The sequence below is a fragment of the Vulpes vulpes genome, chromosome 1 (genome assembly GCF_048418805.1).
Source record: "Vulpes vulpes isolate BD-2025 chromosome 1, VulVul3, whole genome shotgun sequence".
Taxonomy (NCBI): domain Eukaryota; kingdom Metazoa; phylum Chordata; class Mammalia; order Carnivora; family Canidae; genus Vulpes; species Vulpes vulpes.
Genome location: NC_132780.1, coordinates 14,625,185 through 14,752,934, shown reverse-complemented (window position 1 = coordinate 14,752,934; position 127,750 = coordinate 14,625,185). Strand labels below are relative to the sequence as shown.

Sequence of the window (127,750 nt, the reverse complement as noted above, 5' to 3'; positions counted from 1 at the left end):
GTTTTTAGTTTAATTTTGAATTGTTATTTTTTAAATGATTATACTTTGGGAAAGCATTATCAATACTTAGCTAGTCTGATAAATTATTTCAAGGTATTGGATGAACCTGCAGAAGTGTACATGCAATATGTAGCCTTGTATTGATTATAAAATTATGCAAAGCAATGTAGGATGTATTTTCATAGGAAAACGTACATATTGGCAAGACTGAAGGAAAACAAAAATGAGACATATAATTCAGGATAGTGGTCACTTGTGTTACATTTTAAAGATCTGATTGGCTTTATTGAATGATTTGTGAATCTGGCAGCAACCTATCCAGAAAAAAAAAAAGGAGCTCAAAAGGGCTACAGAAAGGAAACGGTTTCAAAGTGAGGAATGGCAGGTGATTATTAGCCATGGATGCATTGTTTTAGGCAAGGTTGTCCTTCTAAGGGAAATGGGGTCTATTGGTGGACTGGTCACTTCCTTGTGATTACTGGCCAGGACACCCACGTTGGCTGGCTAAAGTTCATATTTCTGGGAGAAGCTCAAGCTAGAGTTAGGTTAGGTGTTAAGTTTTGGTGGGGTTTAGTCTAAGTGACTCCATTGGAGCCTACTGTCTCCTTTGTAATGCTCTGTGGGCTATGGGAAGAGTACACCTAGGGCCTTGTCAGCATTTGTAATGTTTTAAATCCTAAACAGTTCTGGGATGTAGGTTATTGCTTGATTGTTTATATGTTTTTAAAAAGATTTTATTTATTCTTTGAGAGAGAGAGAGAGAGAACAAGCAGGGGGAACACCAGAGGGAGAGGGAGAAGCAGATTTCATGCAGAGCCGGGAGCACAATGCAGGGCTCAAACCCAGGACCCTGAGATCATGATCTGAGCTGAAGGCAGATGGTTAACTGACTGAGCCACCTGGGTGCCCTTATATGAATTTTTAACTTTGAAATATTTTGTGCTGGTTTTAAGAGAATCAAGTCATATTTCATTTATATTTTCTCCAGCTTCATTCAGGTATAATTGACAAAATTGTATATATTTAAAGTGTACAACATAATGATTGCTATACATGTATCTTGTGAAGTGATTGTTACATTGGGTTAATTAACAATTTATCTCACATTTCGTGTGCATGTGTGTGTGCGTGTGCGGTGAGACAATGGGTAAGATCTACTCTTTGAACAACTTTCAAGTCTATAATACAGTATTATTAACTGTAGTCGCCATATTGTACATTACATCCCCAAAACTTATTCATCTTCTAACTGAAGGTTTTTACCCTTTGTCCTGAATTTCCCCAATTCCCCCATCACCAGCAATTAGTAGTCACCACTCTACTCTGTTTCTGAATTGGACTTTTTTTCTCTTTTTGGTTCCACATGAAAGGGAGATCTTACAGTATTTGCCTTTCTCTGTCTGACTTATTTCACTTAGTATAAGCGCTTCCCTCTCCCTATCATCCATGTTGTCACAGGTGGCAGGATTTCCTCCTTTCTTGGGGCTGCACAATATTCTATTGCCTGTATACCACATTTCTTTGTCCATTCATCCTCCTGCGGACACTGGATTGTTTTGGAAAAGAAGCAGTGTGTCTTAACCTGAGTCATTTGCCCACATGACAGCAAACCAAGACTTAATTGAGGGTTCAAAATCTCTCAGAAATGTCACCTTGAAACAGTCAATCTGAAATTCCATGATCACCACTGGCCAAGTCATCTGCATGATAAGACCCTTGCCATTCCTTCTTCCCTAAGGATGAGTTGGCCTAGAGCATTTTTCTTTACTTTCTTTTTAAAGATTTATTTATTTATTCAAGAGAGAAAGATTGAGAGAGCAGGGGGAGGGGCAGAGGGTAAAAGTGAATCTTAAGCAGGCTCCATGCCCAGCACGATGGGGCTCGATCCCAGGACCTTGATATCATGACCTGAGCCAAAATCCAGAATCAGACGCTTCACCGGCTGAGCCACCCAGGTGCCCCTTTCTTTTCTTTTGCTAATAATTTTCTTACCCTGGTCTCCCTCTGCCTATAAAACCTTCCATTTTAATACCACTCCTCTGAGCCCCTTTATTTTTTTTAATTTTGTATTTATTTATGACAGTCACACACACACACACACAGAGAGAGAGAGAGAGAGAGAGAGAGAGAGAGAGAGGCAGAGACATAGGCAGAGGGAGAAGCAGGCTCCATGCACCGGGAGCCCGACGTGGGATTCGATCCTGGGTCTCCAGGATCGCGCCCTGGGCCAAAGGCAGGCGCTAAACCACTGCGCCACCCAGGGATCCCTCTGAGCCCCTTTAATACCACTCCTCTGTCCCTAGAAGAGATGCTGTCTGATTCATGAATCTTTGAATAAAGCCCATTAGTTGAGTTTTGTTCTTGAACGAGGTAGCTTCCATGTCTTGGTTAATGTGAATAATGTGTCATGAACTTGGGGGTGCAGGTTGCAATTTGAGAGGCTGATTTCATTTCCTTCAGATATGTATGTAGAAGTGGGGTTGCTGGATATTCTTTTTTTTAATAATAAATTTATTTTTTATTGGTGTTCAATTTACCAACATACAGAATAACACTCAGTGCTCATCCCGTCAATTGCCCCCCTCAGTGCCCATCACCCATTCACCCCCACCCCCTGCCCTCCTCCCCTTCCACCACCCCTAGTTCGTTTCCCAGAGTTAGGAGTCTTTATGTTCTGTCTCCCTTTCTGATATTTCCCACACATTTCTTCTCCCTTCCCGTCTATTCCCTTTCACTATTATTTATATTCCCCAAATGAATGAGAACATACCCTGTTTGTCCTTCTCCGATTGACTTACTTCACTCAGCATAATACCCTCCAGTTCCATCCACGTCGAAGCAAATGGTGGGTATTCGTCGTTTCTAATGGCTGAGGAATATTCCATTGTATACATAGAACACATCTTCTTTATCCATTCATCTTTCTTTTCTTTTTTTTTTTTTTAAATTTTTATTTATTTATGATAGTCACAGAGAGAGAGAGAGAGAGAGAGAGAGAGAGAGAGAGAGAGAGAGGCAGAGACACAGGCGGAGGGAGAAGCAGGCTCCATGCACCGGGAGCCCGATGTGGGATTCGATCCCGGGTCTCCAGGATCGCGCCCTGGGCCGAAGGCAGGCGCCAAACCGCTGCGCCACCCAGGGATCCCTCCATTCATCTTTCGATGGACACCGAGGCTCCTTCCACAGTTTGGCTATTGTGGCCATTGCTGCTAGAAACATCGGGGTGCAGGTGTCCCGGCGTTTCATTGCATCTGAATCTTTGGGGTAAATCCCCAGCAGTGCAATTGCTGGGTCGTAGGGCAGGTTTATTTTTAACTCTTTGAGGAACCTCCACACAATTTTCCAGAGTGGCTGCACCAGTTCACATTCCCACCAACACTGTCAGAGGGTTCCCTTTTCTCCGCATCCTCTCCAACATTTGTGGTTTCCTGCCTTGTTAATTTTCCCCATTCTCACTGGTGTGAGGTGGTATCTCATTGTGGTGGATATTCTGAGGAAGCTCCATACCGGCTTCATAGGGGCGGTACTGACTTTCGTTCTTTCTAACAGTGCTTTAGGGTTTCCTTTTCCCCACCGCCTCACCAACAGCTTTGAAAATGCCATTCTAACAGTTGTAAAGTGACATTTTATTGTGGTTTTGATTTGCATTTCTTTGATTTAGTGAAAGCCCTTGACAGGCGGCTTTTCTTTTGATAATACAAATGCCTCACTTAAGCTTTGCTTGCCACGGCCTTCACTTCCAAGACAAACACAGCCATCTCAATAAACACATTCGGGGGGGGGGGGGGGGGGGGCTGGGTGGCTTAGTCAGTTAAGCGTCTGCCTTTGGCTCAGGTTCTGATCCTGGGGTCCTGGGATGGAGCCCCACATCGGGCTCTCTGCTCAGCAGTGAGTCTGCTTCTCTCTCATTCTCTCTCAGCCCCTTCCCCCTGCTCGGGCTCTCTCTCTCTCTGTCTCAAATAAATAAATAAAATCTTAAAAAAAAAAAACAAACACTGCCAGCCACACAGTAGATAAAGAGCCAGCCTGCCCCCCCACCCCTCCACTCCAGTTTCTAGGCTCCGTGCTTCAGGCTTCTCTGTTACAGAGATCTTGGGTGGTTTCAATATTTGTTTGGGCTGCTGTTCTTTTCTTTTCCCATGCTTTAAATTCCTGCTTTTATATTTACTTATTCATTCATTCATTCATTCATTCATTCATTCATTCATTTTAGTAATCTCCACACCCAATGTGGGGCTCAAACTCACAACCCAGAGATCAAAAGTCACATACTCTTCCGATTGGACCAGCCAGGTGTGCCTGCTTTTATGGTTTTTTTTTTTTTTTTAAGATTTTACTTATTTATTCGTGATAGACACAGAGAGAGAGAGAGAGAGGCAGAGACACAGGCAGAGGGAGAAGCAGGCTCCACGCCGGCAGCCCAACGTGGGACTCGATCCGGGGACTCCAGGATCGCGCCCTGGGCCAAAGGCAGGCGCCAAACCGCTGAGCCACCCAGGGATCCCTGCTTTTATGTTTTAAACACAGAACAAAAAGTAAGCCTGCAAAAGCCTTATGCCCCCACTCTCATTGCCAATTAAAGCAGAACTCCAGGCCTGTGCACTCTCTTTCTCCCTGCAATCAGACTATAAAAAAGATAAAGTTGGTTTGCTATGTTAAAATTAAAAATTTTTCTTCAATGGAAAACACCATAAGGATTGTGAAAAAATAAACTTCAAGGTGAATGGACATGGTTAACAGCACACCTAACTGATGTGCACATGAACTACTAAAAATTAATAACAAAAGGGCAGAAGACCTAACTGGAAAGAAGCCAAAAGGCTTGACTGGACACCTCGATTATGAGACATGTAGTCAATAAATATATGGTAGAGTCCCCACCTCATCAATAGTCAGGTTAAAAGAAATTAAGCTGAAAATGAAATCCCTGGGATCCCTGGGTGGCGCAGTGGTTTGGCGCCTGCCTTTGGCCCAGGGCGTGATCCTGGAGACCCGGGATCGAATCCCACGTCAGGCTCCCGGTGCATGGAGCCTGCTTCTCCCTCTGCCTATGTCTCTGCCTCTCTCTCTCTCTCTCTCTGTATGACTACATAAATAAATAATAATAATAAAAAAAGAAAATGAAATCCCACTACAATACAAGTCAATTTGGCAAACACATGTAACTATAAAAAAAAATAAAATTGTGGGGTGCCTAGGTGGTTTAGTCAATTAAGCATCTGCCTTTGGCTCAGGTCATGACCCCGGGGTCTTGGGATTGAGCCCTAAATCGGGCTCTCTGCTCAGTGGGGAGTCCGCTTCTCCCTTTCCCTCTTTCCTAAAAGAAATAAAATCCAGGTACTTTTAAGAGGAGGGAATGTGTGCTGTGTGGACAACCAGGACATATCCACAACCAAATTCCAGGTGGGAAGTGTGTGTCTGTCTCTATCCACCAAACGTAAATTTCATAACAAGAGAATAAGACCTGGTTTTATTCATTGCTGGAACCTCAAGCCACAGAACATAGTAGGCACTCAAAAAATACTAGTAAATAAACAAAAGAAAGAATGAATCCTACTGACTACTCCCTAGAAAAAACAAAGCTCAGACTCAGTTTTTCTTTTTCCCATTTTTCCTTCCAACCTTGTATTTGGGGAGTGCATCATTTGGACTGATACTGCTTCTCAAGGCTCCCGCCTCCTGTGAACATGGGTGACAAGCACAGTTTTTTGTTTTGTTTTTTTTTTTAACATATTTGTTGCTGTGAGGAATAAGTGAGATGTGCACACCAGGCTTCAGCAGAACACTGGACACGTGTGGTGTTCAGTAAGCAACAGCACCAGTGAGGAGCGTTGACATGGGACTTTCCAGCCAATGACTGTCACGTTCCTCTATGGACCTGCCCATATTGGGGACACAGAGGTGAGTAAGTGGTAGTTCCTCTGGGAGTGCACAGCCTGGTTATGTGCCAGACATGCACACAATCGAAACACCAGGAAAGGGATCCCTGGGTGGCGCAGTGGTTTGGCGCTTGCCTTTGGCCCAGGGCGCGATCCTGGAGACCCGGGATCGAATCCCACATCAGGCTCCCGGTGCATGGAGCCTGTTTCTCCCTCTGCCTCTCTCTCTGTCTCTCTGTGACTATCATAAATAAATAAAAATTAAAAAAAATTAAAAAAAAAAAAAGAAACACCAGGAAGTCATGCCCTGTCATGGACTTTTGATACATGACAGACTAACAGAGCAGAGCAAGGAATTTCCCTAGCCACGACACTAAAGCTGAAAGATGTGAGTGTGTCCAGGAAAGGAGGGTGAGAAGGGGAATTCTATTTTTTTAAAGATTTATTTATTTATCCATGAGAGACATAGACTGAGAGAGAGAGGCAGAGACAGAGGTAGAGGGAGAAGCAGGCTCCCTGCAGGGAGCCCAATGTGGGACTTGATCCCGGATCACGAAAGGCAGGCGCCCAACTGCTGAGCCACCCAGGCATCCTGAGAAGGGGAATTCCAGATACAAAAAGCAGCATGTCCATGTTACCAGAATTAACAATAAGAAAACGAAAGGGCATGTCAAACTCATTTCTTATTTTGTAACCAAACCTGCCTCCCTGAAATTTGCCCAACACTGGTTCTTTCTCTCACTCTCCTACCCCCCTCTCCTCCTCCCTCTTCTTTTCCTTCCTCTCTCTCCCTCTCTCACTGCATAACATTCTCAATCTTATATCCTGAGGAAATGACCTAGGGTGATGTACATGTGCTGTATCTGATTGGGGTGTTGGTCACACAGGTGATTATACTGGTCAAAACTTGTTGTACTAGACGTTGAACATTGGTGATTTTTACTCTACACAGCTTTAAAAAACCAAAAGCAAGCAAGCAAGCAAGCAACGAACCATCAACAAAAAATAAAAAGTGAATGTAGAATGGAAGTCAGAAATCAAGAGTGATCCAAGCGGAAGAGGATCACACTCCCTTCCTTTCGGTGTCTATACCTCTATAAATGGATTCGTCATTACCGGATTATGCTAGATCAAGCTCAACAGTACAGAGCATCCATACCAGTGCCCCAATGGTTTCTAATATTTACCCAGTGCCTATGTGAGAAGCATGATGCTCTACTCACTAACTTTGTGGACTGGAGCAAATTAGTTCACTTCTCTAAATCCAGTACAACATAGTATAGAGTTAATAAAAACTACCCTGCCCGGGTTAAATGCGCTGATGTCATTAGTGCTAATGTTATCCCCATTCAATGGATTCTAAAACTGAGATACAAAGAAGCCGAGTAACTTGTCTAAGGTTACGGCTATAAACAGCAGAGCTTGGGTTAATACTAAGTCAACCCGATCGTAAAGTTCAGTCTTATTCACTGGATGAGATTGACTGAATACATCTATCACTCTCTCCCCTCCCATCCCTCCATCCCTGAATGCAGGAGCCCACTGTGCCCATCCTAGTCCCCATGACCTCTGTCCTCCCCCTGGACCTCAGTCCCCTAGGATCTCTCTAGGATGGATAGATTCCATGTCTTCAAGGACCCTCTGGAGGCTTGAAGATAAGAATTCACATTTACCAGGCTGATATCATGGGTATGGGTCTGGTGTCTAAAGATCTGAATTCTGGTTCAATCACACACCAAAACACAATCACACATCAAAACACCTTACATGGTTCCAATCTCCACAATCCTCACTTAGCTCATCTACATAATGGGATGTAACTAGGCGCTGTTTTCCCAGAACTGATTATCAAGACCCAGAACTGAGAAGGAAAAAAACCCAACATCAACCTCCCAGTGTAAGGTTGAAGAATCACCAGCAGTCCGGTCAGGTCTGGTCCTGGCGTGGCCTCCCTAAGAGCACAAGTTCAGCAGAATCTCTGCCACAACATTCCCACCTCCCAATTTCAGGAGGACTGACCGGAAGAACACTGCCTTTTTGGAGAGAAATTCATGATGATCTGCTTGCCCCTCCCCTAAACCCTAATGAAGAGAAAGAACCCCAGACGCTCAACCTCTGAGCCACCCAGGTGTCCCTGGGCCGGTCTTTCTAGAGACTGGTGCAGGTCATGGAGCTGTCGGTACATAAAAAACCGGAACACTGTGACAGCACCAGGCCAAGGTGAGCAGAGATGTTGCTGGCGATGTTAATTAACGGGTAACTGGGGTATAGTTTCAGGGGCTGCTCTAAGTGCTTCTCATACAAGAACCCATTTCTCCCTCAGTGCAACCTGCTGGGGGAAGCAGGATTATTACCTATTTGATAGAAGATGAAAATGAGGCACAGAATGATTAAGTAAGTTTGCCAGTGTCACAAGGCGTGAGAGGCAGAGCTGGGACCTGAGCCTAGACTGTCTGCCTTGAGAGCTGGGGTTAGACGATATCCCAGAGCTCCCCCAGCCCTAGGCATGGGGGCAGGCTTATCTTTTTCCAAGACCTTCCCAGGGGGTTGAGGGGGACAGATATTCCCACATCCTCCACCACCAACTATGCCTGTCCTCTCCATCCCCTCAGTGCTGAACCCACCTGGTGCATGTCCTTGCCCAGCCTCCTCCCTGGCCTCCCCACCTCCTGTGTCTTGTCTTCAGTGCATCTTCCATGGGGCCCTAGAGGAGTCTCTCTATCCCCCAGTGCTGTCCCTGCCCCTTTCCCACTCACGTTCCTCCCATGGCTCCCCAACTCTCCCAGGAGAAAACCCGAGCTCCCAAACCTGGCCTTCGAAGCCTTTCACAGAACAGCTTCTGGAACTGAACAGTTGCCTTCCTCATTTCAGTTCCCTCTCGCCAGGTAGCTCAACCACCTGGCAGCACCAGCATCTCCCTCCAGAGCCTGCTGGCCCCTCACACGCATGACATGTTCACTGCTCTTGGAGCCTTCCTGCAAACCCAGTCCTCCTCCAAGGGTCCTCATCCATGGACAGCCTCATGGTTCACTCAGTACCTGCCCAGGTCCCCAGGGAGGTTCTCATCCCTCCCTTCCCCCTCCTCCTCACCGCCCCTCCCCCACTTGTCAGTCCCCAAACCCCATCCCTCAACCCCACTCCTCTTGCGTTTTCTTTCTGCCTTGTATCCTCCCCTGTGTCCCCAGGGCCCCTGCCCCAGCTCAGATCTCTTCTCCCTCTGGATCTCACTCCAGCCTCCTTTCTGGCCTCCTTGCCTCCAGTCTCCCCACTCTAGTCCAACTCCCACACGGGACGACCCATTCTTCACCCAGGGCTGATCTTGTCCCGTCTCTCGCATCAGCCCCCCTTGCTATGCCCCCTGCACATTCTCCAGTGTAACTTTCCATGTATTTGCCTGTGGTCCTTACATTCCAATGGCAGCCTCTCCTTCTGAGTAGGTCCTTAACTCTTCCGCCAGTTAGCATAGCACCTGTTGTTCCTCCATCCGTATAGAAATAACCTTTCTCAGCCTCAGTCGGACTCCCACTCCTGCTTCAAGGGGCAGTTCAAACCTGCTCCAGGCGCACACACTCACCCGGACCCTCCTTACTCAGACACGCAGAGGTCACCCCCAAGCCTGCCCTAATCTCCCCCACACAAACGATGGCCTTTCCCACCCAATTCCATCCCCGTCACCAGACTCTCAATGGTCCCGCCCACCCCTACCTCCCGCCTCTTGACCCGGAGGACTAGCCTATCCAGAGGCCCCGCCTTCTTTGCTCGACTGAGCTCCTCCGCCCTGCCCTTCCAACTAGGGTTTCCAGAAGGCCTCCCCTCTTCCAATCATTTGGACCCCTTTATCCCGCCCTCTCCCGCAGCATTTACCCCCGGATCTCCGCGACAATGGTCCCGCCCGCCGAAACGGACCTGTCGTCCCCAGGCCCAATCCCCCCACCCCTCTGCTGGAAACTTGGTGCGTCCCGGAGTGGCAGAAGGGAACGGGAGTCGGGCGAGACCATTACCGACGGTGGGGGGGGGGCGGAAAGGGAGTCCCTCTTCTCCTAGGGACGGACGGGACCGCTGGCTCCCTTGGTGCCTTTCAGATCCGACCAGTGTCTCACCAGACTCTGCCACCTCCCTGTCGCTGCCCCCGCCCAATTAGGGCTGCGATCTTCACCCTTCCCGCCTGGTGCCCCCCGGTTCCCGGGAGTCTTGGTTCACCGGGGACCTCCCCGCAGCGGCGCTTCCTACCACCCCAATGCGCATGCGCCGCACATTTCCGGTGGCCCGGCTTTTCTTTATCCTGATGTGGATCCGGGCTGACTAATACTGGGAGACCCTCCCCCTGCAGCAACACCAAACGTCAACCTACATCTTCAGTCTTTCAAAAAGAAAACAGTTATATAATAACCAATTATCGATGCGCTTCGCGTGCACCAGACAGTATAAGCACATTATTTTCAATTCTGCAGCCGGCCTTGGGGAGTTGCTATTATCCCCGTTTTCCACGCGAAGACACTAAGGTTCAGAGATGGGGAGCCTCAGCAAGCGCTAGGACAGCGCGGGACGGAAGCCAGTCGTGTATGACACCATCCATACTCGCTGCGATTGGAAGTTTAGGGACATATAATGGGGCGCCTGTGTGGCTCAGTTCGTTAAGCGCCCAACTCTTGATTTCAGCTCAGGTTATGATGTCAGAGTCGTGAGATCAAGTCCCGCGTAGGGCTGCTTAAGATTCTCTCCGTCTCCCCCTGCCACGCTCTCTCAAGGGACGGATGGTCGTGCAGGGGTGAATGTTTGGGTTGGGGAGGGCTGTTACGTGTCCTTTGGCAAGTCACTGAATCTCTCCAACTTAATTTCCACAGCAGGAAAATGGGCGCCATGCCCACCTCCTGGGGTGTTGGGGGTGATCATAGAGGGCATCTCTTGGCTCTGTCACTGCCAGCACTGGCTGCATTCTCACGCTCCGCCAAGATGCTCCCAATCAGGTCTAAGCCTGACCATTTTCATTCCGGGGCTTCTTGGGATTGAGAGAAGGTTTAGAAGTCTCCCACCCTGAGCAGACCCATTGGCCTGGATTGGGTCACACAGCCATTCTTAAACCATTCTTGGCCACAGTGGCTGAGACTGGACTGGCTGGACTGATTTGCCAAAATCCACGGATGTTGGCAAGTTGCCACCCTAGCATACTGGTCGATGTGGACACAAGGGAGGAGGACTGCTGAGCTGAAGCAGTGGCAGGGGGTGGGAGGGTGGATTTATTTTGGGCCCCTCCATTCCATCTGGCCCCAGGAGGTCTTGTTGATAGAATGGAAGAAGGAACGTCGGACCACTCAATTTCTCTCCTGGTCTGGACTTCCCCCCTCCCCCTGCCCCAGAAGCCAGGAACTCAGTGCAGAAACCAAAATAATACTGTTTTATTCCAATCTTGAAGTACAATAGTCCGGAGCCTCTGACCCATCCCCCGAGACGCCCTTTCTCATTTAGTCTCTTCTGGAAATGACCAACCAGAAGGCCAAGGGGATCCAAATCTCCAGGCTTTGGGGACTCTCAAATCACTCCCTGTTGTTCCTTCTCTCCCCCTCTCCCATACCTTTTCTTTCTGTGTGTCTTTTTTTTTTTCTGTCCTCCACCCCTGGCCTCCTTCTCCCCTGCCTCCCTCTGCTTTTCCCCTATTTCTGCCTCTCCTCTTATCCTCTCTTCTCCGCTTGTCCCCGTCAGTTTCTCTCCACCCCCAACCCCCCACCCTCATTTGTCCTCCTACATTCCCCTTTGCTTTTCTCCTTTGCCCCTGTACTCTCTGGACTGACCATCTGCTCCTGCCTGGGCTCTCCCCATAGCCTGCTGTCTCCCCCCTCCCTCAGCCTTGTCCCATCCTTCCTTCTGCCCCGGTCTGACCCTGTCTACCCCCGTCTCATCACACATTTCCTCTCCTGAGGGAAGCCCTCAGAAGCCATCCTGGCCACCACCATCTTCCACACTGTGGCTCCAGGACCTCGGAGACCGCTGTCAGCCTCCCTGCGGACCCAGAGAGGCAAACGGCCAAGGTGAGGTCTCTGGATGACACAGGAGGTGGCCAGAGGGACTGGGGTGGCCTCCTTGGCCTCAGCCCTATTATCTTTGGGATCGAAGAACGCCCTCCTGCCCTCGCAGCGGAGGGTGGCAGGCAGGGGCCTGAAGGGTCAGGGCTCTGGGGCTCTCCCCCAGCAGTCCCTGAGCAGGTCCATGTGGAACAAGGCTGCCCCGGTGAGGAGGCGCGCTGCGAAGAGGTGACGGCAGGGCAGACGTCGGGCGGCGTGGATGGAGCAGCTGCAGCGTGTCAGAGCCCTGTCCAGGAAGAAGTCCGAGGTGCCATCCTTAAGGGCAAACCCAGCCCCAGTCCAGTGGAAACCCCGGGTACCGTGCCGCCTGGCAAAGGCCAGCTCCTCGGCCACCAGTTCTGCTAGCTCTGGCCCGCAGGCCGCCCGGAACTTGGCCAGGGGCTCCCAGTCCACCTCCTCCTCTGCCGAGGGGCAGCAAGGCCTCTTCGGTTCCCTCGGGCCATCTTCCTCACCTCCCTCCTGCGGGCCCTCCCCGGGGGCCAGGTGTGCTCTCCTTGTCCCTGCCCATTCTGGGTCCCCCTCAAGTGCAGTCCCCATGGGGGTGCTGCACGTGACCCCATTCCCCAGTCCGAGACACCTCCCTCCAGTGCCCCCACACTCCACCCCCTGTCCTCCTCGGCTCTTGGGGCCTGCAGGTGGGGCTCCCTCTCCATTCTCCAGGCCTGCCATCCTTGTGTCCCCCAGCTGGACCAGCACTACATCCTCCAGGTCCCGTCTTCTTTTGACCCCCAACCGCACTCCTCTCTCTTCTCCCATCTCTGGCCCTCTCTGCCTCTCATCTCCCCACTGGGGCTCCCTTTGGTCTCCATTCTCAGGGACCAGCTCCAAATGGCGCCCCCTCCAGTTCCTGACCTCCAGCCCCCTTCCCTTCTCGGCTTCCAACTGGGGCCCGTTCCACTCTCTGGCTTTCAGTCCACGAGCCTTCTCATCATGCAGCTGGGCCCCCTTCCAGGTGCTCCCCTCAAGACTCCGGGCCCTCTCAGAGTCAAGTTGGGTCCCCTTCCAGTCTGTGGTCTCCAGCACCCTGATCCTTTGCTCTTCTAGCTGGGCGGTCCTCCAGGAATACCCTTCCAATCCGCTCAGCCCGTAGTCCTCCAACCGGGCACCTCTCCGCACATAGCCTTCGGGTCCCCAATCCTTCTCATCCTCCAGCGGGGCCCCCCTCCAATCTCTGATCTCTGGCCCTCTCCACTGCTCGTTCTCCAACGGGGACCCTCTCCAGACACTCCCTTCTAGCCCTCTCACTTTCTGGTTCTCCACCTGGACCTCTCTCCAATCTTGGATCTGCAACCCTCTCCCCATCTCACTCTCTAACTGCGCCCCTCCCGGGTCTCTGGCCTCCAAACCTCGGGGCCACTCCTTCTCCAGCTGGGCGCCTCTCCATATACTTCCTTCTTTGGGGGCTCCTCCCCAGTCCCCGCTCTGCAGGCCCTTCCCCCTCTCCTTCTCCACGTGGGCTCCCCTCCCCGGCTCGCCCTCCGGCCACGGCCCCCCACTGTCCGCGCCCTCGGGCGCCGCCTCCCCTGCCGCATCAGCCCACTGCATGGCCACCAGATCGCGGAGGCACTGCGCCACGCTGCGCGAGGGGCTCAGGCGGCGCAGCAGGCGCCGGCGGTGGCCGCGCACCAGGGCGCACGCGTCCAGGTCCCGGGCCGCCTCGAAGGCTCGGAAGCGCACCCACATGTCGCGGCGCGGGGCCCAGTTTCGCTCAAAGTAGTCGACGAAGGCGGCCGGGCCGTGCGCGCGCAGCTCCGCCAGCGCATCGGAGTAGGCGGCGGGCGACGACGCGCCTGCCAGGCGGCACAGGCGCGGCCACAGGCCCGGGTCCTCGCGGCCGGCGCCGCCCAGCTCCTGCGCCTTGCTGAAGAGCGTCTCGAGGCCCTGCGCGCGGCAGATCTGCACGCGCGCGCCCGGCAGCAGTTGGCGCACGGCCGGCAGCTGCGCCGCCACCTCGGGCCCGGCGGTCAGGCAGCGCACGCGGCCCTTGACGTCGGGCGCACTCTGCAGCAGCGAGGCCAGGGCGAAGCGCAGCAGGCTCGGCGTGCCCGGGCGCGCCACGCAGCAGGCGGCCTGGCGCGCGCGGCCCGCTCCGTCCACGCACAGCACCGCCAGCAGGTCCAGCGCGCCCTGCAGCCCCGGCAGCCGGTCCACCAGGAGCATCCGCGGGAAGCGCCGCAGCAGCGCCCGCGTGCGCGACGTCAGGAAGAACACCGTCTCCACCACCGCCTGGTCCTCCACGAACACCAGCTTCACCTGCGGGCGGGGGGGGGGCAGGGAAACAGGTCGGGGGACGCCGGCGGCTCCGGGATCTCGGGTCCCCCGCACCCCCCACCGGGGGCAATGGGAATCCATTCATTCCTGCGTGCGGCCATTTATTCTTCCGACCGGCAGGAGGCAGTGCCGGAGGGGGTGTGTGTGAAATGGTTAAAAACGCGACCTCTGGAGGCCGACTGCCCGGGTCTGAGAGCCTGCACCGCCGCCTAGTAGCTGTGAGATTTCTGCACCCGAGACAGCCTCTCTGAGCCTGAGGGTAGGCCGGGAACTGGGTTAGGTTAGGTTAGGTTCCTCCTGCGCCCAGAGGCAGTCTACAGCGTCTTAGAAGTGTAGGCCTTGGAGCAGCAGCGTCACCTGCTGGGATCTTGACAGAAATGCATATTCTTAGGCCCCCCTGCCAAGTCAGAAGCTCTGAGGGCCCCACGGTGGGCGCCTTGACAAGCCCTCCAGGGGATTCCCACGCATGCTCAGTTTGAGAGCCCCGTCTAGCACTAAATCCATAGACTTAGAAACCCGGTCGTCTAGGTTTGAGTCCCGGCCCCACCACTTCCGAACCTGGTGACTTCACCTGAGCCTCAGTTTCGTCCTTACTCTCCTTGTTCCCCTAACTTCTCCTTCTGGGAACTGGAAATTTGTTCCTTCCTGCTTGGAGGGTCAGGTCCACATTAGGGCCCCGAGCCAGACTGCCTGGGCTGAGACCCTGGAGCCCCCACCCCCACCCCCGCTTCCTGGCGGTGTGGCTTCCCAAGACTTCCCTGACCTCCATCTCATTTGCAAAATGAAGAGAGTATCTCTGTGAGGATGAAATGAATTAAAGCATTGTTGAATACTGCTCTGGCACAAAAATACATTAATATTCTACAATATTCGTTCAACCAAAAGTAAGTGCTCTCAAAGTGTTCATAATTACAGCAATTATCACCCCTGCTCAGAGATCATGTCCTCATAAAGGTCTGCTCTGACCATCCCTTCCAAGCAAATAACCCCAGCTCCCTCTAGCCGTGATTGGCCATAGCATTCAACCACCCCGAAGCATGTCACATCTTTACTTGCTGGTTTGCTTATTGCCTGTCCTAACAGGGAAGCGTCACAAGGTTAGGGATGTTGTGTTTTGCTTTCCTAATGTTTTGAATGGCGCCCACAGCGACAGCTCCATACATTCCGAATGAAGGCATGCGTAAGTGTGCAGCAATATCCTCTGGCCACGTCTCTAGAGTTCAGGGAAGAGTCTGGTTTTAAATCCTCGCTTTGTCTCTTACTAGCTGTGGGACCCTGCACTGAGTCTCACTTTGCCTGGCTGCAAAATTGAGGTAATGTCTATTGAATAAGGTCATGGAGAGGCTAAAATGAGATCATTTGTGTCCAAAGCTTGGTGCGTATCTAATCCCACTATTATTTCTGTCTGACTTGTCTTTCAGCAGCACTGAGGACTGGGACCCTGACCCTTTTCTGGAACACAAATCACTCTTGGCTCCTATCATCCTCAAAACTCCTGGCTGTCCTCCTTCCTCGCAGGCATCCCCCGTGTGTCTCCTCTGCCTGTCTCAGCCTTCCTCCACCCCTGCTCCACTTCTAAATGTTGCTGAGCTGCAGAGCACCCACTGGCTCCTCTTCTCCTCCTTCCTGTCTCTAGACTCTGCCAAGGTGATCTCATTTGGTCACATGGCCTTCCTCATCTCTCAGCTGATAACTCCTAGTTCTGTATCTCCAGGCTCTAGGTCCATCTATTGAACTGCCTCTGCAGGAACATGGCCCATTGGACATCTCCAGTGTCCCTGGAGATTGGCAGCCCAAAGCCACACTTGATTCTCACTGCCCCCCAACCAGCCCCATCTCTGTTTCATTTTTAAAACTTCTGATCAGCTCACTCCCTCCCCTGCTCGAAAACCTTTCCTTTCCCAGGACTTCACATTCCACTTCAAGTACCACCCAGAGTTCACACCATGCTGTGGGCTGGGTGATCAGGTCCTTGGACCTCATCTGTCCCTCTCTTTCTCCTTGGCCTCAGCCACTCTAGCATCACCATGCACGAAAGCCACTGAATGGGATGCCTGGGTGGCTCAGTGGTTGAGCATCTGCCTTTGGGTCAGGTCGTGATGGGGTGGGGATCAAGTCCCGCACTGGGCTCCCCATGGGGAGCCTGCCTCTCTCTGTGTGTCTTTCATGAATAAATAAATAAACCTTAAAAAAAAGCCACTGAATGGGGCAGGCAGGCAGTAACGGACTCCTTCTGCTGGTCCCTGTCAGTGCTGACCCACAGCTGCAGAACCAGGATCTGAATCAAGAAAGCATGGATCTCACCACAAACCGCGCTGCTATCGTCCAACCTCCTCCTATCAGATGGTTAAAAAGCACTGCATCAGGGCACCTGGGTGGCTCAGTCAGGTAACCATCGGACTCTTGATTTTGGCTCAGCTCATGATCTCAGGGTCATGAGATCAAGTCCCGTGTGGATCTCTCCACTTAGGGAGTTTGCTGGAGATTTTCTCTCTCTCCCTTTGCCCCTTCCCTCACTTGCGCTTTTTCGAGCACTCTTTCTCTATAAAATGAATAAATAAATCTTTAAAAAAATAAAAAAAAAGCACTGCGTCATTCTCAGCTTTCAAGGAGAAATAAAAAACTCTGATTAAAAAAAAAAAAAAAAAAGAGGTCTAGTAGAGTCCATAAAGAACAAGGAGATTGCTTTCCCAACCCAGAAATCCTATATTCAGCATCTTAACTAGTATTAGAATTCACCAAATTTTATGAAAAAGCCTGGAAAACTTTCTGCTGGATTAGTTATTACCCCACTACGATTTTTTTCAACCGTCATGAATTTGTACATTTATAATTACTTTACGATTGATTTATCTCTGCAAATGTTTCAATCCAGAAGGGCTCTAAGCCTGTAGCCTTAGCCACATGTAGCTATTTACATTTAAATTAATACTTGACAACCTATAAAAATTCGGTTCATCGGTCCCATGAGTCCTAGGCTAGTGGTTGCTCTCCTGAATGCTGCAGATACAGGACATTTGCACCATCACAGAAGGGTCTGTCAACGTGAGTGTAGAAATTAGTGCAAAGGTAAAAGTTGTCATAACAGTTGTTAAAAAGGAGTGACATGAAAAAAAAAAAAAGGAGTGACATGTTCCTATAGTCTTGAGATCATGTCTGTTTCTTCTGGGGAGTCAGGAGTAAGAAAAGAAAATACAGCGAAATGTATTTGCCTTGAGATTTTTCCAGAGAAGGCAAGCAAGCACTCGATGAGTTAGAAGCTGGCTCCCATTCTTCAAGGGATCTTTGATTTCTGAACTCAGGTTTTCTTTCTAAAGAGACTATGGAAGCTTTTCCTTCACAGACTGTGGGATTCAAATCCAGGTGCTTCCTCTTACCAGCTGTGTGAGTTTACACACTGGTTGTGTGCATTGGGAAAGTGTCTGAACTTCTTTGTGCATCAGCCTTTCACATCTACAAAGGTGGAGTCCACCATCTCCCTGACCTTACAAAATCACTATGAGGATTAAATGGGCTGATTCGCACAAAGCCCTCAAAGTGGTACGAGGTCACGATTTATTGTCAGCCGTTATTATCATTACCTGAGTGTGGAGGGCATGCTAAGGGGGCTAAGGTTGGCGTGGGGCCCTCCAAGTGAGTGACAGCCATTGCCGAGAGGGCACCATCATTTTCCTTAAAGATATTCCAGGTGTGTAGAGAAGAATGAATTCTACCCACCTGGGGGTCCAAACTGCATATTCCAAAGGAAGTTCTGGCTCTTGCCCAGATGCTGGGACATAGGAATGTCCTGCCTGATAAGAGTGTCTGGGGGCCTTGGGCCACTCGAGACAGTCTATGCTAACAAGGTGATCTATGGTGGGGGTCACACAGTATCAGCTTGACCTCCAGAGGGGCTGGAGACTTAGGTTAGCCACTCAGGCAGTCAGACGTGTCCATGTGACCAAACCCCAGTGAAATTGCTGCACACCAAGGCTCAGATGAGCTTGCTTGGTTGGCAAGACTCTGTGCCTGTTAACACATCGTTGCTGGCAGAACTAAACTGTGTCCACACAACTCCACTCGGAGGACAGCTAGAAGCTCGAGCCTGGTCTCTTTTGGACTCCACCCCATACGCCTCTTCCCTTTGCTGATTTTATTCTGTCCTGCTGCTGTAATAAGCCACAGCTGAGGGTATAACAGCTTTGCTGAGTTCTGTGAGCCCTGAAACTGAGGCCAGTCCGAGGGCCCCCAGCTACACCAGGGGAGTGAGTTGGCCAAAGCCGTGGAGCTAAGAGATAGTGGGGTGGGATCAGAGCCTCGATTACTCAGAATGGTTGGGGGGGGGGAAGCAAGGAGCAGAGGGAGATGTGTAGGTGACACCGAGGGGTGGCATTTGTTGAAGGTGGGGGATACGTAAATGAATGAACTTTTCTACCAAATATTTACCGAACAAGTCTGCTGTGTGTGCCAAGTGCCGGTTCAGGAATTGAGGGTGGCCCAAAGGGCTTCTTAGAGTAGGAAGAAGCAGCCTGCAAACCCAAGATGAATAAATGTACACGTGATGATTCCAGGCACATGGAGAGCTCAGGAGAACACAGACCAAACAGGAAGTGGTTTTTCCTTGACAAGGCCATTAACTCTTTCAATTCCCACAACAATCCTGCAAACAGGGACTCTTATGACTATTCCCATTTCTCAGATGGCAAAACTGAGGCACAGATGGGTTCTGTCACTTACCCAGGGTCCCACAGGTAGTAAGCAACAGAGCTGGAATTTGAACCCAAGGCCACTTGAGCCTAGAGTCTGCACTCCTGACCACTATACCCTCTTGGCCTTCATGAGAGTGATCCCACGGGCCTGATTCTAAGGGCATGTGGTAGGCAGCTATGAGGGCTCACGTGAGGGTAGGTATTACCTCAGACACATAGATCGGGGGCACTGGGATGCATCAGCCACAGAGTGGATTCCACAAATGTGAATATCAGAAACAGCACCGCTAAATACTTTTCATCCACACCTCCTCCTACGTGTGAGCACAATCTTGTTTTCACATGATCAGAAAAGTACTATCCTCCAGACTGTCCGGAAAAAGAACTTGAGGGAATAAGAATAGTAGCTAAACACACAGGGCTTCCTACTTAACTATATTTTACACACACACACACGCACACACACACACACACACACAGACTTAATCCTCATAGAACAACCCTGACAATCCTATGAGGTAGTACCTCTTCTTATCCCCATTCTACAGATGAACAAACTAAGGCTTGCAGAAGGAAGTAACTTTGTTGCATGCCCAGCCAGAATGTATCTAAAGCTTTTAGCACCTAACAAAACAAATAAAATCAGTTTCTAGTTGTTACTGTACCACCCAGAAAATAGCTGCTCTAAGGTACAAAAGCTGTAGGGCACAGAGGATATTCCCCTGGGGAGCCATGAAGAGAGAGGGGTTAAGACAAGTGGGGGGCGGGCAAGGAACTACGACCAGGGAAACACGAGCCCAGATTCAGACTGGGCTCTGGGGGACTGTGGGTGGGACAGCCCTCTATCCGTCCTCTCTATGGTTGCCCTTGACCATGTGCCAATTAATCGTGGCTCTCCTGTCTCGAGCCCTTGGCAAGAGTCCACCCGTCCATTGCTTTGCAGTTGGGCAGGGTCATGTACTTGCTTTGACTCACAAAACATGAGTGGAAGTGACCTGCCGTGGTGTGTCACCTGGGTGCAGAAGCCCCAACGGTCCTTCCTGACAGATACACTAACCATGTTGGGAGGATTCTGATGAGGAGCACGTCTCCCAACAACCCGTGGCGGGCATGCAGTGTGAGCAGAAAATAAACTTTGGTGCCACTGAGGTTTGAGGGCTGGTCACTGGGACAGCGAATCCCGGGCCCTCCTGACTGACACAGTCTTAAGATTCTCTATTGTTCACCCCCTGATTGTTCTTTTCTAGAGAGAAACAGGGGAGCATAGTGCATTGGGACTATTCTCTATTTTTCACCTCCTCTTTTAAAATGAACTATTTGACGGGCACCTGGATGGCTCAGTGGTTAAGCGTCTGCCCTTGGCTAGGGCTGTGATCCTGGGGTCCTGGGATCGAGTCCCACATTGCTCTTCCAGGAGGGAGCCTGCTTCTCCCTCTGCCTATGTCTCTGCGTTTCTGTCTGTGTCTCTCATGAATAAATAAATAAAAACTTTAAAATAAATAAATAAATACAATAAAATGAACTATTTGAGAGGCGCCTGGGTGGCTCAGTTGGTTGAGTCTCCAGCTCTTGATTTCAGCTCAGATCATGATCTCCGGGTTGTGAGATGGAGCCCACATGGGGCTCTGCACTGAGCATGGAGGCTGCTTGAGATTCTCTCCCTCTCTCTCTGCCCTTCCCCCTGCTCACACTTTCTCTGTCTCTTAAAAAAAATAATAAGTAAAATAAAATGATCTGTTTGTGCAAAACTCCGTAGGGTCTGAAAGTCTAATCATAGAAGCCATACAGCCACGTTCTTCTTCCTATCATCTTCCAACAACCCAGTCCCATTTGCTACTCCTACGCCCATCCACCTCCTCAGTACTTTCTAGAGTTTCTTTATGTGAACACAAGCAAGCAAGCCCACCTAGATGGTCTCATTTTCTTCCTTTTATACACAAAACAGCATGTTACGCACTGTTTTGCTCCTTGCTTTTGGTGGTTGCCATTGTTAACCTAAAAATGTGCCCCAGAGATCTGTTCAGATCAGTTGCCACAGTTGTTAGCATTGTTAGCATTCTTGTCTAAAAGTTGTGGGGTATTCCAGGGATAGATGTCCCAGGATTCTGGAACCATTACCCTACTGGTGGGGTTTTGGTTGCATCCAATCTCTTGCTTCCATAAACCACAATGATTAACCTTGTAAGTCATTCTTCACCTGTGTAACTATGTCTGCACAACAGATTCCTGGCAATGGGAGAGGGGCCAAAGTGGTCATTTTCATGGATCTTGCCCAATTGTCCTCCACAGTGACTATATCAGTTTACCTTTTAGTATTCCTAAAAGTGGCACACTTTTATGGATGTGGATCAACGTTGCCCTTTCTCAGAAGGCAAAGTGTACTTATGACAGGAGTTACAACATTTCTGTGCAAGGTCCATCTCTGCCCAGAAAGCCAGTTGGCTTGCTGATTACCCTACCTCAGTCCAACACTGCTGCCTCAGGGCAGATTATAAAAGGTCTTAACATCTCCCTGGTTGAAGTGGCTACTCAGTCTTGCCCACAAACTGTGGCAGTGGCTTTTGGGTACACTAGCTCTTATGGGACCCTCTCCCAAGACCAAGCAGGCCATCTCCACTCAGGGGGACCTAGGCATTTGGCTTTTTAAAGTGACCCCTCCAAAACAGGAACAAAACCAAATCCAAAACCACAACCACAACCAAAAAACCCCAAAACAAAACCAGAAACAAAGTCATCCCTCCTACAGGAGACTGCTGGGAAGCAGAGAGCATAATAATCTGATTGTTGCTTAGCCTGGTCTTGGAACCAAAGAATTATTATCTTAGCAGATTAATAAATAATACAGAACTCATTCACTATATCTCATAATTGAAAAGAGCAATGCAAAATTGCCATGTAAAGGTGACAGGTTGATCATAATCTTCTAACTTTATCTTCCCTGAACTTCATAGAAAAGGATTTCTTTTTTAAAGACAGGAGCAATAGAAAAGGAGACAACAGGAACCAAACTTGGGAAGCCAGCAAGCAGATGGACAAGACACTACCCATCTCCCGCAAAACAAAAGCCAAATCCTAAGCCCCATGATTCCTGCGCCAGCAACTGCAAAATGCCGAGGACCAACAGTAGCATCTTCAAAAGGAATTGGCAGAGTGCTAGGCGGCAGGAGGAGGTTAAATTAGACAAGTCGATGGTTGTCTAAGAAGCAAGCAGACCTCTCCAAGCCAAGTTTCCTCTCACTCCCTGGTGGCTGGAGGTTTATTCTGTGAAAAGCCTAGAACGGCAAGGGCCACCGGCCTCGGGGACCATGGGTACAGCTGATGAGGGACTGGGTGTCTGTGCATCCTGCTGCCCCAAATCTAGCTCCTCAACTCTCTTCCCCCATGTGGTTCCCGGAAGCTGGCAGCCTGGCCTTTACCCCTGCCAGGCAAGACGTTACAGGCTTTTCTCAGGGGGATTTGACCAGCCTCAGAGGAAGAATGAAAGAAGCTGACATGTGACCAGTCCCAACATCTAAAGCAAGATGCAAGAAAGTATGTCTAATATGCTACTTTGCTGGGGGTAGGAAGAGAGCCAGTAGAAATAAAATTAAAGACACAAACTTATCTGTATACATACAGGGCAGTGCTGTTCAATGGGAAGCCACTAGCCCACATAGGGCTGTTTAAATGGCAATTAATTAAATTAAATAAAAAATCCAGTTCCTCCATCATACTAGCCACATTGCAAAGTGCTCGATGGGCACACGAGCCCAGGGGCTGGTGTCCTGGACAACACAGACACAGATCATTACTATTATCATAGAAAGGTCCCCTGGATCACCCTGAGCCGTAGAATAGAAAGATATATAAGATGTATGAAGAACTGCTGCTCTGGTGGCCTCTGAGGGGGGGACTTGGGGGACAGGAGGTGACAAGGCAACTTTTCACCACCAACTCTAGTACCTTTTGAATTTAGAAGGATGTGAATGTGTTACATATTCAAAAAGTCAATAGTTAAATGTTAAAAAAAAGAAAAGGAATAAACCTTTCACAGGTCTGTTCCTTGGTGTTCCAGAACTTCTTCCTCATTTCCTTTGACAGTATAAGGTAGACTAAAACACAGACCCAGGAGCCAGCCTTGGTTTAGCCTGGATTCTATGGCAGCCTCCAACCTGGAAGTTAAAAGGACAACCCCTCGGCATTGAAGGTTTTCATTTGTCAGTGAGCTGCTTCTCACAGGGGTAACCCTACATGCATATTTCCAGGAAAGATAGCCAAGGCTGTTTATAATAGCTCAGCGAAAACCAGTGGCATGTATCCCCATTGTACAGAGCAACAAACTGCTTTGGGTGGGACTCTCAAGCCTCTGGAGGCCAGAACTATGAGAAGGGTCCCAAGCCTCATTTCCAAACTGGGGAATAGCGAGCAGTGAAGAGCATGGCCCTGGATCCAGACTGTGTAGGTCTGAGGTCCAGCTCCATTATTAAGTAGCTGTGTGACCTTGGGCCAATGACTTGACCTCTCTGTGCTTCAGGCTTCAGTTTCCTTGTCTAGAAAATTGCGGGGGTGGGTGGTGGGTACAATGGTGAAATCCTTCCTCCACATGCTCTTGTGAGATTTAAAGGAATTATAATATGCAAAGCATACAAGGTAGTGCTTGGCACATCGTCAGTGCTTGATAAATGTTAACTGAGATTATCATCGATATTATGTGTGGATAGAGCACTGGGTTTGGGTTGGTGGCTTGAGTCACGGCTGATTCCTGAGCAGGAGATGGAGGTGAGGGGAGTGCTCTGGGTCTAATTCTGGAGAGTGGGTTCACACTGTGTCACTACTCTGAGTTGAGACCTCTTCCATGCATGAGAGAAAAGCACAGCTGGTGTGGGGGGGCACCTAATTTCCCTCCTTCCTCCTTGTCCGCCCCACCCCAGCTCTGAAGTTGGATCAAAGCAGCACAACGATCCCTCTTGGAGGAATAGCAGAAATGCTCCAGCCTCCAGTTTTCCACTGGCTATTCCTTCTGCCTGGAACTCCGGCCCCTCTGAAGAAGGATGGGGGGTCCCCTGCCTCCATTCTGTCTCCTCTGCTTCACCAGCATTTTCTTAGAGATGTCTTCCTTGACCACTCAAAATACAACAGCACCCTTACAACTAACTGTCCCTCTCCACATCTGCACCCTATACTCCCTGACACTCCTCACTCTATCACCTTAGGTGACAAAGGCGACCCTCCCTCCTGAGTCTTGATCTGGGTGGCAGGGATGGGCTGTTTTAATTTTGTGAACATTCCTCCATCCATGTACTTCTTCTCATCTGTGCATTTTCTATGTGTGTGGTTTGGTTTTCTTTCAATGGCACTTTCTGTAGCCTCTTCTTCCTACCCCCAACCCTACTGACATAGTATCACAGTGTGTCTGTCTATTGTGGCTTTCTCCCATTACAACTGCAAGGTAATTCTAGCAGGTTCCTCTGCAAAGGTAGCCAACAGCCAGAAGTGGCTGCTTAAATTTCAGTGAGCTAAAATGAAATAAAATTTAAAATTCCGTTCCTCAGTCCTACTGGCCACATTGCAAATGCTCAATAGCCACGTGTGGCCAGGGGCTACCAGACCCTACAGGTGCAGAATCCCTGGTCGGGGCAGAAAGCTCTTTTGGTTCCTGAGGGCAGGGAGCACGTGTGTCTGGCAGGCTGCTGCCTCCCCCAAAGCTGCTACCAGCACTTAGTGAATGACCAAATGACCGCACGGGAGAATGGATGGAAGGAGTGAATGGATGGGGGGTGATGAATGAATGAATGAATGGATGACCCGCGAGGCTGGAGTGTGGCTCTCCCCCACCCCTGCCTGCCTCTCCCAAGACCCCACCTTGGCCTCGGGGTCGGTGCGGAAGAGCCCCTCGAGCACGTGTAGGGCGTCCAGGACGCCGTGGTCGCGGCCCTTGCAGTAGGAGAGTAGGCGGTGCACGTCAGCTGGAGCCACAAACTGCTTGGAGATCTTGTTGGTGGTGCGCACGGGCAGGCAGGCGTTGGCCAGCAGGTGCCCCGGGCGGAAGTAGTAGGCGAACTCCAGCGGGCAGGCCGGGTGCGAGTGGGTCAGCTGGCACTCTGTCACCACGAGGCGGTCCCGCAGCGGGCTCAGCTTGACGATGATGAAGGCCGGGCAGCCGGGCTGGGGGGGCCTGCGGGAGGAATGACCACCGCCGCCGTCACATCACCCTCTGCCCTCGTCCTCCTTTCTCTCTCTCCTTTTTAATTATCATTTTCTAAAATTAAGAACTGCTGCAAACATCGAGAAGAAGAGAGGGCCTTCCGAATCTGCCAGTGGTGTGACCTTGGGCAAGTCACTTCAGGTCTCTGTGCCTCAGTTTCCTCCTATGTTGAAAGGGAAATAATCATCATCGTGCCTTTCTCGTGGGGCTATTGTGAGGATTGAAAGAGTTGATGTATGGGAAACACTTAACTTCTGTCTGCAACGTGGCGGGCACTAGTGTTACCACACCTCTGCACCTATTGCCCCATTTCTATCAAAAGTGAATGAATATTTTATTTCCCTCAAAGAACTGTAAGAAATACAATACTTCAGAGACTTCTGTATCCACTTCTCATTTAGCAATGGCAAACTGAACACCTCTGTGAACCCTGTCCCGACAAAGTCCTCTCCCTCCTGGGTCCCCCAAAGCAGCCACTTCCCAAACTGGGTATCTTGCATTCCTGAATATATTTTTCAGTCCCATCAACAGTGGGTGGTAGGTTTCTAGGTTTTAAAACTTTGTATACATGGAAAGGTGCTCAAACTCCTCAGTTATCTACCGAATGCAAATGCAAACCCCCAGCAAATGCGTCTACCACCGCCAGAATGACCCAATAAACACAGAGCACAGACCAAGAGGTAGAGCAAGCGCAACACTTAACTTCTCTTCGATGGGAGTGTTAAATGTAAGTCACTTGTGGAAACTTGTGTGACAGTATCAGCTATCGCTGATCATGTGCCTCCCCGTGACCCAGTATTTCCACTCAAGACAAATGCCTGAAGATGGGTGCCAGAAGAATGTACTAGAATGTTCCAGCAGCACTATTCATATTAGCCAAGTATTTGAAACAGCCCAATATCCAACGGTAGAGTAGGAAAGTGATATATCCTTACACACAATCCTAACCAATAGTAAGAATGCACAAGCCACTACTATCCCCAGCATCATCAACAGATCTCACAGATCAGCTGTGTGAAAGCCCAGCAAAAAAGATGATAAATCACCATGTATCAGGTTTAGCAAAAGTTCAATAAGAAGCAAAGGTAGCCGCTGCTGTCAGAAGACTGGATCGTGGTTACCCTCGGGTGGCTAACTCTACGGGGAGTGCTTCTTAGTACCTGGCACGTGTATTTCCTTGGTCTGGGTGTTGGTTACATGTGCATTTTATTTTGGGGAAATTCACTGAATTACATACACACGATGCGTGTGCTTTTTTAAATGTGTGATATGCTTTTAAAAAGTTTACTTAGGAAACCTTTTCTTTCTAGCGTATGGTAGGCAGACCAACAGCCTGATCACATCCTAGTTGCTGGAGCTGCGCAAACATTACTGTGCATTGCAAAAGGGACTTTGCAGGTGTGTAAATTAAGGGTCTTGAGATGGGGAGATGATGATGGTTTACCCAGGTAGGCTCAGTGTACTCACAAGGGTCCTTATAAGCGGAAGACAGAAACAAGCAGCCAGAGAGGCAAGTCAAAGAGAGAGAGAGAGAGAGAGAGAGAGAGAGAGAGAGAGATGCTTCTCTGCTGGATGAGGAACAGCAAGCTGGGGGGAGGGCGCAAGCTGAGGAATCGGGTACCTCTAGAAGCTGGAAGAAGGAGGGAAACAGATTTTCTCCTAGAGCTTCCAGAAGGAGCCAGCCCTGCAGACACCTTGATTCTAGCCCAGGGAGACCCATGCTGGACTTGTGGCCCTCCGAGCTGCAAGATCACACATTTGCATTGTTTTAAGCTGTCCTGTTTGAGATAATTTGTTACGGCAGCAATGGGAAGCTAACCCCACTCTCTATATACTTTTGCAACTTGCTTTCTCACTCATTAGTTTTTCAACATTGGTTCAGTCCTTTTCCTGCCTGTTATTCCACTCCCAACTCTGCCAACTGTATGTTGCATTTTTTTTAAAGATTTTATTTTTAAGTTATCTCTATAGCTAAGGTGGGGCTCGAACTCACCACCACGAGATCAAGAGTCGCATGTTCAACTGACTGAGCCAGCCAGGCACCCCTCTGCCAACTGCATGGTGTGTCCAGCTCTCCCTTCTTACAAATAATGCTCCAATGATAACCAACTCTCTTATCCGTTTGTGTGTGAGCAAGAGCCTGTCTAGGACAATGGCCCTCAAACAGCAGGGCATGGCCCATTAGCTGAAATCACTCAGGGAGCTATAAGGAGCATCATAAAAAATGAAAGAGAATGTGGGGGTGGGAAATGGGGTGTATTTCCCTGCTGATAATACTTAAATTGACAGCTGCTTCTGAAAGGAGGTTCCATGTTTCTCCATAAGGGATGATATTGGCATTTTTGGTAGGAGGTTTATGTTTATAGAGCAGGGATTGGCATACTTTTTCTGCAAAAAGACAGACAGTAAATATACCCTGTTGCTATATTGTACAAACAGCCATACATCCTATGTCAATGCATGGGTCTGGCTGTGTTCCAATAAAACTTTATTTACAAAAAAACAGCTGCAGGGTGGGTTTCACCCAAGGTCCTCACAGCTTGTCAACCCTTGTAACATAGACTGTCCAGGGCGTGGCAAGTAGTTAAGAAGCCTGACTCCCAGGCACTAAATGCCAGTAGCATCCTCTAAAATGCTCCCAAATTGTTTCCAAATGGCCCCCTGGAAGGGTGATCCTTTTCAGAACACACCCCAAGAATCTCTAGTATAAATACTTAAGAACTGCCTTTGTTAAACCAGAAGGAAATCCCTGACACATTCCTTTTCTGCTCCATACATTAAGAGGTAAAGTAAAACCAGGAGCCTGCCAGATTTTGAAAGTCTACATAAAAAGCTCAAGACCTTTGGCCTTATTGGAAGCGACAAAAATAACACAAAATTAGAAAAATTGTAAGTATACAAATCGTTATAAATAAAATACAAAGGTGGAGCCCTCACAGTGGTGTTAGGTAACTAAAAGACATTCCCAATGTGCGACCCATTTTTGATCTACCAAAAAGGCCCATTCACGGGGCTCTTATCTGACACATTTCCCCTGGATAACTCACAGGCTTTTGTGAAACTCTCTGGTCTGGTTTCTTTTGGCCTGAGTGGTTCAGTCCCTAGAACAAGCCCCCACTCAAGGGAGGTCACAGCTCCGTGAAGTGGTGCATCTTGCCAGAGAACTGCACATCCCCTCTGGGGTCCCAGGATCTAATATAACTGTCTACTGTGGCCTCAACACGCAATTTTTGCAATTTCTCTACAGCTAGCTGGGGAGGATAATGCTACCCACCTCTACGTGTGAACTCCACGTGGGCAGGGATCACTGTCTGTTTTGCTTACTGCTATATCCCCAGCACCGAGAACAGCCCCTGGTCCCTGGGAGGCGCTCAGTATTTACTAAGAAAAGACAATTCCACTGCACATACGAACCCCCAGCACCCAGGCACTCTGCTCCTTACATCAAGCCACCCAGCACCAAGTCTTGTCTATCATGCCTTCTGAACTCCTCAGACCATCCACTTTCCCCCCATTCCCACTGCCACCAACTCAGTTTTTTCTTTCTTCGTGAAACATCCTTCTCCCTTCTTTTCACCTAGTTAGCTCCTATTCCTCCTTCACAACTCAGAACCAGCGCCACCTCCTCCAGGAAGCCTTTGCTGACCATCCCCAGGCTTGGGCAGATTTCACCACACACTGGGGTGATGATCTGAGTGATGCCCATCCGTAACGCATGCTCTTCACTGAATGGAGTGCTTTACCACTGAAACCCTGGCATCTAAAACACATTCATCCAGCACACAGCGGGTGCTTGAAACAAAGCGGATGGACACAGCATAGCACCAGGACCACATTCAACTCTCATACTGATAATCCATGATGGAAATATAGATGAGGGGGAGGGGAGGGAAGAGAGAGGCAACAAAAGTATGGGCTTTGTGGTCAAACTGTGTGGGTCCCAATCCTAGTTTCCCCCTCTGGGCAGCTGGGCAATATTGGGAAATTCCTTTAACCTCTGTGCTTGTTTTCTCACATGGAAATTGGGGCTAAGAAGAATTCTACCTCACAGGTTTATTGAGAGGAGTACAGAAGAGGATTACGTTATGCAAAGTACTTTAGACAAGGGGCTGGTACATAGCACTTGATAAAAAAAACCAGCCCATTTTCCTCAATTTTTTTTCTTCTAAAAGTACCACCGCTTTGAGCTGTTTTGCACACCATGTGCCATTTCTTCTTGATCTTTCAGGTTCCCAAGCTCTTTGTATTTTCAAAGGCTGGTGTGTGTATTCTAGAGTGGGAAGCGCTGAGAGAGGCTGTGGGGGGTGGGCACAGAGCAGAAGGCTGGGGAGGGGGGAGAGGCAGGGTGGCGATTTGGGAGAGGTTGCCAGGCAACGTCTGAGATAGGGGGACAGAGTGGCCAGGGAGAAAGCCGTGATGTGGTGATGTGCGTTCTCGGGGCCCCTCAGCCCCAGCTCCTCGCTGGCCTCCTGCCTGTCTCCTCCAGTCTGTCCCTGACACGGCCACAGGAGGGATCATCCTCGGCCAGAGCTGCCCCTGCTCTCAGCCCTCCCAGGGCTCCCCCAAGATAAATCCCGGCCCCTGGACTCAGCCCTGCAAGTCGAGACTTTGATACCATTCTGCCCACATCTGCAGTCTTTTCTCACACACTAGACGCCCCCTAGGACCCTGGCCTGTGGGCTGTCCTTGGGTTATGACCCTGGAGAGGTGCTGTCTGAACAGCTGGGGGGACAGACGGGCTGGGAAATGATGGGGCCCCCAGTCATCATCTCTGAACCAGCTTGCCAACCACCCTCACTCCTGGGGTCCCCATCCAGACACTATCCCACTATCTCCCCAGTCAGGGCACCAGCCTGTCAATCTCCAGTCCTGCCCCTCCTGTCTCCTGGCTCCCTCTGAGAATTGCAGAGCACTGGAGATAGTGCCTGGACATAGTAAGTGCCATGCGTTTAAGTCAAATACATACATATGTAAATGTATAAACACAGAGAATCCTTCCAGTCTCTGTTTACTGGTCACCTTTTCCAGGAAGACTTCCAGAAGCACTCTGTAAGGTCTCAGATGGAGCTGCACTGACCACTTCTCTTTTGTCCTCTTCCCTCCCACCATCTAACTTCTTCTCCTTCACAACTGTGAGCCCTTATTTCCAATTTCCTTTTTATTTTTTTTTTCTCCTCCATTAGGTTCTCTGCTGCTCAAGACCAGAGGCCAACTCTGGGTTCCAAATGCCTAGCAAAGAGCATGCACACAGTAGGTGTTCAATAAGTTACTTTGAATTGGCTTCTTTTAAGAGATTCTAGATTAGGCCTAAGTGGCTCACAAGCTCTAATGTTCTAGATTTCTCTGTGATGATGTGTGTTTGGTGCTGCTCTGCTTCCTGACCTCTGAGTCTCTGTTTCTAGGTAAGCAGTGAGTAAACCACCAAGAACAGTAATCTCTCAATAAATGTTTAAAAAATTATGGTGAGAATTGCTGTTCCAAAGTGCTCACTCACTCTGTGCTGGATGCTCTTCTGGTGACTTGCATGTTATCAGCTCATTGAATCCTCACAAAACCTAGGAGATGGATCAGTACCATCCCTTCCTCTGTTTTCCCAAGTCAGGAAACTGAGACCCAGAAAGGTGATGTCACTTGCTCAGTGTCACTGGCTAATCACAGGAGGCGAGGCTGCTGGCACCCAAGTCTGTGCTCTTGACTTCTAGAACATGTGTTCTTTACCCAACTGCCCAATGTTCCAGGCACTGGGGCGGGGGGGAAGTTCCTTCCCATCCTTGGGCTCATGGTAACCTTCCAACAGCTCTGCAATAACCCCACTTCAGAGAGGAGAAACCCGACTCAGAGATGGGATATCTGTGGCCCAAAGACACCCACCCTGGAAGTGGTGGAGCTGGTCTCAGGCAGCCGGAAGGCAGAGCCTGAGGGAAGTGACAGGACTAAGTGTGAGGTAACAGAGAGTGGTGGGGTCTGGGGCACACCTGAGTGCCAATGCCTGGTCTAATTGCAGTGGCCGTCTGCCGCGCAAGAATGTGGGCTCAGCCTCTTCCCGTGTTTCAAGAAAAGCTGGAGACCAAATATTTTATGGGAGTGCTCTGGTTTAAAACTGGGGTCAATTAAAACATCGTTGGCCAGCTGGCTATATCTCCTATCTCTCTCATGGATTTTTCAATTGCCCCTTGTAGCATTCCACTTGGAGGGAACTTATTTGTGAGCTTGTTCATACAACGTCAGCCTTCCTGTCCAGTCTGAAAGTTCCGGGAGGGCAGGGGATTGGTCTATCCTGTTCAACACCCTTTCTCCCCAGCAAAGTTATCTCTAGCCCTCGTGTAGGACCTGGCCCTGTATATACCAAATTAATGGATGGATCTTTCTCTCTCTGTCCTGTGGCTTTCTCTGCAGCTCAGTCTGTCTCTCATCTCTTTGTATGTGTCCCAAACCTGGCTCTCAACCATTTTTCTGATTCTGGCTGGTGTCTCTGGCTCCATGTCTCCATGTTTCTGGAATTTTCTGTCTTGGGTGAGGGGAGGGGCCTTTCTTCAGTGTATGCATTTCACTCTGACTCTCTATTAAGTCCCTACTAAAGTCTTGTTGGAGCCCTCCCTGCTACTTACTATGTATGTCCTTCCAGCTCACTGGCTGTCCCCTTTCTCCGGGACTTCCTGCAAGGTGTACTTAGCTGTTTTAGTGGGCATCTCTCCCTCCCCTTCTCTTGTCTCTTGATGCAGGGGCTCTCTGCCTCTCTACCCCCTCGCTTCCCCTCCCCCCAGGACCCAGCAGGGCTCGGCACCGCTCACGCACCCCACGGTGGGCCGGCTGGGCGCGCGCACGTCCTTGCACACGAGCCGCACGTAGCTGTACTTGAGAACGTCGATGAGCGTGTAGAGTGGGGGCGCGCTGGCCCAGCGGCAGCGCGCCAGGTGCATGGAGCTCTTGACGAAGAAGAGCGCCAGCCGCTGCTGGCACCACGCGTCGAAGAAGCGGCTGAACTCGGCCCATGAGAAGAAGGCACGCTCCCGCAGCTCCTGCTCCTCTTGCCCCGCTGTGCTGGGTGGGGACTCCATCCTGGGGCGCCTGAGTGGAAGAGGGGAACGTAGATATTAGACCCATCTCCACCAGGGGTATCCCGCTTCTTTCATTACCCGCCTGCCTCTTTGGTGCTGGTGCCTCTTTCCAGGCGGGGCCCAGGATGGGATGCACCCCCATTAGTATGTGGATATGAATCTGCATTCCATCTTTGGCCTTCTCCCATGCCTGCAGTATTCCTGGGACAGTTGGAGCCTGTCATCCTGATCCCTAATTTCAGCTCTGGCCCCCTCCTTTATAGATGTGCCCCTCGGTACAGTTGTGGTTCCTCTCCCAAAATATAACCCTTAAGTTCAATGGTGGATCTCTCGAATCTCTTCCCAACTTCCAGCTAAGACCTCCTCTCCACCTCCAGATGTATCTTCCACACTTGGCTGCAACCTCTTGTTGCTCCCATTCATGTGACACCCCCCCGCCCCCCCCCGCCCCGTGTCTACACTTGGCTCTAACCCACACCCATCTGTGCCCTCTTCTAAAGATGTTCCATCTCTGGATCTGCTCCCACATCCAGGCACTGACCTCTCATCCCCAGTTTTATTCTTCACGCACCTGTGCCTCCCTCCTCCCTGCATGTGTCTCCGACAACCAGTTATTGCCCCAGATGTGACCCCATCAGTCGTCACATACAGCTGCAGCCCCTGCCTCCAAGATGTCCTCCCCACATCCAGTATGTACTTTTAGCCCACAGGTGTGTGCTCCATTCACTTGTAGCCAATTCTCAGAAGTGTCACCAAAATTCGGTCTGTGCCCCCCTCCTGCCCAGACGCGCCCCCCAGTCCAGCAATAGCTCCCACCTCCCATCTGCAGCTATCTACTCCCCAGAAGTGCGTTCTGGTCCTAGACATGGAAGCCCTCGTCCTCAGATGGGCTTCATCACCCCGGATGCTCCCCCACGTCCAGCTGCGCCTCCCGCCTCCGTGCAACCCCTGCCAGCCCGCTCCCGCCTCCCCAAGCCCTCCCAGCCCCTCCTGTGGCGGGCCCTCCCATCTCCGCTGTCCCACCCAGCTGTGCCTCTCCCCTCCCCCAGATGTGCACCCTTCCCGCCCCTCCCCACTCACCTACCCGCCCCGGCGCGGCGTCCACCTCCCACAATGCTCCGCGCCGAGGCCAGGCCCGGCCCTTGCTCCCGGGATGCCCCGCGCGGTCTCCCGCCTCTCTTCCCGCCGTGCCTCGCGCAGCGTCTTCCCCTGTAGCTCCCTCTTTCCCCGCCAGTCACTTCTCGGACCCGCAGCTACACCCGCCCACCCGGAGCGAGGGAAGGCTCGGGCCGTTTCCCATCGTGCTCTGCGGGAGGGCTCACCCTGCTTCACCCCTTTCCTAGTAGCCTCCCACCCGGGAGACTACAACTCCCACCGTCCTCCGGGAGGCAGCGGCGGCGCGGACGACGCCCGGGCCCCGCCCCTCGCACGGCCCCGCCCCCACCCGCCAAAGTCTGCGCGCGAATTCCGTGGCGCGAATTGAGGACTGCAGTCGAGCGCCGAGCGGCTCTGGGTGTGACGCGCAGGGCAGTGGCGCGCGGGGCCGGCGCGAGGCAGGTGTGGCCGCCGACGCGGGACTGGGAGATCTGGGGGCGGCGCTCGAGTCGTACGCTCCGGGCCCACGGCTCCGCCGAGTCGGTCGGCTGCAGGGGAGCGGGCGTGGGGCGACGCTCAGGCGGCCGAGAGCGCGGCGAGAGGGAGAGTGCCGGCAGCAGGTCGCTGCGGGGGACGGGGGGCGTCCGCCGGCGGGAGAGGCCCAAGGGGAGGCTAGACGGGGGCCCGAGGCGGTAGGACCCGACAGGGTTAGAGGAGAGGCCTGGGGGGCGGGGCCACCACGGGGGGCGTGGTCACGGAAGCCGGGGGGGGGGGGCATGGGGAGAAAGACGTGGTGGGCGGGGCCACCGGGAAGGGGGTTGGGGAAGATGTGTCAGTGGGCGGGGCCAGGTGCTGGGAGGCGGGACCAGAGGAGAGGTTCAGAGTAGGGTCGGCTTTAGACGGTGTTGGGGAAGGATCCCGCTGGATGGAGGTGGGTCAGAGAGAGGTGTCCAGGTCTAGGTCAAAGCCTTAGGAAAGGTCGGGACCTTTCTGTATGAGAGTTCTGGCTTTGTGGGTCCCTGATGAGGGGGCGGAGCGGAGGTAGGGTTGGACACACAGCCGGGAGGCCGAGGCCTGGGGAGGGAGGGGGCCCTGGAGAGAGTCACCCAAAGGTCTAGGTTTATCATTGCCCTAAAGGGTGGAGGAAGGGCCAGAGGAGCTTGGGGAGCCGAGAGAGAAGGTTATTGATGTCCTTAGGTGAGGGGAAGGCTGGTAAGGCAAGGCAGGGCGGGGTGCTCTTGGCTCAGAGAAGAGATGAGCATTTGGAAAGAGGGGCTTGGCATCTGAAAGCGGAGGGGAATCACTGAGGAGAGACAGCAGGGAATGGGATTAAGGACTCATCACTTCTTTGGCCTCCATCTCCTTGTCATCCCATTAGGTCTAATAGGTCTCTGATCTGTTAGCCTGAGGGAGGCATGAGGCAAAGGCCCGTGGAGTCTAAGTAAGACCTCCTAAATTTCATACTTTAGAATTCGCTGGGAGCTTGCTGGGCCTGTAGATTCCCCCCTCTATTCCCAGAGTTTCTGATTCAGGAGGTCTGGGAGTGGGCTGGAATAATCCCAGGTGGTTCTTAGAACTGGCACTCTGTGTTTCTGGTATCCTCCATTGGCTGGCTGTTTGGCCTTGAAGGAATCACTTTCTTCTGTTTCAACTTCCTCTTTGTCTTTTGGGGGATGCTGAGCTGTTCTGAGCTTCAAAGGATGAGAGAGAGTAGCATGTTTAGGGGAATGGGTGTAAAATACTTTCCAAGGTGGAAGGTGGTGAGGGGAACAGACAGGTCAGGAAATGTGAACTTTTATTAACGAGAAGAAAAAGACTTGAGCCTTTTGGCTGGTCATCCTCAAACTGACTCTTTTATATCATGCTTCCTGTCACGTGGCCTGCAGTTTTGAAAGATCCTGCTTATGAACCCTAAATTCTGATGTTTTTGTTACTCCAGCTTTTTAAAAAGATTTATTTATTTGAGAGGGAGGAGGGGCAGAGGGAAAGAGAGTCCCAAGCAGGCTCCATGCTCAGTGTGGAGCTGACATGGGTCTCAATCTCAAAATCCTGAGATCATGACCTGAGCTGAAACCCAACTCAAGTTGGATTGGGAGCTCAACTGACTTTGCCTGTTACCCAGATTTTTAAATAAAGACATGCAGATGGGCCAATGCATTCAGTACCTGGCACAATTTTAGATCCTGTGGCCATATCACTAAACAAAATGGACAAAATCCTTACCTTTCTGGAATTCAACATTTTAGCCCTTCACTGCTTAATAGAGTAGCAGCCAGCCACATATAGAGATTTAAACTCATTAGAAACAGATGAAAACCTCAGCTCCTCAGTAGCACTAGCTGCCTTCAAATGCTTGCACATATAGGTAGAGTGATCTTTTTGGACTCTGCAGGTATAAAATGTCCCTATCATGCAGCAAATTGTGTTAGAAGCACTACTCCAGAGAGTGGGACAAATTCTAATTTATAAGGTCCAGTTGTGCTAACTGCTGGGAAGGAAAGGAGTGAGGGGTTAGTACAGCAGGCTAGGGGTGGCGGTAGCCAGACTGGTGCTTGCTTGCTCACTGGTAGCAGTGGGATGCTGAGAGGTGGTTGGGTGGTGTTTGGGAGGCAATGCCTGCTAGTGGGATTCATAAGTTTGGGGTGTGAGAAAAGAGGTGAATCAACAATGTAAGGGTTGGTTTTTGTTTTTGTTTTTGTTTTTTTGAAGATTTGATTTATTTATTCATGAGAGACACAGAGAGAGAGGGAGAGAGGCAGAGACACAGGCAGAGGGAGAAGCAGGCTCCATGCTGGGAGCCTGACGTAGGACTCGATCCCAGGTCTCCAGGATCAGACCCTGGGCTGAAGGCGGCGCTAAACCACTGAGCCACCCAGGCTGCCCCCCCCCCCCTTTTTTTTAAATAAAATTTACATATAGTGAGTTTATTCTTTTTGGTGTTTAAGTCTGTCGATGATGAAATGTGTAGAATTATGTAAAGATCATCACAATCAAGATACTGTACAAAAAGCAATTCTTGTGCTCCATTGTATAGGCAACCTCCCCTCAACCATTGGTCCTTTTCCCTCCCTGCAGTGTATCCCTGCATTCCTTTTTATTGCCATGTGAGTGTAAACAAGCTTTATTTAGTACATCCTACAGTGGGATACAGTTCAACAAACAAAAGCATATGATGTGCCATATTTTGTTCATCCATTCCCTGTGGAAGAACATTAGGATTGTTTTCGGTGACTGTAAGTAGATCTGCTGCTGTAAACATTCGATTACAGGGTTTTGTGTGAACATAGGAGTTCTCTGGGTAAATAATTCGGAGTAGGGTTGCTGGGTCATATGGGAAGCATGTTTGCTTCACCATTTGAGAAGCTGCCAGGCTTCTCCAAAAGTGACTGTACCATGTTGGATTCCCACCAGAAATTCCCACTGTTCTACATCCTCATTAGCACTTGATATTGTCAGGTGTTTTGTTGTATTTTTAACGGTTAAATATGCATGTAGTAGACTCCAGGGTTTCTGACTTCAGGTTTTCTGACTGAAAAGCTACCAACGCAGAGATAGGAGAAGGAATGTGTGGGTATATGTCCTCTGGAGTTTGGTTTTGGGCCCATTGATTTGGAGAGTTTGGTTGGACATCTAGGTGCCAGTGCAGAAAACCAGAATGTGCCCCTTGAATTTAGAGACTAATAATAGCTGGAGTTAGACATTTTGGGGTTCTGATCATAGAGTACGTTGAAGCCCTCTGAGTCCATGTTAACAAGACAGAGAGGAGGCCTAAGGACTGGGCCTGGGCACTGCAACAGAAAGCTAGTTGCCATCTAAGTTAGTCTGTTGCTACTGTACCAAATTACCCCCTTTGCCACTTAAAAGTTCTGTGATTCTTTGTGTGTCTTGTCATTGGCGAGATGGGGATAAAAATTGAAAATATTTGATCGGGTTGTTGGGAGGTATTGGGTAACATGATTGTTTTACACTGGTTATCTCATCCCACCACCCCTTCAATCCCAATACAGGGGGACTCCTGCCATTCTCAACCTCAAGAATAGGTAGCCGTTAAAGATAGGGACTTTGGAGCCGGACTCTGATCCTGGCTTTCAGCCCATTAGGCTGTGTGGCCTTGAGCAAATTACTTGACCTCTCTGCTCCCTTTGCTTCATTCATAAAATCAGGATAATAACGAATTGTAATATATCTTGTATGAATTCATATAAAGCACTTGGAAAAGTAAATAAATAAATAAAGCACTTGGAATGGTGCCCGGTCCCTAGTAAGCCCCCCAGTTAATAAAGTTGATTTTTTCTTTTTAACAGAAAAAATATTAAGGAGAAAAAACTCAGGTTTTACATAGATACAGTTGAAATTTCAAAAGGATGGAGAATGTCTAAAGTTTGGGAGATAATTTTTGGAGAAGATGGGAATGAACCAGGCACAGCCCCATGGCTCCAGAGCTCCCAGTCTGATTGGAAAGATGACCTGTGATATAATCAGGAGAACAGAGGGTCAACACGATATGTGTGACAAGAGAAGTACCAGTTAGCCATCACGGGAGGTCAGGAGATGGAGGGTCTCTTATAGCAGGTGCCCCAGGGAGCATCTGGACATTCATCCAGTTCTCAGAGTTGGGCATAGGAGGGACTGGCTGCTGGAAGGAGGGGAGGGCATTCCCCAGAGGGACCCTGGAAGAAGGGGATAGGAGGCGGATAATAAAATCTGAACAGTTATGTGGGGCCTTTATTTACTGTTTTTTTTTTTTTTTTTAACTGAATAGGTAATAAATATGCAGGATCTAAAATAAAATCAGGATAGAAGTATGCAGTGACAGGCCTGGTTCACATTTCTACTCCCAGTCACCTTGAGAGCCCCCCGGCCGCTTCCATTGGCTTCTTGATTATCCTTCCAGAGTTTCTATTTGGCAAACAAAAGCAGGCCTAAAGAATAGATGTGTTCCTATTTTCTCCTGTCTTACGGAATCAGTAGCACATTATGTACACTGTTCTCTGTCCTTTTTATGTGCTATCACTGTTTAAAATGTTACTAAAGGTACCTAGAACATCTTTCTATATTAGTACATGAGAGTGACTTCATACTTTTTTTTTTTTTTTTTTACTTTTTATTTTGAAAAAATTGTATAGCCTTACGGGAAGTTGTAAAAATAGCTCATCTGTCTCCCTGTAATGGTGACATCTTATATAACCATAGTCCAGTATCAAAACCAGGAAGTTGGCGTTGGACAGTACCATGAACTAGACCACAGAGCTGGTTTGGCTGTGTGTGTGCACATGTATGCCTGTGCTCATGTGTGCACATATGTACAGTGTAAACCCTTGTAAGGATCGATGTAACCACCACCACAGTCAGAATATGGAACAGTCTGTTTCCACAGAGGCACTCACTGTGCTACCCCTATATAGCTGCTCCCCACCCACCTTTTGTCCATAAGCTCTGACAACCCCTGATCTCTTTTTTTTTTTTTTTAATTTTTTATTTATTTATGATAGTCACAGAGAGAGAGAGAGAGGCAGAGACACAGGCGGAGGGAGAAGCAGGCTCCATGCACCGGGAGCCTGATGTGGGATTCGATCCCGGGTCTCCAGGATCGCGCCCTGGGCCAAAGGCAGGCGCCAAACCGCTGCGCCACCCAGGGATCCCCCAACCCCTGATCTCTATCCTAGGTTTTGTCATTTGTTACATAAATGGAATCATACAGTACATAACTTTCTGGAATCGATGTTCTCTGCGGATGTTTTGCCCCTCGTTTCTGTTAACAGTGTACCTTAGAAACTGCTCAGCAGCTGATTCATGTGTACCAGTGGGTATTATTTAATGGGCTGCCATGTTTCAGGGTCATTTTAGGATATTATATAATCACCTAAAAACAGTTTTCTACTGATTTTTTTTTTAAAGACTTTTTTTTTTTTTTTTTTTTTTTTTTTTTTTACTTAGCACGAGCAGGGAGGGGGGCAGAGAGAAAGGGAGAAGCAGACTCCCCACCAAGCAGACAGCCCAACATGGGATCAATCCCAGAACCCTGGGATCATGACCTGAGCTGAAGGCAGATGTTTAACTGACTGAGCCACCCAGGTGGCCCCATTTTTTGCTGATCTTGAAACTTAATTCCGCCCCCAAAACCCCTAACAAAACTGAAAAAAAAAATCCAAACAAACAGAAACAAAAATAAACAACCAAATCTGTAGGTTTCAGTCTCCTTTATGTTAAATGAAAAGCAGCCTGGCTCCACACGATCAAGGAGGCATCTCATCTTGGTCTGACTTGGAACTTTTTCTTCACTAATAAATCTCACCAGCAAATCAGTTTGTCTATAAAAACAAGATTTTCGTATCAGTGGGGAAACTCATGTTTCTGATTTTGTGGGTTTTTTTTTTTTTTTTTTTTTCTTAAAGAAGGAGGGTTACATGTTTTGGTCTCTGCACAACTGGTAGCCCCACCAAGGATCTGGATTTCTGTTTCAGGAACAGCTGGCTGGAGAAAAGGAGGAGAAGGAGGAGGGAGCATTCTGATCCATCATGCAGCGGAGTATCATGTAAGGATGCTCATCCTATCCTCTGAGTTCTCTGCTTATCCTTCTATTCCTTCACTTTTTCCTGGAAGAACACAGGTTAGCCTCCAAATTGGAGTTTCCCAGCGAGCAGGACAGAATATGAGATGTGGAATCTGGGGACGGGTAGCATGTTAACCAGAATTTTTTAGCTGCGGGGTTCAGAAACACCGACTCTGCAGCATCAGGGGTTTGCAGTCGGTGGTTTGGCCCCCCAGGGAACAGCTGGCAGTGTCCAGAGACATTTTTAGTTGTCATCCCTGGGGAGGGGGGGGGGTTGTTTTTAGCATCTACTGGATAGGAGACGGCATGGTAGCTGTTTAACACCTACAGTGCACAGGATAGCCCCCCACAATGAAGAACGGTCTGGCCTGAAATATCCATGATGTCCAGGGTGGGAAACCCTGTCGTAATGCAAGCTGGCTTCAGGAAAATGAGACGGGGAATTGCGTGGCCTGTGTAGTTGAAGCCTTCTGAATTAATGGCCTCAGGCTTGGTTGGATTCAGTTGCCAGAACTCGTTCACTGGAAATTGAGGGGATGTTCCAGTAGGAAACTGGTGAGGCTGCTCCTGGAAGAAGGGGATGGATTCTAGGTTGACCCAGACCTGGATAGCATCACAGGCTGCATTTCTCTCACATGAAGACGAGTCTGGGCATTGTGGGTCCTGGGTGGATAGCACCTCTGATGGCTTTCTGCCTCTGGCTTGTCTTGGCTTAGCTTGATCAGTTGATTGCTGACCGTAAATTAGGCGTCAACTTTGGAATGGGTTTAGATGTACAGAAGAGTTGCTCAGGTGGTAGAGACCATTTCCACATACCTCATTCCACAAAGGCACCCAGTTTCCACCATTGACATCTTGTGGCCTGTTGGTCCCAGTAAGGGACCAGCGTTGGTACATTATTGGTAACTACACTCCACCCTTTATTCCGATCTCATTGGTGTATCTACTAATGCCCTTCTCTATTCTAGGATCTGGTTCAGAGTATCATGTTGCATTTAGTTGTCATGCCTCCTCGGTTCCCTCTGGCGTCACTTCAGGTGACAGTTTCTCAGACTTTGTCATGATACATGCAGACGGTCCCTCAGTTTGTCTGATGTTGTTCTCATAACTAGGCTGGGGTCATGGGCAGCGAAGTAAGGTAACCTCTTGTCACCTCATAGTTGGGGTAAACAATGTGCCTGGGACATCGCTGGTGATGCTGACTGTACTCACTTGGTCAGGAGAGTGGGCGAGGCCTCTCCACCATCACGTTTTCAATGTCCCTTCTCACTACTCACTTCTCTGGAAGCCAGCTATTCAGTCCAGCCAGTCCAGGGGGACAAAGGAGGCCTTGCTTTATTTATCTTTTCCAGAGCACTTCATACCTCCCAATGTCTTATATTTAGTTATTTAACATTTGCCTCTTAGGGAGTGTCAGCCCCTTGGGGGTGGGTACTTGGTGTGTTTATCTCCACCAAAAATGCTTAGTTGATTCTTTATGTTGTTATCATTCCCATTTCCCCCTCCTTCTGTGTTCCTCCAGGTCATTTTTCTACCCCAAGAAGGAGGGCAAAGTGAAAAAGCCAGAGAAGGAGACCTCCAACAGCATCAGAGAGACAGAGCCACCTCCAAAGTACGTAACGGGGCTAGGTGAATTTGTTCCTTTGTAAGTCAGGGCTCTCTTGGCTGTGAGTGTTTCAGACCCAGCTCAGAACGTCTGGGGGTTCTAAAGGGAATTTTTTTGACTTCAGTAACTGGGAAGTCCAAAGGTGGGTCCTGCTTCAGGCACAGCTGGATTCAGGGCCTCAGTGTTGTCCAAGCAGGTTGGTAAGTCCCAAGTTCCAGGAGTGAGACTGGGCAAGCAGTCAGGAGCAAGTCATATGCTTGACCATACCTCTTCCATCTTATTGGTGAGAACCCCTCACATAGCTGCAGGGAGGCTGAGAATGATAGTCTGTAGCTGAGAGCCCGTGGACCTAGGTAAATCTCAGGGGCTTGTATGATTGAAAAAGAGAGAATGTCCAAATGGATGTCAGAGGCCATTCTCTGCTCTCAGTTGGAACTCCCATCTGCTCCTTAGCATTGCTTGTCCATCACAGAGAAGGTGCGCATACAGGAGGCCTCCAGAAATGTGAATGCAGTGGATAGATGGATGATTAAAACTATATGCTGAGGAGGCGCCTAGAAAAAGCTCATGGAATGCTTGAAAGAAAAGGAAGGGAATGGAACATAGTGAAGGAGCTGGAGCATTTGGGAAAGGATCCCCTCTCTGCCTGCTGGAACACCCCCATTTTCCCACCTTCCAGGGTGGCACTGAAGGAGCGGAATGGAGAGGTGCCTGAAAGCGATTCTCCAGTGAAGAGGCCAGGGCGGAAGGTGGCCCGGGTCCTGGGCAGTGAAGGGGAGGAGGAGGACGAAGCCCTCACGCCATCCAAAGCCCAGGTAGGTCCCCACCAGCCTATCTATTCGTTATTTCTGGAAGAAGCCATAATTCCCATTAGCCTCTTGTCACCTGCTCAGGAGTGCTCATGCTCCAGGAGGTGGAGGAGTTTAGCAGCTATTCCCTGGAGCAAATGGACAGTCTGCTGTACACGGTTCCATCTCTGTCCTGTGCCCAGGGCAGGCTCCTTGCCTCGTGCTTCGGCCACCTCACCTATAACCTGCAGCTCTTGAGAGCACCTACTTCATGGGGTAGCTGTGAACAGGAAGGGACTCAGTTCATGTATGGGTCTAAGAATAACACATCATCCAAATTACAGGCTCAAAAATACATGCAGTTTCTCCTATTGTCAGAAGGCTTTCCGTCTTTTCCAGAGACATTGGCTTCCTTCCTCCTTCCTTCCCTTGTTAAAAGTCACTGAATGGGCAGCCAATTGGTGACCTTAATTCCCTCTGCAGCCTTAATTGCCCTTTGCCACATACCTGAATATATTCACAGGTTCCAGGGACTGGGAGGGGCCACTTTAGGAGCTTGGACTTTGCACTGTGGCTGCTAGGGATCTGTGGAATGGTTGTGAGCAGGAGAGGGACAGGGGTAGCTTTGGGTCCCAGGCAACCTTCACAACATCCTTGTGGGGCCTGTGTCTATCAGGATCCAAATAGAGAAAAACCACAAGAGTGATTTGAACAGAGAGAGTTTAATACAAAGAATTATCAACTAGGTATGCAGTTTTCAACTGGGTCACTGCAGGGGTGAAAAGAGTAGGGAAAAAAAAAAAAAAGAGAGAGTAGGGTGCAGCCACCATCCCTGGAGCTGTGGAGCTGATAGACCTTCAGATGCTGGCTGGTGGGGGCCAGGGTCTCTGAGCTTACAGGTGGTGCCCTGAGCACCTGGTCAGATCTGTGAAGCAGGGGCCCTGGGTAAGGGTGCTGGCATCCACGGGGCATCACATCACAGGCCCTGTGAGTGTTACTGGAAATGCAGTAAATTGAATCTGGCTGGAGTAGGCCTCTCTGGTGTCCTGTTAGGGCATTGCCTGACAGAGCCTTCTGTTGGAGTGGGAAAGGGGTTTTCGGAGTCCCAGCATCATGAGGGAGAGTGGATGGGGTAGCCTTGGAGCTGAGGGGCAATCACTTAATAAGAGGCAGAGGGCCTAGTAGGATGAGTTAGGGATTGAAACCCAGATACAAATAACGGGCTTACACAAGGTAGGAATTTCTCTCTCTAATGAGCACGAAAAGTCCAGGATTAGTATGTCAGTTTCTCAGGCTGTTTCTGTACCATTGCTTTTATCCCTAGATGCCCTTGTCCAAGTGAATGTCCATATTTAGCCAGTGAGAAGAGCAAGACACTCACGGGAAGTGTACATCATTTTCCCTTATATTGTGCTGCGTAGTAGTGAGGCTCCTGGCCACACTTACTTCAAGGAATGCCAGGAAGTGTAGTTCTCAGGTTTCTGGGCACACCTAGCTACAGGGGAGGCTGGGATTTGTGGTTTCTTTTTCTTTTTTTTTTTTTTCTTTTTAAGATTTTTATTCATTCATGAGAGACACAGAGAGAGGCAGGGACATAAGCAGGGAGAGAAGCAGGCTCCCTGTGGGGAGCCCGATGGGGGATTTGATCCCAGAACCCCAGGATCACGATGTGAGCCACAGGCAGACGCTCAACCCCTGAGCCACCCCAGAAATGTGGTTTCCACTTGGGCCATTGTATGCCTAGCTAAAAATCAAAGGTTCTGTTACCTTAGAAAACTGAGAGTCGTTATTGTCATCCATGATAAGGAGAGTCTGGCGCCATGAAACCCCACAGGAGGGTAAGGCCCAGGTAAGAGAGGAGAAGGCCTGAATGGACAGAGAATTCACTACCCCTAACTATTTGGAAAACGACAAGGAAGTGGCCACTTCTTCCTCCCCTCACTCTAAAATTTCTCTTTTCTTGCTTTCCAGAAACCTGCCCCAGGCTCTCCACAAGGCTCCCCTCCCAGCCCTGTCACATATCCCGAGAGCAGCCCTTCCCTCTCCACTACCTCTCCTGTGGACATCTCAGCAGGGATCCCAAAGCGGCGCACAGGTGAGGACACACAGGCCCCTGCCCTTTCCCTTACCTGTCTTTGTCCGCAGGAGGATTTGTGCACCAGGCGGCCATCCTTGTGACAACTCTGATCTTAGCATTGTGGTTTAGAGCATGGCTTTACCATCTACTGGCTGTGTGACCTTGAGTAAATGACTTACCTTCTCTGAGCTTTGATTGCTCCGTCTATACAACAGAGACAACAATAATTACAGCATTTATCATACAGAGATTAAGAGCAAATAGGCGGAAAGTGCTTGGAACTCAGCCCAGCCCAGAGTGAGTGCTCAGGAAACACTGGTCATTGGAACTGTGGGTACATGCCTCAAGGAGACAGTGCAGCTCACTGTGGGAGCACAGTGAAGAGAGAGACTTGTAGAAAAGAGATTCACCCAGCCGAGCCCATGAAGGACAAGGGATAGTGAGCAGGGAAGAGGGTTAATGGCAGAAGGAAGTAGGCATTGAGAAGGCCCTTCAGAGCACCGATGATAATGTGCTGGTGTGTAGCTCACAGGGTTGGGATACCAAGCAGGGACACTGGAGATGGTCTGCAGAAAGCTGGCCTGAGGAATGGTACCTCTGTCCTCTGGTAGATCAAGAAGGTTTTGTTTGGGGTGAGGAGGCACAAGTAAGAGACCTTCACATAATGTTGGGTGACAGAGATGACAGATGGGGACCAAGGGACTGAATTTTCAGTGTTAACATCATTTTCGTTAAATTTAAGAGTGAAAGCTGGTGCCAGATTGAGTTACCGAAGATTTTCAGGCACGTTTAGAATAACTTGAGTGTGTAACTCTTCTTTTTTTTTTTTTTAATTTTTTTTTATTTATGATAGTCAGAGAGAGAGAGAGAGAGAGAGAGGCAGAGACAGAAGCAGGCTCCATGCACTGGGAGCCTGATGTGGGATTCGATCCTGGGTCTCTCGGATCGCGCCCTGGGCCAAAGGCGGGCGCCAAACCACTGCGCCACCCAGGGATCCCTGTAACTCTTCTTCAACTGTAAATTCTGTGAAATCCAAACACAGATCCGCTATTTCTGATGAAAACGTAGCACCCAGTTGTTGAGATGTGCTAAAGTACATCAGACTTTGAATTTGAAGACTCAACGTGGAAAAGAGAATGTTCATTTTTTTTAATATTGAAAACACAACATGTTAGAGTTAGTATATTTGGATATATTGGGTTACATAAACTGTATTATTAAAATGAAGTTCATATGGGTTATTTTTCCTTTTTTGAATTAACTACTGGAAAGTTTAAGACCATGTATGTGGCTCACTATATATTTCCATCAAACAGCACTGATGGTATAAGAGCTAGCACACCTGGGGGTGCCTGGCCGGCTCAGTTGGAAGAGTTTATAACTCTTGATCTCAGGGTCATGAGTTCGAGCCCCATTTTGAGTAGGGAGATGACTTAAAAATAAGATCTTGAAAAAAAACTCAGCACAGCTGAAATCAATAGACTGCATGTTAATTACACTTAAATAAAAAATTTCAAAAATTCTTTAATTAAAAAAAAAAAAAAGAAAAGGAGTAGCAGTGGTAATAGGGCTCAGAACTATTGGAGCTCAGACCTGAGCCAAGACGGAGCGAGTAACCCCCAGCTGAGTCTTAGAAGATGAAGTAGTGTTGACTGGGCTGAGGGGGAGCAGCCTTTCCTGCTGTAGCCATGAGTGCCCTGCAGAGCCTCAGTGGAGGAACAGCATGATACTTGGGATCGCATGCACTGGCGTGTTTCTGGAGGATCAAATGCAATTTGGGGAGCAGGGCGAGTTTGAGGACGGTGTGCAGTGAGAGAGGAGAGTGGGGGTGGCTCCCGCAGGGCCCCTGGCATGCTAGGCCAGGACCCTGGGTTTTGTCCTGGGAGTGCTGGGGTGCCACAGGAGGGCTGCGGGAGGTGGGGGTGTCATGAAATAACTTAGTGGCCCAAGGCATGCTGGAAACTCAGGGCTGACCTTCAGATTGACCCTCAGGGTGGGCCAGGGAGGCATGGAATTCTTTTTAGAGGAAAGGACATTTGAACTTTTTCCTAGAGGACCACCGAACAGCAAGTGTGAGGGCTGAGAGGTCTGTTTGGGAACTGCAGGAGTTCCAGATAATGGAGAATGAAGGATTATGTGGCGTGGGAAGAGTTAGAAGGTGAACTGGAGAGAGATGGGGGTAACATGGCAGCAGATATCAGAAAGCTTGCTTCTGGAATGGGGGTGAGGAAATGTAGATGGCTTTGTGAGCAATTAGGGCATTGCCAGCCACAGCTGGTAGTAGATCCGTCTGCAACCGTGCAAAGGAGCCACCAGGTCCAGGAGGCCAAGAAGAGGTGACTAGAGACAATTAAAAGGCAGGTGCCTCTCAGTTCCTCACCATACCTGAGCATCTTGCTTAGAGTCCTCTAGAAGCAATTTCTGAAGCTCTGAAACAATAGTTCAAGAAGTGAGGCATTTCTTTGGGGAGTGCAGAGAACACGGACAGTGAGTGATTCAGGGAAGGAGACATAGCAGAAGATGGAGCAGTTCAGAGAGGCTCTGCATTTATGTACCATTTCTCATCAATCATGAACAAGGGCCCTTCTCGGAGCCTGTTGCTTCCCTGATGTTCGGTGGCCCCCAGAAGAGCCACCCAGGATACACACTGATGGCAAATCCTAGGGGTACAGATGTGGCCCCAAGGGCAGCTACTACAGTCAGCTCTGGGTACTGGGCCAAGCGCATCATAGCATCACTAGCTCTCACGGATTGTTTCCATTCTGCACACGCAGGAGAGGGAGGCACAGAGAGATTCAGTAACCTCCTCAGGTTCACACAGCCAGGAAGCAGCAGAGCTTGAAGGATGAGACCTCCTGGGACGGAAGGGGAGGGTTCCGGAGCCTTCTCAGGGGCCCCCATTATCAATGGGCCTGAGCTCCCTGGACCGGGGGCAGGCGGTCCCACAAAGTCAGCCACACTGAGAGCCCTTTGCCTCCTCAGCTCGGAAACAGCTTCCTAAGCGGACAATACAGGATGTCCTGGAAGAGCAGAGCAAGGATGAGGACAGAGAGGCCAAGAAGAAGAAGGAGGAAGAAGGTGAGGCACCAGGAGGAAGGAGGGAGGGAGTGCACAGTGCACGTGGCAGGGAATCTGGAAGGGTGGGGGCCTCTTCCAGAGGCCAGACTGTTAGGATCCCCGATCTCCATGTCCCTGAATCTAGGTGTGGCCATCAGAACCCTGTACACCAACAGGCATTTGTTACGAGAGCATTTTGAAATGCATTTGTTTGGACCACTATAATTTAGTATTGATTCATAGGCAGTTTCCCATTTTTATTGTTTTTCTATCTGTTTTGATGGAAAATGTTTTCCTCTCCACGACTTCTTTTTCCTTAGAAATATTATCGGAAGGCAGAGTTCCCCAGCCTATCACAGCATCCTTAGAACGTCTTAGTAAATTGTTGCTGGCTCCCCCCCAGCCTGAGCCACCACCTTAGCAGTTCCATTTATTAAATAGTTATGTCCAGACAACTGTTGATGGTTCATGAACCTGGGTGTTTGAGAAAACAGTGCACATCCATTGAAAGGAAAAGCGCTATTTTTTGTTTCATTTTGAAATATTCATGATTAGCCACTAGCTAGGATGTGTCCTGGCCTCTGCACAATTGCCCAAACATTGCAGTCCCTCCTTTCCCGTTCTCTGTTGGCTGGCGTTTGTGCAGTGCGGAGCTTTGTTTTGTTAAGATTTTATTTATTTATTCATGAGAGGCAGAGAGAGAAGCAGGCTCCATGCTGGGAGCCTGACATGTGACTCGATCCCGGGTCTCCAGGATCACACCCTAGGCTGAAGGCGGCGCTAAACCACTGAGCCATCTGGGCTTCCCCAGTGCGGAGCTTTGTTTTTTTTTGTTAAAGATTTTATTTATTTATTCATAGAGACACAGCTAGAGAGAGAGAGGCAGAGACACAGGCAGAGGGAGAAGCAGGCACCACGCAGGGAACCCGATGCGGGACTCGATCCCGGGTCTCTAGAATCACGCCCTGGGCTGCAGGTGGCGCCAAACCGCTGCGCCACTGGAGCTGCCCCAGTGTGGAGCTTTGATCGCAACAACCAGTGAAAGCCCGGCTCTGCAGAAAGGTTAGCATCAGAAATTGCGAGGCCGGTGGTCTGAGGATACTGAAATCTGAAATACCTCAAGCTAGTAGTTCCTGTAGCGTCCAGCAGGTGTTACCAGTTTCCCCTGGAACTGGGAACTATCGCGCGGCACCTGTGGGAACCACTGCCAGGATCCGATCCATTGCCGCCTTTGCTACTGTCAGTGTTTGTTGAATAAAAGGTCCTTATTAGGCTCAACTTCCCGAGGGCATATGTGACTTTCTATCAGTGATGTTTAGTCCATATGCAATCTTAGTGTAAATGGTGCACTTTTTAGCCGGTATCTGCGTCTGGGGCCTTGGAAGGGCGAGTAGCTTCTTGAACCTAAGGCATGTTTTTCTCAGGGTCACTTCCGCAGTTTCATTATTTAATTACTCTAGAGGTGTGATTTTTTTTCTTCCAGTTTAAAACATTTTTCGTTTTTACCTCTATCAAGTTAATCATGTGCATTTGGAACTCTTTCCAGTTGCACCTTGCAGTGAATAGTTCTAGAAGTTGATAAGAAGACACTGTCTATCTGTTTCCAGCTGCTCAGGCGAATGAACGTGGGGTTTGGATTCTGTTGGAGACCCTGCTGTGCTTGGGGCTGACCAGGAGCGGGCTCACACCTCCTGGCGCTTTATAGACATGCCTGATCGGCACAGGAGCAAATGAGAACAGAATGTCTCAGGTGTTGAAATGTATCTGGGGTCAGAGTGTTTTTTTTCCATCTGACTTTTCTGTCATCTAAAGCAGAGACCCCACCAGAAAGCCTGTCAGAATCTGAAGTGACCCAAGAGAAGGAGGCAGAAGGAGAGGACCAACCTGTGACATCCCCTGAGCATCGAGAGACCTCCCGTGAGTTTCCAGTCCCCCTGCAGCCCCAGCTCTCTGGTTTGGCCTTCCAAGGCCAGTTAATTTTAAATAAGACTCAAGTGTGTTGTTTAAATGTGAATTCTGGGGGCTCCTGGGTGGCTCAGTCAGTTAAGTGTCTGCCTTCAGCTCAGATCATGATCTCATGGTCCTGGGATGGAGCCCCCAGTTGGGCTTCCTGCTCAGTGGAGAGTCTGCTTCTCCCTCTGCCCCTCCTCCTTCTTTGTCCTTCCTCGTTCTCTTTCAAATAAATAAATGAAATCTTTTTCAAAAAGTGAATTCTAGGGGAATCAGAGGTTTTATCATCATCGTTGCTTTTATGGTTGAAATCCTCCCCTCACCCCTCCCCAGTGCACTTGGGAAAAGAAGAAAGAGCCAGTCATCCTCAAAATATTTGTATCTTTGAGAAATCACAGGCACTAAACGTTACTGAGGGTAGTTATGAAGTAAGGCAGCCCGGCTGAGCTGGGGGGTTTTGAGGTTATAGTTACCCTCACAAGCCCTGCAGCCGGGTGTCTGTGAAACTCCTGTGTGAGAAACAGCACCACAGGTGAGGGGACGTTTTGAAGATGCACATCGTATCTGATTTTCTGCAACTGCAGGAGATGTGGAAACATTTTCTTCTGATCCTGCTGAGATGTCTTTTTTTTTTTTGCCGCTGTGAAGTCTCCAGGCTCAGACCAAACGCTAGAGAGATTTCTGTTAGTACTGACCAAAAAGCATCAGACCCAAGAGGCTCATAAAGACAAGGGGCCGAACTGATGGCCTTTTCCATCTATGGCATCAGAACAACCTTGGGTGACAAATGAAGCCTCGGATTGAAAGTTGGCATCACCAACTGACATCTCTTGCTTTGGCAGCAGAGCCCCCGGTGGATAGCACGTTGGAGCCTGCAGTGTCTGGGAAGCAGGAGGCTCAGAAGGAGGACTCGGCTAAGCTGCCCACCAGAGCCCCCAAGACGGTCAGCAGCTTCTTTGGTGAGTGTCTCCCACCCCTGAGCTGCCAGCGCGATCCAAGGGGGCAGGTGAGCCTTTCTCCAGAGTGTGCCCCACCCCATGGAAGGTCTGACCCCTGACTCCTGGCCCCATGATTGGGTGGTGGGGGCTCTCAGGAGGAGGGCATACAGGTTCCTGACTTCATTCCCAGCCCCACGGAAACCGGCAACCAAGAAAGAAGGGAAAGAAGAGGACCCTGGCACTCCAAGGCAGGAGGAGACCAAGGGGTGAGTCTGTATCAGCTGTCAAGTAGAGAGGACCGAGCATTAAGAGGAGGCGTGCAGGAAGTCCAGATTCTCTTGATTGGATTCCTCTAACCATGAGACCAGTGATCACTAGAAATTTTCAACTTTAACCATCGGTGATTACGATTGATTATTCTAATGACGTGTTTTGGGGATTTTTTTTTTCTTTAAGGTTGTGTTTTATTTATTCATGAGAGACACAGAGAGAGAGGCAGAGACACAGGCAGAGGGAGAAGCAGGCTCCCTGTGGGGAACCTGATGTGGGACTCCATCCCAGGACCCCAGGATCACGCTGCTACACGTCTTTCTTCACCCTCCCGACAACGCGGGGTGGTAGGGACTCTCGGTGGCTCCGTCGTACAGATGGGGACACCATGGTTCAGAGAGAGGAAGCTGCTTTCTCGGGGTAACAGCTGCTCAGGGACGTGAACTCAGATGAATCTGACTGCAGGGTCTGGGCTGCTGTGGTGGCTCCAGCAGGGTCAGTGTGAGGCATTTCTGGAGGCATTTATGGTGGGGAGGTGTAGAATGCCGTCTCTGAAGCCGTGCTGCTAACTAGCTGTGTGGCTGAGTGGGAGCTACTCAAGCACTTACCTGGGAAACAGGGTTAGAAGAGTCCCTAGTGTAGCTGATTGCTAACAGGTGGATGCTGTGAACACAGTGCCTGGCACTTGAGACATCTAGGGACCACACCCTTCTGCCATTCCTACTGGTTCCATCCAGAGAGGTAAGGTTGGGTAGGATGCCCAAAGGGATCCCTTGCCTCTTAGAATGGCCCCAAAGGATTGCCTTGGTGGCTCAGTGGTTGAGCATCTGCCTTTGGCTCAGGTCGTGATCCCAAGGTCCTGGGATTGAGTCCCACGTTGGGCTCCCCATAGGGAGCCTGCTTCTCCCTCTGCCTATGTCTCTGCCTCTCTCTGTGTGTCTCTACCTCAGGGCCTTTGCACTTGCTGTTCCCCCTGCCTGGAGTGTTCTTCTCTATGATATGCACTCTGCTCGCTCCTCATGTTATTCTGCCCAATGTCTCCTTCCCCATCCTTTCCTCAGAAGTAGCACCTTCCATCCTGCCTTCCCCAACTTGGTTTTATTTTGTTTGTGGAAATAGTTTTTAATATCAAAATGATTTGTTTCTGTGCTTTTTGGGTCCCCCCCCCCCGATTCCCCAGCTAGAATGTGAGCTCTAGGCTCGCAGACTTAGTTTTCATTCATTTCTGTGCCCTCATGCCTAGAGCTTGGCTAGGCGCTCAGAAAACATTAATTGGAGGAATGGCTTCTCTTTGACTCAGGTGTCTAATCTCCCTGTTGCCTCTACAGACCCCTGGACCCTCCCAGCTACAATCCTGCCAAGAACAACTACCATCCCATTGATGATGCATGCTGGAAGCCAGGCCAGAAGTGAGGCTTCCCCCGCCCCCAACTACCCTCCTCTATTCCCTGTCCTCGGGTGCGTCTCACCAGAGGCCTCCACTGGAGGAAGCCGTCAGATCTCTCACGTCCACATTCTGGGGACACAGTGTTGAAGGTGTGGGGACTCAGGTGGACCTACAGATGGATGGTGTGGGCTGTACACACTGCCCCATGTCTCTCTTCCTTCCCCAGGGTCCCTTACCTGGCTGTGGCCCGGACATTTGAGAAGATTGAGGAAGTTTCTGCTCGGTAATTAGGCAGGCCCACCTGGGCAGGTGGGGGGTGGTGGGGTACTGGCTTGTGCTCCTGCTCGGTCCCTTCCCCTCTGTTCTTTCCCCTTTGCCCTCCGGTCTGCATCCCCGGCCCCTGGGGTGGCTGCAGGGCCTCTTGGGTCCCGAGCTGCAGAGACCCACACCATACTTCTGTCTCTCTATGGGTCAAAACGAGCCAAGAGGGTGAGCCCAGATTCCTGGGGTGGGGAAACCGCCTTCTCCCGATAGCAGGAACTTAATCTCCCCTCAATGGTGAGAAGTGACCACAACCTCGCCAATTTTGTCACTCTTAGTGTAAGGATGTCCGGGTCAGGTTACAGCAAGAACCCCACTCCCAGTGAATGCTGGCCAGGCTGCTGGCACTCAGGGCTGCTGGGATCTGGCCTCCCCTCCTGCCTGGCCCAGCAATCATCCCCCGTGTGTTCAGCCAGTGCTGGGGGGCGGGGGCACCCACTTTATTCCACCTCATCCTGCTGCTCGCCTGCACCATCAGCATTGTTTCCAGAAGATCACTTCCTGTGGGTTGAAGTAGGTCTCGGTCCTTTTAACTGTTCGGTAGGATTCCTTCATTTTTATCCATCATACATCGTTTTTTTTTTAACCTCTCAGACGTGAGAAAGAAACCTCCTCTGGGGCATAAACCCCAAGATGTAATCCGGAGGGCCCAGGAAGGGCCCAGAGTGCCAGGCCTATGGGCCGCAGCAGCAGGAGGGCTGGATTAGCCAAAGCCCAGCCCAGGGGACAGTGGGTGCAGACAGGTCTGGGAGTAGGCCCAGTTCTGCTGCTTTCCTGGCTGTGTGATTGTTGGCAGGTGGCCTGACCTCTCTGAGCTTTGATCTCGTTACTAGTAAAGTGAAGATCATCTGTCTCCAGCTTGCTCTGAGAGCTGTGGGAGAGAGAGTAGCACAGGCATTCAGTGTCCAGAGATGCTGTCAGAAATCACTGCATTCAGGAGAACCGCAGGCGACTGTCCAAACCCCAACCCACAGTTGGACGGTTCTCTAATTTTTTTTTTTTGCTTTATTTGAAATAGTTTTAAACTTAGAGGAAAATTGCAGAAATAGCACAGCGAGTCCCCATGTGCCCTTGGCTAGCTATCTCTAGTGTTAACATCTCCTGCCAGCGCAGGATAGTTGCCATAACCAGGACGTTAACGTCAGTGCACGCTCTTGAGTGACACATACAGACTTTGTGTGTGTTTTTGCTGGTTGCCCCCTCGGCGTTGTCTTTGCTGGGCCAGGGCCCGACCCAGACCCTGACCCCTACCCTTGGCACGGGGTCACCCTGTCTCCTCATCTCCTTCATCCTGATCGGTTTCTCTTAGTCGGCCTTTCTCACCGTGTGGCAGTTTTGAAGAGTCCCGTGATTTCGTAGAAGGTCTCAGTTTAGGTTTGTCTGATACTTCCTCAAGAATTGTTTCAGGTGACGCGTCTCCTGTCAGGAGGGATGCTATGTCACTGCATCCCACTGGGGCCAGGGCGGGGAGGTGGCAGGGGACACCTGCCACTGCCATCAGACTCCTAGTTACATGGCTTCAGGGCATCTACCGGGCGCCTCCGCCATACATTTGCTGTCTTCCCCTTTGCAATTAGCAGGCGTCTCATGGGGCTCCACTCCAAGCCTGTGCAGGGATTGTATTTGTCTTCAAACTCATGCCACTGACTTTAGCATCCCCAGGAGTGTCCTCAGGCTGCCAGAACAAATATCCAGCCATAGGCTTGGTGACTAGAAACACAGAAATGCATCCTCTCACCTTTCAGGAGGCCACAGGTCCGAAGTCAAGGGGTGGGCAGGGCTAGTTCCTCCTGGAGCCTCTCGGGCAAACCTGACCTGTGCCTCCCCCGGCTGATGGTGGCTGCAGGCAGTCCTTGGCCTATGGCCACGTCATTCCAGTCTCTGCCTCCAGTTCCACATGGTCTTTCTCTCTGGGTGTCTTTTTCTGTGTTTTATAAGGGTACTTTTACTAGATTGAGGGCCCACCCCACCCGGGATGGCCTCATCTTGCTCCTTACCTCAGTTACACCTCCTAAGACCCTCTTTCCAAATAAGGCCCCATTCTGAGGCTCCAGGCGACCTCAGTTTTGGGGGCATGCTGTATGTCAGCCTGTCTGCCCCTGTGGTGCTTTGTGTTTCTCTCTCTCTCTCTCTCTCTCTCTCTTTTTTCTCATGCCTCTTCCATGCCTTAATTGAGCTTCTTCTGTAAGAGAGACTTAGCTTCTCTTTCTAGTGAGGCCTTGACAGCAAACGCAGACGTTTGCACAGATCCTCTGAGCCACGCAGAATCGCAGAATCGTGGTTTACTTTGCGAGCTAGCACAGCGTGGTGATGGGGAGTGTGGGCCCTTGAGCTAACGGCCTCTGCTCACGTCTCAGCCTGATTCTCACTGGTTGTGACCTTGGGCGAGTTATGTGATCTCTCTGGGCCTCAGTTGCTTCGTCTGTAAAGTGAGAGTGATATCACTATCTATCTCCTGGGGGAGCCATGAGCGTTCAGGGAGAGGAAACACACAAAGCAGAGTGCTCAGATGCGGTACCCCCCCTTTCCCCGGCCACAGCATCTAGAACATGCTCCACGCGCAGCAGTTGTTCTGTGGATGGTCATCTGTAAGCGTGGAGCAGGCTCACTGTCCCACCGGCAGCCTGTGTTTGTGCCTACAGCTCAGGCCTCCACCTGGGCCTGGACTTGAGCTCCCCTTCTCCTTTCTTGAGATCCTTTCCACCTGCCCCCACCTTTGACCCCGGAAATGCCAGGAAGTCACACCCCTGTCCCCCCACCCCCACCCCCAGGCTCCGGATGGTGGAGACGCTGAGCAACTTGCTGCGCTCTGTGGTGGCCCTGTCACCTCCGGACCTCCTCCCTATCCTCTACCTCAGCCTCAACCGTCTTGGGCCGCCCCAGCAGGGTCTGGAACTTGGTGTCGGTGATGGTGTTCTCCTCAAGGCGGTGGCCCAGGCCACAGGTAAGCAGGGGGTGTGGTGGCAGCTCCTGCGTGAGGAGGCTCTGAGGGAGAAAGTACAGAGGTGGAGAGGATGTGAGAGATGGCAGAGGGGCACTGAAGGTGGGAGCGTGGGTGCTGGTTCAGGTGAGGGAGGCCCTGTGCCTTGGGTGGGAGGAGGGGCTGGGGAGATAGGCGTGCGGAGGGAGCAGGACCAGGGAGCTGGGACTAAGGGTCGGGGCCCAGAGAGGCCAAAGAGCCTGGAGGGCAAGGGGAGATGCAGGGAGACCACAAGTGGGGCCTCTGGGGCTTGGTGTTCATGGTGGGAGGCAGGGTGGGTCCTGGGCTGGGTGTGGACAGAGAGAGCTTGAGACAGACATGGCCCTATGCGTCCCCCTCACCACTGGTTCCCTCCACCCCAAGGGCGGCAGCTGGACTCTGTTAAGGCAGAGGCAGCTGAGAAGGGTGACGTGGGGCTGGTGGCCGAAAACAGCCGCAGTACCCAGAGGCTCATGCTGCCCCCACCTGCTCTCACCGCTGCCGGGGTCTTCGCCAAGTTCCGAGACATTGCCCGGCTTGCTGGCAGTGCTGTGAGTGGGGCACGATGGCACCCCTGCGCCCCAAACCCCCTGCCCTCTCTGCCCTTCCCCTTGGGGACCTGGAGCCATGCATGTAGCAAGGGGAACTTCTGATCACACTCTTTGGGGTTGGGAGGCTTTAGGCCTGCTGGTGGGGTGCAGAGCTTTCCTTCTTCCTGCTTGCAGGATGGTGCAGGGGCATCTCCTCTTGAGATTCCAGCACCTGCTCTGCTGCTGCCTCATGACAGGACACGGGACAGTAAATACTTGCTGGATAGGGGGAGGGAGGGAGGCAGGCTGGAGCTGGCGGAGAAGTGGGAATGGGCTGACAGCAGGGGCAGGCATTCCAGGGGGCCAGCCCAGAGGAGGTGTGCTCCCCTTCCTTCGCCCCAGGTACCAACTGCTCGACTCTCCCTTCAGTCCACAGCCAAGAAGATAGATGTCATCAAAGGCCTCTTCGTCGCCTGCCGCCACTCAGAAGCCCGATTCATTGCCAGGTAGGCGTGGGTCTGGGAGACTGGAAGAGGTGACGGGAGGGAGGGACGGATGGGCAGTGGGATTCCCGCTGGTGCAGGGGGAATGGGAATACTGGGTCCCTTTCCCAGGCAGCTCGTCTCCTGTGTCCTGGGGCTCGTGGGTAAGAGGTGCCCTGATGGATTAGTGACGTCCACCTTGGCCTCCATGAGAGCCGAGCGGACGGGAGCCACACAGTTGCCCTGAGGGTGAAAATAGTCATGGGCAGCTCCTACCATGGAGTGTTTCTCGGGCGCCTGGTACTGCGCGTGGTAGCCTGGCGCTGCCCGGCCCCATTACCCTCAGCCGGGTCTCCTGAAGGGGAGATGGCACACTCTCTGGCCCCCTCTGGGGAGGCTGTGTCCCGCTGCCTGGTCCACTCGCCTGGCTCGCCCTCTCCGAGCCTCACTGCTTCCCCAGAGGGCAGCTGAGATGAGAAGCAAAGACTTCGCCAGGCACCCACTTCTGCCCCAGGGAAGGCCAGCGGCCATGGCTCTTAGGGCCTGGCCTCAGTTTCCTCATCTTTTCAGTGGGGCCATGTGATTCCTCAGGTGTCTTCCAGGCCCAACAGTTGTTCTGGTTTTGAGGAGAGGGTTACAGAGAGTCAAGGTGGGGAAGATGGGAGGAGGCGGGGGGCAGAGGGTAGAGGGCAAGATGGAAGGGTGGTGACAAGCCCGTGCCACCTCGCCTGCTGTCTCCCCAGAGCCCTGAGTGGACGGCTGCGCCTCGGGCTGGCAGAGCAGTCGGTGCTGGCCGCCCTCGCCCAGGCTGTGAGCCTCACGCCCCCAGGCCAAGGTGAGGCCCTGCACTGGAGTTAACCCGCCTGCCCTCCTTTCCTGAAGTCCATGCCCCGGCTCCCCTCCAGGCTCCTTCCCTGGCAGCCTTGTTTCCAACACGCCACCCCTGTGCCCCTGGGGTCACCGAGGGGTCAGGCCCATCCCAAAGCCTCTGCTGGTGGGTCTGGTCCTAGAATTCCCCCCGGCCATTGTGGATGCTGGGAAGGGCCGGACGGCAGAAGCCCGAAAGACGTGGCTGGAGGAGCAAGGCATGATCCTGAAGCAGACGTTCTGGTGAGATCCAGGGCCATGGGAAGGGTGAACAGACTAGGAGGGGCGGGAGACCCTGAGGGGCGGTGGGCTCAGTGCCGAGGGTTACTGGTGATGTGGGAGGTGCCAGCGGCTGGTAGGCACTAGTGACAGAGCAGGGTGGAAATCCAGACAAGATTAGTGCTGGACACGAGGTGGGGGACAGCAATTATGAAGGTGGGTGGGGAACAGCAAAGGATCGGGGACAGTGAGCAGTGAAGAGATGCGGGCCTCAGCTCTCCTGGACACCTGGGAGTTCCAGGAGGACCACGCATGCACAAAGGCCCTAAGAGAAGCAGAGCAGGGCTAGTGACTGACCGGAGTGACGGGTCAGGTCATCCATGGGGTGATAGCGAGGGCTGTAGAGAGGACCGTGTGGGGGGGACCTGGCCAGCAGCCCACCCAGGGCTGGCCGTAGCAAGGTGGTGACCGCCCAGAGAGAGTGTCAGTGGCGGGAGGGCCCAAGAACATTTCTGCCAAGATCCTTGGGGCGCCCACTCGGGCACGTGGCAGGGGAGAACCCTCAAACCCCTGAGCCAGGACATCATCTCCACTCTGCCCACGGGGAGGATCTACAAACTGTTGCTTCCTGACCCACTCCCAGCCAGCTAAGTCAGAATCTCGAGAGGTGAGACCTGGCCTTGGAGAAAGTCCTTTATCTATCCCTGAGTGGTTTAAATGTGTAGGTCAGGTAAAGGGCCACTGGCCTCGTGATGACAGGCAGGGGTGATGGCAGGCCCAGACCAAGAGAGACAGTGGCACTGAGGGGGAGATCGTGACAGAGATAGCCAGATTCTTGGGGGGTGAAGGGGCAGAGGAGTCAGGAGCAGACCTGAGGACAAGGTGACAGTGACAGAGGCACATCTGCAACCAGAGCATAGGGTTTCCAGGCCGCCAGAGTTCTGGAAAGACACCTGCAAGTTTATTCTTGCCCCCACGCCAGCGAGGTGCCCGACCTGGACCGGATCATCCCTGTACTGCTGGAGCATGGCCTGGAGCACCTCCCCGAGCACTGCAGGTTGAGCCCAGGTACAAGCCCATTAGGGGTGACTCCAGCCCCACCCTGGGCAGGATTGGGTCTGGGGCCACAGAGCTGGAGCTCAGCCCTTCTGTAAGCTCCACTCCCTCCTCCTGGCCTTAGCTTCTTTCGTCCTTCTAAGAACCTGCAGATTCCTCCTCTTGCCACCACATTTGGGTTCTGTTCCCTGTGCTGAAACCCATCCCTTTTCTGTTTCAAGTCTCTGTCTATATTAGGTAGGGTGGGGGTGAATGCTGTGATAGAGATACCCCAAAAGGCAGTGTGTCGAGGCAGGCAGAGTCTTCCTCTGGCTCATAAGAGTCTAGAGGAAGGCAGGTTATCAGGCAGGATACATGGGTGGGCTCCAGGGACACCCTCCCACACACACACTGGGGGACTCAGGTTCCTCTGTCCTGTTGTTCTATCATCCTGAGGTTTTCACCTTAATGTGCATGACCAGAGGTGGCTTACGTTTCTAGATCACAAGAGAGGGAGAAGGGTGTGACCAGACTTTGTGCACACCCCTACCCATGCATCTTCATTGTGTGGCCTTACCTAGATGCAAGGGAGGCTGAGAGCAGGCAAGCTGCCCTCCTGATCCGGGAGGGCATGTTCTCTTCTTACGCAGAAAGGAGAATGGGTCTTGGGCACAGCTAATTGTCTCTGTCATATTCCCTCTCTGATGTGTTAATGGTGCCTACCTCAGTTTCCTAATTCTCGCTCCTCCCCCTCCAGGGGTTCCACTGAAACCAATGCTGGCGCACCCCACCCGGGGTGTCAGCGAGGTCCTAAAACGTTTTGAAGAGGCAGCTTTCACCTGCGAGTACAAATACGATGGGCAGAGGGCACAGGTATGAAGGTGGACACATCCCTTCAGCAGAAGAGCATGTGCCAGAGAGCAGGGCCCTGGGATGGGGCAGACCCAAACTCAAAGCACCTCCTGTCATAGACTGCTCGTCTGACCTTATGTATCTGGGTTTAATATCCAACTTCGTTTAACGACAACGTTAACATAGCTCACCTAACTTCCCTGAAAATCAGTTTTATTTGATGAAATTATCGAAATTCCTGACCCAAGGCAGTGGGAGTTCACTTTGCCTGTGCCCTTCTGGCGGGGGTGTTCACTGTAACAGCCGTTATGGGAAGCACCTACTTAATCTTCAGTGAGATTATGTAAGCATGTGTCCAACGCCCCGGTGCCAAGGACGTCCTTGGTTGGGTCTATAGGGATGCTCCTTTGTGGCTCTGCCGTCCTGGCGGGGAGTTGGGACTATTATGTTCATCACCGGGATGGAGGAGCAAGTGTAGTGGATATCCACCCTTTGGTGGTTTGAAGCAGTTAAAAGTAGATTTAGTGTCATAGAAGGATCTTCAAAATATAATGCTGAGAAAAAATAAAAGAATTTATGGTAGTAACAGCGGTTTTAAATATGTATGTTTTCATATGTTTTTTAAGTCCTATATGTCATATCCAACACATACTCAACTGTTGGGATGACATACGTGTAAGGTGGCATATTTGTCCATTCTGCTTAAGGGCTGTGACCAGACTATATTAAAATAAATTAACAATAAAATCAGAATGTCTTTTACAGCTTAACATCCAGGTAAATCCGCTTAAACAGCGAGACACTTGAGCATCCAAGGTGGGGGCAGAGGGTGGTGGTGAAAGGGAGGATGAGGAAGGTGATGGCAGGGGCTTCCACAGACTGGGGGGAGGCGCTGCATGGATGGAGGAGGTGATTTACTCAGGTCTCTGCACCAGTTCCTTCTCCAGACCTTCTGGAATCTTCTGCCGGTGAAAGTGGGGTCAGAAGAGAAAGGAGGGACCAGTGGGGGTGGGCTGGGTTCTGAGTCCCTCTCTGCTCTCTCTGCTGCAGATCCACGTTCTGGAAGGTGGGGAGGTGAAAATCTTCAGCAGGAATCAGGAAGACAATACCGGAAAGTACCCAGACATCATCAGCCGCATCCCCAAGGTAGGTGTCTGCTTCCCCTGGTCGGGGGTGGGTAGGGGAGGCTGCAGTTATGGGGCAGAGAACTGCGGCCTGTCCAGGCCAGCTGGACACAGCACGGTTGTCAGAAGGAGATTGGAGTGCGTTTGGCTGCAGATAATGCAACACCCATCTCCCAGAGGCTTGAGCAGATGCCCTTTTTTTTCTCAAGGGAATCTGGGTAGGCTAGCCTGGCTCAGCTGTGCACCCAAGTTCTCCAGAAGCCATTTATTTCTGTCTCTGTCCTCTGTTGTCCTTGACTGGTCGGCTTTTCTTCCCAACACTTGTCCCCTGATCATCCCCGGATAGGTGCCACCATTCAGATGGAAAGACAGTCAAGGGGGTTCTGGCTTCCTACCATGCAGGTGCCTCCCACCACCCTGGGCCAACTCTGGTTTGGGGTCACCGTCCAGCCTTGGGCCCCGTGGCGCAGCAGAGGCTGAAAAAGCCAGAATGTCACACTGACAAGGAGAGGCAGTGGGGACGTAGGTGCAGGGAGCCAGCCTGCATATCAGCCCTGCCATTGGAATAGGGATGGCTTCTTTGCTCTTGGGCGTCTTGGGCCTGCTCTGGGAGCCCTTGGTCAAACAGCCCTTCTTGCCTGATCCTAGTTAATTAGGAAGTTGGCACTTTCCCAGAGCAGCATTAGCATTAGCTGAGCTTTCCCAGAGCATAGCATTAGCTGAGCTCTTGTTAGCTGCCAGCTGCTATCGTTTCCAATCAGTTTTACTAGATGTAATTTCTCTGTGGAGTTCTGATTTTAGTGTACATGGTTTGGTGAGTTTTGGTAAGTTTATGTACACTTGTCTAAACATAAAAAATTTTGGTGTATCACCTAAATTGTTCCCTTGTGTCCCATGCCAAGCAGTACCCCCCATAAGCTCCCAGAGGCAATGAGCATCGATAGACCGTTTTGTCTCTACAAGTGGTGTGGCCTATTCCAGGGCTTCTTGTGAGCGGTATCCTCCAGTTTGGGGTCTTTTGCCTCTGTCCACTTTTGTTTATTCATTTAGTGCATATTTACTGGGCACCTGCTCTGTGCTGAGCCCTGCACAGGAGGCTGGGGACATAGCATGGACAGGCTACACCCAGCTCAGGCCTGGCAGGGCCAGGAGATCTTCATCAGAGCGTCCCACTGCTGGCTCTCTAGTTATACAGGGACACGGGGGCTCTGAAGGAAAGACCACCATTCTGTGAGCCTCTGTATCTGTAAGAGATTTGACCTAGGCCCGGTGTCAGCAAGGCAAGCCACCACCACATATTGCCCCAGGATATAGAATGAATGGTGCCACCTAGAGTTGTGCAGCAGCATTCCTTTGAGGGAAAAGAAGTCCTCCCAATGGAGGTGAAGGAAAATGACAGATGTTCTAGAGTGATTAGGAAGTGCAAAGGCTCTGTGGTTGGAGGGGCATAGCCCATCCACAAAACAGAGGCTAGTGTACTGGGGTGCAGAGTCTGAGGGGACCAGGTGAGGTGAGGATGGGCCAGGGGCTGACTGAGGAGAGCCCCCACAGCTTTGGGAAGCCAGATATGGCTTTTAGCAGGGATGCACTGATCAGATTTGAGGTTGCTGAGGGCACCCTAACTGCTGTGAGGAGAACAGTTTATATGTGGAGGCCATACAGGAATAGAGTGGACTGCTAGGATGATGTGACCTGGGCTGGACTGGGCTCAATGAGGTGGTAGTCTGTAGGTGACTTAGAGATTTCATAGGGGAAGTGGACAAGTTCACGGGGAACTGACAAAGGTCACTGGGTTTCCAGCTTATGGGACCAAGTAGTAAGTCTCAGAAAAGTTCATTTCCCCCCACTTACAGGGAATGAGAAGAGGGTCTGTGTACACATGTGCATCTTTGAATTGACATCAGTTTTTTTGTGAATCTTGAGAAGGAAGAGCTGTAGAAGGAAAAGGACCTGTTTCTCTGGGCCTCATCCCCTACCTCTCAGCAGCCTTGGGTCTCCTTCTTCACTTTTCAGATTAAACTCCCGTCAGTCACGTCCTTCATTCTGGACACAGAAGCTGTGGCATGGGACCGGGAAAAGAAGCAGATCCAGCCATTCCAAGTGCTCACCACCCGCAAACGCAAGGTAGTCTCAGTCTCCCTCCACTACCTGCCGTGGTCACACAGTTTCTCTTCCTCCTAGCCCTGCCCCACCCCAGAAGGACAGAGTGTTCCTCGGGATGTGGTTCTTGCTGCCTTACAAGGTGGCTGCCACAGCTCCAGCCATTACATTCTCATTCCAGCATACCAAGTACAAAGGAGGAAAGAGCCTTTCTCCTGTCTATTTTATTTTATTTTATTTTATTTATTTTATTTTATTTTATTTTATTTTATTTATTTTATTTTATATTTTATTTTATTTTATATTTTATTTTATTTTATTTTATTTTATTTTATTTTATATTTTATTTTATTTTATTTTATTTTATTTTATTTTTTTTTTTTTATTTTTTTTATTTTTTTATTTTTTTTATTTTATTTTATTTTATTTTATTTTATTTTATTTTATTTTATTATTTTATTTTATTTTATTTTATTTTATTTTATTTTATTTTTTTTATTTTTTTTATTTTATTTTATTTTATTTTATTTTATTTTATTTTATTTTATTTTATATTTTATTTTATATTTTATTTTATTTTATTTTATTTTATTTTATTTTATTTTATTTTATTTTATTTTATTTTATTTTATTTTATTTATTTTTTTATTTTATTTATGAGAGACAGAGAGAGAGGCAGAGACACAGGCAGAGGGAGAAACCGGCTCCATGCAGGGAGCCCGACATGGGACTCAATCCCGGGTCTCCAGGGTCACGCCCTGGGCTGAAGGTGTAAACCGCTGAGCCACCAGGGCTGCCCCTGTCTCTGTTTTATTATGAAGGATGTGTGCCAGGATTCCCCCCCCCCCACAACCTGTGCCCCACCAAACTTCTTTATCTTCATTGGCCATTAGCTGCAAGGGAGGTTGGGAGAGCAAATATTTGACAAAGGGATTGAGTTTGTTGGGATTAGCTGAGAGCCATCAGGTTGCAGAGCCAGGAGCCAGTATCACTCTCACGGGTGTGTGGGCTATTGCCTGGAGAAAAGGGGAGAGTGGTAGTGACATGTGTCTGCCTGGGGCATGTTGGGAGGCAAACCTACCGTGCCCCTGTCATCATTCCCCACCCCTGCTCCCCGTTCTACTCCAACCCAGGAGGTGGATGCAGCAGAGATCCAGGTGCAGGTGTGTCTATATGCCTTCGACCTCATTTACCTCAATGGAGAGGTGAGTTCTGGCTGCATGTCTAGGGGTAGCCGGGGGGAGGTGGGGGCTGTGTATGAGCTTAGGAGCCGACCTTCTGAGTGGCCTTACTTGGGCAGCGATTCTCAGGGACCCTGGAGGGTCTCCAGGACACTCTCGGGGAAGTCTGTGAGGTCCTGCCTGCCCTTCCCAGCTCCGCAGCCATATGAGGCAGATTCTCTTCCTGTATGGCAGCCAGAGCAACACATTGTCGCTGTCTGAATGCAGACACACACGTGAGCGTCCAGCTCCATTAAAAGCCAGACATTATAGAATCTGTAAAAGTATAAACTAATGCCCCCTCTTCTCACTTTTTCTAACATAAGCACATTTCATAAATGACATATTATTGGGTTAACATGTTGGAGTTATTATTTTTAAATGAATTGATAAACGTCAAGATTTCTCATTTCTAACGTAGCAAATGTTAACATGTGATATGATAGCTAATACTACATCATTACTATGGTAAATATCCAGAGATGTAAGCCACGTACATAGAAGCTCTCTGGAGTGAGTCCTAAGCAGACTTCACGGGTGGGAGGGGGTCCTGAGACTGCAGAGTTTGAGAACTGCTGCTCCAGGGCATGGGTTAAGGATCTGGAGCCAGGCCACCTGCTTTGATATCCCAGCTCTCCCTTCCTGGTTGTGTGGCCGCAGATAAGTGACTCAGCCTCTCAGAGTCTCAGTTTCCTTGTCCATGATAAAGAGCTGACAGTAGCACCCACTGTACTTGTTATGGGACAGATGAAGCGATGGGACCCGGGCATGAGCACAGTGGCTGGCACATACGAGTGTTTATCCTCTAGAATGAGTTGCCAACACCACCGTCATCCTAGATAACTAACCTTTAACAATCTGGCAGCTGAATGGCCTCCGCTTGCACTTGACTAATAAAATCAGGGTGATTTCCAGTGGGCTGTGCCTGCCCATCAGGAGCATGGATGGAACATGAAAGGGTGTGGTTAATTCAATCAAAGCTAATAAGATCGCAGAGAGTAGATTAACTTCCAGAAGGTGGGTAAGTCTGTTTCATAGTATAAGGCAAGCAGCACTTTCCCACGAATAGATTTGCTCTAACTCGGAGCTCAGTAGAGCAGGGCCTGCAGGCCGAATCTGTCTCGGCCTTTCTCATCTGTAAGGGAGGCTTTATTGGAACGCAGCCGCATGCCCATACACTTCTGCCCTACAGCCCACAGCTGAGCGGTTGTCACAAAGCCCCAGTAGCCCACAGAGCTCAGAGTATTGACTCTGGTTCTTCGTGCAACAAGGTTGCTGACCCCTGGATTAAAGTGGAAAGCATCCTCTCAGAAACACGTTTATCTTCTATCCGTGTGGTCATCGGCACCTTTCGCCTTTATTCAACCGGTGTTGTAAATGGAACTGTAGCCACAATAACGAGTCCATTCCAGCTCCATAAGGACTGTGGCCCCTGTCTTATGCACCTGAGGTCACAGGACTGACCGGTCTCCAGCCCCCTAGCTGCCCCCCTTTTTTTTTTTAAAGATTTTATTTATTTATTTGAGACAGAAAGAGGGTACAAGCGTGGGGAGAAAGAGAAAGCAGGCACTCTGCTGAGCAGGGAGCCCCATGTGGAGCTTGATCCCAGGACCCTGAGCTCATGATCTGAGCCGACACTGAACCAACTAAGCCACCCCGGTGCCCCTCCCCTTGCTGCCTTTGATTTGCCCTTGAAATGGGTCCTCGAAGTTCTCAAAATCCCCGTGTGGGCCTGGTTCATCCCTGCCAGGGGGCCTTCCTGTCTCGTGGGAGCCCAGGCTTCTCTTTACCTCCACAGTGACACCCTCTCTCTTTTCCTGCCCTACTCAGTCCCTGGTACGTGAGCCTCTTTCCCGACGCCGGCAGCTGCTCCGGGAGAACTTTGTGGAGACGGAGGGCGAGTTTGTGTTCGCCACCTCCCTGGACACCAAGGACACGGACCAAATTGCCGAGTTCTTGGAGCAGTCTGTGAAAGGTATGGGGGCCTGGGGCCAGCTGCCATGTATACTCCCTCTTGGCTGCCCCGCCCCAAGTGATTTCATTTGAAGCTGCTGGCTCCGGCTGGCTGGCTGTCATGAGCCGGGCTTCACAGAGGTCACTCTTTGTGTCTCCCTCAGACTCCTGTGAGGGGCTGATGGTGAAAACTCTGGACGTCGATGCCACCTATGAGATCGCCAAGAGATCCCACAACTGGCTCAAGGTGCCCTTCCCAAATCTGGCCATCTTTCCATCTGGTTCCCAGTCCTCACTCCACCCTGTTTAAGTGCGGGAGCCTTTTCTCAGTCCCTGATGCCTCCCTGTCCAGCCAGCCACAGACCATCCCTCCACAAATCCTTGCTGCTGGACTCACCAAGAATCAGTTAGAACTGCCCTGGCCTGAGCACCATGGAAGTTAGATGAGGTTTCTATTCTAAGTTCATAGCCCCTCTCTGTTGGGTGGGGCCGACGGGAAGGGAGGGAGTCAGCCAGGACATAAATGAGATGACATTGGGGGCGATGAGCATTGTGGAGAAAGCAAGTCAAGTTGGGGCCAGTGAGGATCTTGCAGTGCTCTGGTCATCGGGAAAGGCCTTTCCAGAGTTGACTCTTGCATTGAGGCACAGATGACAGGAGAGAGTCAGGCACATGGAGATCTGGGACAGAGTGTCTAGGAGAAGGGTGGGGGCAACAATTGCAAGGGCCCTGAGGTAGGAATGAAGCTCTGTGTGTGCAGGGAGCAAGGTGATTAGGGTGTGAGTCGAGGTCAGGGTGGAGGGCAGGCCTCAGATGACACAGCTCCTTGGGGGTCGTTAAATACCCTGGGTTTTCCTCTGAGGGTTTTGAGAAGCCAGTGGAGGTTTGAGACAGGAAGTCCTGTGGTCTGGTTGTCATTTGGCATGAGACATCTGGCTGGCTGAGGATGGTGGATGGTTGGGGAGGGTGCTGGGCAGACTGGGAACCCTTGGGCAGGAGGCTAGCCTGGAGAGGGGCGAGAGGACTGCAGCAGGAGATGAGCCGGAGTGGAGCCAGAGGGATTTCCCGGGTGTGTTTGAGGGGCCTGTGGTCTGTCCCCCTGAGACTGTCAGCAGCTGGGAGGGTATGAGCGTTCCTGTCTTAGGACATTTTCCTTGCTACATACCCCAGGCTGAACTCCTGCCTGGCACTTTCTGGAACAAGTGATTACTCCCTGTAAAGGAGTAAGTGGAATATACATCTATCCCAAGGGAAAGGGGGACCCCGAGGGTCTCCATCTGACTTGTCCCCTCAGCCTTGCCAGCTCCTTCCCCTTCGCTCGTCTCTTTCCTAATTTGTTCTGGAAGTCTAGGAGCTCCTCCCACATCCCACCTCAGCCTGGTGACGGTCCTCAGTCTCTACGAGAGCGCTCTCCTTTGGCTCACCCCGACGACCCCTGCTCTGGCATCAAGGAGCCTCCAGCAGTGAGATCCGTCTCAGTGCCCCCTCACCTCTGGCCTTTCCTCCCTAGCTGAAGAAGGACTACCTCGATGGTGTGGGCGACACCCTGGACCTCGTGGTGATTGGCGCCTACCTGGGCCGTGGCAAACGGGCTGGCCGCTATGGGGGCTTCCTACTGGCTGCCTACGATGAGGAGAGTGAGGAGCTCCAGGCCATATGCAAGGTGCTGTGAGGCAGGAGTAGATTCGACTCCACCTTGGGGGGAGGGGTGCCTGAACCAAGAGGCTCTCGTGTTCTTCCTATGAAGGATTAAGTTTTTTTCTAGTTTTTATTTGCTTTTTCTGATCCTATAAGTAACTCTTGCCTTACATAGAAGTATGTGCTATTATAAAAAGATGTAAAGAAGTTGTGCCAGTTAAGAATTGGGTTCTGCTACAGATGATGACATAAAGGGATTTATTTTTCTCTCATATAATGAGAAGTCTGGAGAGGAGCAGGCGGCTCTCTGATGACATTAGGGGCCTAGGCTTCTGTCCCCGCACAGGGGTTTTGTCATGTGCTTCTGACCTCATCTTCATAATGTGGCTGCAGGACCTCCAGCCATCACAGCCATGCACGCTCCAAACAACAGGAAAGAAGAAGGCCCCAAGCAGAGGGATGTGCCCCCTACATTAGCCTCAGCCAACAAACAGCTTCTGTGGCATGGGTTGGAATTTTGCTCCACAGCCCACCTCCCTCCACAGGAGAGCTTAGGAAATGGAGTGGGTTTTGTTTTTGTTTAAAGCTACACACATTGGTGATCCAACAGATGTGAGGCTTTTGCCACAGAAACAGAATAAACTGTTACCCATAATTCCAGTGCCCAGAGGTAACCACTCATAAAATTTGAGGGAATGTCTTATTTATACTTTTACAAAGCTGTGATCTTTGTATATGAGGGATTTTTTTCCCCTATAAATAATATGTTTTTTTAAGATTTTATTTTTTCATGAGAGACACAGAGAGAGAGGCAGAGACATAGGCAGAGGGAGAAACAGGCTCCATGCAGGGAGCCCGACATGGGACTTGATCCCAGGACCCTGGGATCACGACCTGAGCCAAAGGCAGATGCTCAACCACTGAGCTACCCAGGTGTCCCCTAAATCCCATGTTTTAAATACTGTCAGATACATATAAGTAACATGGTGATAAAAAACGTTAAGAGTATTTGCCCTCATCTTCAGGACTTTTAGAAGCACATGAATGTGTTAAACTTAAAAATAAAACAGTCTGTTATTTTACCAGCAAAAATGGGTTTGTTCAGAAATAGCATAGAATTGCATTTTGGGACATACAAGCCTTGGCGAAACCGTAGGCTCCTCCTGCAAAGGAAAATAATGGTATTTTATGGGAAGAAGGAGGAAGTGAGAGGAGTTGTTTTGAATGAAAGTCTTGGGGGACAAAAGCAGCTCAGAGGAATGAGGGTTTCTCAGAGGCTGAGTTGCTGGGTTGGTCCCGTTCTCAGATCAAAGTCTTGTCTTTCCCCGGGGGGCCCTGTCATGGATGGTTCTTTCCTGTTGGTGGATTCTTCTTTTGGAGCCTATCACCAAATGTTGGTTTGGGCTCCGTAAGCGACAATCCCTCCTGTAACCGACAGTTAGGGGGACCCTCTCTACTGGCCTCTGACTCTGTTTTAGCGAGGTTGCCCAGAATTTTTCACAGTTGTTTGTGGAAGATGTGCTCTGTTTCCTGAACCAGCTCCCTGTGCTCGTGGCCTGCTCTGTTCTTGAGAGTAAATCAGCACTGCACACGATGCTTAGCCCAGGTGACCCGTGACAGACGTGGTCTTAACAATTTGCAGAGATCATAGGGCACCAGTCCAGCATCATTTTACACTATTTACCCAGAACGGTTTTCTGTGAAACAGCTTCTGCCCGAGAAGATATTTAAGGCTCTCCATTCAGAAAGGGCTTTCCGGTTGATGTTTATATCCGTGGTTTGAAGATAGCATCTTACTACGTTTGCTGGCAGCGAGGTTTTTTTAGGCTTGACAGTTTGGGTGGGTGAAGGAAAATCTCTGGCATGTGGAGTTTGGAGAGGACATCCTGTTCCAGAGTAGGTGGGACTCAGGGGAGCCCAAGGGAGCGACACCTGGGCCAGGGGGATGGAGCGGAAAGAGCAAGGGCTTCTACGTCAAGCACAGGGCAGCAGGTGGGCCAGGGATGCCCCTGGGAGAGGTGTTACCCCACCCGGGGTCTGCGCCCAGCAACCCTCCCCCTGCCCAGCCCTTCCTCTGTGGTTTCTGTGGCCAGGGTAGGATAGGGGCCTCTGGTATGCACAAATCTGAGTCCTCAGTGGCAGGAGTAGGAGTCGGGGGTGGGGGACACAAGTGGGGAATACTCAGCCACTGGTTGCACCTCTGACCTGCCCTCCCTGTCCTCCCCGCAGCTTGGAACTGGCTTCAGTGATGAGGAACTGGAGGAGCACTACCAGAGGCTCCAGGTGAGCAGCCTGCCTCTCCACCTCTCGTGGCACACTCTGTGGTGGTGGAGCTGGCTCCAGAGCCCCCGTGTTCAGAGTTCAAGTCTCAGCTCTGCCGGCTGCTACAGCGCCCAGGACTTGGGTCAGGGAGCCTGCCTCCTGCCTCCGCTGCTGGGGGATGCGTTTCAGGGGAGCACTATCGCAGGGGTCCCTGAGTTGGCCCTGAGTGAATCCCCTAGTAATTGGGAGTGTTGCATGGTCACGGGTATTTGGGGGTACGACTCCCTTCCCTGTGTGGTGGTACTTCTATCTCTGTGACATTCTTTGGTTCTCTCTCTCTCTCTCCAGGTCTCTGTCTCATTTCTTCCTTTCACCATTGCCCTCATCCCTACCCAAGCTCTTACCTTAAGACATGTCTGTGTTGCCATCTATCCCCTTCCCCATTTTCTTCCCTCTCTCCTCCCTCCCTGACGCCCCAACCCCCAGCCTTGACTTTGAGACCTAAGACCCTCTTTCTTCTTCATGTCCATTGCTGTTCCCCGATGCTGTTCTCTGCAGACCCTGGTGCTGCCCACCCCACGCTCCTATGTCCGGGTCGACGGTGCTGTGGCCCCCGATCACTGGCTGGACCCCAGCGCCGTGTGGGAGGTGAAGTGTGCGGATCTGTCCTTGTCGCCCATCTACCCTGCTGCCCGGGGCCTGGTGAGTAGGCCGGGCAGGGGTAGAAGAAGGGGGAACACCTCAGGCTCCAGGCAGCAGGAGGGACCCAGGGTCGACCTTCCAGATGGGAAATGAGGAGCAGGGGCTCGTGAGGATGACGCCTGTGCTCCGGGCTGATAGTAACTAGGAAAGCTTGAGCTTGCTTTTTATTTGGCTGTCAGATAACAGGGTCAGAGTCTCAATTAAAAAAAAAAAAAAGAAAAAAGAAATTCCCCAGGTACAAAAAGTAAACAATCAAATTGTTTCCTTTAATACCCTAAGCTCACATTTGGCTCTTCACTGATTTTTGAAAACACAGTTCCTCTGAGTAACAGTTTATGACACTTCCTGCTGAGCAGTGATGCGGGCTGTAGCTCGTCTTTCTGAACCATAATTTGTTTTCATGCTACCACGTTTTAAAATTCCCTGGGCTGGGATGCCTGTCTGGCTCAGCAGTTTAGCGCCTGCCTTAGGCCTGGGGTGTGATCCTGGAGTCCCAGGATCGAGTGCCACATCAGGCTCCCTGCATGGAGCCTGCTTCTCCCTCTGCCTGTGTCTGTCCCCACCCCTCATGAATAAATAAATAAAATCTTAAAAAAATAGAATAAAATTCCCTGGGCTGATCACTCTCACCAGTGGTTCAGCCCTCAACGCCAGCCAAAGGGTCAGCAGACGGGGGCGTACACTGCCCCTTGGCCGGTGGTAGGGCAGCTCTCTGCCTTCTCCAGAAGAAATGTGCTTTCTTTGTGATTTCCTACAATCTTTCAAAATCTAGGTAGCATGCACTTTTCTGATTAGAAGTGGACTTCCTTTAAAGGCAGAATTCATATATTCATTTTTTTAAAGATTTATTTATTTTAGAGAGAAAAAGAATGAGTACAAAGTGAGAAGGGGCAGAGGGAGAGGGAGAAGCAGACTTGAGTCCTGCACAGGGCTCAGCCTCACAACCCTAAGATCATGGCCTGAGCCAAAACCAAGAGTCAGCTGCTCAACTGCTGGAGCCACCCAGGCGCCCCAGAACTCATATTTTAATTTATTTTTTATTTAAAAATTTTTAAAAAAGTTTTATTTATTCCTGAGGGACACAGAGAGGGGGGCAGAGACATAGGCAGAGGGAGAAGCAGACTCCTTGCAGGGAGCCCGATGTGGGACTCGATCCCAGGACCCCAGGATCATGACCTGAGCCAAAGGCAGACGCTCAACCACTGAGCTCCCCAGTACCCCAGAACTCATATTTTTACATTGAATTTCTGTCTTGAAATGTCTCAGACTCCACATTAGACATTTAGGGTTCCCTGGAGACAAGTGGCAGGAGCAGCGTTTATGGAGCTTCTGTATGAAGCGGGTGCTGTGCTCACAGGCATGGCACTTGAGTGCACCTTTCCATCCTCACAAAGCACTGAGCCTCCTGAGGCATTAGAGCCTGGGAGCTGAGGTCACTCGCCCGGGGTCATGCAGTTTCTGAGTTGGGAGATGGGATTTGAACCCTGCCATCTGGTTCTCAAATCTGCAATCTGCCTCTGCTGTCCTGCTCCTTGGCCCTGAGAATAGTAACAGAACAACAGCATAGACCACAGCTATGGTACTAGCATTTCTTAAGCACTTATAATGCTCCAGGTATGGTCCTAAGATAGGGCTTTATATCGTATTTAATCTTTATAATCCATTGCTTGGCTCCATTGTATGGGTCAGGAAACTGGAGGGCAGGAGCAGGGAGGAGACCCTGGATGGGGAACTGCTGCCCTGAGTGGCCTGTCGGCTAGACCCCAGGAGGGTCTCTATCATCTCCCCTTCCCCCAGGTGGATGGTGAGAAGGGGATCTCCCTTCGCTTTCCTCGGTTTATCCGCGTCCGTGAAGACAAGAAGCCAGAGGAGGCCACCACCAGTGGCCAGGTGAGGCCTTAGCTTCTTGGTGGTGGATTCTGGAATGAGGGGTGGGAGGCAGACCTGGGGCTTCTAACCGCCCACCCCCACCCACTCTCCTCAGGTGGCCTGCCTGTACATGAAGCAGAGTCAGATTCAGAACCAGCAGGGCGCGGACTTAGACTCTGACTCAGATTTCTACTAGGCTCCCACCCTCCCAGGGGCTGGGTGGTGCAGGGTGGGTGTCCTGTTGGTCAGCAAATCCGGTGTTGCGGTCGTGTGGGTTTTGAGTGTCAGGTGTGTGTGCGTGTGTGAGGGGATGGTTTAAGCTGGGGGTAGGGGGTTTTTGGATCATTTTTTTCAATAAATAAATAATTATTGAACACCCACTGTAGTGCTGGAGTCTGTGCTGGGCTCTGGGGTGACAGCTCCAGTAGCTCCCGCGTGGAGGGTGCGTGGCCAGCAGCGTGCTAGAAACTGTCTGACCCAGCACCTTCCCGTAGATTCTCCACAGGTTTGCAGGTGTTCTGCATCCGTGCTGAGCGGCAGGATAGCCACCAGCCACGTGCAGCCGCTGAGCGCTGGAAACATGGCCGTGTTTCATTTCATTTTATTTCATTTTCTTTAATTTTCCTGTAAGCAGCCACATGCAGTTGGTTGGTGGCTGTTGTATGGGCCAGTGGCAGCCGAGACTTGAATGTTAACTCAGGTAACCTGCTTCGCAGACACTGGGGGGGCGGGGCGCACAGAACAGGGAGATGGGCACCCAGGCCTGAAGCGGGGGTGCCAGTGCCAGGGTTCTGACCCAGCAGCCTGGCTCCGGGCCCTGTCCTCCTGCGAGACGGTGCAGTGAGTGTGTGAGACCCCCAGCTCTGCCAGCCACGGACTGGGGACCGCGGATTCTGGAGCCTCACCCGTGAGGGCAGCCAGCCACTGGCCGGACCTGGTTTGCTCATCCGTAGATCCTCAGCCCCTTCACAGTGCCTGGCATGTAGTCGGTGCTGTTTTTCCTGATCAAAAAGGGGACCTGGTTGGGCAGCCCTGCCTTCCCACCTTCCTCGACTGGGAATCGATGGTTGGAGCTGGGGCCGCCACCTTGTGACCATGAGGAATAGCCAGCAGATCCAGGGAAAGTAGCCCTTAGATGGTGGCCCGGGGGCCAGCTGCTGCCCAGCAGGCTTCTGGTCGTGGGGGTGGAGCAGAGGTGAGAGAATAGTTATTGGGTGCAACCAAATCCCAGTATGGCTGCACACTGTGAAATGGCCTTTGCTCATCACAGCTAAAAGAGTTCCTAACCGATACAGCTGTACCAAAGAGGACCGGCAAGGTAACGTGCAGCCATACTTACCAAACTCTCCGTTTTTAAGGCGAAATAACGTGTGTGTTACGTGCTGTGTGTCTGGGGGTGCCCATGTCCGTCTGGCTTTGTGTACAGCCCATGGTCCCTTCAGGCATGGAACCCAGTCTTCCTGAGGAAAGCAGGGCCAGGGACATGCTCCTCCTCCCCTCACCCCTGCAGACCCCTGTGAATACACCACCCCCAGAAGCTGTGGCTGCTACAGCCCTCCACCGGGGCTGGGCAGGGATGTCCTCACTCACCAAAGACCCTCACAACAGTCCCACCGGATAGGAATTTTTATTACCCCATTTGACAATGGGGGACACTGAGGCACATAGATGCAAATAACTTTCCCTAGGTCCACTGTCTACTAGATGGAGGGTCAGGATTTGGTCCAGACAGTCCGCAGGAGGCCCTGTGCTGGCAGCGCTGCCCATGGGGAGCCTCACATGCCCCCTCGGGGATGTGGAACATTCCAGTTCCACACCCCACTGGAAGGTGTGGGAGTGACAAGATCCTGCTGATGGCTGGCAATGCAGGTGATGAGGGGATGAGCTCAGGGTGGACAGGCGGGCAGCTGGAACATCATCCTCTGGTTGAAATGCTGCTTCTAGAACTTGTTGAGACCCCAGGGCAGACAGTGCTCGGAGCGGAGTCCCGGAAAGCGTGTGCAGAGGAGGGGTAGCAGGGAAGGTGGGCAGCTGGCTTGTTCATGATTGCACGTGAATCAAATATATAATTTCAGTTTGTCACATCTGACGATGCTCGTTTTAATCACTTGATTAGTGATTAAGGTGATGTCTGCTTGGTGCCCCCATGTAAAGTGACCCCTCTGCAGTCAATATTTCGTAAGAGGATATTTTGTGCGACACAAATAAATGTTATCCAACTTGGCACAGTTCTGTGTGGACTCCTGCTTTCCCGTGTTCCCATATAACCTGTTGATATTTATTTGGATTCTCAAATTTCTAGGGGAGCTTCTTCAGGGTGACCTCTGGGATCCTTCGCCGTGACCCCACAATTCTGTCCTTGCTTTACTGCGCAAGATGTTTTAGGCTCATCTTAGACTTGCTTGTCGTGCTCCAGACCTGGGAGCAGCCCTCTCCCCCAGGACTTGTTCCTTTCAATGGAGAATGGTATTTTAAAAGCCAAGCCCTGGATGCCAGGGGTGTCACAGCTTCTGTGTTCTCTTAGCTCGATGACCTACATACCAGTGTCCCTACATACCCTGTGACATCTGTGTTTACTGTCACAGCCCTCTGTCTGTCCTGAAACCCACCAGTACAAACCAGTGCCTCTGATTCCCATCCAATACCAGACTCCTCCTTTCCCCATCTCTGTATCCATGAGAAACTGATTGCCCTTTATTCCTCGTAGATTCCCTGTGTGTAACTCCTCTCTCTTCCTTGCTGCCATCCCACTCAGCGGGGGCACCCTTCTCACCCTGACCTGTTGTCCACATCCTACACCTTGCTGCCCCTGTGAGTGGACATCCTCGGGACCTGCGTGTAGACACCTCCTCACTGCTCATGCTCGTGTTACCACGTGGCATGTCAGGCTCCCCTCCCATGGCTCATCCTTACTGCCCCAGGCCCAGACACTCAGCCCTGCTGCCCCTCTGTGGGCACCCCCCTCACTCCCACATCCTATTCGAACTCTGGCTTCCTATCCTGATCCCCTCCCAACCCCCAAGGTAGGGACCTTCATGGCCTCCTTGGGCTGTGACTTCACCACAACTTCTCACTTGGTCAGCACAGGTGCCTCCCTTGCTCTCTCCCCACCCCACCCCAGATTATTTACGAAGGGAGGAAGAGGTGAGCAGAGGAAGCACAGATATCACCCTCTTAATCGCTATGTGTGCCCCTTCCTGAAGTCAGGCTGTTACTCAGGTTCTTGCGTCCTGCTCGCTGGCACATGCTGACGGCAGCGCCCTGAGGCCAGGGGCAAGGTCCTCTACATGTGCACAGACCCGAAGGCCAGCAGAGGCCCCTCTCGGAGTGAGTACCCAGCAGGCTTGCTGGAACATGAATGAATGGATGCCCTCCACTCTAATCCCCAGGTTTGAAACTCTTCAGTTCTATTCTGGGGATAATAGGTCAGAGCCTGAAACTGGCTCCCCCTCCACCCCACTCCAGCCATATGGGGAGGCAGGGACAGCTCTGATCCTTCCCCAACCCCAGGAGAGATTTCTGATCCAGCTGTCACAGTTTTCGGACACTGGGACCGAGGGAGAAGCCAAGAGAGGCAGCAAGACTTGGCAAAGGAGCACTAGAGAAGATAAGGAGGCTGCACACCAACGGGGACAGGAAGGAGGGGGAGCCTACTTGAGCCTGCTGCCTGGCGCCCCTGCCCTGCCCCTCCATGCAGTTTCCCATGGGCCCCGCCTGCATCTTCCTGAGGAAAGGCATCGCTGAGAAACAGCGGGTGAGGTGGCAGACAGTGGGGAAGGGTACGGACAGGGCAAAGGGGGCCAGGGTATGGGGAGAGAAGCGGCATGACAGGTGCAAGGGGCCGGGGTAAGGGGCACAGCCTCAGGGGGACTCCTGACCAAGAAGGTTGAACTCCGGGAGCTCAGTGGGCCAGTGAGGTGAGTGAAGGTGAACTCCGGACTCGGACTCGGCAGCAAAAGGGAGAAGGGGAGGAGACCTGCAAATAAAAGGGGAACTGGGATGTCTCTGTCCATCACCTCTCATTTCTCTGGACACCTGTAACCATGACGGTGATGACACAGCTGCCTCTTACTGAGACACTGCTACGCACCCAGCCCTACGCAAAGGGCTTTGCTTTCCTGCTGTCATTTCATCCTCAGGACCACATTCACGGTTGGCCACACTTGAGTTCCCATTTTACAGATGTAGAAATGGAGGCTCTGAGTCACAAAGCCCCTTGCCTTCTATAGTTACTGAGTGGCAGGGTCCCATCAAGTCTATTTGATTCCAGGGGGCTTCCTTTTCATTGTTGGGCTTTAGGATGAGAGAAAGAGAGAGAGAGACAGATGGGCCTGAGGGGGGAGGGCATCATGAGAAAGAGAAGCTCAGGGGAAGGCTCCAGGAACAAGGGGGAGGCCAGAGGCTGGTGGAGTCCGCAGGTGGTGTGCCTTATACCCAGCCTGACCCTTCAGGTGTGTCTGAGAGCAGTGGTGGCATCAGGGATTGGAAATGCTTAGCTGGTTGAAGAATTGGTCATGCTGGCAGTGAGCATCCTGCCCAGATGCCACCAAACACTGGCCCCCACGCAAACAGCTTCTAACCCTTGGGCGAAAGAATGGGGGGGGGCGGTGGGAAAGGAATCAAGAGAGTGTAGTGGAAAGAATTTTGGCTCAGAATTCAAATCAGCCCTCGCTGCACCTGGCCTGCTGCATGACCTCCAGGGAGTGATTTAATGTCTCCCTGCCTTGGGAGCATCTCTGCCACTTAGAGCTGTGTCCCTTAACCTTTACCTCTCTGTTCCTCAGCTTCCTCTTAAGATGAGAGTGCTATGTGGTCCTACCCCCTGGGGTGGATCTGAGGTTTCAGTGAAGTGACTGTGGGCACCAGGCACAGGGTTGGCGCTCTGAGCGCATTAGCTGTGATTCTGAGCCTTACTCTCTTGTTCTGAAGAAAGGAGGGGACGGGATGCCAAGACATAGAAGACCCCTTGCTAGCACAATGGGATGGATGTCTGTTCAGGAAAGGCAGAGGGACAGAGATCAAGATCCCGGGATAGGAGAGAGGAAATGGGAAGTGATGAGGAAGAGGGCAGGAAGCACACAGTCAGGGGTGGGAATCGGGAGGCTGGAGAAGGAAGAGGAGGGGAATTAGAGGAGAACTGGGAACAAGGAGGGGTCAGGGAGGGGTTGCCCAGAGGGAGGGATGTGTTTGGAGAAGTAGATATGGGATCCCTGACCCTCTCAAATTCCCTCTCTCTACATTCCTTTCCAGGAAAGACCCCTGGGACAAGATGAGATCGAAGGTAACCCCTGCCCCAAATGCCACCTCATTGTCATCCGCCACTAGGCTGCTCTCCTGTGCATCTCAGTGTAGACCCTTCCCACGAAAGCTTCACATACCTCTCTCTTCCCATTCAGCCATGATTTTGTAGAACTCTCTCACACAGTTGCTTGGGAGCCTCCCAAAGTGTTTAGAAGGCACACCCATCCCCAAGCGTCTCAGAGACCCAGGAGTGACAGATGCAAGAGTTTTAAGATGAATCCAAGACTGTTGGTTTTTCTTTTGGAGGTTTTGAAGGTCCCCATAACGTCACCCCAGAATCTGGAGGACCGCAGTGCCATCACCCTGCGGTCTCGCGGATCATTCCTCTTGCACATTTCAATCTTGCTCATTGCAATCTCTGTCCATGTTTCATACATCACTCCTTTTTTAAAATTTTGGTTTTCAAAGATATCTTCTCCTTTGGAGTCTCTAGTCAGTACCTCCCTGATGGTTTCAAGGGATGGCCAGTCTTCCCCATTGACTGTTGCGAGTCCCCTCAAGGTTCTTCTCTCTTAACTTTCAGAGCTCCGGGAAGCATTTCTTGAGTTTGACAAGGACAGAGATGGGTTCATCTCCTGTAAGGATTTAGGGAATCTCATGAGGACGATGGGTTACATGCCCACGGAGATGGAGTTGACTGAACTGGGCCAGCAAATCCGCATGAACTGTGAGGCTGGGCCGGGGAGGACTGCTGGGAGTGGGTGGGGTGGAAGCAGGAGGGATGTGGAGGCTGAGCCACAGGGAAGGAAGAGGGTAGGCAGCACTAGGAGTCTGGAAGCAAACAGTTCAGCCTGGACTCGGAGAGGCAGCGTTTGAAGTGGATAAAAGGGTGACTCTTGGAGGCAGATCTGGGTCCAAATCCCACTTCTATCATGTACTGATTGTGGTGCTTTTGAAAAGTGGAGTCAACTTCTACTCCTGAGTCTCAGTTTTCCCATCTGTCACTCCTTGTGGGATTGGGATGAAGGAGCTGATGCAGGTCAAGGCTTAGCCTCCAGTAAATGGTTATCAATGTAGGTTAGTACCATGACCACTGAGACGCAAAGGTAGAGGGCAAGCTTGGAACCGATCTGCCTCTGGAAACAAACTTGGGATGGGTTCCAGAGCTCATTTTGAGAAGGAAGCTGGGACAAAATCACTCTGGGGTTTTGCTCTAAGGCGTGCCACAGAGTAAACAAGGTTGAACCCAAAGACAGGATTGTGTTTCTATCTGGAAGAGGTTTGGCTCCCACTCAATTCATGCTCCCCCTTCTACAGACCAACAGATGAGCAGAGATCTGAACCAATTAAGAGATTTTTCCCAAGGTCACAGGGACAGCTGGTTACTTTCACCCCATGCACCCGTCTACCCGGGTTCGGATTAGAGGGACCCTGGGCTCCGGGTTGGCTGAGAGGGAAATTTCTCAGATGGCAGAGAGATCAGAGCAGGTCTGCCTCTTAAACCAACCTGGAAGGGTCCAGAGAGGTAGTGGAGGGTTGGTTACATGGACTCTCACTAAACCTGCCTCTTCTGTCTTCAGTGGGTGGCCGTGTAGACTTTGAGGACTTTGTAGAGCTGATGACCCCCAAACTCCTTGAGGAAACGGCGGGGATGATCGGTGTCCAGGAGATGAGAGACGCCTTCAAGGAAGTGAGTTAAGATTTTCATGGTGTTGGGGGTACTTGAAAAAAACACCAGGAGTCTATGATTGGTCTTCCAACATGGAACCTACCCAAACCAAATATTTTGGAAACTAGAATGGGGAATGTCTTCCAAACATTTGCAATGCACGAGGCCCTCTGCAAATACTTTCTAGTTTAATGATCATAAAGAACAATAGGGATAAGCGCCCCTTATCCCCAGTCATGTAGATGAGGACGTTGAGGCTCAGGGAATTTACAAATCTCACCTGAGATCCTGCCATGCCCAGAACACATGGTTAGACCTCTAATCTCTGTGCCTGTAATGGGAAGAAGGAATCCAATAATTTGAGATTCCAGAGGGGAATGTAAAGAGATAATCCAGTTTAACCCACTGTAGAGATACTTAAGAATCTCTTAAGTCTCATACCCAGGGAGGGTGAGGGGCTTGCTGAGATTTGCTTTCATCCCCTAATAAAATGCTTTCTTCAGGGGACGCCTGGGTGGTTCGGTGGGTTAAGCATCTGACTCTTGGTTTTGGCACAGGTCATGATCTCAGGGTCATGGATTGAGCCACACGTCAGGTTCTACACTCAGCACAGTCTGATTGACCTTCTCCCTGTGCCACTCCCCCCACTCACCCTGCCTCTCTCTCAAATAGATAAATAAAATCTTTAAAAATAAAATCAAATAGAATTATTACCTCAGAGCTTTCGGTGCAGGAGGCAAAAATAAAGAGTAGCATAGCCTTTGGAAGGCAAAACTTTGGAGCCGTGCAAACATGGGTCTGAATCCCAGGAAGATGTCCTCCTACCAGCTGTGTGATTTTCCTGTTCCAGCTTCACATAAATATGACCTAGAGCTGCATCACCCAACAGTACTTCCTGTGATCTCAGAAATATTCTGTCCAAAATGGTAGCCATTGGCCACCTGTGGCTGTCAAGCCCTAGACATACTAGCAGGTATGACTGAGGAACTCGTTTTTTTCATTTTATCTAATTTTGATTTGTTTCAGTTCAATTGTTTATTTAATTAGACATTCAATAGACTATACACTCAATTTGCTTAAATTTAAAAACAAATAACACAATTCAGTTACTGAGAAACATTTCTCCTGGAAAACCTTGAGTATGTGGATCTACCTTTCCACCTACAAATTTTACAAAAGCTACATGCAGATCAAGTATTTCTGATACTATTTGGTGTTTGAATGGAGAGGTACTATCAGATTTTTTTTAAAGATTTTATTTATTTATTCATGAGAGACACAGAGAAAGGGGCAGAGACATAGGCAGAGGGAGAAGCAGGCTCCCTGCAGGGAGCCCGATTTGGGATTGAATCTCAGGACCCCAGGATCATGACCTGAGCCAAAGGCAGATGCTCAACCACTGAGCAGCGTAGGTGCCCTATCAGTTGTAAAATACACCTGGATTAAGAGTATCCTTAGCTTAAGCATACATGTGTACTGATTATGTTAAATAATCACACTAAGTATATACTAAGTACTTACCATGGTAATATTTAAACGTCTTATGAAATCCAGTGTGCATAAAAAAAATATAGCTCATTTATAATTTCTAAAGATTTGAAGTAATCTCCTCACCCAATGTGGGGCTCAAACTCCTGAGATCAAGAGTCAGGTGCTCTACCAACCGAGCTGGCCAGGTGCCCTGCTCATTAATAATTGTTAAATTGATTACATTCTGAAATGATAATATTTTGGATATATTGGGTTAAGTAAAATTGATTATTAGAAGTTATCTTGTTCTCTTTAACCTTTTATTTCAAAACATGGCTGAACTAGGGGTGGTGGAAGGGGAGGTGGGCGGGGGGGGAGGTGACTGGATGACGGGCACTGAGGTGGGGCACTTGACGGGATGAGCACTGGGTATTATTCTATATGTTGGCAAATTGAACACCAATGAAAAATAAATTTATAAAAATAAAAAAATATAATAAAATAAAAATAAAAACATGGCTGACTAAAAAATTTAAAATCAGCCATGGGGTTCATGCTATATTTCTATTGGATGGCACTGCTCTGGGGAAATATTATTCCAGGCTGGGGAAGCAGCAGGTATGGATGCTGGAAGGCAGAAAGCGCATTTGGGGAAGAGCAAGAAGCCCTGAGTTCTTGGAGCATCCTGAGCTGGAGAGAGAGTAGCATGCAAACAACAAGGGCTCAGAGTTGGCAGAGGGAGGACCCAACCTCATAGGAGTTTGTGTGTTGAGGAACGTGTCAGGATTTCATTGAGGGGGATAGGAAGCCACTGGAGTATTTTCAGGAGAGTGGGTGACAGTACCTGATTTCTGTTTGTTTGTTTTTTTTAAGATTTTATTTATTTGAGACAGAGAGAGAGCATAAGCAGGGGTGAGGGCAGAGGGAGAAGGAGAAGCAGACTCCCTGCTGAGCAAAAAGCCCAATGCGAGGCTCGATCCCAGGACCCTGAGATCATGACCTGAGCTGAAAGCAGACGCTTAACCAACTGAGCCACCCAGACACCCCTGATTTCTGTTTTAAATGAACATGAACACAAGGCCCTGATATGCGGACAACGCATGATGGGAGTCAGAGGACCAATTGGGGGGCTGTCATGATAGTCCAGAAAAGAGATGATTGTGGCTTTGGCCAGGTTAGTGTCAGCGTAGCTAGAGAAGGATAGTTAGCTACCCCACCTGCTTGGGGCATAGAACGCAGAGACTTTCTAATAGATTGGTTAAGGGTATGCAGCGTGGAGGTTTGAAAATAGTTCATTAATTCAGCCAGTATTTATCCGGTGCATCATACTGTGTGGAAGGCACTTTTTGGAGCCTGAGCATGGGGCAGTGAACAAGATAGTGCAGATGACCCACCTTCAGAGAGGGGACACGCCAGTGCACGATGTGTGAAAGCGCTGACCCACAGTAAGTGGTCAGTAACACTGCTCTTGGGATTGTCGTGATCATTGTTGATATCACTCCTCTGCTCCAATCAGTTTGACACCAATGGAGACGGGGAGATCACCCTCGGGGAGCTGCAGCAGGCCATGCAGAGGCTCCTGGGAGAGAAGCTCACACCCCGCGAGATCTCGGAGGTTGTGCAGGAGGCTGATGTGAACGGAGACGGTACCGTCGACTTTGAAGGTGACATTGTGTGGGGACAGCCACTGCCCATATGACTCTCCCTTTCTACCTGGGTCATTTCAAAGGCTCCGTGTCCCTCACCTCTTCCTGGGACACTATCTAGGAGCTTATCCCTACACATGCTCCCGCAGGGCTCACTCTCACGTCTCCAGTCCCTGTCCCTTCCCAGTTCACTAGGCACCCTTGTCAGAGAACAGAGGGTCCCATCTGGAGAGTGGACTGCTTAGTAGCTGGGGCTTTGGGGTCAGAGTCTCGAGGCTCAAATTCAGGATCGTTTCTTACTAACTATGCAGCCTTATCCTGGCTGCTTTCTCATGTTTGTTTGTTTTTTTTAAGATTTTTTATTTATTCATGAGAATACACAGAGAGGAGAGAGAGAGGCAGAGACACAGGCAGAGGGAGAAGCAGGCTCCATGCAGGGAGCCTGACGTGGGACTCAATCCCGGGTCTCCAGGATTAGCCCTGGGCTGCAGGCGGCACTAAACTGCTGAGCCACCAGGGCTGCCCTGTTTTCTCATGTTAAGTGTCAGTGTTCATGTCTGCAAAATGGGGCAATATGACATCCTCCTCCCAAAGTTTTAGAGAAAATCCAGAGAACTCATGTACTAAGTGGCAATCCTGACATTGCTCGCATTGGTGTTCCTGCGTGGATCACCCTTGCCTCTTCCTGTTGGGTAAGTCTTAGTTATGCCCCTGGAAGCTGCCCCCTACCTCTTCTCTTGGGCAGAGGCATTCCTCTTCTGCACCCGCACATGCCTCCACTGTAACAAGGAGAGTGACACCACCAGAGCTTATAACCATGACTTGCCTGTTTCCTGCTGAGGCCACAGACCGAACCTCTCATCACCAAACCCCCAGTCCTGGTGCAGAGCTTGTTACGTGTGTGTTGAGTGATCAGATGAATGGAAATCATTGCAATCCTGTGTGGATCGGAGTAGAGATGATCTTTGTAGGAGACAGAACAGGGCATGACAGGCTCTAATTGTGACTCTCTGGTTCAGAAACCCCAGCATCCAACTGCTGCCTATAGACAAAAGCTCAATTCTTTTTTTTAAGATTGTATTTATTTATTTGAGAAAGAGACAGAGAGAGAGAGAACGTGAGCAGGGGGAGTGGCAAAGGGAGAGGAAGAAGCAGATTCCCCACTGAGCAGGGAGCTTGATGTGGGACTTGATCCCAGGACCCTGGGATCATGACCTGAGCTGAAGGCAGATACTTAACTGACCGAGCCCCCCAGGCACCCTGACAAAAGATAAATTCTTAGTCCAGTATTCAAGTGCATCCATGGTCTGACCTCCACCAACTCCTTACTTCAACAAGCACTCTGAGTTGCTGGGCTCTGGGACATACTGCTCTGTGTCCTCGAAATCCTGTTCCTTTCTCCCTCGCTTCCCTTCCAGTTCCCATACTTTCCCGTCAGGGCATTCTCAGGTCTTATCCATCCCTCAGGAATGGGAACAGGGCAACCTTTGCCAAGAAGCTTCCCTTCATCTTCAGCTGGGTGTATTAGCTCCAGCTCTGTAGTCCTACCGATGTTTTTCTGTTCCTCTCCCTTCAAAGTAATCACTGCAGACTTCATGGCACTGAGCTGTGTTCACCAACTAGGGTGTTGAATCCTGGATGGCAAGTGAGGGATGTTCTCTGAACCATCTTTTCTGTAATTCCCAATAGGGAAACTTGGTAGATATTTATTGCATTACCACAACTTAGTAAATGTTTGCTGGATGCCTGCTGGATCTCACCAGGCTCAGGTATGCCAGGAGCATCCCTGGAAATCTGGAAGAGACAGGAGGCAGATGTCCAGGCAGAGAAAGGACAGAATGACCTCAAGACCTTGGTGGGGCCCCAAAGTTCATCTGGCATGGAGTCACAGCAAAGTCAGGTGCACCCTGCTTTATTCCCAAGGTTTACCACTCACCATCCACATGACCTCAGGCCCATTGGTCAACTGCATTGGCCTCTGCTTATCTGTAAAATGATATTTCCTCCTCCAGAATTGGTTGAGAAGATGAAATTAGCTAATCATAGTTATTTAACACCTGATGTGTCTTAAAGCATTATCTTGTTTAACCATCTGAAAGATTACATATGGCATATGGCAGTCCTGTGATTTCCATTTTGGAGATGAAGAAATTGAGATACAGAGGGTCATTGAGAACTTTCCCGAAGATCATCCATGGTTCCTGACACACAGTAAGGGCTTTAAAATGAATGCTGGCTGCTCTTACAAATACGCACCTCACCAGAGACCTTCCTTTGCAGAGTTTGTGAAGATGATGTCTCGCTGAGGAGGTTCTGGAAGTCCCGGTCACCCCACCCCCAGCCAACATGGATCAAGCACTTGCCTTGGACCAAATCCCCTCAGGCCCTTCCAGGAAGAGTGGTGGCTGGCCACCTTGCAGAGCATGAATTGAGGCTAACCCAAAAATGATCACTTTGCCCAGATGGCGGGGTGGGGTCAGGGGTACCTCTCTAGAATGAGATTAAGAAGGAAGAATCTAAAAAAAAAAAAAAAAAAAAAAAAAGAAGGAAGAATCTATGAATGAAAATGAGATTGGGACTAGGGTCAGTCCTGCTCCCCCATTTCCAAAGATTAATGACATCTTTTGACTTCCCATAATCTCCAAAGCCTATGACCTGCCAGAGTCTCTTCCTCAGTGTCCTCGTGGGTTTGACTCCCAAAAAATCCAGCCCATAGTCTGCCCTTCGCCCTTCCTGCTTCAGCTGCTTCCGATCACCTCAGTTTCTCTCAGTTGGAAGAGGGGGGAAAGGCCAATCTTGGGGCTACAGAGTTCCTGATAAGACTTGGACTTGGTTAATTAAAGAGGCTTCCAAAGTGAGCTTAGCCCGTTTGGTTGATTTCCTGGAAGCAAGGTCTGTTTTTTCCCTCCCACCTCCTACTTCCTTTTCCTTATGTGAGATACTAAATTAAATCATAAATCTGGATTACCAAGGTTTAGAGCAAGCTGATCCCCAGGGAATTAATCCCCCATAAATTGTCATCATGCAAAGAGAAGGGGGACGGGGAATTCTCAAATTCTCAGCTTAGCTGGGTGGCATGGAAACCATTCCTGGGAACCCCAGCACCCCCCTCCACCCTGCCCCACAATGGTCTGCCCTGGGTGCTCCAGTAGATTGCCTCTGTTAGGTGGGAAGTTGTGCCAGCCCTCACACCCTGACACTGACCTGCACCCTGAAACCAGAGGATCTGTTCCTCTTTACTTCCACCAGGCAGGACACAAAGTCCTCAAAGTACAGGATTCATATCACACCTTCCACCAGGTTTTCCTCATGTTTGAAACCCACCAAGTAGAAGTATACAATGGGTCATCTGGTTCAATAGCCTCGTTTCATAAAGTTAAATTTTAGATTTGAAGAGTGGAACCAGAATAATGTGTTTTCTAACCTCTCACTGTGATCACTTACTTTGTGCCCTTCTGTGTATCCTTCCTTCCTTCCATCCTGCCTTCCTTCCCTTCTGCACTTCATTTATTCAGCAGGAATGTATGAAGTGCTTGCTGTGAGTGCAAGGCACTCTTCCAAGCATGGGACTATCTCGGTGAATGAAATACACCGATCCTGGCCCCCACCTCCACCCCAGGAGCTCACCACATTATAAAGGGAGGAGACAGATGTGGAACAAAATACATGAGTAAATATAATCCTAGTTAGTATGGTAGAAGATGGTAAGAAATATGGAGAAAAATGGAGCAGAAAGTGGTTTAAGGTGTCTGGGAAATAGGAGGAATCCACATTCTATGTAGGGGAAACGAGGGTCTACTCAGTACCAGAGTCTTGTCTAGGGGAAAAGCACTTCCAACACAGTGTAGGGTGAATGCCAAGGCCCTGAGGCAGGAATATAGCTGGCCTGTTGGAGAGGAATGGTGAGAGGCCATGTTGGCTGGAGAGGGGTAGGTGATAATGTATCAGAGTGCATGGGAGGTTAAACCATGTATGTTCTTAGAGGCCAGTCTGAGGACCTTGGAGGATTTTGAGCAGAGGAGTGACATAAACCAGATCACCCTTTAAAATCACCTCCTGTGCCAGCTCCATTCCATCCATACACCTGTTCATCTGCCCATCCCACTCACCCACTTATTCAACGTGGCATTTGCTGAGTCCCTGCTGTATGGCGGGCATTGTTCCAGGTGATGGAAATAGAGCAATGAAAAGGTACTTGACCTCAAGGAGCTTGTATTCTGGAGCCACACAATCCAATGGGATCTTCCATGACAATGGAATGTTCTAGAACTGCATTGTCTGTTATTAGCCCCTGCCACATGTGGCTATTGAGTTTTAAATGTGGTAAGTGAGGCTGAGAAATTGAATTTTATTTTTTATTTTACTAAGTTAACATTCTATCGACAATGATTTTATGAATGATGTAAGTTATATTTAAATATAAGTCACCCTGGGTGGCTATAGACAGCACATGTTCATGCTATACATCTGGGATTATTCTAGGTCCTGGAGACAGGCCAGCAATAAGGTCTTTGCTTTCATATTCCAGTGAGAGGGGAGAAGAAAAAAAATAATCACATAAGAGCAGCTCAGGTTGGCATGAAACTGCAGAAGATAAAGTGAGATGGTTAGCTACTCAGAGAACTAGGGGAGAGGCAAGGGTAGTTTGATTAGCTAGAATGGCCCAAAGGGCATTTCTTGTTTTTTCTGTTAGTGATCTCTACTCCCAATGTGGGGCTTGAACTCATTCCCTGAGATCAAGACTGCTTACTCTACTGACTGGTGCCCCCAGAAAGCATGTCTGTTAATGATGGGCTGTCTCAGGTTGGGTTCCCCTCATGCCTCCTCTGTTGAAGTGTACAGGAAGTTTATCAAGAAGAGTGCTTAGGATTGATACCTGGAGAAGGAAGTGGGATGCAAGTTCATGTGTCTCAGCCCAACCTGCACAAGCTCCTGACTTAGCTCTTCTGACTTGTCTCCCAGGGGTTGAAATGGCTGCACCTTTATACCTGCCCTCATTCAGAGCTTGCATATGGGCTGCCCTGGAAAGGGCACAACCTTGAGCAAGGGAGACCACTCTGTAGCTGCAGACATTCCTGATTTGGGGCTGACCACTGAAGGCTGCCTGCAGATGGCACAGCCGGAGCTGGGCAAGCCCTCTGCAGAATTGGGATCTGGGGGCATGTCTCCATCTTCATTACTGGGTGACTCAGCAGACATTGTGAAGTGAGCAGGGAGGCTCAGGAAGGCAAGGGGAAGGGGATGCCATGCAAGTAGGACACAGAGGCTGGCGTCAGTGTGGTGGCTTCAGGAACAGGGCGGTGGCTAGAGCGTACTGATTGAGGAGACAGAGGTAGAACGTGTGTGAGGGAAGGCTGGAGACGAGGGGGCCACCTGTGGGATCTGGGGGCAGGAGAGCCAGGTTTCCTGTGGTGTGTTTGTGATTAAGGGAAGATCGAACATCTGGTTGTTCTTGAGCTACAGTGGAAAAGCTCTACCATGAGATCTTCCGGCTTCTCAAATGTCTATGCAACATCGTTTTAGACAATCAGACTGGTTGAGGCTGAATGGTTAAATCTATTCCTGATGTCTGCATGCAGTGTGGGACAGTGATAGCAGTTGCTCAGTGTTTTATGAAAGGGGAGGAGGGGGAGGAGCAGGAAGGAGAAGAGGGACAACAACAAAATGAGGATTTTGGGCTCACAGGGAAACAGATTCTGTAATCAATTAATGATGTCTGCCACAGGCATGGGGAGAGAATAGTCAATGTAGTCTTGTAATGAATTTTCTTCTTTTTTAAAAAAAAATTTTTAAAGTCTTTATTTCAATTCCATTTAGTTAACATGTACTGTATTATTAGTTTCAGGGGTAGAATTTAGTGATTCATCAGTTGCATGTAATACCTACTGCTCATTACATCAAATGCAATAAATTTCCTACCCTCTGTTTAACTTACTAATTTATTTATTAATGATTTAACAAGTATCTACAAATGCTCCACCCAAATCTACAGTTTCCCAGAAAGAGATAGCAGGTTGCAGTTCCTTCCAAGGGCCCCTGGGCTAAGAATCTGACCTCCGCCTGTGAGACTCACCACCCAGTCACCAAGGCTTCCTTCACCATACATTCTGGTCCCTCACCTTATCTCATTCCAGAGAGCACAAAGAGCAGCCCTGGGGGTTAACTGTGGGCTCCTTTATTGGTGGTTATGCCACATATTCCCTCTGTTCTTCACAAAGGACCAAGTGATTAAGCAAAATGGCAGACAAGGTACTTCTAAAAGCAATTAAACTTGAAAGACTTGATGAAAATGATGAAGCAGGTTCTAGACTTAGTATGTCCGTCTTCCTCTGAAGATGTTTCTCCTCCCCTTGAAAATAGAATCAAAAGCCAGTATTCAGGTAATAGGTATGCAGTGACTCAAGATGTAATGTGGTTACAAAGTTCTATATTGGTTTTCAAGTCTGAGTCCAAAGGGAGGCAGCTGAGCCAAGGGCAGTTGGATACCCCTGCCCCTCACCTGGCTCATGGGGGTGGGAAGCCACTGAACCATGACCACTGTAATCTCGCTGTAATAGGCTTGGTGGAATAGAGACTTGCAGAAGATAGTTGTGCACTGGTGGACAGAAATCAGAGGCAGGACACTAAAAATGTTCTTAATTCTAGCCACAGCCTGGGGATGACTTGTGGGTATTTTGGTTTTGGTTTTCTTTAGAGAGAGAGAGCATGCTCATGTGTGAGATCATGACCTGAGATCATGACGTCAAGGGACGTTTAACCAACTGAGCTATCCAAGCACACCAGCTTGTGGGTGTTTTTTAATATCCACCTTGTTGAGATGGTACCCAGAGCCCCACAGCCCTATTGATGTCTCGTCTGTTCCAGGAAGATGATTTTCATGACTAATCCAAAATTCAGGAGGAGTCACTAATTTTGGTGTCACCCATAAGCCATATGCATTGTAAGGGCAAACATTGCTAGAAACACCAAAGCTGTCCGCACATCTGATGAAAGGGCTTCTGTTTGTGTTTAAATCCCAGAACCACTGAGTGATTAGGTCAGTGGACCCATGCCAGAGGGTCTGGAGAGCTTCCACAGGCCTTAGAATACTAAAGCCAGAGGAAAGGACTGGAAGGGAGAATGAAGTTTGTCCTGTGGAGATAGCTGAGGACTTATGTGTGGAGGTGGGGGAGGGACCCTCATGATGAGGAGCAGAAGGGAACCCTACCTTTTTGTCCACTGGCTACTCAGTGACGGGGATAGTAGATCCATAACCTGGCACCATGGCCTCCAGGTACCAGACAAGTCCTGGTAATCTCCTTTCAAGCTCATTTTTTCTTCTCACACTCCAGTTTGAGAAATTCCATTTTCCTATCTTGCACACTCAAGGCCTCCTGGACCTAAAACTTGGCATGATACCTTTCTGGGTCTGAAAGAGTCTACCTCCTTCTCATTTGGGAAGCTGTCCCAGTCTCCACCCACCCACCCAACCTCCACTTCACCTCATCTCTAGGACATGGAGCTTACCTTGCTGGTAATCTCAGCTAATCATGCTGAAAGGAACAGACATTACTTTCACACAGTATTGCCCTGGGTGTGTTATGCATCTCACCTTTGCATCAGCAATACACCCAGGTGTGGTCCCGGTCGTAGTTGTAAGAGGTTGCACACCATGTGAGGTTCTCTTTTGTTCCTTTGCCGATACAGTTATAATAATTCTTGTTTTTATAGCTGAATGGGAAGTGGCAGGGAAAGCCAGGAACCAAGGAGGAAATTCCTAGGAAGAAGAAGGGGATAGGATAGTAGTTACCCCTGTGTCTTTACACTGTGGTGAAGGCTTAGGCTTCAGAGCCCATCCTAAAATCAAAATTGGGTCCACATTGCCTGTGGGAGTTTTGTTTGGGCTTGCTCAGAAGCTCCCATTAGAGGAGAGAAATGCTGACCTAATCCTAAATGTCAGATTTTCTTCCTGGGGAAGCTAAATTAGTTCCACTAATAGTAGAAGAAGGACTATGGGCTGTGTGAAAGCACAAGGGGTCCTGGCGGTGGGAGAAAGAAGGACATTATGTCACCAAGGGAACCAGGGAGTGGAGTGGGAAGCACTGAGAGGACATATTACAGGGAGTCTTACCCAAAGATCCTGGATGCGTGAATTCACCACTTGCTAAAATTTATTTGGAACCTGAGTCAGTACTGGTGGGGTTTTTGTGGTCATATGTGGACACACAGAGCCCATGTTCCTAACTGAAGCCCAGCAAGGCTGCATGCACCCTGCCTTCGCTGTGCAGCTTTCCTGCTGTAGACAAGTATTTAAAATGCCCAAATGTAGTGCTGAAGAGCTGTCCAGAGTCCCTGAAGTGCAGGCAGGCTGGGATGTGCCCTATGGGGAAATATTATATTTACAGAAAAATGTTCTGTTTTCCTTCCTTGAGGGCTTCTTCCTTATCATCCACCAAATCTACGTTTGTTCTCCTTTGTTAACAAAATTATCCAAAACGTGCAATAGGGGCAAAAGATTTCCATGTGACCTTTTCATGTCCTTCTAGAGCATTGTCTAAACAGTCCCTAAGGGTCACCTGATTGTCTAGCTCAGGGCCCTGAGATTTGGATTTCATATAATTTTTGTCACAAAATGTGATTCTTCTTTGGACTTTTTAAAATCACTGAGTGGGGCACTTGGTGATATGAGCACTGGGTGATATGCTATATGTGGCAAATTGAACTCCAATAAAAAAAAAACAATTCTTAGATTGGGGTCCCAAAGAAGTGGTCCAGGTGTGGCCCATAGGCAGGATGTGGTTTGCAGACCCCTACTCTAGGGAAATAGAACTTGGTCTGACTTACTATCTGCTGTTGGCTGGAACAAGTTCCCCAACTCTGGAACTTGTAGAAAACTAATACATCATAACTAATTTTTATTCAATAGAGATGCCAATAATTTCTGTCTGGTAGACAAGATAACAACAACAATGGTTTGATTGCTCTTTAGATGTTAACAGATTTTGTGGCTAACTTAACAATCTTGCTTGTACTCAACATTCTTCTCTTCACTGACTTTGTGTATTTCTTATAATTTCCCCTGAATTGGCTTCACTATCCTTCTAGTTACATTATTAATAGATTTTTTTTTCTTTACGTAAGCTCCATGCCCACCCAGTATGGGGCCCAGTGCGGTACTCAATCTCACAACCCTAAGATTAAGACCTGAGATGAGATCAAGAGTTGGATGCTTAACTGAATGAGCCACCCAGGCACCCCAGATTTTTTTAAACCTTAGTATGTGCTTACTCTGTGTTTGTACAGCAAGTGTTAGGTGTTTCACATTTTGAAAATCTTATATTGACCTCTTTCTTTTGGATCTCAAGCAGCCCGTATTTTGCCCATCACACTGTTGCATTGTTTATGTTATTTGCTCATCAGATCCATGAGGGCAGGACTCTGCCTTACTCATTACCATATGCCCACTGTGTCTGGCACACAGTAGGGCTGGATTAGGTGTTTGCTGAGTAAATGAATGAAGGAATCCATCCATGTCCACCCAGTCCCCTTCCCCAGATTACTAGTATCAGCACAGAGGCTCCACTTCCCATCCTCATCCATGTTCTCTGTGGTTGGGCACCAGAGCTTATTGTTTTCATCCTCCATGCATTCAAAGATCGTGCTATTTCTGAAGATGGAGGGGAAGATGCAGGGCTTGCTGAAAGAATTTCCGCCATACTCTGAAAATAATTATGGAAAGGTCACAGGGACAAGAAGAGACAACAAAAAGAGCTTCCATTTATCACACATGAACTTAGGCACCATAACACTGAACGCGCCCAATCAAGTTCTCGTGATGCTATTATGTCCACTTTGCATATAAGTGAGAACCCAAATCATTCATGACCACACAGTTTACTGTCTCCCTGAACAAAGGCTTTTGTGTTCCACAGGCTTTATCAACAGAGTTATCGTGAGATTTAAGGATAAGGTTGATAGTGTTAAGGACCCAAGTGATGGATGTCTAGGGGAAAGATAAAATCAAGGTTTTATATGGGATTAAGATTTTTTGAGTGCTAAGGGAAGAACATAATTAAGACTTTGGGAATAAGTATGCCCATGGATAGGTGCCTTGCCTGAATCTTCATCTCGATGGAGGCAACACTACTTAGTGGGGAAGCATGGGCATTAGAGCCATATGAACTTGAATTCAAATCCTAACTCTGACATCACCTAGGAGAATGACCTTGGGCAAGACTTAATTTTACTGGGACCATTTGCTGAATAGAGAAAAAAAAAAAGCATCTCATAGAACTTCCACGGAAAGATTCAATGAGAGATTATATATAGAGGTCCTGGATTATAGTCTAATACAGAGAGAGCTCTAGAATGAATGGAGGTCATTAAGAAGTGAAGAGTATGCATAGAATTAAGATGAAATGTACGTAGGGTCCAGCACTGGGTGAATCTGCTTATTGGCAACCGCAATACTTGAAAGCCAGTGTCAGGACTACACCCCATGGTTTTGGTTCTTGGGACAACCAGATTTTTGGTGCTGATGTTGGAGACTCAGGGGAACATGGTCTCAGGTCATTCCTGCCTCCTGTAGTTATCCTAATGTACTCTTTAAGAAGACACTTCATTTCTAGAAGTATTGCTCCCATTGCTCTACCCCGTGTCACCATGATCACCTGAGGAGAATTGTTGCTGTCCCCCCACTCCCCACCAAACACTCCATCCCTGCTCCAGTGCCTCACCGTTGGTTTCACAGTATTTCCACTGCTGATTCTCATCAAAGCTGGAGGTGACTGAGCACCACAGCCTTCTGAGGAAGCTGCCCTCCGTGATGCAGCTGTTATGGGACTTTCCTCGAAAGATGAAGGGGAAGATGCATCGTGGGTAATCTGTACAGAAAGGAGCCCATGAGTGGTTTGACTTTCTCCAGCCATTGATGGGACAGTCATTTAATCATTCATTCATCCATCCATCCATCCATCCATCCATCCATCCATCCATTAGCCACCAAAGTACAGAACAAGTATCAAGTCTGGAAGAGATTTTATTCATTCATTTCATCAAGTGTTTCATAAAGAAAGCCTTCTCCTGTACTTTCAACCTCAAAGCTTCCCCAACAGAGTCCCCAGTCTCAACTCTGGCACCCCCACCTGCTGAACAAACATACTTCACCATGTCTTAAAAATGAATCTCTTAGGGTCAGCAAAAGACCTGTAGAAATCAGGTCACAACAAAGAATTTTGATGGTTTATGATCAACAGATGAAGTCAAGACCTTGACATAAAAGGAATGTTGCCATTACTGAAAAAAATGTCAAATATCAGAGAAGTCAAATACAGTAAAATTATCATCTAGGTGCTTGTACCTTCTTGCAACTTTCATAGATAGATTGAATTTCCCACCAGAAATGTTAATACAGCAAATATAATTTCAGACATTATGTTTACAGTGGGTGGATTTATTTTAAGTGAGAAAATCAGGGTCATTTGGAGATGATGGAGGGGTTTAATAAACGAAGGGACGAGGGAAGGCTTCCTTGAGCAGGTTGTATTTGAGAAGAGGCTCTCACAATGTGGAGAAGCCAGCCACACAAAAATTGGGGGGAACTGAAGTACAGGCAGAGAGAATAATAGTGTGAAGACTTCAGATACAGGAAGGAGTTCAGAACATTCAAGAAACATGACAACCAGTGTAGCTGGAGCTCAGCAGTCAAGGAAGAGAATGGGAGATGATGAAGACAGAAAGGGCAAGGTCCTGTAGAGCTTTGCAGACCAAGGTGAGAGGATCTTCCCCTCCTTCTTTTGCTTTCTCTTCCTCCCCCTCGTCCTTCTTCCCTTTCTCCTTCCTATTGAGTAGTAGGAATTCTTTTGGATATTTCAGATATTAACCCCTTATCAGATATATGATTTGCAAATATTTTCTCCCATTCCATGGTTGCCTTTTCATTTTATTGATGGTTTATTTTGCTATACAGCAGCTTTGTAGTTTGATGTAGTCCCACTTGTTTATTTTTGCTTTTGTTGCCTTTGATTTTGGGGTCAGATAAAAAAAAATCATTGCCAAGCCTGCTTATGGTTTCACATTTTATTTTCAAGTCTTCAATCATTTCAAGTTGACTTTGTGTACAGCGTAAAATATGGATTTTGTTTCATTCTTTTGCATGTGGCTGTCCATTTTTCCCAACACCACTTATTGAAGACATTGTCCTTTCCCCCATTGCATGTTCTTGGCTCATTTGTCATAAATTAATTGACCATATATGCATGGGCTTATTTCTGGGCTCTCAATTCTGTTCCATTGATCCGTGTGTCCATTTTTATGCCAATACCATACTGTTTTTATTACTATAGCTTTGCAATATAGTCTGAAATCAGGAAATGTGGTGCCTCCTCCTTTGCATTGGCTTTTCCAGGGGTCAGGATATATTTCTAAGTGTGCAGGTGAGCTACAGAGGTATTCAGGTCCCACTTGAGCAGGGGGAGTAGCATTGCCTGACTTCACATTCCAAAAAGATTTCTTTGACTGATGTGTGGGGAATTGGCTGGAGGAAGGTGGGGGGCTGGTTTGAGGAGACCTGTTAGCAAATTTTGGCAAGCAGAGGTGACGATGATTCAGAAAAGGATGGAGGCAGTGAAGCAGCTTCTTTCCAGAAGCTAAAACTAGGATCTATTTTGGCAGCAAAATTAAGTCTGGTTTATGGATTACACATGGGATGGGAGGTAAGGGATTAGGGATGATTCTGTTTTTCTGATTTACACAGCGGTGGCACCTTGTCCTTATTTGAAGAAACCTACAAACGAGCAGGAAAGCCTCTGCACACAATATATATTTCTAGCGATATGAATATCATAAGCTAAGATGTCTAGTGATTGCCATGGATACCCGTTTCGGATTCCACTATTTAACTCATGAGGTGAAGCATCCTGCAAGGCATTACTTGGGAATGCCCCTGGAAAACCACTTCCCCACCACTGTGGGGCAAGGCTAAGATGTTAAAGCTGTTCACAGGTAGTTAGTAACCCACCAGTATGGGTCCAAAGAACATTACTTGCCTCAGGAGCCAGAGCTGAGAGAGGAGATGCAAAAGGCAAACCTTCATCTGTACAAGAGCCTTCGGTGATATGGCTGAAAGAGGTTTAATTAAATGCAGATTGTTGAATATCTTGGCCTTGACTGTGTCTAGTATATGCACTTTTGGCAAAGTTTTGTCCCCTTTTGTATATTTTATGCTTGTTCCAGGACCTCTTTTCCAGAATTTTAAAAATTATTTTTATTATTTTATTATTTTTAGATTTTATTTATTTGTTCACGAGAAACACACAGACAGAGAGGCAGAGACACAGGCAGAGGGAGAAACAGGCTCCATGTGGGGAGCCCGACGTGGGACTCGATCCCAGATCTCCAGGATCAGGCTCTGGGCTGAAGGCGGCACTAAACCGCTGAGCCACCGGGCTGCCCCCCAGAATTGTTTTTAAATTTGTTTCTAATTTTCAGATTCAGTTTAAACCAGTTGATCTTGATTTGCATCGTTTGAACTAGAGGAATATTTTCAACCAGGGGTAGCATTGCTTCCAGGTTTGGTTTCGGTTTTTCAATGGAACAGGGCTTCTTTGTAGTCATTTTTGACTCTTATAATCAAAGAGATTTTACTTGGAGGTACAAGCCTCTGGCCACTTTTTAATATCTTTTAGGTGAGTTATGATCATGCATGCTTATTGCTTTATTATCAATTTGTCTCATTTTATTTCTGTCTTATATTGCAGTTATGGAATTACGTTGATTTATCTTGAAATTATGAATTTAGGATAGGTAATGTTCTTTATACATTTTATTTCAGGATAGAAAAAGGAATGTTTTATTTACTATCAAAGGGAGCATTTGATCTAAGAGAGTCAAGAACAGTGGTATGAGGGAGAAGTAAATCCTGCATATTCAAAAGCCAGCTACTACTAGGAACAATTAAAATGTCCAACAATAAAATATTAGTTAAAACAAACAAAATGCCTTTTATCCTGTGCACAAAAGATCAAAATCATATAATTACAAAGATGTCTTGGGTTTTGAGAATAAAGTAAACAGAGTCTTTCAAATCTCCTCTCTATTATACTTTGTTTCTGTCTTTCCTTATTAATTTAAAAAATCAAGAAAGAGACAAAGAATACAGTGGTTCAGAGAGCACCATTTTCAACACTATCATTGTTAACATTATTACCCTATACTAGCATCCAGTGTTTTGCCTTCCGGGAGGATTTTTTTTTCTAAAGATTTTATTTATTTATTCACGAGAGACAGAGAGAGAGAGAGAGACAGAGAGAGAGGAGAGAGAGAGAGAGAGGCGGAGACACAGACAGAGAGCAAAGCAGGCTCCATGCAGGGAGCCCGACATGGGACTCAATTCCCTGTCTCCAGGATCACACCCTGGGCTGAAGGCGGCGCTAAACCGCTGAGCCACCCAGGCTGCCCCGGGAGCATTTTTTATGCACACACACGTATATCATAACTCATCTTCAAAAATATGATTATATTATACAAATCCACATATTCTTTTTTGCAATCCATCATTTGAAGAGGACTGCTGAGGGGACAGTGTGGCGCCACTCACCGTCTGCCATGCAGAATTTCCACTGCCCATTATAAACAGCTCTGGTTGCACACCAAGGAGAGAAGCTATTGGTTTTGATGCAAGAGAAGTAAGAAGACCCCTTGTAGACGAAGGGAAATACACATGAATCTTTCTGATCTATAAGACAGAGAGACAAAATATTGTGACAGGGCTTTGTCACAATGAGTGAGCCAAGGATGAGTCTTGGTTTTATTCCCTGGGGGGGGTTTGAAGGCAACATGTGGAGCTTTAGCATCCAAATTTCTCATGACATATAAGGGCATGTCCAGTTTATACTGAGACCCAAAGTACAGGGAAGGAGTCTCATAAACCATAAAAACAACTGGGATGAAGTTTTCCTCCAGACCATCGGAGTACCATCAATGTTACACAAAATGCATTTGGTAAAGGTCACAAGATCACATTAGGTAATAGAAGAGACACACAGTCAAATAATTCTGAAAAATGATTTTGTTTTTCAATGCTCTTTTCAATCTTTCTGATTACACAAAAGAGAAAGCTTCACTTTAATGCTAGTATTTCTCTACCATGTCTCTAATTCTTAATAATCTCCCTTTTTAACAACAAACAACAACAACCAAAAAAAGAGGGCATGATTCAGGCTCAAAGCCTTTTTGGGACAATAGCATCTAGTAGAATATAATAATGGGATTTTGTTTTCATAGTATTTATTTTTGTTTGCAATTTCTATTTATGGCAAGTAGTAGCATTTTTACAGATTACAGAGCTGATGTTAACTATTCTTTAAAATAGGATGTTAAAGTGAAGAAAAGTGATCACGTTTAAAGAAGAAGGCTAAGTAAATGATAGTGCTGGTGCTATGAAGATGTGGCAAATATTGAGGGCGTGGTACCTGGATGAGTAAAATTGGAAAAATGCAACCCTTGGCCTTTGTATTCCTCGGTAAGAAGACAGGGACTTTGTCTTTGACACAGTGCATCCTCGGAAACTAGAATAGTGACTTGCTCATAGTAGATGCTTAAGAAAGAACTGAAAGAATGAAGAAATAATTTCACAAAATACCGCATGAAAAAAAAGCTAAATGAGTTTCTTTAATGAAGAATTCATCAGAAGGGTCAATACTCAAATGAGAATTGAATTAGCAAGAGGTGTTTGGAGTATATTGAATAATCCTTCCTCCTCACTCCCTGATACCTCTGGAGACTAATGGTCCCTGAAACACATCTTGTGAAATTCTCTTCTAGCTCAAATTTTTCACATCATGCAGAAGGAAGTGAGGAACCATGTAAGATAAAGCATCATTTCAACTTAATACTTTTTTTCTTTTTTAGCAGAACTAGAATGAGAATTTTTAATCTACTGGTTGAGGATCACAGCTTTTCTCTCTGCCTTCATCCTGTCATTCCCTCTTTTCCTCCCTTCCTTCCTCCCTCAAAGATATAATGAAGGCTTACTATGACTAAGACATTCTGATAGGTTATTTATGTGCATGCATATACGTGTGTGTCCTCATGGTCCAAACCTAGGCAAAGCTTCCATGGATTCACCAAACCTATCTTCTTTTTCTTTCTGGGCTCCTAGCTAGAACCCATTTTTTGGCCTCTTTTATAGTTAGGTGGGACCACATGACTCGTTACAACTCATGGAATGTGGGTGGAAATGATGTCCACCATTTCCTTGCTCAGAAAAGTCCCAAGCAAACCTCCATGCTCCTTTCTTCCTCAGCCAGCTGGACACACAGCAGTGGTTCTCGATGGAGAAGGGGACATTAGATAATGTTTGGGGACATTTTGGTTGTTACAGCTAGGAGAGGAGGGAGCCAGTACCTGTACCACTGGTATCTACTGGGCAGAGGCCAGAGATGTTTCTAAACATCTTACCACACACAGATTCCAGAACAAAGTCATCTGGCCCCAAATGTCAATAGTGCCCAGGTTGAAAAAGTTAGGTAAAAGGACCCTGCAGAGAACAATGAAGCCCTAGGGGATGTTGGAGCCACAATGCAGAAGCGTCCTATATCTCTGAATCACAATGAAAGAGGCATCCCACCAAACAGCCACACTGAAGTGCTAGATGAGTTTGACAAGAACTAGATGAGTTTGAATTGAACCACTGACATTTGCGGATAGTTAATCTGTTACCAATACAGACGAATAAGACATCCTCTCTATCTTCAGTCTGGTAGCCCCGTCTCTTCTGGATCAGATTCTTACCCTGTATAATCTGACAGAGGCCATCATAAGGGTGAGTGAGGAATGTGCTAAGAGAGGGTGGAAAAGGCCGACCTCCATTTCTGAGCTTCGCCAATGGGTTGATGAAAGTAGAGGTCCTTAGGTCACAGTGCATTGTCCACCTCTTGGTCTCAGAACTTTTAAATCTTGGTTTTGTAAAGTTGAGACCAGTTAATATCTGGAAAGTGCTTAGAAGAGGACCTGGGACATGACTGCTACACCATCATTACCATCACAGTCATCATTGTCATCAGTGATTCTCAGTCATGGACACCACCAGTATGTATGATGCTGGTGGTGAGGGGAGGGCAGGCAGATGCCCCCTGGACACAGGATTAAGATTATCCTTGGGAGTCGTTAGTAAGGATCAACACATAATAGATACTATTAGCCATCTGCAAAGTAACTCAGCAGATGGTCTAATCTTCTTAAATGGGTTAAAATCCTCCATAATCTGGGCCCTGCAGAACCTCTCTGTTCTCACTGCCTGATTAACATTTCCTCGACCTTCCTCCACGTTCTTTCTTGTCTTTGGCATTTGGCTCATGCCCTTCATCCTGCTCTTTTCTTTATTCCTAGCTTTATTCCCTGTTACTCATCTATATAACTTGGTTCAATGTGGATCAACACTCTTCTCCACTCTCCCTGCTGAGCAGGGAGCCTGCTTCTCTGTCTCCCTCTGCTCCTCCCTGCTTCTCCCCCTCCCTCTGCTCCTTCCCCTGCTCATATTCTCTTGCTTGTTTGCTCACTCTCTCAAATAAATAAATAAAATATTTTTTTTAAAAAAAAAGAATATAGTTACCTGTTTATGTGTCTATCACTCTCATTTGCTGTAAGCTCTCTGAGTATAAGCCATGAATTTCATTTATTGCTAGCTATGTTTCTGGCCCATTGCACCCTGCCTGGCATTTGGGAATCATTTTGTAAATGTGTATGGAACAAATTAGTTCATAAATATGTGCAGAGAAGACTTAGGGATGCCAAGTTTCGCCACCGGAATATGGGTGTGGTCTCAGGAAGGTATGACCAGAATGAGACAATAACTGGTAAAGCTGGCATCGTTCCCTGTCTAAATAAACTATGAGTTTTTAGCCTTTGGGGGACCTCTCTATTCTTATGAGAAGCTAGACCTTCTCTCTAGGAAAATACTCATACCTCCCTGTGGCAGAGACTGCTGTGTGTTCAAAACCAGCTTCATCTTCCTTCCTACTGCTAAAAACTACATTTCCCAGACTCCCTTGTAGCTAAGTATCCTGTGAGTTCTGGCCAGTGGAAATGGGAGAAAGTGACAGATATCAATCACTTCCTGGCCAAACAAACCTCTCTTCCAAGATCATCAGACACTTGATTCTTGTCTATCAGCTTCAAGCATAGAATCCACAGGGCATCCTGAAGCCCTAGAGGATGGTGAAGACCCACGGTGGAAGGTGATGGATCCCTGCTGACCAGATGCACCCTCATTGGACTTTATAGAAATAAAATGCTTTGTGTTAAGCTGCTGAAAGTTTGTAATTTGTCTGTTTCAATATCTATTCTCAATACTCTGATAAATACACACCTTCTTTTATACTAATCCAGGGCTTCGTGAACTCATGCTTTCCCAGTGAACTCAGGTTAGGAATCTCTGGAATAAAGAATGTTATCAGTGAAAAAGGACTTTGTGGAATAAAAGGGCATGAAAACGGGAATGTTTCTTGAGGGTTTATCAGGCAGAAAAGGAGTTTAGTTGTAGAGAATAGTTTCAACATAGCTTGAATGAACTACATATAATCAAGGTCTCTCTTTGTTCTGCTTCTGTGCTTACCATAAGATCTTTGGGTGGTTGATTTAGATTCCTAGATATATGAAGAGTATAGCCTCACACCCACTAGAATGGCTACTTTTTTTAAAAAAAAAAAAAGCAGAAAACAACAAGTGTTGGCAAAGATGTAGAGAAATTGGAACTCTTGCACTGTTGATGGGAATATAAAATGGTGCGGCTGCTTTGGAAAATAGTATGGCAGTTCCTCAAAAAATTAAACATAAAATTACCATATGACGCAACAATTCCCCCTCTGGGTATATCTCTACAAGAATTGAAAGTGGATTCTCAGAGAAGTATTTGTTACACCCTATGTTTATAGCAGCATTATTCACAATAACCAAAAGTTAGAAACAATCCAAGTCCATCAGCGGATGAATGGATAAACAAAATGTGGTATGTACATGTGTGTATCACACACACAGTGGAATATTATTCAGCCCTAAAAGGGAAATCTGACAGCTGCTACAACATGGATGAATCTGGAGGACATTATGCTAAGTGACATAAGCCCGTCAGAAAAAGACAAGTACTGTTTGCTTCCACTTTCATGAGGTATCTAGAGCAGTCAAATTCATAGATACAGAAAGCAGAATGATGGTTGTCAGAGGTTGGAGGGAGGGAGAAATCCAAGTTGTTTAATGGGTACAGAGTTCTTTTAGTTTTGCAAGCTGAAAAGAGTGCTGGCTATTGGTTATACAACAACATGAATGTACTTCTACTGAATTGTACACTTCAAAATGGTTAAGATGGTGAATTTTATCTTCTGGGCATTTTACCACAATTTAAGAAAAATTGTGGAGGGTCTAAGTTGGAGTCTGATGACACAATCCGTTGGAATCATAGAGGCCTCCCCCTTTTTTTGAGAGAGAGAGAGAGAGAGATTGAGCATGTGAGTGGTGGGAGAGGGCCAAAGAGAGAGGGAGAGAATGGCTCAGAGCCCAACTTGGGGCTCGATCTCACGGACCTGAGTCAAAATCCAGAGTCAGACGTGTAACTGACTGAGCCACCCCTAGAGCCCCCCTTTTAATGAACATAACTGCACATCCCTACCATGTTCCTGAGCATCATGAAAGGTGCTTGTGTCAATTACAGCAGCCACCTGCTTACCCATGGTCTGACTTTCCATGTTGTCAGCTATCCGTAGTCAAGACAGTCCAAAAGCAGATGATTCTCTATCTCCTCCCTACTTGAATCCAGGAGTCTTTACTTTGGCCCTTTCATTCTTTCTGGTTTCCAAATCCTCCCCAGATTTTTCCAGTATACTCACTTCCACTTGTCTCATAGAAGTAGAGGAGGAAAGTTGTCCATCCCAACAGATAACTGGACCATGGGTTCATTTCAACTGGCCTCTTCTTTCTGCATTGAAGGAGGACAAAAACATTTTTTAAAAGATTTTATTTATTTATTTATTTATTTATTTATTTATTTATTTATTTGAGAGAGAGGGTGTGTGTACACACAACCAGGAAGGAGGGGCAGAAGGAGAGGGAGAAACAGACTCCCTGCTGAGCAGGGAACCTGATTTGCGGCTTTACCCCAGTACCCCAAGATCATGACCTGAGCCAAAGGCAGATGCTCAACTGCCACCCAATGCCCCAGGAAGACAAAAATTTTGCTCCTGTGGGTCCCTTCTTCTTTCACGAACTCCCAGGTCTGGTGTCATGCATGCTGTTTTACTTTCTATCCCCAGAGGGCAGTGAAGAATTATTTACTCTTACAGGGAAGAAAAAATACATACACTGTCATTATGGAGTGGACAGTGTAACGGGAAGGAGAGATGTAGGAATTTGTTGAGCACTTACTGCATTTCAGGCTACACATTCAACACACATTATGCTACTTGGTTCTCACAAATGAAATGATAGCTATTTTAATCGCATTTCACAGATGAGGAAGCTGAGGTTCAGAGAAGCTAAGTGATCTGAGTTGATTACACAACGAGAAAATGACAGAATTCTAACCCACATAAGTGGCTCCAAGGGCTCTACTCATCATGGGGATCTTTAGCATAGCCTTAAACCCTCCCCATGGATAACACCCATCTCTGGCTGGATATTAAAGTACTTTAATAGGGCAGCCCGGGTGGCTCAGCAGTTTAGCGCTGCCTTTGGCCCAGGGTGTGATCCTGGAGAACCAGGATCGAGTCCCACATTGGGCTTCCTGCATGGAGCCTGCTTCTCTCTCTGCCTGTGTCTCTGCCTCTCTCTCTCTCTCTCTCTCTCATGAATAATAAATAAAATCTTTAAAAATAAAAAATAAAGTACTTTAATAATCAGCATTTACCATCCTCACTAGCCATAATTTCTACTGGCTCTATTTGCCTCTGTACCATTTCCTTAATGACACATAGATGTGCCATTCTCTGTAGAAACAACAAGCCAGGATTGGAATTGGTGGTCTGGTTTTGTCTTGAGGCTCAGCTACTATCACCACTTCTATTGCTGGCTACGTTTTTGAGCGCCTACCATATGCCACTTTCTAACAACCTGATGAGCAGGCATGATCAGCTATGTTTTACAGAAGATTGAGACCAAGATTTGGGAGATTAAGTAACTTATCCAAGCACCGCAGGTGGTAAGTGACAGATCTCGGGTTCAACTGCAGTCCTGTCTACATCAGTGTCAGAGTCCTCAAACTCCATAAACCACTTCCCCTCCATGGGCCTGTGTTCCCTCACCTGCAGAGTGTAGGTTAATAACTCCTGCCTCTGGGGGAGGCCATGAGGGTCCAGGCAGATCCTGATGTGAAAGTGTCTTTCCATTGTAAATTGTTACTTGTGTTTATGATTAATTAAGGCAAATATCAAGGTAGCTCAGGGGAGACATCAGATGGTACCAATTCTTAGCAACAAATCTAGATGGTGGATTGGGGTAAAAAATATCCCAAGGCCATTGATTCAGGTCTTCAAACAGGTAGGGGACGCCATTGAGCACTTGGGTCTGAGAACACATCCTTTCACTTGGCTTTCCTGCTACCTATTGGAGCATTTTCTGATTTTTTTTGTTGTTGTTGTTATTTTTAACCACAGCACCATGCCCCAAACTTACTTTGCCTGAGTGATGTCTCATTCGCTGCCTACCTGCTCATGACTAACTCTGACTGGTGGTTCAGACACTGTAGTTGGATGATGTACCTTTGATTGTGGAGGATTAGCAGGTCCTGGTTGAAATCCTAACTCTACCATTTACCACCTGGGTAACCTTTGGAAATTGCTTAAATTCTCCAAGCCTTAGTTTTATCATCTAAAAAGATGGGGATACTGGGGTGCCTGGGTGGCTGTCAGTTAAGCATCTGCCTTTGGCTCAGGTCACGAACCCTAGGGTCCCCATGGGTTGAGCCCCATGTCGGGCTCCTGGCTCAGGGGGAAGTCTACCCCTTTCCCTGCTCCTGCTCTCTCACTGTCTCTCTCAAATAAATAAATAAAATCTTTTTTAAAAATGGGGTTACTAATCTTACCTATCATTTAGGGTTGTTAATGGTGATTAAATGAGATCAGTAAAAAATAACAGGTAATACTCATTGAGTGTTATACACTATTCTAAATTCATTATGATCTTGGTAGTAACCCAAAGCAGGGGCACTAGTATTACTTCCATTGCATATTTGGGGAAGTTGAGGCCCAGAAAGCTAAAGTATCTTGCTTAGGATCACAAACCTCATAAGTGATGGGGGTCCTACCTGAACTCTGACAACCTAATTCCAGAAACTGGGATCTTAGCTGCTGTGTGACACTGTCTTCAGGCTTACCATGGGATCTAATATGTGCTAAGCACCCCAAAAATGGCAGCCAAAATCACTGTTCGTACCAGACCTCTCCAGGCAAACTTTACTTCTGAGTGTCAAGGTTGTATTTTCAACTGCCTTCCCAGTATAGCCATCTATACTTGAGATGCCCCTCAAATGCCTCCGATTCCAAGATTCAACTCCTGATATAAAACCCCAAACACACACACACACACACACACACACACACACACACACACACCATGACTTGATTTAATTGTACCATGTTCTCTATGGTCTGAATGTTTGTGACTCCCTCAAGTTCATATGTTGGAATACCAATTCCCAAAGTTTTGGCAGAAGGAGGTAGGAGTGATGAGGTCATGAGGGTGAAGCCTCATGAGTGGGATTAATACTCTTATAAAAGATCCCCCTTGGGGCACCTGGGTGGTTCAGTGGTTGAACATCTGCCTTTGGCTTAGGTAGTGATCCAGGGGCCCTGGGCCCGAGTCCCGCATTTGGCTCGCCACAGGGAACCTGCTTCTCCCTCCCAAGAGTAAAGCTTTCTCCTCCCTCATGTCCCATCAGTCATCAAATCCCGTGGCTTCTACTTCCTGAATGGCTCTTGAACTCAGCATCTTCTGTCTCTCCTGCTCCTGCAAAGGCAGGCTTTCCTCTTCCCTCTCCCAAATGGTTGTCGTTCCCTCATGGATCCTGGACTCTAGGCTCTTCCCTGTCCTGTCTGCAGGGCTGCTGATGGGGCCTCCCTTGGGGCTTGCTTTTTTTCTTTTTCTTTTTTTAAGATTTTATTTATTTATTTGATATAGAAAACCAGAGAGCACAAACGGGGGGAGCAGCAGAGGGAGCAGGAGAAGCATGCTCCCTGCCAAGCAGTGTGCCCAACTCAGGTCTTGATCCTGGGATCCTGGGATCATGAACTGAGCCAAAGGCAGACACTTAATGACTGAGCCACCCTTGGTGCTTGCTTTTAAGCATTCATTCAGGAACAGATATTTACTGATATTTACTGAACCTGTGATATGTGGGCCACAGGGCTAGGGGATGAGAGACAGCAGCGTGTGAGACAGGCCCGGCCCCTGCCTTCCTGGGGTTGGCCATCTTCAAAGGAGCCAGACTAGAAGGGAATAAACCAGAGACAAGCATATAACTCTTGCTCGTGATCATGGCAAAGATGAAGGACAGAGGCTTCAGTAAGGAAGAACTGGGGCAAGGTGACTGGTTAGGAGGCCAAGGGAGGCTCTTCTGAGAAAATGACATAGAAACAGACCTGCAGGAAGAGCGGGATATAGACACGAGGGGAGTCGGGGTCATGGTGGCTCATCTGGGCAGAAGAGGCAGGATGTGAGAAAGAGTTAGGTATATTTAAGGAAAAGCTGAACCTGATGTGTCTGGGGCTGGGAGGAGTGAGGCCTGAGAGATGCTTGGTGAGGTGGATGGGGCTAGACCCTGCAGAGCCTTCTTTAGATTCTAAATGAAAATGGAAGCCACTGGAGAGATTAAAGAGGGGGCAAGGGACATCCATCAATTCACAATTCTCCATCACTTCTATAATACAACCCACCGTCCATACCTGGCCTTCCCCTAAAAGCTCATTCCTTATCGCTCTTGTTCTCCCTTGATCCACCCCATTTACACCAGGCCTTTCACTGCTTCCAGCACAGACCAAGCTTCCTTACACCTCAGGGCCTTTGTGCTTTCTCTTTTCTCCACCTGGATGCTTCCCCCCAGGTATCTGCATGACTTGCTTCTTCGTACCATAAAGGATGTTGTACAAATACAAGGAGTTGATACGGACTGACGCTCTGGAATGTTAATGAGCCTACTTGGATGAAGACATGGATATTAATAGAAAATATTTGGAGGTGGTTCAAGACAATGATTGAACTGTAAAGTGATCTTTAAGATCCAGATCTTTAAGAGCCAGACACCCACGTCTGGAACATTCAGGTTAGGACCTAGTTATTCCTTGTGCACTGGCACATTCAAATGCTGTGGAGGACCCTTTGTTCTGGGCCATGGGGTAGTTGGGGCTGGCATCTTGCCATTGTCACCATATTATTAGCTGGTGGGATCTCTGAGAAGTGAGAATGAGCAACTAAGGGCAACTATGAGATTCTCCATTTAAATTACCACAGCTGTGTATGACTTTCACAATTAAAAACAATAATTTTGCATATGCAATCCATATGCATATGCATGTGTTTGTATACACAAATATTCACACATTCATCCATCTTTCCTTCCATCCTTTCATCCATCCATCCATCCCTCTTTCCATCCATCATCCATCCATCCATTCTTCTACCATTCATTGTTTTATTCATCTATCTAATAAGTATTCCAGAACCCTACCATCTATATAGAACTGTGGCAACTACCAAGAGGAACTGGACGTGATTTCTGACCTCAACAGAAATGAGACATGGGCACCAATATCTATCACCCAACATGGAACAGCCACACCAGGTAGTATAAAGGTGCTGAGAGTGTCACCAGGAGGCAGCCTAACCCACCGCCTCAGCTTGCTCTTTCTCTTGAGTCAAAAATGTTACAGTGGAGCCATGAGAAGACAATGACACCCAACCAACCAGGATTCAAAGACCCCCTCTCCCATTTATCTATTGGATGACCTTAGGAAGATCATTTGACCTCTCTGGTCTCTGGTTTTCAAGTTCTCATCTGTGGAGATTACAATCCAGCTATGGAAGCTATTGTGGGAATTATAGGAGCTCATGGGCATAAAATCATGGGACTTTTAGTGTGGCTTCAAAACACTGAGTCCTTCTGCTCCTTGGCAGCAGATGATGATTCCATGTGTGAAACAAAACCTCAGTGTGAGACCCCGTCACACACACACACGCACACGCACATGCACATGCACACGCACATGCACACATATGCATACACACGTGCACCTCTTCTATTATGCATTCAGGCAGCCTTTGGAGGGAGCAGTGTCAAAACTTCAGGAAGATGTTTGAATCTCCACTTTCTCCTTCATGAAACAGGGAGAGTGAGCCTTACCTTAGAGGGATAGTGCAAAGATTCATGCGACCATGTAGATAGTAGTTGACTACCAGGAACTTAATGGGCAATTTGTCCAGGCTAGTTCTCTTTTCTTCCATCTCTTTTCCCCAAACTTGGGGTACAGGCAGCCTTCCGTGGCTTTACATAGCTCAGACAGTCTGGCTTCACCCACCCCTTCGAGTTTCTTAACAGAGAAAGGAATCTGCCCCCACACCCCCCTTCCCCACTTTCTCTGGCCTTCCTTTCCCAGAGCTCCAGAGCACTGTCCAGCATGGCGGCCACCAGCCACTTGTGTGGGCTCTTGAGCACTTGAAATGTGGCAAGTTTTCATTGCCCCATGTTGTAAGCATAAAAAACTTACTGAGCTCTGAAGAAGAAGTATGAAAAGGAAAAGAATATAAATATCTCATTAAATTTTTTGGTGTTGATCAGACATTAAATGATAATATTTGGGATATCATGGTTCAACAAAATATATTGTTATCTTACTTTAAAAAAATGTGGCTACTGCAAAACTTACAGTGATATTTATAGCTCATGTTATTCTTCCTCCAGAGGACAGGGCTGCTCTAAACCCTCCTTGCTGTGGGGGCCCCCAAGTCCCACTTCTCACACCCCTCCCGAGTTTCTAGGTTGAGGTGTACCTTTGAGAGAGTCCTTCTTGGCCCTAGCTGTCTCCACGAGCCCTCTTAAGGTTCTGCTCCCCAAATCTCTGGATTATTTGGGGACAGGCCCGACCGCTTTGGCCCCAACCTGTCTGTAGGAAGACACTGCAGCTTCCCAAAGGAAGGTTTTCTGTAAGTGGTTAGAATCAGGGCAGTTTGGATGGGATAGCCCCATGATTAATGATGCCCCAAGATGAGTTTATGCATATCCATGAGGCCCATAAAATTCAATCATGTGTATGTTAATGGGATCTTGCAGAGGCTGGGGTCATGAGCAGAATATTAATGAACAGAGGAGAAAGTGCTCCTGGATATGCAGCTACAAGGAAGTGGACAGATTTTAGGTGAATAATGCAAGAGCAAGAGCCCTAGAATTTTCTAGTGAGAAGGGAAGTATGGGAGAATCGAAACCAGCAGCTCTCTGAAACATATTATCTCATTTTTCCTCATTTTAAAATTCCATTCTACCATTCTGAAAATTTTGTAAGTCTACTGCCCTGCCTTAGTATCTTTTAGGATTGACACCATAGAGATTTACCAAATATTACCCTTGATCACAGGTAGGACCTGTTGGTTTTAAGGATGAGGAAATGGAGGCACAAATGTGCTCGGGGACTTGCCAAAACCATACAGCAAATAGGTGGGGAATGTGGGACTTGGAGCAGCTGAGTCTGGAGTCTCATTTTATTGTCACTTTGGTGCCAGGTTCTCATTTCACAGGTTTGGGGGGTTTTCCAAATAAGAGGTTTATGGTCTTTGTTTTCTGACATGGCAGCCTTCTTTCCATATCCTAGTTCCTGTCTCGGTCTCTGCCTTTCCTTCTTTCTCTGTATTGTGGAGATCCACTCTCTCTCAGCCTCTCCTGTACCAGCTTTCTCCCCCCTCTCCCTTTTGCTCTCTGCCCTGTGTCCTTTTCCCTCCTCTTTATCTCTCTCAGTCTCTGGTTTGCACTACTAATCTCTGTGTGTCATTCTGACTTGAATATCCCACTCCATATATGCATACATTTATTTTTTTAAGATTTATTTATTTGGGATCCCTGGGTGGCACAGTGGTTTAGCGCCTGTCTTTGGCCCAGGGCGCGATCCTGGAGACCCAGGATCGAATCCCACATCGGGCTCCCGGTGCATGGAGCCTGCTTCTCCCTCTGCCTGTGTCTCTGCCTCTCTCTCTCTCTCTCTCTGTGTGTGACTATCATAAATTTAAAAAAAAAATTAAAAAAAGATTTATTTATTTATTCATGAGAGAGAGAGGGGGGCAGAGACACAGGCAGAGGGAGAAGCCAGCTCTTTGCAGGAGCCTGATGCGGGACTTGATCCGGGATCCTAGGATCACGCCCTGAGCTGAAGGCAGCCGCCCAACTGCTGAGCCACCCAGGCATCCCATATGCATACATTTATATGCATGTATATATACATGTGTGTGTTCCCTCCCTCTGTCTTTTTCTTAGTCCATCAGCTTGCCTCTGTTTCGCTCTCAACTACTCCTTATTTGAATATAGGAATATAAGGGGCACCTGGGTGGCTCAGTTGGTTAACTGTCTGTCTTCGGCTCAGGTCATGAGATCAGGGTCCTGGGATCAAGTACCACATCAGGCTCCCTGCTCAGCAAGGAGTCTGCTTCTCCCTCTCCCTCTGCTGCTTCCCCTCCTTGTGCTCTCTCTCTCTCTCAAACAAATAAATAAAATCTTCAAATTAATAAAATAAAATAGGAATGCATATTGGAATCACTGGAAAGCTTTTAAGAATAATGACTCCCAGCCTCCAGCCTAGACCTACTGGCATTCGTAATTTTTTTAAAAACAGCTTTATTGAGGTATAATTGGACATGTTTACTGTCTGATTATGAGTTTGGAGATATGCATATCCCTGTGAAACCACCACCACAATCAAAGTAATAACATGTCTATCACCTCCAAAAGCTCCCTCTCGTCCCTTTGTGTCTGTTTTGTTTGCAAGAACATTCAACATGAGATCTCCCCTCTTAACAAACTTTAAGTGCACAATACAGCATTATTAGCTATAGGCACTCTGTTCTACAGCACATCTCCAGAGCATATTCATCTTGCATTGCTGAAACTTTATACACATTGAACAACAACTTTAGAGGCCTCGTCTTTTCATTGGAACCACTGGTCTCCAGGGAGCCCTAAGCCTTCTTGGGGCATTTTCCAACACCACATTCTCACACACAACACAGAGCGAGTTGCAATCCTCTTTGCTAGGACCCCAACAGGGCTCTCTATTTCAAAACACCTTTTCTTTTTTTAAAGATTGTATTTATTTATGAGAGAGAGAGAGAGGGAGAAGCAGGCTCCATGTAGGGAGCCCGATGTGGGACTCGATCCCGGGTCTCCAGGCTCACCTTCGGGGCCGGAGGTGGCACTAAACCACTGAGCTACTCGGGCTGCCCTCAAAACACCTTTTCTGATACCACCCACTCTTGCTTAGAGTGGTACCTTCATGAGGACAAGGCTGGCTCTCTTTTCCTCAAGCGTCCCATATACCGAGAGATGACACAGCTTGACACTAGGAATGATGTGCTTGACACCCTGGTAGGGGCAACAGTGGATGCCACTGGCACATCTAAGGCAAGACAGAGCATAAGTGGGGCCCAGAGGAGGTGGAGGCAGAGAGCCTTCCCTGAAAAGTTTCCCGTGCCCTTCCATAGTGAAGAATTTTTCTAAATCCCTCCGCTTGTGAGGTACAGAGGAAAAGACAGTGGACTGGCACTTAGCCAGCTGTTCATCCACTATAACTCGTGTAATTCCCCCCACAAGTCCTGTTAGGCAGATGCTATCATCACTGTCTTAGAGAAGAGGAAATGAGGGACCGGGCTCACACAGCTAGTAGCAGACAGAGCTGTGAGCCTGGAAGCCCGACTTCAGTTCCAGGAGTGAGAGCACGGATGCGCTGAGGTTCAAGGTGAGGGCAGGGGGTAAGTGTTTGCACTGTCTAGGACTGACTTGACATTAATACCTAGCATACTCAAGGAATTCATTCAAATTGCTAGAAAAAGGCAAAGAACCGAGTAGAAGCGCAGGCAAAGGAAATGAATAGGACATAAATGCTGAGTGGTTTACTGTAGCAAGAGAAGAAATGCTCAGTTGCATTAGTGTTCCGATGAATGCAAATTTAAGTAGAAGTGAGGAATCATCTGGTATAGGTTAGACCTAAAGTTGGATTTTGATCTTGTTATTTGGCTAAAATCTGTTTCAATTCTGACCTTGGCCTTTGGCCAGCCAGTCCAGTTGCCTCAACAGGTATCTTTCCTGGAAATCCCTGAATGCTTATTTGATCAATGACTTTTTTTTTCTTTTCATTTTTCCAAAGACGTTACAGATGGCCAACTTGATCAACAATTTTTGTGATCATGTTGGCTGTTTTCATTGTTAATATGCACAGCATGCATTTTAATTTGCAAAACATCGGTAATGTTAACAAGGCATGGTTTTCAGATTCATTTTTAATGTTAATATTTACCTTTAAATATGAGTATGCATTCTAGACATATTCTAGACATCTTATGTACTTTATATGTAGAAATTATGTCAGTGAGACAATATGTCAATTTGTTATGCAAAAGCAAAACACGACCCTACTCATGTTATTGTTAAAAAATAGCTTTCGGAAAGCCATTAATTTTATGAAAAAATTAGTTATTAAAAACTTTCAAACAGGCATAGAGAATAAAAAAATTATTGGTATGAAGATTAAGAAAGTTAATTTTCAGAAGAACATTATACTCCTTTAGGGTACAATATTGGGATGATTTAAAGTATCATAAATAAAGCAGAATAGTAGAGATTAAGTGTTTATGTGTATCTACATCTAATAATTGCTTGGTATTCCACATTCACACTCTTAAACAAAATCTTTAAGAGTCACATTTCTTCCCTGAAGACCACCTGTCTTCCAAAAAATCCTGTTTCAGAAGGCTTCCAATAGTACAAGCATAAATTAAAAGCAAAATGATAATTTTGCCACTCCTATTGTTAACTGTGTAAAACAATCTTTCTTTCTAAATATAATAAAAACATTAATTTTTAAAAATGAGATACCCTAATACATTTTGTTCTCACCAATCAAATCTCAAAACACCGGTTTTACAAAATATTTTAAAAAAACATTCTTTCAGGTCTATGGAAGCTAAGAATTTATTTTATTTTATTTTTAAGATTGTATTTATTTATTCATGAGAGACACACAGAGAAAGGCAGAGACATAGGCAGAGGGAGACTCAATCCTAGGACCCTGGGATCATGACCTGAACCAAAGGCAGACGCTTTTACCACTGAGCCACCTAGGTACCCTCTAAGCTAAGAACTTACACAAGTCTTTAAATTATTGCTGTACATGGCCAATAAATTTTGGTAGTTGAAGATTTTTGAGATTTGCTCAAGCAAATCCTAATTAACAATGTTCTAGAAAATACAGGATTCAGAAGGGCCTGGACGGCTCAGTCAAAAGAGTGTGCAACTCTTAATCTCAGGGTTATGAGTTTAAGTCCTACGTTGTGTGTAGAGATTTATTAAATAAATTAATTAATTAAATTAAAACCTCAGAAAATATGTGATTAAAAAAGTTTTCCCTATGGGATCCCTGGGTGGCGCAGCGGTTTGGCGCCTGCCTTTGGCCCAGGGCGCGATCCTGGAGGCCCGGGATCGAATCCCACGTCGGGCTCCCGGTGCATGGAGCCTGCTTCTCCCTCTGCCTGTGTCTCTGCCTCTCTCTCTTTCTCTCTCTGTGACTATCATAAATAAATAAAAATTAAAAAATCTTTAAAAAAAAAAAAAGTTTTCCCTGAATTATATTCAGGCTGTGCAAAAGTTTAGTGAGACTATGAGAGTGTGTTGATTCTTAGCCCATTCACCAATGCTCAGACATATAGAAATCACAGAAATTAAAACTTGCCAACAAAATGTGCTCATGAGAAACTGTCTCCTTCATTCATTAAGTGATTCTTTGATCTCACATGGGTAATAACAAAACAAATGTGACTGAGTAAATATTTGGAGTGGGAGGTTTGGTGACGTGACTCGCAGTTGTGATTGACACGGAACAGAGATGAAGGCAAACACACGTGGTTTAGGACTTGCAAGTATGTGACATCTTAATATCTGTGGTTTTGTATTCATAAAGTGCCAACCCTCAGAACAAATGATAGTGAGCCAAAGACCAACTATTATGTTGCAGAACATATTCCAGAACTGCCTTACCACGGGTCGGTGAAAGATGTTCAAACAAGAAGGGGAAGTGGCTACTGCTTGTTCACATGCTATCTGAACAACAAAGATAGTGAATACAGCATCTCCTGGCCCTCTGGATCATGAAGGAAAAACTGCCTACGACTGACACCATCTTGCAGACAATGGTCTGTGTACAGCAGAGGTAAAGACATGATGAAGCATTGTGCTCTGAGACTGGAAGTATTCCTTGGCGAGATATGTATGGCTTCAAGTCCCGGGAAGAGGAGAAAGTGGTTCACATGAAATGAATGCTGAGATGCTGATAAGAATCCCCAAATGCCAACTTCATTGTCCTGTGTGGACCTCTATCAGTCCAAGATTTAGGGACAATCTTTCTTAAGTGACCACAGGAAGCAGTACATGAAGGCAAGAATGTTAGAGATAAGTAAAGACAGAGATCATTTCTAATTAGAATTGGAATTCAAAACTCTTGAGTAAGCTTTGGTTTCATTTAAAAATAAAATCTAGGCCCCTGGGTGGCTATGTCAGTTAAGTGTCCAACTCTTTTTTTTTTTAAGATTTTATTTATTTATTCATGAGAGACACAGAGAGAGGCAGAGACACAGGCAGAGGGAGAAGCAGGCTCCTTGTGGGGGAACCCAATGCGGGACTCCATCCCAGGACCCCAGGATCATGCCTTGAGCCAAAGACAGATGCTTGACCACTAGGCCACCAAGGTGCCTCAAATGTCCAAGTCTTGATCTCAGCTTAAGTCTTGATCCTAGGGTCGTGAGTTCAAGTCCCATGCTGGATTCCACACTGGGCATGGAGCCTACTTAAAATAAGTAAATAAATAAAATATTTAGAAAAAATAAGAATAAAATATATTGTCCCAGAGCAGAAGTCCCACAGTTGAGAGCCTCCAATTTGATGGGTGTTGACACTTTGATGGTTGTAATTTGGGGCCAAGGCTTTCCTTATCGTTTGTTCCAAAGGAAATTCTCATCTTACTAATAATATGAAGGAGACATGATAGACATACTTTTAACTTAAAGTATATCAGTGAAGACTACAAGAGACTTCAGAATTCAGTCTTACTTCTCAGAGTTGTGACATGTAGGGAACCATAATGTGACATTGCTTATTCCTCAGAACTGCAAAGCCACCTGCAGTCCACTGGGTGGATTGCCATGTGTCTCTGGAGAGCTGAGGCCCAAACCAGAGATCCACAGAGCCTGCACATGGATGCTTGTATCTGGAAGCAAATCTGCATCTCCAACCAGCCTCCCTGGACTTTCAAAGACCCAAAAGCACCAAGACATAGATAAACCTATACTCTCATGGATCCTTGATGATCGTGGAAACAACCTGAAATTCCTTTCTGTGACTTACCTAATCCTTGCATAGTTCTTTTTCTGCATTTCTTCTGATGTGAGGCAGGTGGTCTAGCTTTGGGGCAGAGAGAGGAAAGGAGGAGAAGGGAAGGAGAGGACGTGGAGGACAAGGGTAGAGGGAAGAGGGATAGAAAAAGCAGGGGAAGGATAAGGGAGTGAAAAGGAGAAGTGGCATTACAAGAAGGAAGGGGAGGAGAGAAGGAGGAGTCTAGGGGAAAAGGAGAGGGAGGAGGAGGGAGAAGGAAAGGTAAGGAGGAGGAGGGAGGAGACATGGAAGAGACAGGGGTGTTGGCTATAAAATCCCTGAGGATGAGCTGGTCAACCAGCAGTCCCTGAGGGGAGGAGCATGGCCCTGCATGTGGAGTTTCTATTGCTCTGGGTCTGTTGGCTTCATAGTGTGATTGGTCCTGAATATGAAGGTGAGTAGCAGTGACAGTGTCGGGGGTGGACATTTAAAAACCGAGTCTTGCACATCTCCTAACATATGTAATCAGACTTGAGATGCCATGGAGAGGGTAAGAGCCATCCTAACTTCACGTACCCTGAGAAAGAAAAATGTACTCTCTCTATTTTTCAAGTATTTCTAAGAGACATGAGCCACTGCTAGGCTTTAAAAACTCAAAAAAAAAAAAAAAGAATAAGAAGGTTTGACTAATAAAAATGAAAGAAAAAGAATGCAGTTTGGAAAATCCTGTTGAAAGAGTCGTGTTACCTGATAACTGTGTCTCTCTCACCCTACTATATTTTAAATGCCTTGTTTGAGTCTTCGAAAATGGAACTGAATTTTGGAAAGTCTGTTTTATTCCTTAACCAAAATCGAAGGGCCTTCAATGATTGTAAATGACAACACAAGAAGGGAGTTCATCACAGAGGCATTTCTTACATATTTGATGGGGATCGCACATAGCTGTGAAAACAATTTTTTTTGCAAAAATTTTGCAAAGCGATGGTGACCACTGCTTTCTTATCTGTTAGAATATTTGTTTTATGCTTATGTAAAAATAACGCTTTTGTCTCAGACGTTGATTCTTTCATGAGATATCACTTGTACGAACATAGAAAAGAAAATATAAATGCAAGAAGCTGGTTAAGATGTTCCTAAAATTTCTCCACTTTTAGTGCCTGGCCTCCTGAATTACTGATGTCGTATTTTCCCATGTGACACTATCTCAATGGTGCCCAGAGTCTTGGTGAATGAAGATTCCCCAGTCCGAGGCACGTTAGCTGGTCTTTGCATTTACTTGGTGCTAAGTGCACTTCTGAGTCTTTGCAGATGTTACTTATTCATGCTGTCCATCTCCACACACAAGTGTCTGCTTCCCAGAGGTTAAGATGGCCCCATTGTTGTCTCTGGGGGTTTCTTTTGAGCCACTGACATGCATACCACAAGTGCTGATGTTGGCCTTTGGCTACTGTCATAGTACAGGCATTAACTACCGAGTCCCCACAGCAACCCAGCCTACAGGCAATAAAATAGCCATCAAGAATAAGGGACATCCTCATCCTGGAGACAGAACTGAGAAGCATTGCATTTTAGCATTTTAGAAGCCATGAGATGGGAGGTTTGGATCCCGCCAGGCCCATGTGATGCAGAGATTATGTGGCAGGAGTACCTCCAATCATGAGTCCACTGGCTGGTGGGAAGACAGAGAGGAGACAGATGAGCCATGCGAGCTCAACCGCTGACATGCTTCAAGTGACACTAGAGATGCGACCGATCTGGCAAGGCTTCACAGAGGGCCCGGTTGAATGATCTCGTTTCAGGACTAGACATTTGCTGTGTACGAAATGTAATTTCTCCACGGTTACAAGCTATAGAAACACACTGAAGGATTACATGACAGTGGCCTCCCTTGCAAGGAGGACCATCCAGGCAGGCAGCCCCTGACATGCAGCGTGAACCCAAAGTTCTGGAGTTGTCACCTGCTGCCTGTGACCATTTCTGGGGGGATGAACTGCCCGTTGGCGGATAGCTAAATTTCAGCAAAGGCTTGTGCTAAAATATGAATCTTGCACTGCAAGAGCCTTTATTATTTTATGGAGTGGGGGTGGGGGAGTGAGGGGACTCAGTGGTCCCTACTAGTGGAGAGCTGAGCACACCTTCCCAGCCATGGATCACCGCTATCCCACCTCCCTCCAGCAGGGGCTCCAAAGTCCAGCCCCCTCTTGGCCTCTCTGGCTCCAACCCAAGCTCCATCTGTGACCTCAGGCAAGGCTCTGAGTTCCCATACCCAGCACAGGAGAAGAATGATTCTTGCTGCCCCCACCCCCAGAGATGCTGGGAGGATGCCAGCCAGCATGGGTGAGGTTGTCATGTCATTATCACAGCTACCACCTGCAGGTATTGGAGAAGCAGGATACAGGCTTGGATTTAGCAGTTAATAGTCACAGAGTGAGTCTGATTATTTTATTTGAGATACCTCAGCTGAAGTGGAATCATCCAATATCTGTTTCTCTGCATCCGGCTTATTTCACTTAGCCTGTTGTCCTCCAGGCCCATCCATATTGTCGCCTATGGCAGGAGTTCCTTCTCTTTTAATGCAATTTAATTGTATTTATTTAATGAATTTATTTCTCTTCAATAAATTTCCAGGGCATGTATATACCACATTCTCCTTATCCATTCATGCGTGGATGGACATTTATGATGTTCCCACATCTTGGCTATTGAGATTAATACAGCAGTGAGCATGAGAGTACAGATATCTCTTCAAGATCCTAATTTCAATCCTTTTGGATAAATACCCAAAAGTGGGATTACTGGATCACATGGTAGTTCTATTTTTAATTTTTTGAGCAAACTCCGTACTGTTTTTTTCCACAGCAGCTGCACTGTTTTACATTCCGAGCACGAGTGCTCTGTAATTCTTTGCTGTTATGGTTAGTTTAGGTTTTCTTTTTAAAGCATTTAACCCATTGTGTTATGGAAACATTCTCACATACTCAAAAGACTTGCCCATGCCTCGCCCCTGTGGATGGCAGACACAATTTCTGGTGTTAAGCTAAGTACTTGATATGCATAATACACATGTTTCTCATGACAATCCCATTAGGTAGGTACCATTATTGCCCTCGTTTTGTAGAAGAGAATTGGAGGCACAGAGGGGTTAAGTCATGGGCCAAAAGTCACACAGCAGCCTAAGGACAAGTGAGTTAAAGATTCTGAGAAAGAAAGCTTATTTCTTGAGCCACATCTCTGTACTGTCAATTTATATTCTGAATGTGTCCTCCAACTGGAATCCTTCATACTTGTAAGTGTGAAAAAAGTAAGTCATTTCTAAATGCCTTCTTTATGTCGTATTTCCTACTCCCAGAAAAAAAAATTCATATTTTGTACAGGTTGCCAGTTCAACATTTACAGGCCAAAACACACCCATTGAGATCCTGTCTCTCTTCCAGTCTCAGAGAAGAGCAGTTGAAGATCTGCGAACAATGGGCAATCGGTTTATTATGTGATGCCTTAGCACTTTCTGTGAGATTTCTTGTAATTTCAATACTTGTGAGATACCAGAGTCTCCTAAACATGAATCCCGGAGCCAATTTTAGTGAATATAAGTTCTCTATTGTTTGTGAAAATCAACTGCAAACTTGAATGAGTTTTCCATCTCATCAAGGAGAAAATAATAATAATTATTTTAAGGAGAGAAATCTTTTATCATTGCAATAAAATAGTTACCATGAGATACGTGCTTGCCATGTGCCACCTATGGTGCAGAGCCCTGATGTATGATTTCATTTATTCCTCACAACAAACCTGTAACACGGAACTGCAAAGACTTTTTTTTTTTTTTATTCATTTGAGACACACAGAGAGAGAGAGAGAGTACAAGCAGTGGAAAGGGCAGAGGAAGAGGAAGAAGCAGACTCCCCACTGAAATGGGAGCCCAAAGTGGGCCTCGATCCCAGGATCCCAGGATCATGACCAGAACCAAAGGCAGATGCTTAACCATCTGAGCCACCCAGATGCCCCAAGACCCTTTTTTATCGGATGCTAAAAGCAATTTGATCTTATTTTAAAAGCGAAAGACAAATAAGTAAATGTTTCCTTCAGGTTGTGCCTTTCAGATAGTACTAAAAAGAAACAGAATAAAGCAAAAACAAAACAGAAAAGAATGCTGAGGTTGTAGAACACAGTTCCCCTACTATATTGTAGCTTATTTTGTAGGAAGTTATGGAAAAAGTAAGTCATTTGTTTTTGTCTACTGATTTTTGCTTTGTTTTGTTTTAGAGATCATTTTTATTGTTCCTGATCATTAACGCTATTTGGAAAATACAGGGATGTGTGTATGTGTGTGTGTGTGTGTGTTTTAAGATTTTGTTTTCAAGTAATATCGACCCTCAACATGGGGCTCAAAACTCCAAACCTTAGATCAAGAGTCGCACGTTTCATTGACTGAGCCAGCCAGGAGCTCCAGAAAGTGCAGTTAAAGCAAAAGGAAAAACAAAAAATCACCCACAATTATACCACTGAAAATAAGCACCACTGAAGTTTTGATGCATCCCCTTCAAAATATTATCCTTACTGGACTACAATTTAGTAAAATATTTTATTTTATTTTATTTTATTTTATTTTAAAAGCTAAACCTAGTGAAATAAATATTTGCTAAAAATTGTAATGTCTTTGGGGGCACCTGACTGGCTCAGTCCGTAGAGTATGCAACTCTTGATCTGCGGGTTTTAAGTTCAAGTCCCATGATGGGTATAGAGATTACTTTTTAAAAATAAATAAGGCGGCCGGGGGGCTCAGCGGTTTAGCGCCGCCTTCAGCCCAAAGCGTGATCCTGGAGCCCTGGGATCGAATCCCACGTCAGGCTCTCTGCATGGAGCCTGCTTCTCCCTCTGCTTGTGTCTGTGCCTGTGTGTGTGTGTGTGTGTGTGTGTGTGTGTGTGTTGTGAATAAGTAAATAAAATCTTAAAAAATAAAATAAAAATAGGGGTACCTAAGTGGCTTAGTCAGTTAAGCATCTGTCTGCCTTCTGCTCAGGTCATGATCCCAGGGCCTGGGATGGAATCCCATATCGGGGGTCCCCGCTCAGCGGGGAGTCTGCTTCTCCCTCTCCCCCTTCCTGCCACTCTGCCTACTTGTGCTCTTTCTCTCTGTCAAGTAAATAAATAAAATCTTTAAAAATGAAATAAAATAAAATTGTGTCTTTCAGATGATGATCTACCAGCTGCAGGTAAGTTGATAAAAATTATTTTATTAGAATTTCTTTTTAAATTTGGCCATAAAATGTAAAGTTGTTCAGTAATATGCTTCTTTTCCTAGCAAGAAATTATATTTTTCATGAGAAACTACTATTTTATGTCCTTGTATATAACATAAAGTACAATCTATGTTAAAAGTAGTTAAGGAAAAAGAAAAAAGCAATTATAATATTACTGTCAATTTTACTGTTAATATTTCCGAGTGACCAAATGTATCATCCCATACAACTTCATAATGTGATTTTCTTTTTTTGCAAAAACAGAGTCTTATAGAACATAATGAAGTAAGAAAAAGCTTTTTGTCATCAAAAGAGGAAGTGCAAATGTTTTCATACTTATAGGACCATCTTTGTTAATGCCTTCAGTATTATGAAACTATATATTTTAGGGGCTCCTGGGTGGCTCAGTAGGTTAAGCATCTGGCTTTTGATTTCAACTTAGGTTAGGATCTCAGCCTTGTGGGATCACGCTCAGCATCAGTTTCTGGGCTCACTGTGGAGTCTGCTTGTCCCTCTCCCCCTGCTTCTTCCCCCAGTCCCGCCCTCTCTCTCATATAAGTAAATAAATAAAATATTTTTCTAAAAAACTATATATTTGGGATGCCTGAGTGGCTCAGTGGTTGAGTGACTACCTGTGGCTCAGGCCTTGATCCTGGGGTCCTGGGATTGAGTCCCGCATCAGGCTCCCCACAAGGAGCCTGCTTCTTCCTCTGCCTATGTCTCTGCCTCTCTCTCTGTGTCTCTCATGAATAAATAAATAACCTTTAAAAAAGGGAATTAATCCACAAACCAGAGAAAATAAGATGTGCAATTATTGTATGATTGCATACTTTAAAACTCCCAGGAAAACTAATAAAGTTTACTAACTTCAATAAGAGAATCTGGCTTAGTGGTTGGATATAAGATAGATATACAGTAGTTAATTGTTTTTCTCTATACTGGCAAGAACCCACTAGAGATGATAGAACACTTTGGGGTTAAATCAACAAGAAATGTTCAGGACTTAAATGAGTAAATGATAAAATCATATTGAGGAACATAAAGCAAGTTTTAAATAATAGATCATGCCACGTTCTCGGTTGGAAGACATAAGAATAGCAAGATAAATGTCAGCTTCAAATTTTCTTTTTCAGAAACTATAACTCACCTCCCAGAAATCAAAGGTAAGTTGATTAGAAACTTTTGATATTAAATAAATTTTCTTTTAATTGTGTAAAAATGGGGAGATCAGTGGGATTTTTCTTGATAAAATTACTTTTCTCTTTTCATAAAATTTGATAGGGCAGCCTGGGTGGCTCAGCGGTTTAGTGCCTGACTTCAGCCCAGGGCATGATCCTGGAGACCCAGGATGGAGTCCCACATCGGGCTCCCTGCATGGAGCCTGCTTCTCCCTCTGCCTATGTCTCTGCCTCTGTCTCTCTCATGAATAAATAAATAAAATCTGTAAAAAAATTGATAAAAGTAAATGAGAAATTTAGAGAGAAGAAATATGAGAAATAGAGTTACCCTGACCTTTACTGGCACTTCGCTGGCACTACTTTTCAATTTTAGCCAATATAACAGAAAATACCTGATTTTAAAATTCACATAGGAAAAATGTCCAATAGTAATTAGGAATATTACAAACAAAAGTGTTCTGGAGAAACACCTTGTATTATCAGATATTTAAACAAATCACAATAGTAATAACAAATAGCATGGTATCAGCCAAAAATGCATCAAATAATAGTAAGTAATTTTTTCTGATGCTTGCTGGCTTCAGACCCTGCTCATTTTACTCTGCATCATCTATTTTAAAGCAAGACCGGAACAATCTGTTTTAAAGGTAAACATCTGGGATCCTTGGGTGGTTCAGCAGTTTAGTGCCTGTCTTTGGCCCAGGGCGTGATACTGGGGTCCCGGGATCAAGTCCCACATCAGGCTCTCTGCATGGAGCCTGCTTCTCCCTCTGCCTGTGTCTCTGCCTCTCTCTCTCTCTCTCTCTCTCTCTCTCTCTCTCTCTGTCTATCATAAATAAATAAAAATAAATCTTTAAAAAAATAAAATAAAAATAAAGGTAAACATTTTCAAATTGTGCAAAAGCATTTGAAATTTCATGGTGATGAAAATCCAGGTAAAAGAGCACATTGGTAGGAAAGATGAATTGCCATTGTCTTCTGAGAAAACAATACCCAGCAATGTTAACAGTTCATGTGTGCTTTAACCTAATAATCATGCTTTTGGGATTTCATTCTATAGAAATAAATGGTTTAGTACGTAAGGATTTGCATACATGGAAAGTGGCTTCAGCTTTACATACAGAAGGAAAATAATCTGAATAAGGGAAATATTGAATAAATTTAGCAAAACCCATATCACAGAATATGAATTTGCATTAAAAAGGAGTGAGAGCTCCAAAGGTTAAAAGCATACATTGGATAAACTTTCTGGCCTAAGTGGGTAGATGAGATGTCATTCACTGAGTAAGAATATAAGTGAAAGAGAAAGATGATGAATTCAAAAATTCAAAACTTGGGATCCCTGGGTGGCGCAGCGGTTTAGTGCCTGCCTTTGGCCCAGGGCGCGATCCTGGAGACCCGGGATCGAATCCCACATCAGCCTCCCAGTGCATGGAACCTGTTTCTCCCTCTGCCTGTGTCTCTGCCTCTCTCTCTCTTGTGTGACTATCATAAATAAATAAATAAATAAATAAATAAATAAATAAATAATAGGAAAACATTTTTAAAAAGATTTGTAGATTAAAAAAAACAAAAATTCAAAACTAGAGAAAGTTCTGAATGCTATTTTAAATGAAGGCCAGGAGGGCAAAAAAAAAAAAAAAAAAAAAAAAAGATACCTTGGAAAGGATTTTTGTGATATGCCTAAGTTAGAAACAAGTTATCGATATAAAGTATGATTCATTTCAGGAGGTAGCAAAAAATCTGTGCATGTATGCCCCTACATGTATAAAATATACAGTTATATGTATATTGTATGGATATATGAATATGTATATATAATGTCCAGGTGTGCATGGAGAAAACTGTGGATAGATACAAACCAAGCTATATACAGTGTATGTGTGTGTGTGTGTGTGTGTGTGTGTGTGTGTAAGAAGATAAAGAAAAGAAATGAAGGGGAAATTGCTTAAGAAGTCTCACATTTATGTTTCTAAGCTTAGGATAGGTTTCTGGAACTGGGGCCAAATGTTAAGCAAAATATCAAGAGTGCTTATACCATGCAAAAAAGTGCGACATAGAGAAGGGTTGGAAATAAGAAATCTTTATTAGTAGAGGTCCAACAGCTCTGCAGTCATGTGACCCAATAATGTTGAACAGAACCCCAGACCCTGGCTCTCATTTCTGGGCAACCAGGTGGGGGCAAAAGTAACTTTGTAACATCTCAACTAACACTCCCAGAGAAGGACCAAGCATTTTTGTTTTCTCTAGATGGCAAGTGTTTCTTTCCATTCTACTATAGAAATGAAGTGTTCTATGACTGCATGAAGTTAAAGACAAAACACAAGTGGTGCTCCCTAAATGAGACTTACCAAGGATACTGGAAATATTGCTCTGAAGAAGGTGAGTGTCTTGCCTTGAACACCTCAGGGTGATTGATTGGTGATCTTTGTCACCAGGGCTGTGTGGTTCAATGAGACCTGCCTACAAGAGGGCTCTAAAAAGGAAATCCACAGTCAATTAAATTGTGAAAATGAGTTTTGTGCAGGTCTCGGACAGTACGAAAATCACATTGCTCCAAAGACGTATTATGAGAGCTTCAACCACGTGACCTTGAAAAGAAAACATTTAGCTAAACCTCAATTCCACCCCAATATTGCTGAGTAGATGGGGCTGAGTGGGATGGTGGGTGTGTGTGTGTGCATGCACACGTGTGTGCATGAGAGAGAGGGCAAAGAGGAGGTACAAAATAGATTTCCTATTCTGATTGTGTCTCTTCTCTGTAGACTTTGCAAAATGTGTGTTTCCCTTCTGGTACAGACACATGATCTACCGGGACTGTACTGAAGATGGGGACGCGTTTGGGAAAAAATGGTGTTCGCTGACCCAGCATTATAACAAGGACAAGATTTGGAAATATTGTGACTGATGGTGAGGTTTTCTGGGAGGGGCATGTAAAGATCTAATTGTTCCCATGGGAAATTCAGTTTCTTTTGTGAAGTAATCTCCAGTTTCTTTTATGAAAGGAGAAAGTAGGACCCTCTTTATAAGGTTTTATTTTCTGAGATATGAGTTGAAGGTGATTTGGCTGTAAATAACTTTGGGTTTTGGCCATTGATTATGGATGATGAGGTTTTGATATGGAAACCTATATTCTAGCCTCAGCACTTATACCTGCTAACTGGGTAAAATTAGGCCCTTAAAAAAAATTCTATGGACTTTGGGTGATAATGAGGTGTCAGTATAGGTCCTTTGATTATATCCAATGTCCCACTCTGTTAGGGGGTGGTGTTGGTTTGAGCAGGAGGCTCGACCTGTGTGGTACCTGTGTGGGGGTGGAGGGATTTAGGAACTCTCTGTGTCTTCTGCTCAATTTTTCTATAACCTAAAACTGATCTAAAAAAGTAAAGTCTATTAATATAGAATTTAAAAAAAAAACAAAAAGATTGATAACCGAGATAGGAAAATAGGTGTTGACAAGATGAAGTGACAAAATGAGGCTCAAAGCAGTTTAGGGGGGAACCGCATGGACCCAGGTGACAAGATGAAGAGAGTTGGTGCCATGGTACAGCATGTGCCAGTTTACCCCAAGGGGTGGGACATAGTTTTCTGGAACCATCCACATCTCCTTGGTTACAGTTTATTGAACACTTGGGACAGACACTATGCTGTGTGCTTTATTCACATCATTATTAATCTTACCACGACCTAAGAGGTAAATATGAATGTCACCATTTTCAGAAACTATGAGTCAAGTGGGTTAACTAATTTACCAGGTCCCATGGCCATGACTTTGAGTATATAAAAAGGTAATAAGATTAAAAAATAAAACATAATGTATCATGTGACCCAGGAATTCCACCCCTGGGGATGGATATTCCCAAACGAATTTAAAGTAGGGACTTGAACAAATATTTCTATGCTGATATTCCTTTCAGCATTAGTCCAGTGGCCAATAAGGGGAAGCAACCAAGTGTCCATCAACAGATGAGCGGATGAACAAAATATGGTGTATCTTGATGGTGGAATATTATTCAGCCATAAAAAAGTAATTAAATTGATACATTTCACAACATGGATGAATCCTGAAAACATTATACTAAGTGAAATAAGCCAGATACAAAGAAAAAAAATGCTGTGTGGTTCCATTTATATGAAATATATAGAAGAGGCAAGCTCATAGAGACAGGAAGTAGGTAAGATGTTACCAAGGTCTGGCAGGAGGGAGGAACTGGGGAGTCACTGCATAATGGGTACCGGTTCTATTTGGGGTGATATAAAGCTTTGGAAATAGATTAGTAATCTCTCCATGATTTTTAAAAATTAATAGTGTAAAAAAAAGATACTAAGATTTATAAAATTTAATTCTATCCTGGGATGCAGAAAATAGACCTGTCAGAAGATGGTGTATCTCAACCATGGGCAAGTGCTCATACATTTATTACTCATCCTCTCCCAAAGCAAGAGTCTCCTTTACTTGTTTTCCATGAACTTGCCTGAATATTAACACTATATGGCTTCTCGTTGGCTACACCAAAGCAAACATTGTATATCTTGAAAGATTCCCTTATTCCTCCCAGACCATTCTTTCATATGACTTATTGTTCCTATTGGCAGTCTTCTGACAACTGCAAATACACACAAAATGCCCCACCTAGGAGTAGCCTTTGCCCTGAAATAATTAATGGCCTCTGAGCTGACTTTCTGATTTCCATGAAATGGCCCTTTGCAATGACTGTCATTTCACTTAGGGCCACCCACCTGTGGTTGAAGATCCATAGAATCTTCCCTTCCCCCTTCCATCCTGCCCCTAACACAAACAAGAGATCTCAGGAGAGAAAAGATTATTTTATTTATTATGAACCTATTATATGCTAGTCAGTGTAACTATTAGATTCCATACAAAGTTTCCCCAAATCCTCATAACAAGCTTGCAAATTTGCCTTACTTTATTCTTCCCTTTATGGAAGAAGAAATCAAGGCTTAACAGAAATCAAATTAAATAACTTGCCCAAAGCCCTAGAGCTCACAGTAGGAAGGATGGTGAGGGTCCACTGTGTCTTTACCCTTTGTCTTCCCTGCCTCTTCCAGGGTATCTGGAAGCAGTGCTCCTGTTCCCTTCATCTGGTTTGTCATTCTTCATCATTGTCCCTCATAAGGAAAATAGATGTGCTTAAATTTAAAAAACAACAACAGTTCTTGATTAATTTTCAGATCCTTGCCTGTTCGGATACTTCTTTATAATAGGTCTGCCTGCTTTTTGCAGGCTTTTTAGGAGACATTTAGGAGATAAGCTCATGAATTTTTTTCTTTTATCTATTCCTATGTAAGCATACAGGATCCTAAGAAAATATTAAAATCTTTCCATAGCTGCAATTTGCCTCTAATGGTCAAACGAATCACCCAGATATTCCTTATTTAGTGTGCCATGAAAGGCAGCCAGTTGCTTTTTCAACAATTTCCTGGATTGGCTAATGCAAATCTACATTAAACCTAGATCCATTATCCCCAGCTGCATTTAGGCTTTAAAAAGCCTGAAACAGATAATTGTATCAAAAGCCTACATAACTCTTGGGATATGTAAAATATTTAAAAACCTTCACCCTCAAATTCATCCATACCGAGTTAGAAAACATCTTTAGGAGAGTTTTTTTTAAGCTGTGGAGTCACTGTTATCGATTCAGTGGGGCTTAAATTAAAAATATTGGGGTGCCTGGATGGCTCAGTCGGTTAAGCGTCTGCCTTCATCTCCTCAGCTGCAGAGGAAATACTGACCTGTGAAGCATCAAAGCTCCTGACTCCTGATTTTCTGCGTCGTGATCCCGGGGTCCTGGGATAGAGTGCCACATCTGGGATCCCTGCTTAGCAGGAACCTGCTCCCCTGCTTGTGCTCTCTCATGCTCTTTCTCTCAAATAAATAAATAAAATCTTTTTAAATTAATTAATTAATTTAAAATGCTGTAGAATTGGAGGGGAAGTCACAGAGTATAGCATGTATCCAATGTACTATTTCTAATATTTTATGCTGATTTTATACATAGATATAGATGCCTATACACACAGAGTACGTGGATAGGTCACGGGAATGTGATGTGCAGCATGGTGACTATAGTTGATGGTGTTGTAGTGCATTTTTGAAGGTTGCTAGAAGAGTGAATCTTCAAAGTTCTCATCACAAGAAAAAAATTTTTTTTGTCATTTTCTATGGCAATGAACAAATGTCAAATCATTACATTTCACACCTGAAACTAATGCAGTGGTGCAAGTCAATATAATTCAATAAAAAATGCACATACATATGCACCAAATCATATTTTCAAATGTATTCTTAGATCACGGCGCCCCCTAAAAATTTTGGAAGCACTGTCTTTGTGAACCCAGAAGACTCATTGTAATCTTTTATGAGAAATAGGAAATCTAAAAAAGAATGTTTTTGACTTATCTTTCTAGTCTTTGAATACTGGCAGAAAGGACTGTCTTTGAAATGGGCTTACTGGTCTCAGGAGAGCTGTGGGACAGGCTGTGACCAAGCCCAGGTGGTAGCAATTAATCCTTAAACTTTAAAGTGGTCGTGGTTACTATACCAGGCACCAGGGATTACTAATCAGATCCTAGAGAAGGGTTGACCAGAGAGACATCCAGTGGTGACAAATGGATCACAGGTTTTTCAGAAAGAAAATCAACTGAACGCTTGCTGTTCATTACATGGAAGAGCCAAAGAGCCAGCCTTCTACCAAA

At 47.6% G+C, this 127,750-nt stretch overlaps 5 protein-coding genes across 26 annotated transcripts; 3 read left to right on the top strand and 2 right to left on the bottom strand.

Annotated features, from left to right (window-relative positions):
- Positions 1 to 11,255: 11,255 nt before the first annotated feature.
- ZSWIM9 (zinc finger SWIM-type containing 9) lies at positions 11,256 to 33,517 on the bottom strand. 7 transcript variants are annotated; one of them, XM_072755930.1, is made up of 4 exons: positions 33,245 to 33,395; positions 31,898 to 32,170; positions 24,760 to 25,072; positions 11,256 to 14,212 (listed from the first exon to the last, which is right to left on the bottom strand). In XM_072755930.1, exons 2-4 carry the CDS (start codon positions 32,158 to 32,160, stop codon positions 12,041 to 12,043), a joined length of 2,748 nt encoding a protein of 915 aa, XP_072612031.1. In that variant the 5' UTR covers positions 32,161 to 32,170; positions 33,245 to 33,395; the 3' UTR covers positions 11,256 to 12,040. The 7 variants fall into 7 exon arrangements, with proteins under 7 accessions (XP_072612031.1, XP_072612021.1, XP_072612024.1 ...); XM_072755920.1 differs by having other exon boundaries at positions 33,241 to 33,326; XM_072755923.1 differs by lacking the exon at positions 33,245 to 33,395 and adding an exon at positions 32,977 to 33,071.
- Positions 33,393 to 72,394, top strand: LIG1 (DNA ligase 1). 16 transcript variants are annotated; one of them, XM_072756031.1, is made up of 28 exons: positions 33,393 to 33,713; positions 39,720 to 39,790; positions 41,331 to 41,420; positions 42,094 to 42,229; positions 44,174 to 44,297; positions 47,262 to 47,357; positions 49,152 to 49,253; positions 50,132 to 50,245; positions 50,415 to 50,490; positions 51,823 to 51,903; positions 52,108 to 52,164; positions 54,974 to 55,146; positions 55,546 to 55,712; positions 56,121 to 56,197; positions 56,917 to 57,008; positions 57,184 to 57,283; positions 58,242 to 58,327; positions 59,052 to 59,167; positions 60,197 to 60,292; positions 62,284 to 62,394; positions 63,504 to 63,575; positions 65,421 to 65,565; positions 65,708 to 65,790; positions 67,054 to 67,206; positions 69,411 to 69,464; positions 70,002 to 70,145; positions 71,943 to 72,035; positions 72,130 to 72,394. In XM_072756031.1, the coding sequence occupies exons 2-28, from the start codon at positions 39,774 to 39,776 to the stop codon at positions 72,208 to 72,210; spliced, it is 2,736 nt and encodes a 911-aa protein (XP_072612132.1). In that variant the 5' UTR covers positions 33,393 to 33,713; positions 39,720 to 39,773; the 3' UTR covers positions 72,211 to 72,394. The 16 variants fall into 16 exon arrangements, with proteins under 16 accessions (XP_072612132.1, XP_072612109.1, XP_072612093.1 ...); XM_072756008.1 differs by having other exon boundaries at positions 50,129 to 50,245; XM_072755992.1 differs by having other exon boundaries at positions 49,149 to 49,253.
- Positions 72,395 to 72,958: 564 nt separating this feature from the next.
- On the top strand, positions 72,959 to 84,898 carry CABP5 (calcium binding protein 5). The gene is made up of 7 exons (XM_072756041.1): positions 72,959 to 75,403; positions 75,543 to 75,768; positions 77,265 to 77,295; positions 77,839 to 77,982; positions 78,836 to 78,945; positions 81,911 to 82,058; positions 84,321 to 84,898. The coding sequence occupies exons 2-7, from the start codon at positions 75,706 to 75,708 to the stop codon at positions 84,344 to 84,346; spliced, it is 522 nt and encodes a 173-aa protein (XP_072612142.1). The 5' UTR covers positions 72,959 to 75,403; positions 75,543 to 75,705; the 3' UTR covers positions 84,347 to 84,898.
- A 4,738-nt stretch (positions 84,899 to 89,636) lies between these two features.
- Positions 89,637 to 101,969, bottom strand: ELSPBP1 (epididymal sperm binding protein 1). Its single transcript, XM_026013714.2, has 5 exons — positions 101,900 to 101,969; positions 96,616 to 96,753; positions 92,756 to 92,902; positions 91,580 to 91,738; positions 89,637 to 89,796 (listed from the first exon to the last, which is right to left on the bottom strand). Exons 1-5 carry the CDS (start codon positions 101,967 to 101,969, stop codon positions 89,639 to 89,641), a joined length of 672 nt encoding a protein of 223 aa, XP_025869499.1. The 3' UTR covers positions 89,637 to 89,638.
- Positions 101,970 to 116,948: 14,979 nt separating this feature from the next.
- On the top strand, positions 116,949 to 123,941 carry BSPH1 (binder of sperm protein homolog 1). The gene is made up of 4 exons (XM_026014237.1): positions 116,949 to 116,952; positions 120,989 to 121,018; positions 123,284 to 123,415; positions 123,799 to 123,941. The coding sequence occupies exons 1-4, from the start codon at positions 116,949 to 116,951 to the stop codon at positions 123,939 to 123,941; spliced, it is 309 nt and encodes a 102-aa protein (XP_025870022.1).
- Positions 123,942 to 127,750: the final 3,809 nt, after the last annotated feature.

Bases quoted from the DNA above. Each gene is read 5' to 3' on its own strand.
- ZSWIM9 (XM_072755908.1), bottom strand. From the start codon at position 32,754: ATGCAGGGAGGAGGGAGGCACAGGTGCGTGAAGAATAAAACTGGGGAT. The intron at 32,171-32,701 runs GTCAGTGCCTGG...TCTTCCACTCAG, and splicing joins AATAAAACTGGGGATGAGAG to GCGCCCCAGGATGGAGTCCC. The intron at 14,213-24,759 runs GTGGGGTCTTGG...CCCCGCCCGCAG, and splicing joins GCACCGACCCCGAGGCCAAG to GTGAAGCTGGTGTTCGTGGA.
- LIG1 (XM_072755949.1), top strand. The intron at 67,207-69,410 runs GTGCTGTGAGGC...TCCTCCCCGCAG, and splicing joins AGCTCCAGGCCATATGCAAG to CTTGGAACTGGCTTCAGTGA. The intron at 72,036-72,129 runs GTGAGGCCTTAG...CACTCTCCTCAG, and splicing joins AGGCCACCACCAGTGGCCAG to GTGGCCTGCCTGTACATGAA.
- CABP5 (XM_072756041.1), top strand. From the start codon at position 75,706: ATGCAGTTTCCCATGGGCCCCGCCTGCATCTTCCTGAGGAAAGGCATC. The intron at 77,296-77,838 runs GTAACCCCTGCC...CTTAACTTTCAG, and splicing joins GGGACAAGATGAGATCGAAG to AGCTCCGGGAAGCATTTCTT. The intron at 77,983-78,835 runs GTGAGGCTGGGC...TTCTGTCTTCAG, and splicing joins CCAGCAAATCCGCATGAACT to TGGGTGGCCGTGTAGACTTT.
- ELSPBP1 (XM_026013714.2), bottom strand. From the start codon at position 101,969: ATGAACCCATGGTCCAGTTATCTGTTGGGATGGACAACTTTCCTCCTC. The intron at 91,739-92,755 runs GTGAGGCACTGG...AATTATTTTCAG, and splicing joins GAAATACTGTGAAACCAACG to AGTATGGCGGAAATTCTTTC. The intron at 89,797-91,579 runs GTAATCTGGGGA...TCTTCTTCCTAG, and splicing joins GAGCCTCTGTGCTGATACTA to GAATTTCCTCCTTGGTTCCT.
- BSPH1 (XM_026014237.1), top strand. The intron at 121,019-123,283 runs GTAAGTTGATTA...TGTTTTCTCTAG, and splicing joins TCACCTCCCAGAAATCAAAG to ATGGCAAGTGTTTCTTTCCA. The intron at 123,416-123,798 runs GTGAGTGTCTTG...TCTTCTCTGTAG, and splicing joins GAAATATTGCTCTGAAGAAG to ACTTTGCAAAATGTGTGTTT.